The sequence below is a fragment of the Diceros bicornis genome, chromosome 23 (assembly GCF_020826845.1).
Source record: "Diceros bicornis minor isolate mBicDic1 chromosome 23, mDicBic1.mat.cur, whole genome shotgun sequence".
In the NCBI taxonomy this organism is placed as follows: domain Eukaryota; kingdom Metazoa; phylum Chordata; class Mammalia; order Perissodactyla; family Rhinocerotidae; genus Diceros; species Diceros bicornis.
This window is the reverse complement of record NC_080762.1, coordinates 37,813,899-37,958,077: the sequence shown is the minus strand read 5'-3', so window position 1 is coordinate 37,958,077 and position 144,179 is coordinate 37,813,899. Positions and strand designations below refer to the sequence as shown.

The 144,179-nt window shown below is 36.7% G+C and overlaps 1 protein-coding gene across 1 annotated transcript; it reads left to right on the top strand.

Annotated features, from left to right (window-relative positions):
* Positions 1-35,812: 35,812 nt before the first annotated feature.
* On the top strand, positions 35,813-89,917 carry MANEA (mannosidase endo-alpha). Its single transcript, XM_058566613.1, has 5 exons — positions 35,813-35,916; positions 49,853-50,431; positions 63,999-64,108; positions 86,053-86,129; positions 86,962-89,917. The coding sequence occupies exons 2-5, from the start codon at positions 49,891-49,893 to the stop codon at positions 87,617-87,619; spliced, it is 1,386 nt and encodes a 461-aa protein (XP_058422596.1). The 5' UTR covers positions 35,813-35,916; positions 49,853-49,890; the 3' UTR covers positions 87,620-89,917.
* Positions 89,918-144,179: the final 54,262 nt, after the last annotated feature.

Genomic DNA, 144,179 nt, shown 5'->3' with positions numbered 1-144,179 from the left:
TGATTTTTGACCTCATGGAATTCTCCCAATACTATTTTTGGACATTTTTTTTTCCTCTTGGTAGCATTTAGGACAGTCTGTCACCATACTAGTGGCGTTTCTGGGTGACAGTGGTATATGCCGTTGTTGCATCCACCATAGCATTGCTTGAGCACCACCGTGGCAGCTTATCTCATGTACCCAGTTGTTTTTCCCCAGGGGCAGACCAGAGCATCTGCCTCGGCTTTCTAGTGCTCCTCTGAGCCATAAATGTGTTCTTTTGGTGGGCATCTACACATGTAATTCTCCCTAGGAGTTTCTGTAGGGATGTCCACAATTTCACCCTTTCACACCAGGTTTTTTTAATGTATCTTTTCACCAAGGAACCATTTGCCTGCCTCCCCATGCAGTATAGTCATGGGCATGGCCCAGGAGCCTCTATATATTCAGACTTTTCCCTGAGGCCAAGAACCAAGTTCTTCCTGCACTGTCACACATACTGCTCTCAATTCCCCGCACTGTGTATACTTATTCCCCTTGGCAGCTAGGATTTTACAGTCCACCAGCAGATAGCAGCAGCCTTCCACACGCACTCCCACCACTCAGTACGAGAACTCCCATCAGAAAATCAGGCAGATGTTTTGCCTCAGCAGGTTTCAGACCCTTCGACATAAGAGTGGGTAGCTCTTCCGAAGTTCCACCGTACAGGCAGAGACACTACCTTCTCATGGATACAATGTGCTCCCTCAGAGCTGGTCTCTTTAGCTGTTCCCAAATATACCATTTATATTTATCAGGGAACTTGTATGGCTCCTTTTTTATTGGAATCTCTTCCTGACATGACTCATGTCATCATAGGTAACTCAAGCTTCAATATAATTTGATGCTCTTTAGGAGTGAGGGCTGTTTCTACTAGAGCCAAAGAGTGTGCCAGTACCTGTCTCTCACATGGGCTGTTCTTAGACATAGTATCAGGGAGTTTTTTTAGTCCAGAAGTCTAGCAATAGCCTGTAAGTAGCATTCTGAGGCTTTGCCAGGGACTCGAGTCTGTGTGTATTTTAGTAGTGGACGTCTCCAAAAGCACTGGTTATGTCAGGGTTATAAAACCTGAGAGGGACAGCTTGGGCTACCCTCTGCTCTGGACTGTATTCAAAGCTCTTCTTTTTCTAGTCCCTTTGTATCTTGGGGCCAATAGGATTTTCAAATATGGTATACGCGTCCTCCAGAATCCAGACAGCCCTTTGAGGCTTTGCGTCTCTCTCTTGTTAATAAAACCAGAAGGGATAGCAGTTTGCTCTTTACTGCTTGTGAAATGCCTCTAGTGGCCCTAGCCCAGATTATTCCCAGAAAAAGGACTGCTTGGCTGGGTCCTAAATCTTAGCCAGATTTAGTCATCCTCGACTAGTCCCATTGCAACTACAGCTTTTAAATTCCCTCACCCTCCAGTTCCAGCTTCCTTTTCTGAGAGGAGAAGCAAGATTATATTATCAACTTCATGAATCATTGGACAGGGTATTAACTGAATTCTGGAGAATGTGAGTAACCTTAAAGGAAGATGGTAAAAGTATATACAATGGAGTCTCTCTGGTGCAGATACCCACAGTGCTTGACATTTTTTCGAGATTCCAAGTCTATGACAGCACACCATCACATTGGCCTGCTAAACTTTCTGATAGTTTTACCATGTCTGGCACACCAGAAGCTTCGGGGAGAATTGTTTTCTTTAACTCTGGATTTTCTCACAGGCCAGACAGGACTAAGACGGAGAGAACTGGTGTTTGATAAGGACACCTGATTCCATGACTTCTTTAAACAGAACTGAGATTTCCTGTTGCCCTCCTAGAAGCTGGTACAGTCTAGTCTTTACTACAGAAAAAAGTTAGGGCAGTTGTAAGGGCTCCTGTTTAGCTGATCCAATTAAAACCCGGCAAAGGGCAGATGTCCCCAACATTCAGCTACGGACCAGTAAGGGCAAGACCTTCCATTCGTGTGTCACATCCTTTCCAGTTACACATTCAAGCAAAAAGGATAGCACTACCGGATATCTCTTCCTTTATCATCTTCCTGTCTGGAGTTTTACTAGGAGTATGCTACGTTCTATCACAGTATCTCCATCCTCCCTCAGCTCCCTTTTTGGCCTGTTAATATTGTCTTCTTGTTCCCTGGAGATTTATAGTACATTATGTACTGATATCCACTTATCTCAGAAAGTTTTGCCAACTCTAGAATATTCTACTTCAACCAAAGCGCACAGCCTTGGAACTTCCACTAGGGGTAGGGCAAAATATCCTGGGCTTCGAGTCATCCCTCTTTGGTTTCTATGCCTCGACCTATGGAGTATATTTAGCAGCCTGAGTCAGCACCTTTTGTTATTCCCTAACAGCGTCATTGGATTTAATTCATCTAGGCTGCTTTAAAGGAAGCATATCTCATGGGATTCATTAAGGGAGGCAGCTGCCAGATATGGAGCAGATTTTCCTCTTTCCAACTACTGATGATGAGCTAGTAAATCTCTAGAAAGAATCTATTACATTTTTTTTTATCCTTTTTCTTAACTGCCACCTAATAATAGGTCTATCTAATTCACCTTTTCTTTATTTTTTTAGCTGCCCATCCCCCACTTTGCCTTTCCTTGACTGTTTTACCAGTAATCCCGGAGAATAAACCCATGTAACACAGCTACTCAGGCACCAAATTCTCATCAGCATCTCCTCCCCACCCCTACCCAGTTCTGGTTCCTGCATCACAGTGTTTTGACTCAAGGGCCTGAGAGCCAAGCCTACTTCTGACACCATTCTCTGGCACCACAGCTGTGGTTATGCGTGTGAGTTGGCAATTGGACGCAAGAGACACAGGCGGGATTAAACATGATACTATGTTTACGTGGCATTATAGGAGGAAATAAAGCAGTAAATACAGTAGGTTCAGCATCTTCATCTCATCCTCATCTCACCGCAGCGGCTACCCAAGTATACCAAAAAATAGGCTTCAGTTGCAGCCTCACCCACATGGACATGTATGGCTGCTACAAATGAAAGCCAAGGTACGCGTGGGCCACCTTGACACGTGGAAACCTCAGCCTCTATTTCCCACCAAGCTTTTATACCATAGTCATCACATAGGCCTAGTTCCAACTCACAGCTCCCCTAACCTGAGGCAGATGTGTTCTACACAACAAACGAGGCAGACAAAATATTCGTCATTTATCTTAACTCTATGTTTCCAAGGAAACAATGCTGTGAGAATCAGAGATCTTTCTGAAACAGGCCTGATAGTAACCCTTTACTCACAAAAGTTATATATATATGTCAATGTGTTATTCACATTTTTCTGTGCTTATATTTTGCTTTCATTTATCATATTCTTTTTCTTTAACTTTTTTAATTTGTGAATTATAACTATCATACAGAAAAGTCCATAAAATATTAATCTGCAATATAATAAATAGTATTTATACGTAAATACCCATGCAACCACCTCCCAGATTGAGAAAATGAACATTGTTAGCACTCAGAAGCCTCCAGATCATCACTTCCCAAACCAACCACCCTCAGTGTTCCCTGGCCCTGTTCGTGTGTTTGACTTTTATGGTAATCACAGAGTGTGTTTCTTTACAGTTTTTCCACTAAGTATACATCACTGAACAATACAGTTAAGATTTTCCTGTTTTAAATTTTATATTAACACTGTATATGTTCTTTTGTGTCTTGCCTTTTTTTGGGGGGGGAGCTCATCATTATCCTTCTAAGATTTAATCATGTTGTACTGTGCAGAGGTAGTTTGCTTCTTTTCATTGCTATTAGTATTCTATTATATGAAAATGTTACAATTTATTTAATCTAGTCACTTACTTATGGTTGTTTTTGTTGTTTCAAGTTGAGGTTAATACAAACAATGCTTCTCTTGAATATTCTTTGCAATACTCTAAGATAAGCATGGTCTTTGTTTTTCAGACAAAGAAAATGATGGATAGAGAGAGGAAATGTAATTTACCTAATATCATTCAGCTGGTAGACTTGGGCTTGAACCCAACTCTCTGACTCCAGAGTCCATGATCTTCATTTCTTCACTAGGCCCTTGCAATAAAAGATATTGGATTAAACTAGGATAGTGGCAATTCAGATGAAGAAAATGGACAAATTCAACCAATTCTAAGAACACAGATTCACTATGATTTTGTGATTAATTTGAAGTAGTTGCTGTAAGACATCGAAAAATCAATGATAACATCATTGATTAAGCATCTGGATTGAATGAGTGGTTGGTGGTATCATTTACTGAGATAAGAAATACAGAAGAAAGACTTGAAATGGGAAATGGAGAATTTAGTTTGGACTTGAACATACTCCTTTTCATACTGGCAAGACAACCTAGTGACTAATAGTAATAGCTAACATTTATTGAGAACTCACAATATGCCAGGAACTGTTCTAAATTCTCTACATGAATTAACTCATTTGATTCCCACACAAACCTATAAGCTAGATCCTATTATTGTGTCCACTTTATAGATGAGAAAACTGAAGCAAAGAGAGGCTCAGTGGTATCCCAACATTACAAAGTTAGTAGGTAAGTCAAGCTACATACATAAGCAGCTGCTTCCAGAGATCATGTTCTTTTTTATTTCTTTTTTTATGAGGAAGATCAGCCCTGAGCTAACATCCATGCCAATCCTCCATTTTGCTGAGGAAGACTGGCCCTGGGCTAACATCTGTGCCCATCTTCCTTCACTTTATAGGGACTCTGCCACAGCACGGCCTGACAAACAGTGCATCGGTGAGTGCCCATGATCTGAACCTGGGGCCACCAGCAATGGAGCACACGCGCTTAACCGCTATGCTATGCAGCTGACCCCCCCAGAGGTCATGTTCTTAAACACAAAAATATAATGTCTCTTGATGAAAGGACACTGCCAGTAGGCAGTTAATTATACAGATTTGATGCTTAGGCAAGAGATCTGGGCTGGAAATACGGCTCTGAAAGTTGTCAGTATACACACATGAATGAATGCATGGAAATGGATGAATTAACCCCCGAGGAGTGAGTAGTGTGAGCAGAGTTGTGGGCTTGATGGAACTCAGTGGGATATGAGGAAGAAAGAATGGCACCTTAGAGCTGTCCAGAATTAGGATGGGTGGATGGGACTTTATACTCTCATGTCAGTGGTTCTCAGCCAGAGGTGATTTTGCCCTCCCTCGCCCCCGCCAGGGACATTTGGCAATGTCTGGAGACATTTTTGATTACCATGGTTAAGGGTGGTACTGCTGGTATCTAGTGGGTACAGGCCAGGGATGTTGCTCAACATCCTGCAATGCACAGGACAGACCCCCACAACAAAGAATTATCCTATTCAAAATGTCAATAACACCAATGTTGAGAAACACTCTCCTACAAAGATCAGTCATTGGATGTGGGCCCACGTCGAAAGGGAGTGTAATGCAGGTGAGGAAACTCTATGGCTAAGAAGTGTCTGCTGACAGTGCTTCCAGCAGCCGGAATAAGTCATTGATTTCTAACTAGGAATGCAACGGTGCATCACAGCATCTGCCATGGCTGTAAAAGGGAGATAAGGAAGCCTGTTTTTGACTACCTGCTGGGATCAGCAGCATATTAATCATGTCTTTTCCTTGTCTGTAATTCCAATGCTTTGACATCTTGAAGCCTTGCTGACCCTGGAGAGATTGCCCCTTTCAGGTGCTAGCCAATTCCTAGAGATGGTAAATGATTAGCCTGAGAGCAAGCTTTTCATATGCAAACCAACCAATCCAGAGCCCTCACACCTCACCACCTCCTCTCTCACTCCCAGGGCTGCTATCCCCCTGCCCTAATTACCCCAGAGTTTACTACAGGCAGACTTCCTTTTATTGTGATTCCCTTTGCTATGCTTTGCAGGTACTGTGTTTTTTACAAATTGGAGGTTTGTGGCAACCGTGCTTCTAGCAAGTTGGTCGGCACCATTTTTCCAACAGCATTTTCTCATTTTGTATCTCTGTGTCACATTTTGGTAATTCTTGCAATATTTCAATCTTTTTTATTATTATTATATTTGTTATGGTGATCTGTGATCAGTGATCTTTGATGTTACTATCATAATTGTTTTGGGACGCCACAAAATGTGCCATATAAGGTGGCGAACTTAATTGATAAATGTGGTGTGTGTGTTCTGACTGCTCCACTGACCAACTGGTCCCCCATCTCTCTCCCTCTCCTCAGGTCTCCCTATCCCCTGAGACACAACAATATTGAAATTAGGCCAATTAATAACCCTACAATGGTCTCTACTGTTCAAATGAAAGGAAGAGTCCTGTATCTCTCATTTAAATCAAAAGCTAGAAATGATTAAGCTTAGTGAGGGAGGCATGTCGAAAGCCAGGATAGGCTGAAAGCTAGGCCTCTTACACCAAACCATTAGCCAAGCAGTAGATGGAAAGGAAAAGTTCTTGAAGGTAAATAAAAGTGCTACTCTAGCAAACAAACAAATAATAAGAAAGCGAAACAGACTTATTGCTGATATGGAGAAAGTTTTCGTGGTCTGGCTAGAAGATCAAACCAGCCACAACATTCCCTAAAGCCAAAGCCTAACCCAGAGCAAGGCCCTAAATCTAGTCAATCCTGTGAAGACTGAGAGAGGTGAAGAAGCCGCAGAAGAAAATTTTGGAGCTAGCAGAGGTTGGTTCACAAGGTTTAAGGAAAGAAGCCATCTCCATAACATGAAAGTGCAAGGGGAAGCAGCGAGTGCTGATGCAGAAGCTGCAGCAAGTTATCCAGAAGACCTAACTAAGATAATTAGTGAAGGCTAACATAATTAACTAAACAACAGATTTTCAACATAGATGAAACAGTCCTATATTGGAAGAAGCTACCATCTAGGACTTTCACAGCTAGAGAGGAGAAGTCAATGCCTGGCTTCAAAGCCTCAAAGGACAGGCTGACTCTCTTGTTAGGGGCTAATGCAGCTGGTGACTTTAGATTGAAGCCATTGCTCATTTACCATTCCAAAAATCCTGGGACATTTAAGAATTATGCTAAATCTAGTCTGTCTGTGCTCTATAAATGGAACAATAAAGCCTGGATGACGATACATCTGTTTACAACATGGTTTACTGAATACTTTAAGCCCACTGCTGAGATCTACTGCTCAGAAAAAAGAAAAATTCATTTCAAAATATTACTGCTTCTTGACAGTGCTCCTTATCACCTAAGATGGAGATGTACAACAAGATTAATGTTGTTTTCATACCTGCTAACACAACGTCCATTCTGCAGCCCATGAATAAAGCAGTAATATGACTTTCAAGTCTTTTTTTTTTTTTGCAGGAGAAGAGTTGCCCTAAGCTAACATCTGTTGCCAATCTTCCTCCTTTTTTCTTCCCTTTTTCCGCTACTCAAAGCCCCAGTACATAGTTGTGTATAGTTGTAAGTTCTGGTTCTTCTGTGTGAGCCGCCACCACAGCATGTCTACTGACAGATGAGCGGTATGTTTCTGCCCCCAGGAATCCAACCCAGGCAGCCAAAGTGGAGCGCACTGAACTTTAACCACTAGGCCATCAGGGCTGGCCCTCAAGTCTTATTTTTTTTTTTTTTTTGTGAGGAGATCAGCCCTGTGCTAACATCTGCCAATCCTCCTCTTTTTTTTTTTGCTGAGGAAGTCTGGCTCTGGGCTAACATCCGTGCCCATCTTCCTCCACTTTATATGGGACACCGCCACAGCATGGCTTGCCAAGCAGTGCGACCGTGCACGCCCGGGATCCGAACCGGTGAACCCCGGGCCGCCGCAGTGGAGCTCGCGCACTTAACTGCTTGCGCCACCAGGCGGGCCCCTCAAGTCTTATTTTTTAAGAAATACATTTTGTAAGGCTATAGCTGCCATAGATGCTATAGAGCATGTATGCTCTGATGGATCTGGGCAAAGTCAATTGAAAACCTTCTGGAAAGGATTCACTATTCTAGATGCCAGTAAGAACATTCGTGATTCGTGGGAAGAAGTCAAATATCAACATTAACAGGAGTTTGGAAGAAATTGATTCCAACCCTCATGGATGACTTTAAGGGGTTCAAGACTTCAGTGGAGGAAGTAACTGAAGATGTAGTGGAAACAGCAAGAAAACTAGAATTAGAAGTGGAGCCTGAAGATGTGACTGAATCTCTGCAATTTCATGATAAAACTTTAACGGGCAAGGAGTTGCTTCTTATGGATGAGCAAAGAAAGTGATTTCTTTCTTTCTTTTTTTTTTTTTTTGTGAGGAAGATCAGCGCTGAGCTGACATCCGTACTAATCCTCCTCTTTTTGCTGAGGAAGACTGGCTCTGAGCTAACATCTATTGCAATCCTCCTCCTTTTTTTTTCTCCCCAAAGGCCCAGTAGATAGTTGTATGTCATAGTTGCACATCCTTCTAGTTGCTGTATGTGGGATGCGGCCTCAGCATGGCCGGAGAAGCGGTGCGTCAGTGTGCGCCCGGGATCCGAACCTGGGCCGCCAGCAGTGGAGGGTGCGCACTTAACCGCTAAGCCACCAGGCTGGCCCAGAAAGCGATTTCTTGAAATGAAATCTACTCCTGGTAAAGATGCTGTGAAGATTGTTGAAATGACAACAAAGGAGTAAAAATATTACATAAACTTAGTTGATAAAGCAGTGGCAAGGTTTGAGAGGATGGACTCCAATTTTGAAAGAAGCTCTACTGTGGGTAAAAGGCTAGCAAACAGCACTGCATGCTGCAGAGAAATCATTCGTGAAAGGAAGAGTCGATTGATGTGGCGAACTTCATTGTTGTCTTATTTTAATAAATTGCCACAGCCCCCAACCTTCAGCAGCCACCACCCTGATCAGTCAGCAGCCATCAACATCAAGGCAGGACCCTTCACCAGCAAAAAGGTTATGACTCACTGAGGATCAGATGATGGTTAGCATTTTTTAGCAATAAAGTATATTTTAATTAAGGTATGTACATTGTTTTTTTAGACATAACACTGTTGTACACTTAATAGGCTACACTATAGTGTAAACATAACTTTGTGTGTGTATGTGAGGAAGACTGTCCCTGATCTAACATCTGTGCCAATCTTCCTCTATTTTTTGCATGTGGGGTGCAGCCACAGCATGATTTGATGAGCATGCCTGGGATCCGAACCCATGAACCCCAGGCTGCTGAAGCAGAGCACATGAACTTAACCATTATGCCACCGGGCTGGCCCCAAGCATAACTTTTATATGCACTGGAAAACCAAAAAATTGGTAGGACTCACTTTATGGTGATATTCGCTTTATTATTGTGGTCTGGAGCTGAACCCACAGTATCTCTGAGGTATGCCTGTACTAGACAGCTTGGAACAGTCCCTACACTCCAGAGCCTGCTGAAATTATCTGAACTAGCCAGTCCTAAACCTGCTTACCCTGTTTGCCTGTTCCTTCCCACAGAAACCACAAAGAGGCTCTTGCCCACACTTTCCCCGTTGCAACTTCTGCTTTCTGACCAACCCTGTTGTTTCCCCACATCACTCTGTACAGCACGGCCTGCCCCCTCCTCTTGCAAACTGTGAGTAATAAACTATCTTGTCCCTGGAAATCATCTCCTTTTCTGTTGGCCTCACCGTAACTGAATAATAAAACCTATATTTTAAAACTAAAGGGTGATTTAAATGATTGATTTATTTTATTCAGTTGTTTTTTTCTTTTCTTTTTCTTTTCTTCTCTTTTCTTGTTTTTTTGTATTGAAAGCACTTAAAAAAACAACTTGGGGGGCTGGCCCCATGCATGGCCCAGTGGTTAAGTTTGCATGCTCCACTTCAGTGGCCTGAATTTGCGGGTTTGGATCCCAATTGCAGACCTACAGCACTGGTCAGCCATGCTGTGGCAGCAACCCACGTACAAAATAGAGGAAGATTGGCATAGATTTTACCTCAGGGTTAATGTTCCTCAGGCAAAAAAAAAAATGAGGAATATTGGCAACAGATGTTAGTCCAGGGCCAATCTTCCACAGGAAAAAAATAAATAAATGAATAATTTTGCTCTGGCTGCAGACTGAGTGCTACATTTTTTACTATACCTAGGCACATTTTTCTTCTCTAAAATTTCTTATTCTCCATAATAAAAGTATATTCACATGTGGTATTTGGCCGTAAACATTATAGGCAAATTGCCCTAGTGTTATTCGTTGTCTATCTAGTTGCTAACACATCCCATCTTCTGATTTTAAGCCAAAGAGTTTATGGACATAAAGCTTCTATCAAGTATTTAATAAAGTATTCTCATTTGCATGCTTTGTAAACAATCAGTAATCCCCCTTGATCCATGTTAATGAGCCATGCATTGTTTATTTCCAAATAATTAATTTTCAACTTCTGTTATTAATGGCTATTATTGAATTGTGATCTAATATCATGGCATGCACAATTTCAGCTTTCCTGTAATTTATTTAACTTTTCTTTGTGGCCTATTAGATGTCCAGTTTTTGTGAATTATCCATTGACTTTCAGAAGAAAGTGTATATACTTGTTTGGAACACAGTCTGTCTTTTAAATAAATTATAAATTAAAGTGCTATATAGCCTTTATATTTTTACTTTTTTCCTACACGGTTATTCAAAACCTGGGAGATGTATCTTCAAAGCTACATTTTTTTTTCTTTTCTAATTTTTTCTGATAAAGTTTTACAGCAGAGTTTTTACTTTAAATATTTTGTAGCTATGTTATTTGACATATAAAGGTTTATGCCTCTAATATCTTCATTGGGAAAGTATCATTTTTCAATATAAAATGACAGACATTTTTTCTGATTCTGTGCTGATATATTTTCCTCAAAATCTAATATAGTTGATTTTAATAGTATACTCTTTTCTTTGTTTGCCGTTATACAATATATCTCTCGCAGTTCTTTTTTCTTGCCTTTTTGGTTTTTTTTTTTTGTACTTTTCTGGGTCATCTTCCCCTAGATATGTCACTTGGGAATAACGTATAATTGGACTTTGTCTTTAATAGGAGTGTTTAACCCATCCAACTTCAAAATTTTTAAGACTGTTAAACCTGAAAAGCTTGTTCATTTACCCTTTCAGTTTCAATCAGTTTTTTAATACGTTTTTATTCTTTCCTTCCCTCTCTCTCTCTTATCTAGTTCTTCATGGACTGTGATCTTATTATCTTTTTTGCTAGTGCTGTATAAAACATACATCTTATTTTAAAATTTACCAGATATATACAAGTTAAAGGAATTCCAATAATAAATTTCACAAATAAAATAGTGTTTTGATACCACCAAATGTAATTCTGGATACTAGTATTATTTTACTTTGCTTCCTTCATCCCTCATTCACTTCTCAGTTGAATAATATGGGATTGCTATAATCTGGAATTTGAGGCCCAGATTATTATTTTTATTTTCACATGTTATATATTCTATTTCAAGAATTACTTTTGTGTTTTGTGTAATAACCTATTTATAACATTTAATTCAACTTATTCTGTACCATTGTTTTTAATGCCTAATACCAGGTATTCTTTAGTCTTTTTTTTTAATTCAACTCTAAACTGAATTTATGCATGTCTTTGAGTAATTTTTTTTCATGGAGAGTCCTTGTTATTGTATTTTTTTGTTTTAATTTCTACTTTCTTCTCAATTAATGTTCTTCCCTTGTCAATTTATTGAATTTTTACCTCATATTTTTATCTTTTGCACCAGAGTCTATATTTTCTTAAATTGTATTAAGGACGCAAAGCAGGTGCTTTTAAAAAAAAGTGCTTTAAATTTCGGATAATAAACCTTTTCCAAAAATATGTACTTGCAGCCTAAATACTAGCCTCTGTTCCCCATTCTCCCACAGCTGGTGTTTGCTAACCCGCACCCACGGCACTGCAGGTTCTAGGACAAGCCTGATCTAATGACTTCTAACCCAACCTTCTGACACTAAGTGTTGTCACCTGTGTTACCGGTGTCGCTATTGTTTTGAAAATTTTGCCTTGGTTTCATTCTGACGTGTGAGTTCTGAAGACTGGGCTCTGCCTTTTCCTCTGTGAGTTCAAATCCCTCTCTTGGTTACCTACCCAGCACTTAAGATCCTCTGGGTTTACTTATCTCGCCCAACAAAGGGAGAGATTGTAATCCTGCCCTGAAATTCAAAGCCTACTGCCCGGCGTCAGAGCATTCAGCTGCGGCGTGGCCACCTCTCTGCCGCTGCCTCCCTGCTGGAATTGCTAGACCTGTCCCTCTCAGTCAGCTTCCTCTGACACCACAGTTTCCAAAGCTAACATCTATTATGATTCCTTTTCAACATCGTACTCTACTTCCCAAAACGCACTTCTCCTGACTCCTGGGAGCAAGTTTGTTTCTTCATTATGGTTAGACCTAGCACTAGGTCAACATTCTTCCAAGATTATCCAAACCTATTTCCTGGGCCATACCTTATCATATTAACAAATGAGAAGATGTCACATAAGTAAGACATGCTCATCTCTGCGTTATGCTTGGTATTTTCTTCCCTCTCCTTCTAGCCAACTCCACAGCTAATCCATTACCAGTTTAGGTGGTTGCATATCCAAAATGTATTTTAAACCTGACCATTGCCCACCAATTTCGCTCGAAGACTCTAAATCAAGTCACCATTATCTTTTACCTGGAATAAAATAGTCTTGAATGTTCTCCCCATGTTTACTCTTGTCTCTGCCCCCACCTCTTCTCCGTGGGGCAGCCAGGAGGACCCAGTCGCTCCGCTGCTTCAAGCCCTTCGGGGGCTTCCCATTGTTCTATCAGATGCTTTTAAACCTTTGCTGTGACTCATGCCTTCGTCTTCAGCTTCTTTTGCAGCTACTCTCCCTCTCTTCTTCATCGTGTTCCAGCCACACTGGACTACTTTCTGGATTTCAAAGGTACTATTTATATTCTCCTCCGTCCAGAACCCTTTCACCTTCACTCTTGTGGGTGAATTTATCCTTTAGGCCCCAGCACCTCCTCAAATAAGACTCCCTCCAAGAGATCCTTACTGACCTCCCTGTCAGGTTAATGGATTATATTCTGTGAGAGCACCCTGTACTTTTCGTTGGTAGCATTTCTAACATATTTTTAAATGTATTTGTTTGAATACTTGTCTGATATTTGTTTCCTCTGTTATCCTGTAACCTTCATGATGGTGTCTATTTGGTTCATCATTTCCTGTCTAGGGCCTAGCAGTGTCTTACACAAGTAGACTCAAACATATTTGTTCCTTGAATGAAAAAAATGAGGTGAAAATGAAATGTTAGCAATTTACCGGTAACAGGAAATATTTCTTATTAATAAATTATATGCCTAGTGACAATGCTAGGTATTGTGTGAAAATGTTAGTCTACAAGGAAGTGTATCTCTATTTTCTTTATATGCAGGAAAAACGGGGTGGGGGGCGATGGGGGTGGGATGTAGTTCAGTGAAAGGAAACGATTTAGTGACAAATAGTGGGCCTGATTAAGAGAGTATCAGTTCTGGAGACATGCCAAAGCTTTTTGAATCATTTCTTAATTGCTCATATAAATATTTATCTGGGGTTGGAAGGATACAACCACTTTTTTTTTATTCATTTATAACTGAAGATGAGATAGATTTAAAAAATATTTTTTTCCAAAATTCCATATAGCAGGTAGGAAGACAAGTACATTTCCTAAATTTTATCTGCAAAACTGCTGATAAAGTACTCTCTGCTCTCATCCTATTCTGTGCACCTAACTCTCCTGACATCTGTCTTCCTAACACAGTTTCCAAGGATCTATGGAGTTCTGCATAATGGTGCATGCGACCTGTGAAGTCAGCTGCTCTCAGAGAACCATCTAGTGACTCTTTTTAGCTCTCTGTGCTTTTCATTCCCCCCCCTTGTAGATTCTTGCCTCACACTCTGGAAGCAGTGTTTCTTGTGCAAGACTTCTTGAAGGTTTTGGCAAAAATGCAGGTTCCTGGTTTTACCTCGGAAATTTGGATTTGGTCATTTTGAAGCAGGGCCTAAATATCTGAATTCTTAAAAAGCACAGCAGGTGCTCCTTATGCTAATAGTCTGCAGAAAACACACTGAAAAACAACCAGCGGCTACTTTGTTGTTTGTATCTGGTCACATATTGTCTGTAACTGCCGTAAGCATTCTATTACTTAAAGTCATCAAATCCTCTTATTAAAGGAGTCACCTCTATATAGAGTCAGCCTTATTTAAAAGAAACAATATTTTCCACAAATTAGAATTCATTAATTTGTTATTTTTGACAACTCATAACATACACATTTTTCAGTTAATGTGTAAGAAGACATGACTTCTTTAATTCTCTCATTTTATCCAGCTATCAACAATGAATACAGACAATATGGAGTCAATTTTTGAATTTTTATATAATTTTTCTTATTCCACCACTTTGATAGCATAGGTTAAAATGTTTCCAAAGAATGAAATAAAATGACTTAAACCTTAAATGAATTTGGCCAAAAAAATAAACTGTTAATTTACTTCTTTAAAATTGTTTTAATAGCTCAAATATACAGATAAAATTGGCATTATGTTATCTTTCAGTTTGACTGCCATATTGCACTGCGTTACCTCCAAAAATCCCCTTTCCAATCAAAAATGATGCTAGAAATGTGATGTTTTACATCAGACACTTGACTAAAATATCTCTACTCATCAGACTTCTAAGAGTCACACTGCAGGTGGTCCTGAATTTATTTTAGATGTCTGCTATTTTTCTCCATTTGAAATCTCTTTCAAGTGAAACAACTTAAAGGAATATCAGGAAGCAATTTATTGGAGATTATGTGTTTATTTTAATCAACATAGAGAATTAACTCAATGACTGTAATACATCATCTGGATTCAGCTACATTCTGTGTGTTCTCTTTTTAGATGAAAGACTGAAATTTTCCACAGTTCATTAAGTGTGGTATAGTTTCCTCTCTTTTTAATTAAATTTGAATCCAAATCAGTTATTATTTTTCACATTAAGTACTATTCTTCACTCCAATTCAAGATATACTGCCTTATGTTCTATCTCATAATCATGTACTCTGGTATAATTTTTCATACTTCTAAAAATCCTTATAAATTGTACTACCTTTATGCTTTCAAAAATAAAATTAAACCTATATTTCTCTAATTATCTATGTCAGAACTGAAGCAGTGTATATTTATTTGCTTCCTGTAAGATGAGGAAATCAGTATACTTTTAGTTTCACTTCCCAATTTTTAGTTGTATAATTTGCATGTTTGAAACAACTTACTATAACTTTTAAACATTATCTTTTCTTTCAAAACTCTTTTTGTCATTTGCCTTATTTTATACCAAATTACAATTATTTTTGCAATTATATATTTAAACATTTTAATGATCACAGACACCATTAAATGACCTAATTCTTATTCATTCAAAATGAAATGTCTTTTCTTGATTTTAATAGAAATAAAAGCGCATTGTTAAAAAGAAAACTATCAAAAAATGTGACAACAAAATGACAATTTCCTGTAATTCAGAGAAAAATATCTTTGTTTTTTTCTTTTCAGATGTCTTTTCATACATATACTATATAAAAAGTTTTCTGCAGTTGCCTATAGCACTTTACTCTCCTTGCTGTTGAACAGCCTGTTTTTCACTGAACAATGAATCATGGATGTCTTTCCATATCAATATATATCTTTACATATCATATGGATGTGTCTAAATTTACATACAACTTACATAGCATTTCAAGTTAAAGTAAATAGGTGAATATATAAATATATCTCAATTTATAATCAATAAACTTATGGACATTTAGATTGGTTGACTTTTTGTGCTATTATAAACAACACTGTGATGAATATCCGTCTTTTTACGTATTGGTCCAACTAGTTCCTGTAGATCTATTCCTGGAGGAAAAATTGCTGGATCAAAGGTATCCACTTTAAATTTTTGTATATGACTCTAGAGTGTTTGCAAAAGGTTGAACTAAAAAGTTTGTGAGAGAGTGCTGCTTTCTCTACACTCTTGATATTATATGATATCATTGAGTTTTTTTTCTTTTTCAATCTGAAAACAATTTTAAAAATTCAGGTTTTAATTTGTATTTTGTTGACTATATGTGAAGATTAACCAACAATGGCTACGAAATTTGCAGGACTCAGTGCAAGATGAAAATCCAGGGCCCTCTGTTCAAAGGATGTTAAAAATTTCAAGACTATGACAGCAGAGTATTACACCAAGCATGGCTCCTTTATAAGTGTAGGGCTCTGTGTGACTCAAAAAGTGTCACATTCATGAGGCTGGCCTCAGGCTTAGCTTTTTAAATGCATATTAGCCTTCTTTTTCCTTTTCTGAGGAATATTAGCCCTGAGCTAACATCTGTGCCAATCTTCTTCCACTTTATATATGGGTTGCTGCCACAGCATGGCTGACGAGTGGTGTAAGTCCACACCTGGGATCCAAACCTGTGAACCTGGGCCACCAGAAGTGAAGCGTGCTGAACCCAACCACTATGCCACGGGGCGGGCCCGATATTAACTGTTTTTAATTTGATTTCTGACTACATTTGATGAGTGGATTTCATCCATTTTTAAAAATTCTGGTATATCTTTTCATTACTTTGTAAGAACTTTTTATATAGCTCCACACTCAAATTATTGAAACATTATCTAATTTTTCTTATATATTTATGAGGTTTTTTTTGTTTACATTTAAATTAAATTTAAATATTTAATCTTCTTATAATGTTTTTTGCTTGAGGTCAGATCTTAACTGCATTTTCTTTACACCAAACTGGTTATTCAATTGACCTACTATCATTTATCTTGTAATCTATATTTTCCCCAGTGATTAGAAATGCCACATTTCTCACATGCCAATAGGAATGTAGGAATCAATTTCTAGATTCTCTGTTCAGTTTCTTTGATCTGACTGATCTTTCCCCCAAAATCACACTATTTTAATTGTTGTAGCTCTATAATTCTATTCATTCTTCCTTCAGAATTTTGGTTATTTTCTTACTGGTTAATTTTCTAAACTGTATTTTTTAATTGTTTCATCAAGTTGTGAAATGGAGCCCTTAGAATTGTGATTGCAAAAATAACAAATATGTTGATTCAGCTGGAGAAATTGATGTTTTTAATTATTAACACTTCACACCTAAAAACAAGGGATGAACCTCCATTTATCTAAGTCTTTTTTCATGTACCTCAGTAAAATATAGCTTTCTTCGTATAGGTCCTGCACATCCTCAAGTTTATTCTGCTTTTAGCTTTTATCTTTTCAAAGAAAAAAAAAAGCTGTTAGTTCTGTATATTAATGTGGTTAATGGTGACCATGCTGTTTGCTTCTCAAGGTCTATATTTCACCCTTCACCACACTGTGCTGTGCCACAGGAGAAAGTCCAGTGTGGACTGGATCAGCCAGGTCCTCTTGTATTCTGACTTCTGAGTGAGTTCGTAAGGAGAAGATATCTGCTAGTATTTTGTCATCCCAGAGAGAATGTCATTTACAATCTGCAGATGAGTGACTTATGTGCTACAAGTATTGGGTTGAATTCTCCTTCTACTCGGCTCCGTTTGGTCATTCATTTAGAACTTAAGTTTAAGGGGTTGGCGGGGTCTAAGGTTTTATTACCCATTCAATTGTTTAGCCACCTGAAAAGAGGAGAGTGAGAGTTCTCCTCTTAGAACCAGAGGCAAGGGATTTTTATTTTTAAAATTACTTCACCAGGTACCGTATCCATCACCTTTTGCAAGATGGTGTAATATAGATTGTCCCACCATTTTGTTGTGAACTTGGCACATTGGTAAGAATTTTGAGGAGAATAAAAAAAAAAACAACTCACTCTCTGCTGGTTTTCTCTTTATTACATGGATGCATATTTTCTCTGCACTTGTGCTTTTGCACCCGAAGGCCTCCATTTACAGAATCTGGTCTAAGCAATTTGAGTGTAATGTTACATCCAGGTTTTACACATCCCCTCATCTCGTGAAACTCCTTGCTCTTAGCCAACTGCCAGATCAGAGAAGCATGATGAAGAGTGTCCCTCTGGGTACTTTGGTGTCTAGCTACTCTTAACTGTCCGAGGTCAGTAGTCTTTGCTACTGATGTGTAGCAGGGAGTGAGGCCTCAAATATAGCACATATCGTCAGCCCAAATCCCTTGAAACTAAGAGATGTTAAAGAGAATGTTATACGATTTGAACTTAATATTTTGATTATCATTTCATCTTATATTTTTTGCTTCAAGAGTTCATGTGAATTTTTTTGACAGCACAAGACAGACACTTTTAAAACATTTTTTTGTTTGTTTCTCAGGGAAGGTTTTTTTAAAGAACAAATTTTAGAGAGTTGTGTTTACTCCTTTTATTAGAACAAATGATTCCTCCTTATTTTCTTCATTCTGTTTTCTCATTCTTGAATGTGGAGAGGTCATTTATGATCTGATATTTGCCCAAGCAGCACATGGGAAGATACGTTTTTGATGTCTTCACTATACACCCGAATATATATTATAGAATATTTCTTTAATGTTTTAAACTAGAAAGGCAGTTAGCATAAATTTAGTAATCCAGCATTCAAAAAAGAATTGGAAGGAGGCTAGGGCATGGGTAGGCCTAGTGGGATAGCTTAATCTCTGTGTAATTTCTTCTCTATAATTTATGAGTCTGCTGTTCCAGGGACCAGCTCTCTGTGTCTCATTTTCCATTTGGCCCAGTCTTCAGTCTATGGATACAATGTATCTTGTTGTCTTTCCTGTGTTACTATTCAAGCCATTGGGAAGAATCATAGTGGATCAGGGAGAAGACCACCACCTGCTCATTTCTTCCTTGAGTAGCTTTCATTCTGATATGTCTCCCATTGCAGATAATTCACTGATCAGAGAAAGAAAAGGGATCCAAGAGAGGTGCCTCCTGCTTATTCTATTCTGTGCCATTGCCTTTAGCTTTCTCTGCCAGAAATTGTGAAGTGCCAGAATCACCTAGATTTATTATTTGTAACGTCACACTACAATCTCAGAAAGAAGAAACGAGTCTTTCCTTGATTTTTTTCCAAGTAAATTAATTCAGTTCGAAGTACACTGATAAGTCATGGTTCATAATACTGTGCAGGCTTTTCATCATTTTTATGTTCCTTTGGGCATTTTGTCATTAATTATGAGGTAATTGAGAATGTTGGGTTGACAAAGGGGCCAAGTATTCCAATCCTCAAGTCATTTACTTATCTGGAAGTCATCACCAACAGCTTCTCAATCACAAACATAAACCTCGTCAATTTTTATTTGTGTGGAGTCCTTCCTTAATGGAGTTTTTCCTCACCTGATTTCAGGTGCACTATGCTTTCACCTAAAAATAGACATAGGTATTCTATAATGTTTTATCCTTAGTTCTCTCTTTTTCTCTTTATTTTCTATATCCATTTTTATCCAGTCTTGTGGCTTCAATGTCTCTACTCCCAGATCTTACGACCTACTTTTGCATTTCCCATAGACTGTGGTTCAACCATTCAGATGAGTGCCTGCTCCTGCTTTGGATATTATGATGAAGCTTTTGTTCAAAGCAACATGTTCAAAACTGAGCTCATCATCACTTGCCTCCCCAAATCTACTTCTCTACTTGTCCATTCATCTGTTCATTTATGAATTCATTCATTGTTGTGTTTATCAAATACTTTCTTTGCATCAGGTCCTGTTCCTGAGCATATATTAGTAAAAATAGTAGGCAAGGTCACTCCTCTGAGGAAATTTGAATAGAATTAAGGGACATGCATGCACACAAGTTAGCAGGCAAGTATGAGACAGCATGATAACTGCCAAGATATGATGAGTTTGGGATAGGATGAAAGAACAAAGGGGGCACCTAATCCTGACTTGGGCATCAAGAGAAACTTCTTTTTTCTTTTCTTTTTCTTTTTCTTTTCTTTTTTTTTTTTTTTGCTGAGGAAGATTGTCTCTGAGCTAACATCTGTGCCTGTCTTCTTCTATTTTGTATGTGGGATGCCACCATAACATGGCTTGATGAGCCGTGCGTCGGTCCCACGCCTGGGATTCAAACCTGCGAAACTTGGGCCGCTGAAGCAGAGCACACGAACTTAACTACCATGGCACTAGGCCAGCCCCAGGAAAAGCTTCTTAAAGGAAGAAATGTCTAAGCTGACTACTAAAACTTGAGTAATAATTTAGCCACGTAAAGAGGAGAAAGAGAGAGTATTCCAGGTAGAGAGAATAGTAAGTATGAAAGTAAGAAAGATCATGGCACACAAGCAAGCCCAGGAATAGAAAATAGTTCATTATAGCTAAAGTGCAGAGGGTATGAAGTAGTGAGTTTTGAGACTGGAAAGGTAATCAGCAGACAAATCCTTAAGGGCTCTTTAAGTTGTGTTAAAGAGTTTGTACTTTATTCTGAGGGACAGAGAAAATATTGAAGGTTATAAGGAAGGGAGTTACAAGATCAAGTTTGAATTTTAGAAAGATCATTTTGACTGCAGTGGGGAGGTTGCATTGAAAAGCCAAAGGCAGGGGAAAGATCAATTAGGATCAAATGAGCAGTGATGAAATCTTTGATTGAAGTAGTGACATTACAGGTGGAGAAAAGCTAAGGATCTTAAAATATATTTTGAAAGACCTGGTGATTTCTTTTACTGGGGCCTTAGGAGAAAAAAGAGACAAAGTTTTTTGTCTTGAACGGGATGTATATGGATATCTTTGTGTTTTTTTTTCTCCTGACGCCTACCAATTCTGACACCAACTGGGTATCCTACAATTCAGTTAAATCCTGACACTAACTACCCCGGAGGTAGCATCAGACTCCACAGGTTTAAGGGCTCGATGCACAAGACTGCCCTCACTTCAGATGCCAGTTGCAAGTATTGAGTTACTAGATTATCTGCACTTCTGTCCCACTAAGCTAGAAAGTCAGGGGTTCCCAAAACACCACCACCACCCCCTTTCAGGTTTGATATTCACTAGAATGACTCACAAGGCTCAGGAAAACACTTTACTTACTGTTACTGCTTTATTATGAAGGATACAACTCAGGAACAGCCAAATGGAAGAGAGGCATAGGGGAAGAGACATGGAGCTTCCATGCCCTCTCCAGGGGCACCACCCTCGCAGCACATCGATGTGTTCACCAACCCGATAGCTCTCCAAACCCTGTTGTTTAGGGGTTATTATGGAGGTTTCATCAAAGTCATCTCATTAGAACAAAAGATGCTCCTATAATCCTTATCACTTGAAATTTCAAGGGTTTTAGGAGCTATATGCTGGGAACTGGGGACAAAGGCCAAATATTTATTTTTTAATATACTAAAACTTTCCATTGAGATATGGAACAGAAGAAGAGGAGCAGGTTAGGGAGGAAAACTTGAGTTCAATCTTGGACATGTTGCATTAGAGTTTCCTAAGGTATTTATAAGCCTAAATAGTCAATAGGAAGTTAATGGGTCTGGAGTTTAGGAGAAAAATCTGAACTGGAAACTTTGCTTTGGTGATCCTTAGGACACTGACGGTTATTGAAGCCATGAAGCTGAATGAAGATTGCCAACAGTGAGGACATTGCTTGAGAAGAGAAAGGACCTAGAGAGAAGAGAGTCTATTTAAGGGCTCAACCAAGAAAGAGAAGCCTACAAAGGAGATTGTGGGGTCATCAAAAAAGTAAGACGAATAATCACAGGACTAAGCTAACATTCTGAGCATGTGTGTACACTGAACATTGAGTGCAATAAGCACTTTGCATGGATTGCCTTACGTAAAACTGGAGAGTGTGAAGTCAAGACAGACAGAAGAAGAAAGTGTTCAAGACAGATGGAATGGACTACAGAGCTGAATGTAGCTGAGATATCAAATATGGTATAGACTCAAATGTGTTTATTGTATTTAGTGCAAGGAAATCTCCAGAGACCTTGAAAAAAGCAATTTCTGAGGAGTGTTGGGAGCAGTAACAATGGTACAGTTGGTTTAGGAAGTAATGGAAGGTGAGGAAATGTTTCCCATGACTATTGCTAGCAACTTCACTATTCCACGTATGCAGAACAGAAAACTTGGAGTCATCTCTGATTTTTTTCTCTCATTCTCTTCTGATGTTAATTCTACTTGCACAACGACTCTTGCTTCTCTCTGGCTTCTCCTTGTCATTGCCTCTAAGAGGCCCACTCTTGTTCAGTCCTGGGCTTTTTCTTCCATGCTCCTACTCCAGTTCCTGTTTAGGGAAAATCATGCCATCCCTATTATTTAAGACCCAGTTCAAATACTGCTTTTTTTTATTAAATCTCCCTAATAATTTCATATTCAAGCAATTTAGTTTTCTCTGAACTCTTATACCACTTCATTGGTATCCTTTTTATAATATTTATGACTTTCTGCCTTGAGTATGACCACCTACATACACATCTTATTTCCCTTTCTAGAGTGTTAACTTCATTAGGGCAGAAGTCATATTTATTTTTACATTGTACACAGTTCCTAAAATAGAATGTCTAAGTATTATTTTGGTTTTGCATAATTTTGAGTTATTGGACCTTGGGCAAGTCTTATCTAGATCTTCTGAATATTTTCTCATCCAAAAAGTGATGATAATGTTGTCTGTTCTGCTACTTAATATTATAGGATGGTTTTCAGAATTAAAAAAATTAACGTATTGGAAAATTGTTGCATGTCAATCACTAAAATATAAAACACTTATTATTTACATTGCTATTATCATTGGAGGAGTAGTTAATGTTAGTAGTAGTAATAATAATATGATTATTCTATGCTAAGAATTGCAAGGGCCGGCCCAGTGGCTTAGTGGTTAAGTGCTCGCGCTCTGCTGCTGGTGGCCTGGGTTCGGATCCTGGGCGCACATCGACGCACCACTTCTCTGGCCATGCTGAGGCCGTGTCCCACATACAGCAACTAGAAGGATGTGCAACTATAACATACAACTCTCTACTGGGGCTTTGGGGGAAAAAATAAATAAATAAATAAATAAATAAATAAATAAATAAATAAAATTAGAATTGCAAGTCTATTTAGATATGCAGCAATTCAGCAAATTACTAGTTTAAAGGTTAATTTCTTTAATTCAGAGCATATAACACCTGTGGTGAAGTATCTGCCAATTTATTTTGATGAATAATTCAAGGAATATACATTTTACTCAGACTGGTTCTTTCCCTACGTGTTTATATTAGATGACATGGTAAGTGATTTAGATGATGTCTTGAGCCTAATTGATCAATTTATTGTTCTTCTACTTTTTTAAGTGCAAACTTAATGCATTCTTAAACATATATATAAAAACTGAAACTCCAATTCCCAGAAATAACCACTGTTAAAAGTGTTTGGTGTGTTTATTTCTAGAAATTTGTTCTACACGCACATTTATTTATTTTTTGTTGTTGTCAAAGTTGTTCTCTCTCTGTGTCTCTCTTTCCTCACCCCTGTGGTTGTGTATATGTATACATGCACATATGCATGTATATACACACAAAAGAATATATATATATATGTAATGTGATTATAGATATTGTGGTAAGTGGAATAATGGGCCCCCAAAGACGTCCACATTCTATTCCCCAGAACCTGTGACTGTTACTTTACATGACAAAAGGGACTTTGCGTATGCAATTAAGGTTAAGGATCTTGAGATGGGGAGATTATCCTGAATTAATTACTTGGGCCCAATCCAATCTCATGGGTCCTTAAAAGTGGACAGGAAATCAGAAAAGTGTGTCAGATGAATGTGACATGACAAAGACTTGACCTGCTGTTGCTGGCTTTGACAATGGAGGAAGAAGGCTGAGACAAATAATGCCACGGCCTTTAGAAACCAGAAACTGCCCTCAGTTTATAGTCAGCAGGAAAATGCAGACCCCAGTCATGCAACTGCAAGGCACTGAGTTCTGACAACAAATTGAATAAGCAAAGAAACTGAATCTCCCCTAGAGCCTCTAGTAAGGAAGGCAGCCCTGCTGACACCTCGACTTGAGCCTAAGGAGATCCAAGTCTCACTTCTGACCTACAGAACTGTGAGGTAATCAACTTGTGTTGCTTAAGTCCTTAAATTTGTAATTTGATTGGACAGTGATAGAAAACTAATACAGATATAAATATATATCTACTGCTATCCACATAGTTTTGCAACTTCATTTTTCTTAAAAAATATATATTGGACACCTTTTCATGTCATTTGCAAAGAGGGCTAACTTATGTGCACAGCTTTGCACATTATGGATGTAATTTTGTAGGAGAAATTGCTAAAAATAGAATAGCTCACACAAAGAATAGATACACTTTATCAGATGCAGCCAAATTGCCCTTCGAAAAGGTTCTTTCAACTAATATTTCCACCAATAATTTATGAGAGTGTCCATATTCCACTTCCTTGCCAAAACTGGATATTATAAGTCATTTTAATGCCATGGCCTTTGCCTTTTCCAGGAATCAAGATTACTTTTACAATTACTTTTACAATTACAAAAAGTAATTTACAATTACTTTTACAATTACACCAAATATATTCAATTAATCAAACATATTTGAAGACTTGCTTTGTGAAATACATTGAGCTAGGTGCTCTAAAAATATATAGGTGAGTGAAGAAAAGCCTGCTTTAAGGGAGCACAGACTCTTTTGAAAATACAGACTATACAAATATAACTGAAGTAATTCCAGCAGTGGTAAGTGGCAAATTAATATAAACCACACAGTGTATACCTCTGTATCTCTGGGTAGATGGCAAGCTCCTAGAAGGCAGAGATTTCCTATGAATTGATGTATTCTGACAGTAGGCACCCCCCTAAAGGCAGAATCAAATAAAACCAATTATCATAAAACTAACATATTGAGCAATCTCAACAAATCAAAACCAACCAAAACAGCCAGAATAAGGTTTGGTAAATAAAAACCCCAGGTTAAATCAATGTAATTAGTTTTAACTTGTAGATATACTTGAAGGATGATGCTTCTCTCACATCCAAAGAATCTTTTAAGGTCTGTAATAAAAAGAAGAACATACAGTACATCTACTGTCTGTCTTCTCACATGCTATTTTTAGACCAACCTGGGCATCTTGCAATTAAGGTAATATTTGCTGAATCCCTATTGTTCATTGCTTCATTTATTCAACACGTTTATTGAGCACTATATTAGTTTCCTAAGGCTGCTAGGACAAATTACTACAAACTTGGTACCTTAAAAAACATACATTTATTTTCTTATGTAAGTCAGAAGTCTAAAATTGATTTCACTGGGCTGAAATCAAGGTGTTGGCATGGCCACTCTCCCTTTGCAGGCTTAGAGGAGAACCTGTTTTCTTGCTTTCTCCAGCTTCTAGAGCTGCATTCCTTTACTTGTGGCCCCTTCCCCAATCCTCAAAGCCAGCAGCATAGCATTTTGTGTAAGCAGTCACATTGTCGTCTTTGTCAAATCTCCCTCTGTCTACCTCTTATAAGGACACTTGTGATGATGGTTAGGGCCCACCCAGGGAATCCTCATCTCAAGATCCTTAATCACATCAGCAAAGTCCCCTTTGCTACATAAAGTAACATTCACAGGTTCAGGGGCTTAGGACCTAGATATCTTTGGGGACCAATATTCATCCTACTACAATCACCTTCTATGTGCTGGATGTAGGAGATGCAGCAGTGAAACAGACATCTCTGTATTTGCGCTCATGGAACTTGACATTACGGGAGGTAGAAAAGATGTACAAGGCACAGACCTGCTTTTTAATTGGGTTCTCTAACAAAGGAATGTTTTATCAGAGAATAAATGCACGTTTTTTCTTTTTCTCGTTTAACAAGAGAAATTGCCAGCTACTTCTTAGAATAAACAGGCACAGAAAATCACGTTGCAGCAGATACTGTTGAGAATTACTTGTGGTTTCTCTTCTATAAATAGAAGAAGAGTGGGCTCATCTATCTTAGGAAATAACAAGCCTTTTTTTTCTCTTAGTGACTTTGCAAACTGCTCCTTTTTTATGTCAGGAGAGGGTGGTGTTATGGCAGAAGAAAGGTTAGGTCAATTTGGTTAAGGAACCTAAGACACCCTGGAAAGAAAGAAACCCAAACCCTAATGCCTTAGGAAATGACTCTGTAAAACCTGGACTTTAAGTGGTGTAACATTTGGGATTTGGTTTATTAGGGTATGAAACCACTGCTTGATACAACACACGAAACTTTCTTCCCCCAAAAAAACCGAGAGGCTTTGTGTCAACCTGTGGAGTTGTCCCCCCACTCAAGAAGTGCTGCATCTCCCTGCTGGCCCAGCTTTCAACCACAGGCATGCATCTGTCTCACTACCACCATGCCTGTGAGTGGAACAGGCTCTTCCTCAGAAAAGATGGCCCATACCCAGTCATTGGTGCATTCACAGCTAGCAGCACCAATCAACCAGAGGTGAACATTCTGCCACCTCTGTATGGGAAGGTAATGACACTGGAACTCCTTCCCATCTCCATCACTCAGGAGTGCCATGACCTGGGCAAATGCTTGAATCAGAGAATGAAAGGAGATTTGTCAAAAGGACTTGGCCTCTTCAGTTGGTGTCTTAGTTCATTCAGGGCTGCTATACAAAAATACCGTAGACCAGATGGCTTATAAACATCAAACATTTATTTCTCATAGTTCTGGAGGCTGTAAGTCCAAGATTAGGGTGCCAACAGGGTCCGGCGAGGGACTTCCGGATTGTAGACTTCTGGTTTTATCGTTAAATAGCAGAAAGGTCTGAGGGAGCTCTCTGAAGCCTCTTTTATAAGGGCACTAATCCCATTCATGAGGGCTCCACTCTCATGACCTAATCACTTCCCCAAGTCCCTACCTCCTATTACCATCACCTTGGTGGTTTGGTTCCAACATATGAATTTTCAGGGACACAAACATTGAGACCATAGCAGTTGGGAATTACCTACACTGAGTTTAATCCCGGGGTATGAGTCAATCCTAGAAGAGCCTCTACCAATGGGTAAAGAGGGAACTCCAGCCCCTGTGGCCACTACAAGGCCAGAGAATTTACACAGCTCTGAGTATGACACGTGACCTGCCAAGGCTACCTTCTTCTTTGACCTCCACCACAATTCCTGAATTTATGTAGGATGGAGTTAGACTGGATTCTTTGCTGTCAAGATGCTGGCAAGTACTCGGGATTTCTGGGTACATATGGTGAAAGGCTTAGAGCATTAGGGGGTTGGGTAAGAGTCTGGATTGCAGAACTGTCTGCTGCTATCAGCTGGCAGAAGCTTTGGTGTTTTATTAAGGGAATTCCTTGGAGTTAAATTCTTTGCATCCCAACCTGTGTCAAGAGATATCCTAGTTACAGCTTCATAAAGCAAGATATGATATAAAGAAGGGAACAATTTAATTAACTAACAAATTATTTCTGCATTTCAAATTTTTGCCTATAAATGTAATAGGGATGAAAAGAATGGAAAAATCAGTATGTAATACAAGAGCTATACAGGTTAGACTTGACATGGACACTGAACATAGAGTAGTGGATAACTGAATTTTTGTTTTGGGGTTTATTTTGCTTATTTGTTTGCTTGTTCATTTGTTTGTTTTTGACTCTTTAGAATCCAAATATCCTTCTGGTTTTAGAGCAATACCATGGTGTGTGTCTTGTGCCCCACTTCCCATTAAGGAAGCCAAAGGGACTGACTTCCACTTCAAGGAAGCTAAGGAGGTACAGACATATACCCTAGGCTTAGCTAAGAAGATTATTGCAAACAAAAATTTGAATCTTGAAGAAATGAGGCAAATAATGCAGGCAGAATTGAGAAATTATTCATAGTGGTGTCAACAACACTGAGAGTTCAGGGCAGCACTGTTTATGAGGCTGTGTTCCCGATTGCCTCGCTTTCCCGGGTTCCTATGCATTGCCGTTGCCTAATGCACTAGTCTTCACCTTCATGCTGTACTTTACTCTTTAACCTTCACATAAAGCCTATTTGTGTTTTAGTTAGCCAGGTTCAGTTTCTATTGCTTGCAAAAAAGAACTCTGACTAATATGAGTGAAGAGGATATGGACAGGAACTGAGAAGACATCTCCAGTGAGTGGAGTGATGAACAAAGGTATAAAATGGCATGATGTGTCCAGGAGACTCTAATGAAACTTCTAGGACTGCAGGGAGAAATAAAGACATGAGATAGTTGGAAGACAGACAGTAAGGACAATTCTAGGACAGAGTAAACAGTATGTATCAGGAAGTAGGGTTAAATAATTTTGACTTACTAACCTCCTAGTCTTTTATTCTTTTATCCCCCAAATAAATTATCTGTTGCATTCTTGTTATATGTCAACAACCTTTGTTGGCTGTTGGCATATAAATATAAAAAGGGCAAAATCCATGCTGTCAAGGAGATACTAGTCATTCATGGTGCAGTAAGGGATTTCAGGATACAAATTCATTTTATCTTTCAATCTGACCATTTAGATAACTCTCTCCCTAAAGCGAATTATTGCCACCAATTTATCAAGTTTAAAAATCGATAGAAATAGAAATTCTCAAGTAATATTTCCAATATCATCTAATCCTAGAAGAATGAAAGTAAGAGAGTGTGAGTCCTGAGCAGGCAGTATTCTCTATTTTAAGACCACATACCTATATGTTAGTTATGGTTAATTATAAACGTATGAGTTTACAGTGAAATAATGTAGTACAGAAAAGAGGGGAGTGGACAATCTACATATGATAGCAGAAAGGCTGGTGCCACCAATGTCTGCCCTGCTAGTTATCGCTTGACCCAGCTGTCTCTAGTAATTTATCAACTTAGACTCTCAGAAAGACCTTCGTCCTGGAATACACAGGCCTGGATTAAAATTCTGTTGCTACAATTCTGATAGTCTTCTTGGCACTGTAATCAAATAGAATAGGAAGTTTAAAGCTCAAAGTTGTGTAAACTCACTCGCCAATCAGAAACGGAACACAACAAAATTTATCTCTAGTGACCAAAAGGACACTGATGACTCACCTTTTTTTTCCCAAATCCCCCATTACTGCAAGAGAAGAAAAGAACTAGAAAGACATGCACTAGGCTATAAGATAAAATTACAAGATGCAGAGCTGAGTAATAACCCTAGTCCATGGAAGACTCACAGGGGCTTACTTATATAGTACTGATAAGGAGATTGTCCAAAACTAGTCCTCACTCACAGATGGATGCCACAGATGAGTGGCTTCCTAACCCACAGTGGCATACACTGTGGTCTTCTACCATCCCATCAGCATAATTACTGGAGCTCCAGTTTCCTGAAGACTCTTTATATGGTGATGTGTTGTGGTGAAGTGAAATTAATTAGGTAAGGAAGAGCTTCTCATCTAGGGTGCCACCAATGTGTTACAGGTATGTCAAGATATTGATCTCTTTAACCCTAGGATTTACCACATAGAGTCTAGAAATAGCCAGAGTCACAGGACCCATCATGTTCACTGCAAGCAGGATATTTGCCTCAATATTTTATGAAAATATTATTTTCTCTGTTTGACAAAATGTGAACAAGAATGGCAAGCACTAGGTAGAATCAACACTCACTAGCCTCTCTAAACTAAGAACTCGGAGAGAGTCTGGCCGCACAATCCAGTCAGTATCTACATAGACCTCAGTAGACGTCTACCAGAGAGAGCTAACTGGGGCCTGGGCTCCCTGCTGGCCACTGCAGAGCAGGGGTGCACTTGGGCAGAGAATCACTACATGTGCTATGGTCAGGTCTATTACTACCAGTACATGGAGTACCACCTCTGCAGCCAGAGAATGGCTCAAACTTCCAGTAAGGGAGTTAATCTGTCTGAATTCCAGTCTCTGGACATAGTGGAGGGGCAGAGGTACCATGGCACCTGATTTCATATTAGCGGTGTCAGTTTCTATGCTAGGTTTGGAGGGAACAATTTAAGGCCCTTTATTTCTTCATCTACCTATCTGTTATTCTTAAAGATGAACAGGCAGATAGAGCATATCAGTGGGGTACTATAGGAGTACTTTTAGTGATATACTTTTTATTGAAACTCCACTGGTCCTTGTACCTAACTAACTATCAACCTCAAATATAGTTTAACCAAAAGAATACCCACTACCCCTAGTCTTAGGACCAGGATATGCTCTGATGTCCCCTTCCCAAAAAATGGTATTAAGGAACTTGATGAGTTATAACTGGCACTGGGAGAAGACACCCACTGAGTGATTCTGTTTTACTCTTCTGAAAACCTAAAGACCTACATTCAACCCCCCCCCACCCCATTTATATTGGAAACTGGAAGAGTGATGCATGGGAATGTTGGAAGACGATGTCAATTCTATGGCCAGGCCTTTACACTCTTTTATTACTTTCCTAAACAAAAGGACACCCTATAGGGAAACCAAGCTACAAGGTTGTGAGTAGTATTCCAGGATCTTGCATTGGACCCAACTATCTTGGTAAGGTGTATCTCCTTCTCTTTCTCTACTCCAATCTCTGCTGAGGTGAGTTCTATTCATTGCCTATCCATATCCATTCTTCCCTTGTTTTTTAGTAACAGAGCTCTGACTTAATGTGGGGTGGTGGTGAGCCCAGGTAAAAGTCCACATTTATAAGACTCCCTTGCAGCTGAGTATGGATAAGTGACTCAGTTACATTCAATCACATGAAAGCACAAATTGTTGGGTGGTGCTTCCCAGAAAACTCCTTTAACAAGTGGCTGGAGGAACTTTCTTTGCCCTTTCCAACATCCTCTGCCGCCACCTTCCTTCTACTTTATGACTGGGATTCAGACAAGATATCTAGAGCATAGTGGCCGTCTTTGACCATAAGACAAGAGGGAGGATGAAAGCCAGCAACAAGGATGAAAGCCAGCAATAAGGTGGAGTAAAAAAAAGTAAAATAAAATAAAAGAGGAGTCTAGATCCATTATAACGGTGGAGTCATATAAGCTCCACGGTCCTTTTACACAAAAGAGAAGCAAAGCTTTATCTTGTTTATGCAACTGTTATTTGAGTATTATGTTTGTGCAACCAGAGTTAATCCTAACTGGTATACTTCCTCACACACTATATATCTTGTGTGTGTCTGAGGCTCACTGAAATGGAGATAGGGAAAACGATGGCTGTAGGTATAAAAGTCTGCCTAGGCCTGGGAAATAAGGAGAAGGATCTCTACTAATGCCAAAAGAGAAATGTGTGCCGCTTTTCTAGTAGAAAGACAAGATCAACCCCAAGGACCCTGTAGGGTAGGGACTATTATAATAATAAATGGTAATAAGAAGGAATCAAAGGCCACTATTAGTTTAATGCTTTAGGATAGTTCTCAACAAGAATTTCATAAGCAAAATTTGTATTTTTTTCCCATCCTTCCCTTTGGATCATTTTTTTCTTTGAGATCTCAATGACTACCCTTGATGCAGCACATTTAAAATGTCTATTTACAACACAAAATCAACTTACGTGCAGCTTTCATTTTTTCCTTTCAGGAAACCATCTATTAGATTAATCACATATTCCTCCAGTGCTATTTTTTTAAATTAAAAAATAACATAGATATATGCTGATAGTAAAAATAAACAAGTAAAACCCATCACAGAGATGGAGTAAAAAAGAAAATCTTTCATTCCCCTTCCCTTAGATCACTACACTTAATTGTGTATACATTCTTTCAAATATTTTATATTTAACATATACATATACGTATATATATGACATATATACATATACACACACATATTTAAATAAATGGACTTATTCTGTAAATATTAATGAAGATATTGTCTCAACTTACTAAATTCTTCATGGAGACCTGTCCAAATCAGTACTTATAAATCTACCATATCCTATACTGCTTTAATTCAGGGAGCTATTTTAAAAAATTAAAAATATATATGAGAAATAGAAAACTGGACTTGGCAGAAATCACAGCCATCTCATATTTGAAAAAATGTCAAGATTTAGCATGTAATTATATACATGATCATTACAAAAAAACATTGTTGGGGCTGGCCCAGTGGTGTAGTAGAAGTTTGTGTGCTCTCATTTGGTGGCCTGGGGTTCACAGGTTCGGATCCTGGGCACGGACCTACGCACCGCTTATCAAGCCATGCTGTGGTGGCATCCCACATAAAATAGAGGAAGATGGGCACAGATGTTAACTCAGGGCCAATCTTCCTCAGCAAAAAGAGGAGGATTGGCAACAGATGTTAGCTCAGGGCTAATCTTCTTCACACACACAAAAAAACCACATTGTTTCCATACCTCCCAGGGATGTGGAAAATAATAACATAGGAAAAAAAGTGATGTGGGAAGAAAAAGAACAACGACAACATTGTCCTTATCAATGCCGTCTCAACATTTCTTGCCAGTAGCAAAGGACCAACAGAGCAGTCAGATTTATAGGATGGGGGATTAGCTGTAATCCCAATCCAATTTATAAACACTATTATGCAATGAATCACATGGGCAGAAAAAGTCAGGTAATGAGAATCTGTTTACTCAGATTTATTTACGCTGGCAGGCATAAAGTAATCAAACAGTTTTTAAGAAGTGGTCATGCATTGATATATTTGTAAAATGAAACACCTTCCCTCTCATTCAACATCAGAATATCTATTAATATAATAACCTCTATAAACATATTAGAGTAGGAAACAATGATTATTTCAAAAAATGCAGAAATAATATTTGATAAAGTTAAACAGCCATTCATGACAAAAAAAAATCTAGCAAGTAGAAATAGAAGACTTAATAATTCTGATAAAGTATCTACCAAAAACCCATAGCAAACATTATAGTTCATGATAAAATTTTAGAAGTACTGTAGTAAAGTCAGGGATGAGTTAAGGAGCTATCACTACTTCCATTAAACATTGTACTGAAAGTCCTGTTAATACACAAGAAAAGAAAAATAAATAAGTGAAAAAGAAGGAAAGAATTATCCTTGTTTACAAATGACATGTTTATATAAAATATCCAGAGAGTTAACAAAGAAAAAAAGCAAACATACAAACAAAAAAAATTCAGCAAAGTTTTGTGGATATGAGACCAATATACAAAAATTGATGCCCTTTTTATATAACATTAATAACCAATTAGAAAATGTAATTTGAAGAAAGATACTTTCAATTTTAGCAATAAAATCTAGGAGCCTGTATAATGAAAGTTGTTCAAAACTTTAATAAATTACAAAGCATTACAGAACACAAAAGACCTGAATAAATGGATAAGTCTACCATGTTCATGGATAAGAAGACAAGTTTCCCTAAATTAATCTATAAATCAATTCCATCCCAATCAAAATCCAAATAGGGTTTTTCATGGATCTTGGCTGACTCATGGTACATAAAGTTTATACGAAAGAACAAGGAGCCAACAAGAGCTAAGACAATTTTAGAGAAAAATCATAAAAAAGAGGGGCTTGCAAAATGTTTGAATACATAGACTTGAGTGCAGGTGGTCATTATGTTATTATCTGTACCCTTCTGGATCTAAAATATTTCATAACTAAACTTTAAAACTTTTAGAAGAAAATAAAAGAGAACAGCTTATGATCCCGGGTTGGGAAGACTCTTGTAAACAAGAAAGCAAAACCCACAAAATTATGATGTAAAAAATTGATGGGAGGGGGCCGGCCCGGTGGCGCAAGCGGTTAAGTGCGCGCGCTCCGCTGCGGCGGCCCGGGGTTCGCTGGTTCGGATCCCGGGCGCGCACCGACGCACTGCTTGGTAAGCCATGCTGTGGCGGCGTCCCATATAAAGTGGAGGAAGATGGGCACGGATGTTAGCCCAGGGCCGTCTTCCTCAGCAAAAAAAGAGGAGGATTGGCGGATGTTAGCTCAGGGCTGATCTCCTCACAAAAAAAAAAAAAAAAAAAAAAAAAAAATTGATGGGACAGCCACGTGGCTTAGCAGTTAAGTGTGTGTGCTCCGCTACTGGCAGCCCGAGTTCAGATCCTGGGCGCGCACCGACACAGTGCTTCTCCGGCCATGCTGAGGCCACGTCTCACATACAGCAACTAGAAGGATGTGCAACTGTGACATACACCTATCTGCTGAAGCTTTGGGGAAAAAAAGGAGGAGTATTGGCAATGGATGTTGGCTCAGAGCCGGTCTTCCTCAGCAAAAGGAGGAGGATTAGCATGGATGTTGGCTCAGGGCTGATCTTCCTCAAAAAAAAAAAAAAAGTTAAATTCATGGGGCTTGCCCAGTGGCATAGTGGTTAAGTTCGTGTGCTCCACTTCAGTGACCCGGGGCTAGCGGGTTCGGATCCTGGGTGAGGACCAGCATACCACTTATCAAGCCATGCAGTGGCAGGCATCCCACGTATAAAGGAGAGGAAGATGGGGACAGATGTTAGCTCAGGGCCAATCTTCCTTAGCAAGAAGAGGAGGATTGGCTACACATGTTACCTCAGGGCTAATCTTCCTTACCAAAAAAAAAAAATTGTTAAATTCAACTAGCAGTACCTTGAACTATACAGCTTTTGGTCATCAAAAGACACATAAAAAGTTAAAAGACAAGCTACCAATTGAGAGAAACTATTTGCAGCACCTATAACTGACAAGAAAGAAATATTTAAACTTTAAAAATATATAAAGATTATCTACAAATCAATTTTCAAAAGCAAACAATCCAATAAAAAATGATCCAAAATTGAGAACAGGCATTTCACAGAAATCCGAATAGCCACTAAGCATATATAAAAATGTACAAGCCCATTAGCAAGAGGGGAAATGCAAATTAATAGAGCAATCATGCTATGGCCAGGCAAAAATTTGAAAATCTAACAATAGAAGTGTTCTGGATAATGATGTGCCAGCCTAGTCCACGTGAAATGGATCTGTGTATAGGTCAATCTCAAAATCTGAATGTTTAGTGAAAAAAGAAGTTACAGGGAAAAATGCAATATGATTCATTATATAATATACAACACCAGGATAACTATATTTTTAGGGAACCGTATGTAACTATTATCAAAAAAGCACGGAAATGGGTAATGCACAATTCAGCATAAAAGTTATTTCTGGCTGGGAGGGAAAGATACTTTTGGGAAAAGCCTTCCTAGAAGGCTTCAAAAATACTGATATTTTTCCGTATCTTCAGCTCTGTAGTGGGTACCTGGGTATTCTTTTTATTATTAGCCTTTAAAATGTGCACATATGGGATACATTCAGATATGTATACTTCTCAATTAAATTTTGTTTAAAAAATCCAGTGAGATTTTAAGGAAGGCCCTTACAAAACTGTTCACATCAGCAAGTTCTAGACTGTGAGTCAGGATTCCTTGTTACGACATAACCAAACAAAACGGAGAACTGTCTTGGCTTCTGAGAGCGGATGTAAGACAGAAACCTTCAGCTGTAACCCCTATTTCAAAAGCTCTTGTTCTTCACTCCTGCCCTATTGCTCTCCATTATTTCTACGAGTGTTCCAGTACAAATGTGATTTTATACCATACATTTGCAAATTAAAAATGTCCTCTTTCTCTGTCTACCTCGGGCTTCCAAGTAAAGTTTCATTTTTAAAAATAGGCAAAACGGCTCCTCAATTTAAAAAGTTTGAAAACAACCAGTGTACTCGAGTTCAAGGCAACTTTTGAACGCCTCACATCAAAAACAGCTGTCCTCCATTATTTAGAGCTTCCCAGAGGAACCTTAGGAGACAAGTGCCCAAGAGAGAGGTGGGTCATCTCTAGCTGGAGAAAGACGACGGGAGTCCCCCACCCCGACTCTACTCCGCCCCTTTTCTCCATCAGAACAGGGCGCCCAGGAGGCTCTCCCCTCTTCCGGCCACTCCCCTCGCGACCCTCGCAGACCAGACAGGCTTGCGCCAGGAATCAGAGCCCCGCCCCTCAGTGAGCCCCGCCCCTCAGTGAGCCCCGCCCCTCAGTGAGCCCGCCCCCTCAGTGAGCCCCGCCCCGCCCCTCGGGGCTCCCGGAGCGCTCTGCGCGCGCCTCCTGGGAGGCGGGGCTGGTTGGCCTCGCAGGCGGGAGGCCGCGGGCGCGCGCTCTCCTCCCAGCTTCAACGGCTCCGGCGGTTGCGTCCCTGCCGGTGGCCGGATTCCCAGAACCTGGTGAGTAGCTGGAGGGCTCAGGACTCCGCAGTCGCAGCTGCGGCGGGCACGGGGCCCACCCCCGGCGCCTGCGCGCTCGTCCGCCAGCCAATGTGCTCGCCGCTCGCCTGCCCGCGGCCTTTGACCCCGCGCCCCTCGGGCCGGCGGCGCGAGGCGTCACGCTGCGAGCCTCGGGGCGTCGGGCCACCGCACTGCCGCTGTTACCCCTTGTTGTAGTCTGGGTTAGTTTTAGTGCCTTCTACCCTGCTCTATCCTAACCCTGTCGGCCTCGTCGCCGCCACGTCTTTGGAGCGGAGCCTCCTGTCGCCAGGGTTTTCCCTTCCCTCCCCAGCAGATTGAGAATTCCGGGAGGGACGGAAGCCTTTCAGCGCCTTGTCCTTTTGTCCCAAGCTGCAGCTCGGCCTTGCGCCCACGGGGAGGGAGGAAAGATCGAGCCCTGCGGGTCCCGGGGTGCAGCAGGCGGGTCGCCGTCTCCTGCCTCCCGGCGCGTTTGGGTCGGGAGAGGAGAGCGAGGATGGCGAGGTCCCCGCGGACATGGTTTTTCCCTTCACCTGTTAACAGTCTACGATGACAGTGCCAAACATGTTCTCTTTTGCTAAGTCTCAGGATGCAACTATGCTGGACTAGTCTCTCTCTTTTCCAAAGGAGCCCATTGAAATTCAGGCAGTTATGATAGTTTGTTTTCCTTTTATTATTGCGGGACCCTACGGATAAGTTTTAAGGGAAAATGTGGAAGTGCTTAAAAAAAACAACAACAAGGGAGGATAATGTTAATTGTATAAACTTAAAAGACAAATGGGACTGGAATGGGTTGTTTGTGTTAAAGTATTTAGACAGTAGTTTGAAAGGAAAATACAAAATAAAATCTAAGTATTGGTAATATTAAGTCACATGGTTTGCAAATCATTTTCATGACAATCTGTTACTTCTTTCATATTAAGCTATATGTAAACCCCGAAAAATATTGGAGGGCAGTGAATCTTGTGGATTTTCAGGCTTTATGCATAAAGCACTGCCCGAGCTGTTGCTGTTAGTCACGTGATTAATAGTAAGCATATGATCAGAAAATAAGCTGTTTAATTCAGATTAAATTTGGGCTACAATTTATGAGTAGGTAACAGATGTTCATTGTTTTCTAAACCCATAATAGAAATGAAAACATGACCACATGTCAGCAGTTTTCATCTATGTCACAAAAATTACAGTGTTGTATTCTCTAAACTTGATTTGTCGAATACCTTGTAGGAAGATGGAATAGCTTGAATTCCAGAGCCAGACTTGCTCTGCTCCTTGCCCGTTGCTTAACCTCAGGCAGGTTACTTAGCTATTTGCTAGCCCAGCGATTTGGGAAAAGTTACCAACTGCCCTGTACCTCAGTTTTGTCATCTGTAAAATGGTGTTAAAAAGAAGTTCTAGGGGCTGGCCAGGTGGCGTCGTGGTAGGGTTTGTGCCTTGTGCTTTGGCACCCTGGGGTTGGCAGGTTGGAAGGCTGGACTCGGACTTATGAACAGCTCATCAAGCCATGCTGTGGCAGGTGTCCCACATACAAAATAGAGGAAGATGAGCACAGATGTTAGCTCAGGGCCAATCTTCCTCACCAAAAAGAAACAAAAAAAAAGGAAGTTCTACTGATAGGTTGTTGTGAAGATTAAAAGGGAAGGATGAGAGTGTGCTTAACTGAATCTCTGTTAACCAAAGGGTACAAGTGTTTATATTGAAACTGACCCGAGCAAGGAAGCCTTAGTACAGAAGCTGACTTTGAAAGTTCCAGATGTGCCTTCTGGTATTAATGTTTGTCTCTGCTGACTTCTTAGAAAATAAAATTAGAAGATAACAAGACTTAAAAAAGGAAAAAAGCACCTGAAGTCTGCATAAGTTAACAATACATAATTAAAAGGTAAAATCTTGGCTTTTCTGAGTAACAGGATAACAGCAAATACTTTTTGAAATAATTGATATCACACTGCTTGTGGATCTCTGAGACCTCACTAGACTTTCAAGTCAAAAGCTAGCATTTCAAAGATTAAAAGCACAAAACACAAAAATAGAAACCATAAAGTTTCAAAAGAACCTATTATGTATAACTTCTGTGTATTATTATGTAATGTAAACTGCCCTTTGAAGATACCAGATTTTCAATAGCCAATACCCTGAGTAGGTTCCTGCTTTGGGAACCTATACATTTGCGATTAACATGTAATTTTTTTTCTCTCAGGTGACTTCTGAAACTTCTTTGTTGAAGCCAAATAAGTAGTTTTTCTGCTCCTTTCCTGTGAGACCATCAGACCCATTAGACATCTCAAGGGTCATTGTGGTTTTGCTATGTTGGACATGATAATTTTTATTAGAATGGATTTTTAAAATTATTGGATATGTCTATATATGATCCTTCATATATAATATGTTCAGCATAGACTATAAACATGTCAAGTGTATGTATAGCCAGTAGAATCTTTTTATACATGTACTGTGCAAATATGTACCAATGTCAAAAACAAAAGGGCCAGAAATTAAATTGTTTAAGCTGAACACTTAGTGGTCACTGACTATGTGTAAGATATATTGGGCTCTACTGGAGTGTAAAGATAAGGACCCCATTTCTGGACCTTAAGGAGAGTCTAGACTGGCCAAAATACATGTAAATAAATAACGTAATGCAATATATAATGAAAGAAATGCCAAGTTAAAAAGTAGGTAACGCTGTAACAGTAGAATATATAAGCAAGTGAGTACTTTTCACTCTGGCATCATTAGGAGAGGTATCAAGAAGAAGAGGCCACATTTCAGCTTTGTCTTGAAGGATGAGTAATATTTAAAAAATGAGCCATATAGAGAATAGGCATTTAAAGAGAATAAACTGTGTTGGTTATTAATTGCTTGCCAGACACCCATCTTTAATAATCATCATCATCATCATAAATAATTGCTCATATTTATTGTGTTAAACTGAGCCAGAAATGATTCTAAGAGTTTTATAATATTAACTTATTTCATTCTCACAAAAATTTTATGAGTGAGGTAATAACTCATTGTACAGACGAGAAAAGAGGCAGGGAAAGATCAGGTCACTTGTATAGGTGAAATAGCTGAGAAATGGGCCAGCTGGCATTTGAACTCAGACATGTGAACTGCAGAGCCCGTACTTTTAATCACAACGATCTGCTGCCTTTAGGTTGAGATGACCTATTGTTACTTGAGATATGGAGGTTCGCATAGAGCTAGTGGGTCGTCTGTAATGATGTGATTAAACATTTTAAGTGAATGAATTAAATAAGTAATGTGAAAAGAAAAGAGAGAGGGACCAGCTTAAGAAATTAAATTTACAGGCAAGAGGGAAAAAAAAACGCAGCTTCCATAAATGGACATTTTGTGTTTTGTGTTCATGTGTACATCTGAGAAATGAATCTAACAAATAGAAAAAAGTGTCAGAACTATTTGTTTCCCAAATTTCTTCCCTTTTCATTTATATTTAAATCCAATAGTATTTACCATTTGATTAAAACATTACCCGTTTACATTTTTTTCACATATATTATCTTGCATGATTCACAGAACAACTTTGTCAGAAAACAAAATGATGATGTGTTCTTTTTTAAGAAGAGATAAAGTGGCTTACTCAGGGTCGCACAACTGGGTCAACATTGCTGATTTGAACTTGGATCTTCAGATTTCCAGATCAATATTCTTTCCATTATATATCCTCACCCTTCCATGCATTTCACCACTCAGCTGGTCAACTTCTCAAAAATCGTTGTCTTACTAATTTCTAAATTTAGTTGTTTCTCCCATTCTTTCTGACTCGTTACATTGATTATTTTCTTATAAAATACCTACCCCAAACTTTTCTTCCTTATGAAGTGTTATGTTCTGAGTTTAGAAGACAGAGTAAGAAAAGATCACTGTATTTTCTCACCCAGAGGTAATTATTATACGTGTCCAAGTGTATTTCCTTCCTCTGTTTGTGTCTTGAACATAGCTGAGATCATATTATGTCCATAATTTTTTTTTATACTTTAATGCTTGTCAAAATTCCCACTTTCTTTAACCAAAGGGAAGGATTTGTTTTTATCTCAATAACTTGGAAGTTTCAGGACGACAAATCACAGAGGCAGGCCAAAATGGTTATATCATCCCTTTTTCCTGTCAACGGGGCTGCCACATTCCATACATAGGAATTGTACTCCCTGGACTCAGGCAGTGCAGAGCTTGAAGGACTATATGAGTTGGCCCTTCCCAGAAATAAGCAGGTATTAGGTTAACAACTCATGTCCTCCAGTTTGCTGGTGGGATTCTTTTTTTGTTTCTTCTTAATTTTCAAATAATTTTAGACTTAGAGAAAAGCTTCAAAAATAGTACAAACAACTCAACAATCCCTATATATTTTTCCTGCAGATTCACCAAATGGTAATATTGTACTACATTTGCTTTATCATTCTGCATACACACACACACACATGTTTATATATTACATTGTATAAAATTATCCATACATATTATATGTAATGTGTATGTATGTGTGTACATGTGTATATATGGATGCATATATATGTGTAGGTATATGTGTGTGTATATATACGTGTGTGTGTGAGTGTCTAACATTTTGTCTGATGTCTCCTCATGATTAGATCCAGATTAAATTTTGACAGAAATACCACAGCAGTGATTCTGTGTCCTTCTTAGGGCATCCTCTCAGGAGACTTATATCTACTTATCCAAAATTAACTGATGAAGTTAATTTCGATCACTTGTTTAAGGTGGTGTCTGCTAGGTTCTGCACTGTTAAGTTACTGTGTTTCCCTTAGGTATCTTTTGGGGAGATACTTTGCCAATATATGGATATCCTGTTTCTCATCAAATTTTTGCTCCCTTATTTAATATCCCTTGATGATTCTTGCCTGATACAGTTATTATTATGGTAGTTGCCAAATAGTGATATTCTAATTCCATTATTCCAGCTAAATTTATTAGTTGGCATTGTAATGTAAAAAGAGTCTTCTTTATTCCATTTATTTATTTTTGAATTTTTAAAATCAGTATGGATTCCTGAATTTTTATTTTAATGCCTATAATTTATTACTTTTATTCCCTGTTTTGATGCTGAAATGGTCCTGGATTTAGCCGGTGGTTGCCCCTTCAAGCTGGCTCCTGTGTCCTATGGACATGTCCCCTACATCTTTGAGTACTTCCTTACTTTCTGGCAAGATGTTCCAGGGTCATATTGTACTTTCCCAGCTACAGTATTGGAATCAACGTTTCTCAAAGGGACCTGGTTCTTTTAAGTAGAGAAGGGTGTTTAAAACCAAAATCTTGGCATCAGATGTGTCTATTGCTGTAGGTATTTCTTTGGTTCCAGACCCTCTCACTGGACAGAGCTGGGAAATAATGTGAACACATTTATGTGTACACCCTGCCCTATTTATTGATCTGTCACAATCCACACATCCATACTGATACTGCCAGTTACAATCTGACAGCACAAGTTTCATTTTAGCTTCCCACTTTCTATATTTATAACTCACTTTTTTGTCATTGAAAAACCTGGGCCCCATTTTCCAGCATGTATTGTTGATTTGCTTACTTTTAGAATACATAGTACATATTTTAAGAATTGCTAATCTGTACCGTTGCAAAAACCAAGTTACTAACCGGAGTTTAACATTTAATATTTGTTTGTTTGTTTTGAGTATGTGGAATATAACATGGCTCAAAAAGACAAAACTATACAAAAAAGCGTACTCAGAGAAGAATCACTTCCGTTCCCCAACACTTCTACCCCGTTCTCATCCTCCCGTGTTTTCCACCCTGATCCTCCTTCTCCCCTGTAGATAATCAACCCTGTTAGATTCTTGTTTATTCTTCCTGTGTTTTTTTTGATCACTTTAGAAAATGTATATTTTCTTATTGGCAATCCAGAAAATCACTTTATGTCATTTCAAAGAGATCTTTCTCATTTTTTCAGCAGAATACTCTAATATTTTAAAATGACAAACAACACTGTATATGAATTTATGTACTACTATTGGTTGTGTATTTTCAAGGTAAATTCCATGAAGTAGGACTGCTGAGTCAGAAGGTAAATGGACATATAATTTTGTTAGATATTGCCAAATTCCGAAAAAGGTGGTACCACTTTACATTCACTAACAGTGTATGGGAGTGCTTGTTTTCCCACTGTCTTGCCAGCAGGATATATTTTCATTCTTTTTATTTTTTGCCAGTCTCCTAGATAAGAAATGATATCTTTGTGTAGTTTTAATTTACATTTTTATAATTTTGAGTGAGGTAGATGATCTTGCAAATATTTTCACTCAGTTTGTCAGCTCTCCTTTTACTTTGTTTATACTGTTATTAAATTAATTACAGTATTATTAATTAATCTGTCTTTTAGTGCATCCGTATTTTGAGTCCTAGTTATAAACCTTTTGCTACACTCAGGTTATAAGGGAATTTAGGTGGGATTATTTAATCATTTGAATGATTCTGAGCCCTACAACTTGCATTATTCTTTGGAGATTGGGGTAGGGAATAGGGGGGTTGTTTAAAATTCCTGATTGAAAAGTAGCAGCAGAGAAGCTGACGACGTAAGTAGAAAGTGGCAGCTGAGAAAATGAACAGAGCTTTCAGCAGTTTCATGGCTCTGTGGGGACCAAAATTGGAATTCAGAGGCCTTCCAAGGCCCATCAGAGAGGAGGGATCTTGACAAATACCTGTGGCTTTGTTTTCAGAACTCTTGGGTGTAAGGGAGTAGGAATGAATCAGAAATAGACCAAATATCCACAAGGACTTAAACCCAGTTTTGAAGATTTCAATCTGTGGTTAGATTAAGGCAATCTTTCTCTATCCTAGCAGTCTTCAAGAAGCAAAAATAAGCTTTCTCTGAAGAAAGATAATAGAGCCTCACATTGTCTCTAAAAATTTTCACTCACGATATCTGGCATTTGATAAAAAAATAACCTAGAGTACAGAAAGATAGTGACTGTCTAGATATTAAGAGAAGAAATCCCCAAAGCAGGCTATAGGAACAGAATCCCTGAGATCCAAATTCATGTTATTAGAGGTGGACTTTAAATAAATGGGATTAAAATGTTCAAGGAATTAAGTGAGAAGATAGAAAATTTTGGTAGGGAATTGATGTCTTTGAAAAGAGTCAAATGGAAGTTCCAAGACTAAAATTATAACTGATAATAAGTCACAGCTAAAGAGAATTAGGAAACTGGAAGATAATTCAGAAGTAAATATTCAGATTGAAGCATGGAGAGACAAAAGGAGGGAAATAAAAAAATATTTAATAAACACGGGATATAAAATTCTAACGTGTGTAATGTATTCCAAAATGAGAGATGAGAGAGCAAGAGAGCAATAATGGAGCAAAAGCAATAGTTGAAAGATAATGGTCGAGAATTTTACAGAGCTAAGGAAAGATATCAACCCACAGATTGAAGAGGCACTTTGAATCTAAAGCAGGATAAATAGTAAGAAAACAATACTCCATATATATTCCATAGGAAAAAAGCTGAAAACTAAAGATGAAGAGAAAAATATTAAAAGTAGCCAGAAATAAAGAAAATGTATTATCTTTCAAGTCTTAAAGAAGCAAGGAAAAAAACAATAGTTGAGCTTTCAACAAAAACAGTTAAAGGCAGACGATATGGATGGTGCTGAAAGAAAATAATTGAGAATATAGAAGTCTATACCTAGGTGTCAAAGTGATGGCAAAATAAGGATATTTTCAAACAAACTAATGTGGAAAGAGTTGATCAGCAGCAGACCAACCCTATAGGCCCTATTAAAGGGAATTATTTCTTCACTGTAGGGAAGTTATTTTGAATGGAAGTAATGAGATGCAGGAAGAAGTGAAGAGCAAAGGAAAGGGTAAATGTAATGAACGTTGACCGCACAAAAAATAGAATATCTGCTGGGGTCTGAGATAGATGTAAAGAATAAAATACACCAAAATAGGAGTATAAAAGTTAGGGCAGTGATAAAGGAATTGAAGTCTTGCAAGTGTGCCTTCATTGCTTGAGAAATAGTAAAGTTCTGATTCATGCTAGATTTTGACAAGTAAGAATGCATGCCATAATCTCTGAGATAATTAAAATAATAGCAAAGAGAATGTATAATTAACAAGCTAATAAGGACAATGAAACAATTAAAAAGAAGGTGAGAGAGAAAATAGAGCTTGTAAGATAGAGGCCAAAAGGAAAGCAAGGGTAAGAAGTAGATTTAAAGCTATAATATCCTTATTTGCAGAATTGTAAATGTACTAAATACTACAATTAGTGGACAAAGACTGTCAGATTAAAAACAATAATAAAAACAATGTCATATTTCAAAAATAACCATTTAAGGTGACAATAAAATGATGAAAATGACGCTCTCTGCCAACATGAACCAAATGAAATCTGTTGTAGCTGTGTTACTATTAGAATAGAATTTAAGTCAGAACCCATCAGTAGAGAAGGAAAAGAACGTTTCATTATAGAACAGATTTACTTCTTCGGGAAAATGTAGCAGTCCTAAATGTGTCTCCACATAACAACATCAATTAAAATTATATAACATAAATATTTATAGACATGCCACAATGATAGTGGGGGATTTTTAACACGAGCAGAAGAAAGACGAGTGAGGATATGGAAAATAGAAACAACACAATTAGCATGTTTGTTCTGATACCCATATGTCGAACTCAGTGACCGCTAGCTGCAGAATATATATTCTTTCATACGGGCCGCTTAATGAAATTGGTCGTAGGTTGAACCTTAAAGCAAGTCTCAGCATATTTCAAAGGACTGAAATCGTACAGGGGATGTTTGTAGTGGATTCACACTAGAAATCAACTCAAAAAGATAACTAGAAAATCTCCCAAATATAATACATTTGTAAATAAGTCATCAAAGAAGAAATCATAGGGGCCAGCCTGGTGGCGTGGTGAAGTTCATGAGCTCTACTTCGGCGGCCCGGGGTTCACAGGTTCAGATCTCAGGCGCGGCCTGACACACTGCTCATCAAGCCATGCTGTGGCGGTGTCCCATACGAAGTAGAGGAAGATGGGCATGAATGTTAGCCCATGGCCAATCTTCCTTAGCAAAAAGAGGAGGATTGGTGGTGGGTGTTACCTCAGGGCTAATCTTACAAAAAAAAAAAAAGAAGAAATCATAATGGAAATTAGAATGTATTTTGAACTAAGTGGTCGTGAAAATACAGGAGTGCAAAACTCATGGGATACTGTTAAAGATATTTTTAGGAAAGTGCAAAAGAGAGTTCAGGGATGATAGCAACAGCAGTGGTATAGTGTTTGAATCTTCCTGCAGTCATAAAAACAGAGCATTAAAATAGTAAAACCAAACAAACATCTGCAATAAAACTGAAATGACAAGTTACCCCCACGCACCCCAAAATCTGAGTGGGTGGGGATAGCTCACTAACGATTACAAGTCTTATATTCTATCTGTTTGTGCTGGAGGAAGCAGAGGGAAGCAATAGTGTGTCTGCTTGACCTGAAACCGGAAAATATCTAAATATAGATATTAATTGGAAAAAGTGACAGTCCAATCCGAGAATAGTAGCTGCAATGGAGGAGGGGAATTTTGAAGCCTTATATCTGAAGGGACTAGAGCATCTTGGTTTTTAAGAACTCTGAAAAGCTAAGTAGCTAATGCTCCTTTTCAGAACAAAGCCCCATATTGAAGAGTAGCTTCTGGAAATAACTTTCAAATTGAGCAGAGTAGGAACAAAATAGAAGCAAAGGAAATTAAAAATTCTGGAAAAATGTAGGAATGGAGAAAAACCCAGCTGATCTCAAAAAAATTCAAGGCCATGTTACAACTTCACGAAAACAACAGAAGAAAGATCTCTAGAGCTCTGAAGCTAGAAAAGCGATCATGATTCAATGTTTGCTTCCAAAAATTAAGGGAAATTATTTCATGTAATATTTAGCAACAGAAAATGATCGCAGTCAAATCCCATACAAAGTCATTACAGGCAAAAAAGTTAACATACTTGTAAACGCTGAAAGCATGCCAGAGAGACGTGTTCACAAAATATATGACAATTGTAATTTACTATTTAGAAGTAAACAATTGAAATAATTACATGAGGTATGAATGAATAAGTAAATTACAATTATGGAAACTCAGAAATGAGGTAAAATTAATCAGAAAATAAAAATTGACAGAAAAATCACTTCATAGATTATTTCATAAATGAAGACTAGAAGACAAACACAACTGATAATGCCTTATGAGAGATAGAGTGTAGAGAAACTTAAAAATCAAAATGAAATGAAGAAAGGGGTGAAAAAGAAAAAAGGCAGTTGTAAAAATCAATAAAAGTAATAAGACTTCCTATAGACGAAAAGCAAAGCAGTGAAACAGAACAAATATTAAAATTAAACTTGGAAATATTTGCTGACGACAAAAAAGTAGACGTCAATAGGTTAGTTAATTTGTTAATGGGAAGATAAGGGAATTCCTGTGTGATTGTTTCTGTTTTCTCTATGAAACAGCTATCTGAAGAGAATAAAGGAAGTTGGTGATGTAGTAGCAGGTTTGATGGAAAATGAGAAGGAATGAAATAATTTTTTTGAGGTTAGAAAAGTGAACATACTGAGGTATGAACATACGACTGGTAAGTGGTCTTGAGTGTCCATTTAAAATTTATAGACGTGAATTCGAAGTGAGAAATCAGCGTGGTTGTGTGTTTTTCTCCAGTATCATTCTGTGGTTCTGGATCAAGGTCAAGACAGGCATCATTTGTTTGAGGTTTTAACAGGTAAGTATTGAGAAAGGAGAGAAGTAAAGGGAGTTAAGAGTATCTGCAAGTAAGGAATTGTAATGCTAGACTATGGGCTATAAACTGCGTCACTAGAAACAAAACATGAATAAAAGGAGAAATAGTGAAAAAGTGGTAGAGTTAGTGGATTGGACATCTCAGTAAGGTCAAGGAATTGCCAGAATGAGCGTACTAAACTAGAGGAGTTCAAAGCATGGGAGGTTATGTTTAGAAATGAAAAAAAATGAAGTAAAGATTTTGGGATGGTAAAAGATGGAAAATGGCAAGATCAAGAGTATGCGTGTGACACTTGAGTTGGTGAAGTGGGGTGGAAAAACAGATCATTAGAAGTGAGACCGGCAAAGAATCGGGAGGGTAAACTACTGCATGGATCATCCATGTCAGTGGAGTCACTAAAAACAGAAGTAGGGTAGGAAGGAAGATAGTAAGTCAGTTGCTAAAATCATCAGTGAATGGGAGATTGTTAGAGTCAGAAAATGGTGAGGTTTCATGGCTTGAATGTCATTTTCTATAGGCGCTTCATCCTTCTAACCTAACCTCTAATTATGCCAATATTTTGTTTACAAGTCTCCAGTGGCCCCCTATTGACCAGAATAAGAACTGTCCTATCACTTAGATGCACAGCCTGGTTCCAACATGCCACGACAGCTTTACTTTACCTCACCATCTTGTTTTCCATGCTGCAGCCAAAGGCCTTTTTATTTCACAAATATATCTTTTCACATCCAGTATGTCTTTGGGCATATTGTTTCCTCTGACACTTAAGACCATCTTCTTTTTTCTTTCTTTTCCACCAGCGTATGCATATTGTACAATTCTTCCAAGACTTTACTATTTTTTCCTAAAGAGTTTTCGACAACTCCATAGTTTATATGGCATTTCATTCTTTTATATGCCTTCCACTTCGCTTTTGGCATTTTTCTTCTTTGAGTTATAGTTATTTGCATATGTGTCTTCCCCTTCCTCATGGACTCTAAGCACATTGAACATAAGGACTGTGTCTTCCTAAACCTATTTCATGTGGCGCCTAGTGTACTACTTTTTACATAATACAGTTGAAACTGAATTATGTATCTTTTACTTTTTTTTCCTACAGTTTTTTTGATATTTCAACCAAGTGAAATAAATTTTTATTTGTTCCTTGGGGAACAATAAGGATTCAACTATTTCTCATCTTAAAGTCAACTGTGTCTACTTCTATAGAGTTTGTCTTAGCTTATGTCTTATGTTATTGATTGGTTACATGACATACTCTGAGTCCAGCTTGTTGATGTGGTTACAGTGTATCCATGCAATAATATTATTAAAATATAATAAAAACTTTATGGGGGGAGGTCCCTAAATTAGAGTCTTAGGAACAAGAGAAAGTGTTACTTTCATAATCTTATTTTCAAAGTTTAGGAAGGAGAAATATTTGACATGAAAGCATTTTCATCAAACCAGTGAATTAATATAGTTGTAAATAAAATCCCGAGACCCATCTACTTATTCCTTTGCTAAAAGTCCATTTTCATGGGTTTTTATAAGAGAGAGAGAGAACTGATAGCGATGGGATGCAGGAATGGGGAAGAGGTAGGACGCCAGGTAAAGTGTCAGAGAAGGTTTAGTAATCAATATTGCTTCCCAAAACTTGTGTATATTTTATACATCTAATTACATATATAATTATACATATTTATAGTATAGGTAGATATGTGTAAGGTATACATATATCTCTATATAAGATTAATATGCTTATTATATATTCATGTGTGTATATGTACCTATGCACATGTGTATATATATGTGTGTATATATGGATATACCATATCTACTTGAATAAAATTTTAAAACAGGCAAAACAAAATTATGTTTTGGAAAAACTATGAAGAAAGGTGAGGGGATGGTAAACACAAAAGTCAAGTGGTTGCCCTTCAGCAAGGAGAAGGGGCAGGGCTGATGATTGGCAGGGGGCACAAAAGGTGGAGATGGGCTTTTAAGCTGGCAATTTTCTTTTCGAATGTTTATATGTAACAAACTAGACATATGTCTTTTATAGTAATCTTTAGGTGTGATATATTTCACAGTTAAACAAGATTGACTTTGAAAAGAATCTATGATTTTAGCCCTAAAAGAAGTATGCTTGCTCATCTTAGTATTTCTTGCATAGATGCATAATAGAGGCAGCAGTTTGTAGAAAGTATTTGTGTGTATGTGACACAATTACTTGCTCGTTAGAGTAAGTTTTACTTGTCTTATGTTATATCAGGGTTACTTAAACTTAATTCTCTAGAATAACAACAGCATGATATATTGTAGAAAGTCATATTTTAGAAATACGACGTCAACTTTTCACCAAATACCTTTCTAATAAGAAATTTTTACATAAAAAGACTTAAATATTTTATCCATATGTATGTGTATGTATATATACCTATGTACGTATACACACATACCTGTACAGATATTTGTATACATGCACTTATTAAAACATAAAAACAGATGTGCAATACTATTTTAGAAGTTTTAAGTTAATGTTTATAACCTCTGTCAATGAGATTTTTAAAGTTGTTAAGTAATTTTTTTTTTAATTAGGAATCTCTAACTTATCATTCTTTTCTCTACTGTCATTCTTTTTTATTTTATCGTATTCTATTCCATTTCAAAAATGTCATTTAAAATGTGTGATTACTCCCTTCATGTGAAATCATTATTGTAGTTAAAAAAATGAGTTTGTTGAAAATCCATTTAATGATTAGGCTTTTAATATACTCGTATTTCGTTTTTTGAACTAAGAACCTTTAATTTTATATTTATATTTAGAAAATTTTAGTCCATATACATAGAAAATTCCTTTTCTATATTCAGTATTTGCAAAATCTGCCCAATTGATTAAAAATATATTCATTTTCTTAAGTAAAATTCCTAAAATGTTTATCTGACAAAATATAATTGTGATATTTCCAAATAAATACTGCCATTTAGTCTAGCCATATATAAATTCTTTTGTAGATATCAATGATTGATGATATAATTAATATGATAATGCACTTTAAAAGTTTTTCAATGTAATGAACTTCATGGATTTTAGTTTTCATTTTGAAGACATTGGAAAATATTGTTAATACCACTTAACTAATTACCGTTTTTCAATAAATTACAGCTAAACATTTACCATTTTGGAGTTTAAAGTATGTCATCATGGCAAAGTTTCGAAGAAGGACTTGCATCATTTTGTCACTTTTTATTCTATTTATCTTCTCTCTGATGATGGGTTTAAAAATGCTGAGACCAAATAAAGCTACTTTTGGAGATCCTTTTGGACTTGACCTTCTTCCAGACCTTCATCAACGATCTCACTTGGGGAAAAGTCTTGATTCCCAAAAGAGTGACAAAATCAACAGTGAAACAAATATCAAGAATTTAAAAAGTGTTGAAAGCACTGTAAAACCTTCCAAAGCCTCTGAACCTTACCTGGAAGAACTGCCACCTCTGAATTATTATTTACATGTATTTTATTACAGTTGGTATGGAAATCCACAATTTGATGGTAAATATGTACATTGGAACCATGCAATCCTGAAGCATTGGGACCCTAGAATAACCAAGAATTATCCACAAGGGAGACACAACCCCCCAGATGACATTGGCTCCAGCTTTTATCCTGAGTTGGGAAGTTACAGCTCTCGGGACCCTTCTGTCATCGAAACTCACATGAAACAAATGTATTCGGCTTCAATTGGTAATTATTTTATGTGTGTGTGTTTAGGTTTGTGTGTGTATGTATATGTATGTGTGTGTATATAAATAATTTTTTGTAGAACATTAAATTACTAATTAGTCTTTACATTGTTATTAATTATAATTTTAAACTTATAAACTCCAAATTAAACTGTATATATGTTCTTAAACATCCAGGCAACCACTTTTTAACACTACTTGAAAGAATGTTGTTTAATCTCCAAATTTTGGAGCATTTCTGGATATATTGTTTTTATTGATTTATAATTTAATATTCTTTCTGACTTTCATTAAGTTACAATTTACATAAAATACAATGAATTCTCCCACTTTAAATATACAGCTCAATGATGTTTCTCAAAGATGTACACCTGTTTAAATACCACCCCAATAATGAAGTAAGATATTCTGTAGGTCAAAAAGTGTTGTTATGCTTCCCTTATTCAGCCCCACCGTCTACCCCAGGAAACTATGGATCTGAATTTTGTCACTGTAGGGTAGTTGTGAATGTTCTATTACTATATAAAAATAGAATCATCCAGAATTTGTGTGTGTGGTCATTTGCTCAGTACGCTATTTTGGAATTTTCCCATGTTGTTAACTATATCAGTAGTTTAGTCATTATTATTGCTGAGTAGTATGCAATTGTATGATTATGGTAATTTATTTCTGCATACATCTTGATGGACAGTGGGCTGTTTCAAATTTTAGGCATGTGGCATATGATTTGGTCTTATTTTTCTGTTTTTTAAAACTAGTCTGACAATGTCTTTTTTTATTTCTGTGTTTATTTCGTTTATACTTAATGTAATAATGGTATGGTTGATTTTAAATGTTTCATTTTGCTATCTGTTTTCTATTTATCCCATCTGTTCTGTTCCCTTTTCTCTCTTTTTCTGCCTTCTCCTGTATTGAATATATTTATTCTGTTTTGTATTCTCTCCTGGCTTATTACATATCCTCCTTCATTTTATTTATTTTATGATTGCTCTAAAGCTTACAACATGCACCTTTAACTTAATTGATGAGAAGTCACCAGTTATTCTTATTGTCATTCCTCCTTCCTCTCAACTTCGTCTTCCTTCTAACTTCTGGCACTCCGATAACACGTGTTTAGATAGAGTCATATTATTCCATAGGTAAATAGTATGAAAAAAATATAATTGGGTGTCTGAAAATTCTTCAATTCATTAACATACCCTTTATAAAAACCTTCCTGTTTTGGTTCCCTCTGTCTTGTTAGTGTCCCTAGCACTAGGGATATGAGAAGAAATTGAGTTTCTCACATTTTTCCAGCTCTGCAAAAGGCACAAACTCACTATCGAGCTGATATGTATATAGAGATGTGCAAGGCTTTTTCATGATCAAAACAACATATGTCTCTATTTATAATTTACTTTTGGGGGGAGGACTTATTCAAATGACTTTTTTCCTATTTTCTACAAAGAATCTGCATCACATTCAAATCTTTTCTGTTATTTCAAGATTGACTTGTTTGTGGCTATAAAAAGCTAAGCTTGATTGATGAAAAAAATGGATATTTATGGAAGTTTTAGTTTTCTTAATGCAAACTGAATTGCATACAATGAGAGTTTTTTTGCATCAGATGTATAACAGTTTTATATATTTATAACATATATATAAATCATATAAATATAAAAATAATATATAAATGACATACTGCATATGTCATAATTTTATTATGATTAGGAAGAAAAGTGTCAGTTCATATTTAGTTTTATGCCTGTTTAATGTTTATGAAGACCTTCCCCCATATATTATTTTACAACTACATAACATATGAACATGAATTATTTCAAAATATTACAAATAATATGATTATTTTAATTTTAAATGTTGACAATTTCACTATTGATGCAAATATTTTATTTCTTTGGTAGATTTTTCTGCTGGGGAAAATTAAAAAAACACTTGATAGTAATAAAAGTGACATAATCCATCTGTAAATAAATTATTTCCTTATCAGTTAAATATTGAATTATACACTTTTTTTATTGAGATATAATTGATGTATAACATTGTGTAAGTTTAAGGTGTATAGCGTATCGATTTGATACATTTATATTTCAATATGATTGCCATTGTAGTGTTAGCTAACACCTCTGTCACATCACATAATTATCATTACTTCTAGTGCTGGGAACAGTTAAGATTTACTCTCGTAGCAAGTTTAATGTTTATAATACAGTTTTGTTGTTTATAATCACTGTGCTGTGTATTAAATCTGCAGGTTTTACTTATACACTAGTTGCAAATGTGTGCCTTAAACAACATCTCTCCCATTTCCCCACTCCCAAGCCCCTAGTAACTACCATTCCACTCTGTTTCTTTGCGTTTGGTATTTTTTTAATAGATTCTACATATAAGAGATATCTTAAGTATTTGTCTTTCTAAGTCTGACTTATCTCACTTAGCATAATGTCCTCAAAATTCATCCATGTTGCTGCACTTTGGAGGATTTGCTTTTTCTCGTGGCTGAATAGTATTCCATTTTTCATATATATACCATAACTTATTCTTTATGCATTCACTTGTTGATAGACTCTTAGGTTGTTTCCATATCTTGGCTGCAGTGAATAATGCTGTGGTAAACACAGGAGTGCATATGTCTTTTTGATAACCTATTTTCATTTCCTTTGGATATATGTAAGTGGGATTGTGGATCATATGGTAGTTTTATTTTTAATTTTTTGAGGAATGTCTATATTGTCCTTCATAGTGGCTGAACCATTTTACAATCCCACCAACAGTGCACAAGTTTCCCTTTTCTCCACATTCTTGCCAACACTTATCTCTTGTTTTCTTGATGATAGCTACTATTACAGGTGTGAAATGATATCTCATTGTGTTTTTGATTTGCATTTCCTAATGATTAGTGATGTTGAGCACCTTTTCATGTACCTGTTGGCCATTTGAATGTCTTCTTTGGAAAAATGCCTCTTTAGTTCGTCTGCCCATTTTTTAATTGAATCGTTTGTTTTTTTTGTTACTGAGTTATGAGTTCTTTATAAATTTTGGATATTAACCCCTTATCCATAACACGATTTGCAAATAATTTGCCTCTTCGTTTTGTTAATTGTTGCTTTTGCACTGTACAAGCTTTTAAGTTTTATGTAGTGCCACTTGTTGATTTTTTCTTTTGTTATTTGTGCTTTGGGTGTCATATCCAAAAAATCATTGCCAAGATCAGTGTCAAGGATTTTCCTCTCTCTGTTTTCTTCAAGGTGGTTTATGGTTTCCGGTCTTATATTTACATCTTTGATCCATTTTGAGGTGATTTTTGTGAGTGGTGTAAGGAATAAAAATATTCTCTTTCTGCATGTGGTTATCCAGTTTTCCCAATACCATTTATTGAAGAGACTGTCCTTTCCCCATTAGATGTTCTTGGCTCCCTTGTCATATATTAGTTGACCTTATACGTGGGAGTTTTAATTCTGGGCTATCTATGGTGTTCCATTTTTTGGGGGGGAGTGGCAGCACCAGTAAAGTTTCTCTTACTGCCTCCGCTGCGACCGAATTAGAATTTTTCTTCAGTGATGTGCTGGAGGCTCCCTTTGGGAAGGTTGGACTTCTGGAACTTCTCTTTTATACATGATGCCTGCCTGTGAGAGCACTCCTTTGATTTTTGCCGCACAGCAAAGGAGTCAGAGGACTCTAGGCAGTTTGCTACCTCTGTTGGTTCTGCAGCTCATAGGGAGGTTTGTCTGTTACTTGCTGCACTGTTTGACTAGATTCCTCCTGGGTTCCTTGGAGTAGGGCTCTAGGTCCGAAAGTACCCACAAAAGTGATTTGTTTGCGTACGGATGTCTAAGTCGTTGATTAAAAAGAGGGATACGAAGGAGGAATGTTTTGCACCACCATGTTGCTAATGTTACTTCCTATTGTACTCATTAGGTGAAGAATAATTTGACTGTAAAAATACTGAACACAAAACACAATTTTAGTATGGAGTTGGCATGCTGACTCTGGCATTTTTTGAATTGAAGAAGCTGGTAAATGAAGGCTATTTAAATTGCTATATGGTTGAATGTACTTTGACTTCTGTAACATTCATATTTTTCCTTTGATATATATGGTTGCCTTTTTATTCTTAAATTGCTGTGTAAAATAATTATACTGTTTTATTGCAGAGTACAAGTTGGTTAATTTTTTGCTTTTACAATTAGAGGTGTTATGTGTATAAATCTTAACAGTTTAACCTTTTTTTTCTGGAAAAGAATGATGAAATTAAAATGAAGTATTAATGTTATGTTTAAACTCCGACTATTGTATCATGATAATGTATCAGATAGCAGAAGCCACTGATGATTTGTATTCTTTTCAAGTCTTTTAAGTAAAAGATCACATCTATCCCTTGTATTGATATCTTAGAATTCTAAAGATACCACATGGGTACCTTTTCTTTTTTTATAAAATTTTCTAAAAACATAATGGAGTATTCAGAATAATTGCCCCAAGATGTACGTATTCCAATCCACAGAATCTCTGAATATGTTATCTTACATGGCAAAAGGAATTAAGGTTGCAGATGCAATTAAGGCTGCTAATCAGTTGATCTTGAGATGGAATTATCCTGGATTATTTGGGTGGGACTAATCTATCTAATTATGCGAGTCCTTGGCATAGAAGAGGAGGGAAACGAGTGAGAGATATGTGATCTGAAAAAGACTCAGGTTTGCTGTTCTTGCCTTTGAAAATGGGCTTAGCAGTTAATGAGCCGAAAAATGTGGTGTCCTCCACAAGCTCAGAACAGTAAGGAAATAGATTCTTCCCTGGGGCGTCCAGAAAGAAATGTAGTACAGTCCAATACCTTGATCTTAGCCTAGTGAGACCCATGTCACATTCTAACCTACACAACTGTAAGATAATAAATTTGCATTGTTTTAAACCACTAAGTTTGTGATGATTCATTATGGCAACAATAGAAAACTAATACACTTAGCAAAACATAATTCACTCTATATCTTTAACATTATTTTTTCTTTCTCTCAGTTTAGCACTAAAATTATTTTCTCTTTCCCTCAGTTTAGCACTAAATATTTATTGAGTTTCCACCATGTCCAAACCTTGTGCTAGATTCTGGGGACATAAAGATAAATAAGTCAAATCCCCTAGTCTTTCCCTTGTTTTCATCTTTGATGCTTCAAAACCACTAGATGGAAATCAACATTAGAATATTTTCTGAAGGCGGAAAGTATCGGTTTTCATAAGGCCACATTTCTTATTTCTGCATCTCCTGCCTTTAAAATTAGTACATAAAAGTAGGAGAATTAGAACTTATAGTAAGATAAATTAGATTTTTGAAGTTTAAATGGACCTATTAACATTTAACAAAATGTCGTAAATTTTTCTTTTAAAATAACTGTTTGTATTAAGTTTAAATTTTTATCTATAGTCGTAGATTGGTGATAGTTTCGTATTGCTGTAGATACCTGAGACTAGTTCTACTGATTGCCAGTTGCTTTGTCTCTTGGGAGTGTGTTGTTTTTTTTCCTGTTTTTTCTGTGCCTCATAATTTTTTCTTGAAAGCATTTCATCTTTTGTAGGACCATGGAGACTGTGGTAAGTAGCTTTTATTCCTGGAAAATGGGCGTGCCTCTCTTTCTGTTAAGCTTATGGTGTGCGCATCCAGTTTTTCTAGCTTCATTCTTCATAGATGACTATCCTATCTCCATTAATTATTCCTCTACTTTTATCAAAAATCAGATGACTATATTTGTTTGTGTTTATTTCAGGACTCTATTCTGGTCTGTTGATTTATGTGTCTATCCTTCACCAATACCACCTTGTCTTGAGTACTGTAGCTTTGTAATAGGTCTTGAAGTCAGGTAGTGTGATTCCTTTGTTCTCTTTCAGAATTGGTTGGGCTATTATTCCTTTGCCTATCCATATCAGCTAGTCCATATCTTCAAATATCTTGGTGGAATTTTGGATGGGATTGCGTTGAACATATTGATCAATTTGGGGAAAGTTGACGTTTTAAAAATATTGTATTGAATTAGCAATATTGAACAATAACAGATTGAATATTCCATTCCACGAACATGATGTATCTTTCCATTTATATAGGGCTTTAAAAATTTTTTACTTTCTTTAGATTTTTGTAATTTTCAGCATACAGATCTTATATCTATTTTGTTACATTTATTTCTAAGTATTTCTTTTTTAGGGGGATGCTATTGTAAATAGTGCTGTATCTTAAATTTTTATTTTTTTGCTCCTCAGTAGTATATAGAAATACAATTTTAAAACAATGTGTTGACCTTGTATCTTGTGATTTTGATAAACTCACTTATTGACTCTGGGAGTATTTTTGTGGATTCTTTGCCTATATGGACAATCAAATGCAAATAGAGACATTTTTATGTCTTCCTTTCCAATCTGTATACCTTTATTTCTGTTTCTTGCCATATTGCACTAGCTTGGACTTCCAGTGTTACGTGGATAGGAATGGTAAGAGAGGATATCCTTGACTTGTTTCTGATCTTAGAGGAAAAGAAGTCTTTCCTCATTATTGTATTAGCTGTAAGATTTTTGTAACTGTCATTTATGAAGTCAGCGAAGTTCACTTCTGGGACTGCCCCCATGTCCTAGTGGTTAAGTTTGACACATTCCCCTTTGGTGGCCTGGGTTCAGGTCCCAGGCGCAGACCTATACCACTCGTCGGCAGCCATGCTGAGGTGGCGACCCACGTACAAAATAGAGGAAGACTGGCACAGATGTTATCTTCCTCTTTTTGCTTGAGGAAGATTGGCAATAGATGTTAGCTCAGGGCAAATCTTCCTTAGCAAAAAAAAAAAAAAAAAAAGAAATTCACTTTTGTTACTAGTGCTGAGAGTTTTATGTTGAATTTTATCAGATGCTTTTATTCTGCATCTATTAACATGATCTTTCTTTTTTCCTTTAGTTTTTTCTTTTCAAAAATTTTTTTATTGTGGTAAAATACACATAACACATAACATAAAATTTATGAATTTAACCATATTTAAGTGTACAGTTCAGTGATATTAAATACATAGATAATGTTGTGCAACCATCACCACCATCCATCTCCATAACTCTTTTAGTCTTGCAAAACTGGAACTCTACCTATCAAACACAATAACTCCTTATTCTTCCCTCCCCCCAGCCCCTGGCAACCACCATTCTACTTTCTGTCTCTATTATTTTGTCTCTAAGTACATCATATAAGTGGGATCATACAGTGTTTGTCTTTTTGTGACTAGTTTATTTCACTTAGCATAATGTATGTTCCTCTGTGTTGTAGCATATTGCAGAATTATATGCTTTTTTAAGATTGAATAATATTCTGTTGTATGTATATACCACATTTTGCTTATCCATTTATCCATTGATGGACATTTGGGTTACTTTCATGTTTTAGCTACAGTGAATAATACTGCTATGAACATGGGTATATAAATATCTCTTCTATAATTTGCTTTCAGTTCTTTTGGTTATATACTTAGAAGCGGAATTGCTGAATCATATGGTAATTTTGTTTTCAATTTTTTGAGGAACTGCCACATGTTTTCATAGTGGCTATATTGTTTTACATTCCCACCAACAGTGCACAAAGATTCTAATCTCTCCACATCTTTCCTTGCCAATGGTTGTTTTCTGTTTCTTTGTTAGTAGCTATTCTAGTGGGTGTGAGATGGTATCTCATTGTATTTCTGATTTGCATTTTCCTGATGATTAGTATATTGAGCATCTTCTCATGTGAGCATCTTTTAATGCGCTTATTGGCCATTTTTAAATTTACTTTGGAGAAATTTCTATTCAAGTCTTTGGCTTGTTTTTTAATCTGGTGGGGTTTTTTGTTGAGTTTTAGTAGTTGTCCCCATATTATGGATATTAATCTCATCAGATATGATTTGAAAAATATATTCTCCCATTTTGTGGGTTGCATTTTTTACTCTGTTGATAGTGTCTTTTGATGCACAAAATTTTTAACTTTTCTTGAAGTCTGATTTGTCTGTTCTTTCTTTCATTACCTATGCCTTTTGTGTGATGTCCAAATAATTATTGCCTAATCCAATGTCATGAAGCTTTCCCCCTCTTTTCTTCTAAGAGTTTTATGTATTCCATTTAGATCTGTGATCCATTTTGAGTAAAGTTTTGTCTATGGTGTTAGATAAGGGTCCAACTTCATTCTTTTGCATATAAATATCTAGTTTTCCCAGCACCGTTTGTTGAAAAGACTGCCCTTGCCCCATTGAATGTTCTTCCTTGTGAAAAATGATTTTATAACATTTACAGGGGTTTATTTCTGGTCTCTCTGTTCTGTTCCATTGGTCTATATGTCTTTCTTTATGCCAGTATTACACTGTGTTAATTGCTATAGCTTTGTAGTAAGTTTTGAAATCAGGAAGTGTAAGTCTTCCAGTTTTGTTGTTCTTTTTCAAGATTGTTTTGGGTCTTCAGGGTCACTTGAAATTCCATATGAATTTCAGGATGGATTTTTCTGTTTATGCAAAAAACATCATTGGGATTTTGATAGGGATTGCACTGATCCTGTAGATCACTTTGAGTAGTAATGACATTTTAACAAGGTTAATTCTTCCAATCCATGAACATGGGATATGTTTGCATTTATTTATATTGTCTTTAATGTCTTTTAACAATGTTTTGTAGTTGTCATTGTACAATCTTTCATCTCCTTGGTTAAGTTAATTCCTAAGTATTTTATTCTTTTTGATACTATTGAATTGGAATTGTTTTTGTAATTTCCTTTTCAGATTGTTTTTTGTTAGTATGTAGAAATGCAACTGATTTTTCTGTGTTGACTTTGTATCTTACTACTTTGCTGAATTCACTTATTAGTTCTAACATTTTTGTTCTGAAATCTATAGAGTTTTCTATGTATAAGATCATATCAACTGCAAACAGAGATAATTTTACTTCTTCCTTTCCAATTTGGATGCCTTTTATTTCTTTTGCTTTCCTAATTGCTCCTGCTAGAACTTCCAGTACTATGTTAAATGGAAGTGGTGAAAGCAAGCATCCTTGGCTTGTTTTTTATCTGAGAGGAAAAGCTTTCAGTCTTTCACTGTTGTATATGCTGTCTCTGTGGGTTTTTCATATATAGCTTTTCTTATGTTTTGGTAGTTTCCTTCTGTTCCTAGTTTTTTGAGTGTTTTTATCATGAAAGAGTGTTGAATCTTGTCAGATGCTTTTTCTGCATCGATTCAGATGATCATTTGTTTTTTTCCCCTTCATTCTGTTAATGTGGTTTGTTACATTGATTGATTTTCATATGTTGCACTGTGATTGCATTCCAGGAATAAATCCCACTTAATTGTGGTGTGTAATTCTTTTAATATTGTGCTGAATTTGGTTTGCTAATATCTTTTGGAGGATTTTTGCATCGATATTCATAAGAGATAGTGGTCTGTAGTTTTCTTTAGTGTCTTTGTCTGGGTTTGGTATTAAGGTAATGTTGACCTCATAGAATGAGTTAGGAAGTGTCCTCCTCTTCAATTTTTTTTTTTTGTGTGAGGAAGATTAGCCCTGGGCTAACATCTGTTGTCAATCCTCCTCTTTTTGCTGAGGAAGATTGGCCCTGGGCTAACATCCATGCCCATCTTCCTCTACTTTATATGGGACATCGCCACAGCATGGCTTGACAAGCAGTGCATTGGTTCGCACCCAGGATCCCAACTTGTGAGCCCCGGGCCACTGAAGTGGAGCATGCAAACTTAACCACTATGCTACCAGGCCGGCCCCCTCCTCTTCAGTTGTTAGGAACAGTTTGAGAAGGATTGGGTCAATTCTTCTTTAAATATGTGATAGAATTCACTGTGAAGCCATCAAGTCCAGGACTTTTCTTTGTCAAGAGATTTTTGATTACTGATTTGATTTCCTTTCTAGTTATAAATCTATTCAGATTGTTTATTTCTTCATGATTGAGTCTTGGTAGGTTTTTGGCTTCTAGGAATTTGTCCATTTTATCTAGGCTATGTAGTTTGTTGGCGTACAATTGTTCATGTATGTTAGAACTTTGATATTTATCTCAGAGCTATTGGATGTGTTTTGTGTGTTTTACCCCAATCTTTTTTTTTCATTATATTTCAGTTATGGTTATTTCTTATGACTTGCCTGAAGTTACCTGACTCTTTCCTCAGCTCTGTTGAATCTGTTTATTAGTCTGTTGAAGTCATTCTTCTTCTCTTTTAATGTTTTTTTTCATTTCTGTTTGATTCTTATAGTTTTCATCTCTCTGCTGATATTTCCCGCTAATCTTACATGTTGACTATCTTTCCCATTAGATCTTTTAACATTTTAATCATAGTAATTTTAAATTTCCTGTTTAATGATTTCAGCATCTGTTTCTTGAGTGAGTCTGGTTCTATTGATTGCTTTGTCTCTTGTCAATGTGTTATTTTTCTTGCATTTTTATGTCTTTTAGTTTTTGTTGAAAGTATGTCATTCTGTTTGGTGATAATAGTGTTTATGTCTGGAAATGAGCTTGCCTTTCTTTCTGCTAAATCTTTAGTTTCAAAGAATGCTTGAGATGTTTGAAAGAAGCACTAAGTAAGGTTCCTATATATAAAAGAAGCTATCACAAGCTTTGGAGTTAAAGGTATCCAAATTTATTTACCATTTTAGTGTTTTTTTGTTATTAAATGTTTTTTTGTGGTCACTTTTGGAGGAGGTCTTACTCTCTGTAATATATTTTCTCATTTATACTTTTTAAAACAGACTTTTAAGTTATGAACTGAACTTACCCCATTTTACAGGTGTGGAAAGTTAAGTAAAATAACTTACCTAAAGATCAACACCTATCAAATGACAGAATTGGGACTTGATTCCTCTGGTCTATCTGATTTCGTATCTTGTGTTCTTAACTGTTATCCTGTTTAGATGCATCATTGAACTTAACCAAAAAATTATTAGGTATCAGTTATATTGAAGGTCCTGTGATAAGTGTTATGGAGGGATGACATCAATATGATATGATCTACATTTATATGCTAATATTCTAAGAATGGACTTCAAAGAGTATCCCTTTTCACTAAGGGATTGGAATGGTAGAAATACACAGTAATAGATCTTACTTACGAATGATACTTGGTTGATGTATTTTAGGGAAACTTTTCTGGTTACTGTGAAGGATTCATTACCGTTGTAAATGGTCCAGCCCTCCTCAGGAGTGGGTCCATCATTGGCTTGGTTCCCAGGCCAGTACTTATTCAGAGTTCATGAGTGACACAGTCCAATAGATACTTTACAAAGATAAATTGAACTGTGGAGCATAGTATGTGGATAGAATTAGACATATGGAAGTGATAATTGATACAATAAAGAAGCTGAAACACAATAACAGGATAAGAAAGAACAAAGAACATTCTCCCTAAGCTTTAGAGGACACGTTCAGAAAGGATAGGGAGGAAGAGAAATCACTAGACAAAAATGAGTTGGTTAGGGTTTTAAAAGAATCAGAATAATCTAGCAATGCTGTGTGATAGAACTTTCTATGATAATGTAAATGTTCTATATCTGTTCTGTTCAATACAGTAGAAAATACTAGCTGCTTTAAATTAAATTTAAAGCTAGAGGACTTCCCAAGCGTTGTCAACCTGGGATTTAATCCATTGTCTTTGAGGGCAGGTTTACTTCTGCCAGTTATGTTTCCAGCAGACCAGCTTCCTTGCTCACTTACTTCTCTGCCTTCACATTGTCACTTTAGTTTGGACAGGTAATTCCTTACTCTCTTTAGTTTTTTGGTTTTAAGAAGTTTTTGTTCTCCGTATTTTATTTAGTAATTTGTTTTCATTGGAAATGTTGGTCTAATTAACCTAATCTACTATTATTAGAAACAGGCATCTTGTTTTGTTTTTAATTTCATGGACGAATACTATGCTCATAATTTTCCTGGGTTTTATGGCATCTGTCTTTTGTGTCTTTCTCCTTTACTACTTTTTCTCATGTCCTTTTTTTCCTATTCATTTTTTTTTGCAGGATTTTTTCATAGGTCCCATGTTGAGAAAATTTTTATTGTCATTCTTCTCTTCATTGATGGTGTTCTTCCTATAAGCTGGGCTAGTAGGCAGCATGAATACTTGATCAATGTCTCCAGACACTTTTCTTACCTACATTTTTCTCTCTATATGACTCCCTTCTTGGCTGGCCAGAAGCTTACCTGCAGTCCCATGTACTATAGATTCTTCTTTCTGCCTCTTGTGTTCTTGTTTCTATTCTTATTTTCGGAGTGGATAGGGGACATAGATATCTTTTTTCTATTTAATGAAAGTTCTGTTTTGGATTGCTCTGTTTGTACGTGGAATGGCTACCACAAAGTTTGTCTTACAATTTAGTTCTCTGCTAGTTTCTAACCTTGCATTTCCTGTATTTCCACATGCTTCTCTTTGGGTACCACTGTATTTCTTTCCCTGCCTTAAAGATTCTGGTGATTGATTTAGAAATTAGTACCATCTTTCTAATGGCCCCTTATTTCTTTATATGTGTAATGAGGCTTTGAATTAGTTAATTTCACATATTCTCTCTCCAGTTAGTGATTTCTTTGCAGGATTATGTTTCTAAAACTTTTTTTTGTAATTTATCAGTTCAAAAGTTAGTAGGTACTACAGGGAGAAAATGTAATTTTTTTTCAATTTCTTGAATCTTCTGTTAAAAGATATTGCTCCTCACAAAAATCTACATATGAATGTTTATAGCAGTTATTCATAATTGTCAAAAATTGGAAGCAACCAAGATGTCCTTCAATAAGTGAATGGATAAACAAACTGTGGTATATCCATAGAATGGGATAATATGCAGCAATAAAAAGAATGAGCTATCAAGCCATAAAAAGACATATATGAACCTTAAATACATATTAAGTGTAAGAAGACAGTCTGAAAAAGTTACAGTATGATTCCACCTATATGATATTACAGAAGAGGCAAGACTATAGAGATAGGAAAGAGATCAGTTATTGTCTGGGGGCTTCATGGGGAGAGGGAGGAGAGATGAATAAGTGGAACACAGAGGATTTTGAGGGCAGTAGAAGTATTCTATGATACTGTAATGGTGGGCACATGACATTATGCATTTGTCAAAAGCCATAGAACTGTACAACACTGAGTGAACCCTATTGTAAACTATGGATTTTAGTTAATAATAATGTATCAATGTTGGTTGATCAGTTGTAACAAATGTACCACACTAATGAAAGATATTAATAATAACAGAAACTGTATGTGTGACTGATGGGTGGTGGGTAGGAGGAGAGTATGTGGGAATTCTGTACTTTCTGTGCAGTTTTTCTGTAAACCTAAAACTTATTCTAGAAAGAAAAACCTATTAATTAATTAAAAGATACTGATGCCTGATAAAGAGTTCATAAATATTGACTATACAAAGTAATCAAATAACCATAGGTAGTATCTAAGTAAAGTAAGTAAAAAACGTTATGTGAGAATATCTTTCTTTTTTATTGTTAACAATTTGGTCTTTATTCTGCCTTTTTCTTTTTAGAGTACCTGCAGCCACTCCTGTTCCTGTGTTTATTTTATTTTTTTCTTTTTGGTCTTCTCTATTAGGTGTACTAGCCCTGTCTTGGTACCCACCTGATTCAAATGATGAGAATGGAGAACCTACTGATGACTTGGTACCAACTATTTTGGATAAAGCTCATAAATATAATCTGAAGGTATTTTATTTTATTTTTTTGTTGAGATATAATTGACATATAACATTATATTAGCTTCAGGTATTCACCATAATGATTCAATATATGTATATATTGTGAAATGATCATCACAGTAAGTCTAGTTAACAACCATCACCACACATAGTTACAAATTATTTTTTCTTGTAATGAGAATTTTTAAGATCTGTTTTCTTAGCAACTTTCAAATATACAATACAGTATTATTAACTATAGTCACCATGCTGTAGATTACATCCCTAGGACTTATTTATTTTGTAACTGGAAATTTTACCTTTTAACCATCTTTACCCATTTCACCTACCCACTGCCTCAGGTAACCAGAAATCTGTTCTGTGTAACTATGAGTTGTTTATTTGTTTTTAAGATTCCACATGTAAGTGAGATCATACGATATTTGTCTTGCTCTGGCAGACTTATTTCACTTAGCATAATGCCTGTAAGGTCCATTCATATTGTAGCAAATCGGATTTCCTTCTTTTTTTATGGCTTAATAATATTCCATTGTATATATGTGTATACAATTATTTTCTTTATCCATTCATCCATTAATGGACACTTAGCTTGTTTCCATTTCTTGGCTATTATAAGTAATGATGCAGTGAGCATCTTATATCTTATTGAGTTAGTGTTTTGGATTGCTTTGGATAAATACCCAGAAATGGAATTGGTGGATCATATGGTAGTTCTGTTTTTAATTTTTTTAAGAACTTCTATACTGTTTCCCATAGTGGCTGCATCAATTTATATTCTTACCAACAGTGCACAAAGGTTCCCTTTTTGTCACATCCTTGCCAACACTTATTTCTTGTCTTTTTGATAATAGCCATTCTAACAAATGTAAAATGATACCTCATTGTGGTTTTGATTTGCACCTTCTTTGATTGGAGCACCTTCTCATGTGCCTGTTGGCCATCTGGATGTCTTCTTAGGGAAAATGTCTATTCAGAACCTCTGCCCATTTTTTAATTGGATTGTTTGTTTTTTAGCTATTGAGTTGTATGAGTTCTTTAAATATTCTGGATATTAATCCCTTATCAGATACATGATTTGCAAATATTTTCTCCCATTCAGTCGGTTGCCTTTTCATTTTGTTGGTGGTGTCCTTTGCTGCGCAGAAGCTTTTTAGTTTGATGTAGTCAAACTTGTTTATTTTTGCTTTTTTTGCCTTTGCTTTTGGTGTCAAATACAAAAAATCATCACCAAGACCGATGTCGAGGAGCTTTACTGCCTCTGTTTTCTTCTAGGAATTTTATGGTTTCAGGTCTTATGTTTAAGACTTTAATCCATTTTGAGTTTATTTTGTATACTCTGTAAGATAGTGCTTTAGTTTCATTCTTTTTTGTGTGGCTGTCCAGTTTTTTCCCACACCATTTATTGAAGAGACTCTCCTTTCCCCATTGTATATTCTTGGCTCCATTGTTATAGCTTAATTGACCATATATGCATGGGTTTATTTCTGGGTTCTCTTTTCTGTTCCATTGGTCTATGTGTCTGTTTTTATGCCAGTACCATACTGTTTTGATTACTATAGCTTTGTAATATAGTTTGAAATCAGGGAACATGATGTATCCAGCTTTATTCTTCTTTCTCAAGATTACTTTGGCTATTCACAGTCTTTTGTGGTTTCATACAAATTTTAGGATTGTTTGTTCTATTTAAATTTTATTGAATCTGTTTCTGTTTCTATTTCTGTTCTACATCTAAATCTATTTCTGTTTCATTGAATCTATACATTGCTTTGGGTGGTATGGACATTTTAACAATATTGATTCTTCCAATCCATGAGCACAGAATATCGTTCCATTTATTTATGTCTTCAATTTATTTCATTAATGTCTCATAGTTTTCAGTGTATCGATCTTTCACCTCCTTGGTTAAATTTATTCCTAGGTATTTTATTATTTTTGATGCAATTGTAAATGGTATTATATCCTTAATTTCTCTTTCTGATAATTCATTATTAGTGAATAGAAGGCCACCTGATTTTTGTATATTGATTTTGTATCATGCGACTTTACTGAATTCATTTATTAGTTGTAACAGTTTTTTGATGAAGTCTTGAGAGTTTTCTATATGTCATATCATGTCGTCTGCAAAGAGAGATAGTTTTTCTTCTTCCTTTCTGTTTGGAATGCCGTTCATTTCTTTTTCTTGCATTAGTGCTCTGGTTAGGAGTTCCAATACTATGTTATATAAAAGTGTTGAGAGTGGGCATCCTTGTGTTGTTTCTGATCTTAGAGGAAAAACATTCAGCTTTTCTCTGTTGAGTATGATATAGCTAGGGGCTTGTCATATATGGCTTTTATTATGTTGACATATGTTCCCTCTATACCCACTTTGCTGAGAGTTTTTATCATAGATAGATGTTTTTCTGTATCTATTGAGATTATTGTATGATTTTTGTCCTTCATTTTGTTAATGTTGTGTGTCACATTGATTGATTTGAAGATATTAAACCATCCTTGCATCCCTGGAATAAATCCTGCTTGATCCTGATGTATGATCCTTTTAATGTGTTGTTGAATTCGGTTTGCTAATATTTTGTTGAGGATTTTTGCATCTATGTTCATCAGCAATATTGGCCTATAATTTTCTTTTCTTGTAGTGTTATTGTCTGATTTTGGTACTGGATAATGCTGACCTCATAAAATGAGTTTGAATGTAGTCTCACAGTCTATTTTTTGGAAGAGTGTGAGATGGGTTGGTATTAACTGTTCTTTAAAGGTTTGGTAGATTTCACCAATGAAGCCATATAGTCCCGGAAGTTTGTTGGGAGGTTTTTGATTACCAATTTAATCTCCTTAGTAGTAATCAGTCTGTTCAGATTTTCTAATTTTTTCATGATTCAGTCTTGGTAGAGTGTGTATTTCCAGGAATTTATCCATTTCTTCTAGGTTGTCCAATTTTTTGGCATATAAAACTGTTCATAGTAGTCTCTTATGTCCTTTGTATTTCTGTAGTATCAGTTGTTATGACTCCTCTTTCATTTCTGACATTCTTTATTTGAGTGCTCTCTCTTCTTTTCTTGGTGAGTCTAGCTAAAGTTTTGTCTATTTTGTTTATCTTTTCAAAAATCTACCACTTAGTTTCATTGATCTTTTTTATTCTGTTTTTAGTTTCTTTGTTTCCATTCTAATCTTTGTAATTTTCTTTCTTCTGCTAATGGATTTGTTTGTTTGTTTTTTTTTCTAGTTTCTTGAGGTTTAAAGTTAAGTTGTTTATTTGAGATCTTTCTTTTTTCTTAATTTAGGCGTTTATCACTATGATCTTCCCTCTTAGAACTGTTTCTGCTGCATCCCGTAGTTTTGGTGTTATATTGCCATTTTCATTTGTCTCCTATTTTTTTATTTCTCTTTTTATTATTAATTTGACTATGGGTTGTTCAGTAGCGTGTTGTTTAATCTCCACATATTTGTGAATTTTCCAGTTTTCTTCTTGTAATTGATTTCTAGTTTCATACTGCTGTGGTCCAAAAAGATGTCTGATATGATTTTAGTCATCTTTAATTTATTGACTTGTTTTGTGGCCTAACATATGATCTGTTCTGAAGAATGTTCCATGTGCTCTTTATTCTATTGCTTTTGGATGGAATTTTCTGTATATGTCTGTTAAGTGCATCTGGACTAACGTGTCGTTTAGGGCCGATGTTTCCCTATGGATTTTCTGTCTGGATGATCTATTCATTGATGTAAGTGGAGTATTAAAATCCCCTACTATTATTGTATTATTGTCTATTTCTCTCTTTAGGTTTGTTAATATTTGCTTTATATATTTAGGTGTTCCTATGTTGGGTGCATATTTACAAATATTATATCCTCTTATTGGATTGACCCCTTTATTGTTATGTAATGCCCTTCTTTGTCTCTTATTATAGCCTTTGTTTTAAAGTCTATTTTGTCTGATATAACTACCTCAGCTATTTTTTGGCATCCATTTGCATGGAATATGTTTTTTCATCCCTTAACTTTCAGACTATGTGTGTTCTTACATCTGAAGTGAGACTCTTGTAGTTAGCATATAGATTGGCCTTGATTTTTTATCCATGGAGCTTCTTTTGTCTGTTTTCTTGTAGAATTTACTCCATTTACACTTAAAGAAATTGTTGATTGGTATGGAGTTATCACCATTTTGTTAATTGTTTTATAATAACTTTATCCCCTTCTTTTGCTCTCTTCCTTTGTGATTTGTGATTTTTGGTGGTAGTGGGCTTAGGTTCCTTTCTTTTTATCTTTGTGTATCTACTATAAGTTTTTGCTTTGTTGTTACCAAGAGGCTTATGTAAAACAATTTATATTTATAATAGTCTATTTTAAGTGGATAACAAATTAAATTTGGATACATTCTGAAGCTCTACATTTTTACCTCCTCATTTTATGATTTTCTTTTTTGGGGGTTTTTTTGTGAGGAAGATTAGCCCTGAGCTAACATGCGTTGCCAATCCTCCTCTTTTAGCTGAGGAAGATTGGCCCTGGGCTAACATCCATGCCCCTCTTCCTCTACTTTATATGGGATGCCGCCACAGCATGGCTTCACAAGCAGTGTGTTGGTCCGTGCCCGGGATCCAAACCTGCGAACTCTGGGCCGCTGAAGCAGAATGCGCGAACTTAACTGCTGCGCCACCAGGCTGGCCCCATCCATATTGTTTTTGACATCACCATTTATATCTTTTTATCTTGTGTCTTCATTAACAAGTTATTGTAGTTATAGTTATTTTGACTTTGTCTTTTAAGCTTCATACTAGCTTTATAAGTGATTAATCTATAACCTTTACATTAGATTTTTTTGAATTTTACTATGTATTTACTTTACTAGTGAGAGTTATACTTCTATGTGTTTTCTTGTTACTAATTACTGTTCTCTTATTTAAGCTAAAGAAGTCCCTTTAACATTTCTTGTAAAGCTAGTCTATTGGTAATGAACTCCTCTAGCTTTTACTTTTCTGGAGAACTCTTTATATCTCCTTCAATTCTGAAGGATAACTTTGCTGAGTAGAGATTCTTGGTTGGCAGTTTTATTCTTTCAGCACTTTAATAATCATGCCACTTGCTTTTGGCCTACAATGTTTCTGCTGAAAAATCTATTGATGGTCTTATGGGGATTCCTTTTCTCTCTTGCATGTTTAAAGAATCTTTCCTTGTCTGTAACTTTTGACAGTTTATTTATAATGTATCTTGGTGTGGGTCTCTTTTGGTACATCTTATTTGGAACTCTCTGGGCTTCCTGGATCTGGATGTCTTTTTCCTTCCCCAGATTAGAGAAGTTTTTAAACGTTATTTCTTCAGATAAGTTTTCTGTCCCTTTCTCTCTTTTGTATTTCTCATTCTGGAACCCCTGTAACGTCCTCTTGATGTCCCACAAGCCCCTCACGCTATCTTCACTCTTCTTTATTCCTTTTTCTTTTTGCTGCTCTGACTGGATGAGTTCCATTGCTCTGTCTTCAAGTTCAATGTGCCTTTCTTCTGCTGCTTCTAATCTGTTGTTAAACTTGTCCTTTATATTTTTCAGTGCAGTTATTTTATTTTTCAACTCCATTATTTCTGTTTGGTACTTTCTTATATTTTATATCTGTTTATTGAAATTCTCTCTTTGTTCATGCGTTGTTCTCCTGACCTTGGTGAGTGTCTTTATTATGCTTATTTTGAAATCTTCATCAGGTAAATCACTTATCTCCGTTTCATTAAGGTCTTTTTTTTTGAGGTTTTTATCTTGTTCTTTTGTTTGGAACATATTCCTTTATTTCTTCATTTTCCATGACTATTTGTGTTGGTTTCTATGCATTAGATGAAACAACCACTTCTTCTAGTCTTGAAGGAGTTGCATTGTGCAGGAGGTAAAACTGCTTGTTTAACCCTGTCCTAGCTTTTGGTTGTCTCTCAAACCTTGTGATTGTTCAAGCAGCCTACTTTGTTCTTGGTGGTTCCCAGTGGTTGAGGGCTTCCAAAGACCTGTCAGTGTACTAAATGGGAGGATTTCAGGCTGATTGGAAGCCAGACTTTAGCAGCCAGACTTTAAGTTAGGCAAATATATCTCTTTCAGTGGAAGCCTGAGAGATGGGCATTCCTGTTTGTTTCCTCTGTACTGAGCCCTGCGAGATAGTCAGTTAAGAATTGTTTCTTCCTTTGCTCTCATCCTATTGAACCCATGAATACAAGCCCTGCTAGCCACCAGAGCCAGGCTGTCAAGGCACATTTCCTCTGGGCGGCAGCCACAAAAGCCGGCATGCCAAACGTTTTTGCACAAGCTCCTTGCTCAGAGATATGAACGATCTGGGGGTGGTTAGAGGGAATGTGCAAAGTTGGCACCCACTGTCCTCCCTGATCTCTTGCACTTGGCCCCTAAACGTGTGTTTAATTTGAAGCCTGCCCCTCAGGTCGCAGCTATGAAGATAGGCTAATAGGCCTCTTTCACAGAAAGACTGGGCGCCTCAGTCTGTTGCCTCTCTACTTTGCCCTGTGGGTGGTTGCCAATTAAGAACTCCTGCTCTGTTTGTACAGTCGTGTGGGACCTGCAAATGTAAACCACTCTCGCCACTAGAGCCAGGTGATCAAGGAGTATCCCCTGGGTGGCAGACACCAAAACTGGGGCACCAGACATGTACACAAGCTCTTTTCCAGGAGATAGCAGCCACCTGGAGTGAGGCCAAGGGAGAACACAAAGATGGTGCCCACCAGCCACCTCTGTCTTTTGAGAGTATTCAGTAAGCCTCTAGACATGTGTTAAATTAGATGTCTGCGCCTCAGGCCAAAGCTCTAAGATGAACATTTAGGTCTCTTTCAGAGAAAGACCGGGTGTTTCAGTCAGCTGCCTTTACACTGGGCCGTAGCTTGTAGCCACGGTGAGTCCTCACGGGCCCTTTAAGAACCGTTTCTCTTTGCTATAGCCTTGTGGGTCTCGTGGACACAAGCCTTGTTGGCTTTCAAAGCTAAATGTTTTGGGGGCTTATGTGTCAAGTGCAGGTCTTAAAAATTGGGGTGCCAGATTGAGGGTTCAAATCCTTCACTCCTCAGGGAGAAGCTCAGAGTTGTGGGTTCTCTCCTGATTGTGGGTCACCGTGCTGGGAGTGGAGTTTATGGTTAGATTGTATCTTAGCCTCTCCTATACATTTCAACATGGGTTTTTCTTGTTTGCCCAATGTATGGGAGTCACTCAGCTGGTTTGCCAATTTCTTTCAGAGGAAATTGTCCCATATGTAGTTGTAGATTTGATGTGTCCATGGGAAGAGGTGAGTTAAGGATCCTCTTATGTCATATCTTGAACTGGAACCTCTGAAAGTATTTTATTTTATCAAGCTACTAATGAGTTAATTCTTTTGGACATGAAGATGATAATTACAGTTTTTGGAGTAGTCATTTTAATTAAAAACTTCATGTGAAAATGACTTAGAATCTTTTTTTAATAATATTATATTTTTTCATTAAATTTCTATCATATGAGTTCCAAATCTTGTCTAGATTATAGCTTATTAAAGATCCCTTACTATTTTTCTATACATGTTTTACATTCATCTACTTGTTTATTTTAGCAGAAAAGAGGATTGAAATTCTTTTATGAATATAATATAGTAATTAGATTTACATGTCTAAATATCATAGATGTCAAAGATGTATTAAAAGTAAGTGTCATTAACTATGTGAATGTAAGTATTTATAATGTAGTTAGAAAACAAACTGCTGCTCAAAAACTTGTCAAAATCCGATTTTCATTTAAACCTTAACACATGTTCATACACACACACACACACACACACACACACACACACACTCCACACACACCTATGTACATATAAAATGCAGATGAAAGTCTGAAGACAACTGTCAGACCAAGTATATTGTACCCAGATATTAAGGTGTGGTACAAATGAGGGAAGATTTCTCACAATATAAGATTTTATTTCTTTCAGAAATTAATGAACAATGGAGAAAAATAGAACTGATTATTAAAAGGATTTAAATAGCACTACAAAGAAAAATTTTATACTGAATGCTGAGAGAAGAAGCATTGTTTTTAAAAGCCAAGGATACTTTTAAAAAATTGGTCATGTTGTAGGTAGTAGTGTTAATCTTAATAAATTTGCAAAAATTATAACCATAGAGTCTGCATTCTCTGACCACATTCGGTACAACTAAATGTTAATAATTAAGGTCAAACTAAACATTTAAAAAGTGTAAAATTGTTTAAAATTTTAATTATAACATTACAATTAAAAATAGTACTTATTTTAAAGAAAAAATCAAAAGTTAAATTTAAGGTGATATAAAAATAAATAGCACTGAGATTACTGCATTAGCAATACCAGTAGGACATGGATAATAAAATAAACTAAAAGTAGAAGGAGGAATAATAAGGATGAAGTAAATAATTAATTAAATAAAAAACCTTTAAAATCGGTAGCCTAGATAAATTAATCATTTTTCCACTTTTGGAAAGAAATACAAAATAGAAAAACTACTAGTGATATTAAAAAGAGAAAAAATAGAGAAACATAATCTCATCAAAAATTGAAAGGGAATATTCATATAGGTATAGAAGAGAGTTTAAGATTTTATATCGCCATATTTGAAATATGTAAGAAACGGGCAATTTGCTTGGAAAATACAAAAAAGTTTATTTTTTTGCAGAAAGAAGTTTAAAAAATCTAAATTGACTTGTATCCCAGAAAGACTTCTAAAAGTTTATTGAACATGTCTTCCCCCAAAGCACCAGATTTTACCTGTCATTTCTATTCAGCCTTTGAGAAACAGTTGATTCTTGTGATAGTGAAACACAGTGGAAAATTTACTCATTATCTATTGCTGCATAGCAAATTACCCTAAAACTTGGCAGTTTAAAACAACAAACCTTTATTACCTCACCCAATTTCTAAAGGTCCAGAATCTGGAAGTGGCTTAGCCTGGTGGGTGTGGTTCAGGATCTCTCAGGAGATTACAGTTAAGCTGCAGTCATCAGAAAGCTGGAGGATCCACTTCCATGCTTTGTCATGTGGTGGCTGACATGCCTCAGCTCCTTTCAGCTGTTGGAATGCGAGTTTTAGTTCTTCCCCAGTGAGCCTCTCCACAGGGCCACCTGAGTCTCCATAAGACATGGCAGCTGGCTTCCCCATAGTGAATGATCTGAGAAGGAGAGTCCAATATAGAAGCTGCAGTCTTTTTTTGACCTAATCTTGGAAGTAACTATCACTTCTGCCCTATTCTTTTGGTTTATCTACTAACAAATGAACCCTGGTACAATGTGGGAGGCAACTGCATAGGTTATAAATATCAGATGACGGGGCTCATTGGTGGCCACCTTGGAGACTGGCTAGCACAGAAAACTTGCAAATGTATTCTATAATGATAGCACAATTCTGATTCAAAAACTAAACAAGGATAGCACAAGAAGGAGATTGATAAACTGATCTCACTAATGAAAATATATGCAAAATTCCTAAAGAAAACTTACAGAAGATGTGTTTATTAGCAAGAATCTAAGAATGGTTTCAAGAGCATGAAATCTGAATTCAAATCTCCTGCTTCAATCCTGGCTCTACCACTTACTAGCTATTTTTGTAACTTGTGCCTCAGTTTCCTCATCTCTCAAATGGAAAAAGCAAGAAAATCCACCTCACAGAGTGGTTATAAGATTATGTGAGGTAAGATACATAAAGCACTTAGTGTCTGGCACAGAGTAAGCACTATATTAAGTGTTAAGTAAATAAAACTTTATTGATTATTTAAAGGAGATAAAACATGATCATCTTAATGGATACTGAAATTTTGAGGAAATAAAAACTCATTATTAATAAAACTCTTAATAACGAAAGTTCTTTAACTTGATAAAGGATATCTTGTAGTAATTTATATCATACACCGTACTTGAGAAACAGTAGTATCATGCTGATAACCAAGATCAATCAAGAACACCATCTATCATCAGTATTATTTAATATTGGTATAGAGATTCTAAACAAAGCAGTTTAACTAAAAAACATGTTCTTAGTTTAAGAAAAATGTTCTAAGAAAAAATGTTCTAAGTAAAATTATCATTCTTTGCAAATGAAAAATACCGACAAAACCCATGAAAAATGTCTAAAAACTATTAGATATAATGAGTCCAGTATAGTGACTGAAACCAAAACCATACAAGCCAATAGGATTCCTATATTACAGGGGGAAAAAAATGGAAAGAGTACATTGAAAATAGCATAGCAATAGATATACAAAGAAATCTTTGGTATTTTATTGAAGGATATGAAAGATGTGCATAAATAGAGAAACATGAATTTGATGGGAAGATGCAAAATCACAAAACATTTGTATTTTATTTTTTAATATAATGTGTAAATTAATGCAATCCCAGTTAGAAATTTCAATGAGATTTTAAGTATAGAATTTGACAGGCTAATCCTAAAGTTTACAAATCTGTTAGAAAATAGTACGACTTTTAAAAAATACATTAGTGAGGGGAAAACTTGTCTTCCCAGATACAAAATGTACTATAAAATGGCAGAAATTGAAGGAGTGTGACATTAGCATCAGTATTCAGAAAGACATCAATGAAGCATAATACAGAGTCCAGAAACAAGGCACTTTATATGGGAATCTAATATGTAATTCAAGAATCATTTAGAATCAAGTGTAAAAGGAAGGTTTATTAATGATCTTATCTTCATGACACTAGTTTTTTTGCCTTATCCACTCTGCTGTTCTGTGTCCTTGGGTAATAATTTTCATGTCTAATAATTCTACTTTCCTCTCATTTTTCTTCAAGTTTATTCTTGTTTTTCAATGCAGTGTGTTTGCAAATATTAATGAAAACGTGAATTAAAGCATATTTTAACTAGAGACTATTTACCCTGAGTTCTCGGGTTGCTACCACTCTTAAAAATCACTGAGGATTTTCATTTGCTCTGAAACTTCTTACAGTTTGTGTATCCTAATGGAAGACAAGCTAGTTTGTCCCTTACAGGTAATTGAGCGAGCTCCTTGAGAGATGATGTGGATCACTGTTGACATATTTATTTCCAAATAAAAACATGAAAAATTAGTTTTGTCTTAATATTCCTTTTGCAGCTTAAAGATTCAGCAGTTATTGGGGAATAGAAATGGAACTCTAGGGAAAGAGAAGTAACTAAATAGGCAAGCATGTTTTTTTTTTTAATCCCTGTCCATGGAGCCTTCTTTTTCTACTTTACAATCCTGAATCTGTTAGGACAGCATCTCTTAAAGTAGCTGACTGGCAATAGCTGTCATCTGCCGTGTCCCCCACTGCCATTCAGTGAGCTCTCATCGGCACTTGAAATCTGCAGATAGACAGACCTGTGGGTTCTGGCATCAGTCTGAGACTGGATAAGTGATATGATTTATCTTCCACAAAACAGGTCCAAAGGCCACTCTTCTGTCCAGGCCCTACTGTAATCCTGGGAGATGGGAGGGAGGAGGCCTTCACAACTCAAGAAAGCTGGCTAGTTCAGTACTTTCAAGAGATTTTTAAAGGTCAAGTGAAAATATTCTGATGCATGAGGATAGGTTGGTTTTTCTCCTGTTTAAAGCTTCTGTGTGGAAGCAAAGTGTGGCAAAGAGGTCTAGTTGCCAACATATTTGCTGTCTCTGTGCTTCAGATTTTTTATCTGGTAATCAGCAAAATTTGGAACCTGACAGACTTAATATTTTCCAGAATTTTTTGAACAATTTCTTGGCCTTGTATCTGGGGAGGAACTCTATACAGTGCTAAAAAAATAGACCAGGACCGTGAGACTGGAGTTCAAGTCCCAACTGAGTAGCTCTGGAAACTTATGTTTGTTACTTCACCTTCTTGACTTGTTTTCCACATTTGTAAAATGACAGGATGATACCGTAAAACGGTTTTATTTATTGGATTTTTGTGTGATTTCTGTTGTGTTGATGTTGTTGAGCAGATATTTTTTATAATTAGATAAGGTGTAGTAAATCTTGTTTTTATAAAGAATAGAAAACTTTCTTTTGCTTGCTAATAAAAGGGAAAGTTTATGTTTAATTAATGACAGTAACTTACTGGAATTATTTAAAGTTCTAAGTCAATGAGATGAATAATAATATTGTGAGTTCTGTGCTGATAAACTGGGACCTACAATGCACATAACTGACCACACTTGAAAACTTTAAGTATAAAATAAGTAGATTCATTAGTAACAACTCTTTGGCTTTCTAATCTTCAAGGCAAGGAGCTAATCTGCCCTTTTCTCCAATTTGATTAGTATAGACTTGCTTAGTCCCTTCCCCCAAAAAACAGCCCTTCAATTTATCAATTTTATTTTTTAAAATATTGTAATGGTTTTAATGTATTAATTCTACTTCAGTCTTGATTAATGTACTTCTATTCTTTGCTTGGCTTTGTTTTACTCTTCTTTCTACTTTTTGAGCTGAACATGTTTTTACTTTGTTTTCATTCTTTTTTTCTTTAGAAATAGAGAGTTTTTGAGGAATGGATTTGTCTCACAGTTAAGCTTTTGTCATAGCTCATTAGTTTTGATTACATAATGTTTTAACTAGTGTTAGTCATTAAATACTTTGTAATTGCAATTTTGACTTATTAACTTCATATGGAGAATCATTTAGGTGAGTGCTTTTTAAGTCATAAACAAACAAGCAAGAATAACAAAAATGTCTGACACTTTACTTACTTGTTTTGCATTATCTTTAGCAAATGTGGACTAAGTTATTTTTTTGGAAGAGTAAATAAGTAAAACTAAAATGTAAATCATGATTTTTCAAAGAGGTTTAGCTTTCTGCTCTTTCCTATACTTGTCTGCATATTCACTGGAGCAAGGGCTGTAGCACTTTTAACTGCCATTAAGACACTATAAAAATCAGAGATGGATCTTTTCCACTATATCCTCTCCATCCTACACCATTAAGAACACAGCAGTGAAACAATCTTTTGAGTGAGGCATGATAGATATGTTTTGGTAGATTGTGTCAATGTGTAGCAGATATTCCTGTTTTCCTTCCCCTTCGTGAGAAGAGCGAGGATACCTTCTGCCCCGTTGATATTGGGCTTGGTCTCATGGCTTGCTTGGGTAATGAGATGTGAGAAAACATAATGTACACCATGTCTGAGCAGAAGCATGATGTGTGCTTCCATAGTTGTGTCCCTCTTCTGTGAGAACAGCATGCCCCACGTGCTCCTCTACCTAGGACCCAGAATGACAGACACTTGGGGCAGACCGAAACCTGATCGACAGCCTAGAGCAGAACCATCAGAGCCAGCTCATAGAACTATGTGCAACAAACAACTGTTTTTCTTTGAAAGCCACTGAGATTGTGGGTTGCTTATTATACAACATCATCACATTAAAACCTGACTGAATTAAACCAGCCTTCTAGGTAAAAGAAATTCAAGCAGATCCAGTGATTCTTTCCCTTTGCGCAGGATTATAGGGGAAAGAACCAACTCAGCCACTGATGGTCTCTTGTATTTTAATAAATTTAGTACCATATCTTAAAATAGAAAGTTTTTTTCTACTTTATATATAAATCACATTTCTCATACTATTGGTTTATCAGCATCCAATATTTATTTGGCCTGTGGTTCTAGCGTCATCATTATATCTGTTTCTCAGGCTTATGCAGATTTTGGACCATGTGAAACTTGCATGTAGTATGTCTCTGGTTCTTTTTTAAATTATTTTTCAGCTCCGTTTGAAAGATGTCATACTATCCATACCTATCTTCTTTTTCCCTTTTTTCCTTCTTGTTCTTAAATTAATAGTGTGAATTTATGGTGAAAACTTGGTGAATCTTATATAAATGGCAGACCTAGAGTTTAATTTGACTGCTATCCAATTTTGCATGGAAAGCATTCATTCACTCATACATGCATTCATTCATTCAGGATCTACTATGTGCAGATAGTGTTCCAGATGTTGGTAATATTAAGAAGAATAAGATATTATCTCTGTGTTGAAGGTCGGAGACAAACACAAGAGACAAACACAAGTTTGGGAAAGAGAAGAGAAAAGTACAAATTATGATGGCACCACATAGGAGTAGGAAGACCTACCTCTTTCTTATTGTAGTGGGGGTGGAGGGTGTGCAGGAGTGAAAGGTGTGGGGAGTGGAGGAGTGGAGAAGGAGAAAAACATGATTCAATTTTCACTTTATTTTTTATTTCATTAAAATATAATTGACATATAACATTGTCTGAGTTTAAGGTATACAACATATTGATTTGAAACGTTTATATTGTAATATGATTGCCATTGTAGTGCTAGCTGACACCTCTATCATGCCACATATTTATCATTTCTTCTAGTGATGGGAACAATTAAGATCTATTCTCTTAGCAGGTTTAGTGTTTATAGTACAGTTTTGTTGTATATAATCACTATAGTGTGTGTTAGAGCTCCATGATTTTTATTTATCTAATAGTTGCGAGTATATACCTTAAACAACATCTCTCCCATTCCACCACCCCTCAGCCCTTGGTAATCACCATTCCACTCTGTTTTTTCTAGTTTGTTTTAGATTCCACACATAAGAGATATCATATAGTATTTGTCTTTCTCTCTGACCTGTCTCACTTAGCATAATCACCTCAGGGTCCATCTGTGTTATCTCAGATGGCAGGATTTCCTTTTATCTCATGGCTTAATAGCATGCCATTGTATATATATAAGGAATTTTCTTTATTCATTCATCCATTGATAGATACTTATATTGTTTCCTTGTATTGACTATTGTAAATAATGCTGCAGTGAACATGAGGGTGCAGATATCTTTTCAAGACAGTGATTTCATTTCCTTCAAATAAATATCCAGAAGTGAAATTTCTATCTCATATCGTAGTGCTATTTTTAATTTTTTGAGGAACCTCTATACTGCGTTTCATAATGGCTGCACCAATTTATTTTCCTACCCACAGTGTACAAGGGTTCCTTTTTCTCCACATCCTCACTAGTTATTCCTTGTCTTTTTGATGATAGCCATAACAACTGATGTGAGGTGCTTTTTCACTTTGGTTTTGATTTGCGTTTCTCTGATGATTAGTGATGTTGAGCATCTTTTCATTTGGATGTCTTCTGTGGAAAAATATCTCTACAGTTCCTCTACCTATTTTTTATTCAGATTTTTTTTATTGAGTTGTGTGTGTTCTTCATAAATTTTAGATATTAACCCCTTATTCAATACATGATTTGCAAATACTTTCTACCATTCTGTAGTTGTCTTTTCATTTTGTTATTGTTTCTTTCTTTCTTTCTTTTTTTTTTTTTTTGGTGGGGAAGATTAGCCCTGAGCTAACATCTGTTGCCAGTCTTCCTCTTTTTGCTGAGGAAGATTGGCCCTGGGCTAACATCCGTGCCCATCTTCCTCTACTTTATATGAGATGCCACCACAGCATGGCTTGACAGGTGGTGCGTTGGTGCACGCCTGGGATCTGAACTTGCAAACCGCAGGCCACTGAAGCGGAGTGCGCGCACTTAACTGCTACGCCACTGGGCCAGCACCCGTTATTGTTTCTTTTGCAGTGCAGAAGCTTTTAAGTTTGATGTAGTCCCACTTTTGATTTTTTTCTTTTGTTGTTTGTGCTTTTAGTGTCATATGCAAAATATTGTTGTCAAGACCAGTGTCTAGGAGCTTCCTCCCTATGTATTCTTCTAGGAGTTTTACAGTTTCAGGTCTTATGTTTAAGTCTTTAATCTATTTTGAGGCAATTTTTGTGAGTGGTGTGAGTTAGGGGTCCGACTTTCTTTTTCTGCATGTAGTTATCCAGTTTTCCCAACATCGTTTTTTGAAGAGACTATCCTTTCTCACTGGATGTTCCTGACTCCCTTATCAAATATTAGTTGACCTTATATGCGGAGGTTTAGTTCTGGGCTCTCTATTCTATTCTGCCTATTTTTGTGCCAGTACCATACTGTTTTAATTACTATAGCTTCATGGTATAGTTTGAAATCAGGAAATATGATGCCTCCAGTTTTGTTCTTTCTCATGATGGTTTTGGTTATTAGGGATCTTTTGTGATTCCATGCAAATTAGAAGATTATTTTTTACTATTTCGGTGAAAAATGCCATTGGATTTTGATAGGGATTGCATTGAATCTATAGATGGCTTTGGGTATCGTGGACATTTTAACTCTATTAATTCTTCCAATCCATGAACACAGGATGTCCTTCCATTTGTTTGTGTTTTCTTCATTTCTTTCAGCAAAGTCTTGTAGTTTTCATTGTATGTTGCTTTAAGTATTTAGGTTCTCCTATGTTGGGTGCATAAATATTTAAAAATGTAATATCTTTTATTGGATTGACCCCTTTATCATTATGTAATGCCCTTCTCTGTCTCTTATTACAGTCTTTGTTTTAAAGTCTATTTTGTCTGATATAAGTATAGCTACCCCAGCCTTCTTTTGGTTTCCATTTACACGGAATATCTTTTTCCATTCTTTCACTTTCAGATTGTGCGTGTCCTTACGTCTAAAATGAGATTTTTGTAGATAGCATTTAGATGGGTTTTTCTTTTTTTTTTTTTTTTTTGTTTTACAATTTAGCCACCCTATGTCTTTTGACAGATGGTAGCCTGCCACAAACTGTCTCTCCAGTTGTTACAATCTCGTGGGACTCAGGAACTCAAGGCCCCTGGCCACCAGAGCCAGGTGGTCAGGGGTATCCCCTGGGCTGCAGCCTCAAAACCCAGTGCCTCAGACACGTATAAGAGCTCCCCTCCAAGAGATGCTGGCGCTCTGGAGTGCAGCAGAGGGAGAGTGTGAAGGGGGCGCCCCCTAGTTGGAATGAAACAGAGGGAGAGCATGGAAGGTGGTGCTCACCAGCCTCCTTCCCTGGTCAGTATCCCAGCAGACCCTTGGCCCTCAGACCAGTGCTTTAAAATTAGCAAATGAGTCTCTTTAACATAAAGTCTGGGCGCTTTTCAAAGGGCTGCTTCTACGCTGGGCGTTAGAGCAGGTGAGTCTGCACACGAGTCCTTTGAGAGCCGTTTCACAGTTCGCCAGAGCCCCATGGGTCTTGTGAGTGTGAGCCTCATTGGTCTTCAAAGCCAGATTTTTAGGGGCTTGTCTTTCAGGTGCCAGTACTAAAAGTTGGGATGCTTGATGACGTATGAACCCTTCACTCCTCAGGAAGAAGCTCTGGGTTTTGAGTTCCCTCCCAATTGTGGGTTGCCATGCCAGTGGGGTTTATGGCAAGATTGTGGCTCAGCCTTTCCTACCCTTGATGTCGTTTCCTTCTCATCTGCCAGATATGAAGAGGTTGCTCTGCCATTTTTTAGGTTTTTTTCAGAGGAAATTGATCCATATATATAACTATAGATGTGTTGTGTCTGTGGGAGGAAGTAAATCCAGGGTCTTCCTATATAACCATCTTGAACCAGAACCCTTTTTATCTCCCTAATAGAACAGAGATATATTTATGTTAACAAAATTATAAAGTAAAACTACAAAGAAACAAACATATTTAACACTCACTGAGACAGTTTTGTAAAGAAAAAAGTTAATAGTAATCAGCATAAGAACAATAAATTATAAAGATCTGTTGATATTTTAATGGGGGAAAATAACCAAGGGAAACACAAAAATACTTTTAAAATACAGCATCATTGCCACAGCACATGAAAATATTTCCATGAAAAATTAACAATTTTCACTTGGACGTTTAACTTTTCAGCCCTCTTTGAGTTTACATACTGAAATTTGATGTTCTACTGTAGTTTCCAGTTGCCTAGAATGCCTTTTCATCCTTTCTCTTTTAGTGTATGTTTGTCCTTAAAGCTGAAGTGGAGCTCTGGTTGTCAGCCTTGAGTTGGGCCTTGTTTCTTATCTATCCATCCAGCCACTGTGTGCCTTTTGATTGGTGAATTGAATCCATTTACATTTAGAATAATTACTGATACATAAGGACTTTTTAATGCCATCTTATTAGTTGCTTTCTGATTTTGTATTTCCATTATTTCTTTCTCCCTTTGTTTCTGCCTACCTTTGTAAATTGGTTATTTTCCATGGTAGTATGCTCTATGTCCCCCTTCTGTGTCTCTTGTGGATATGCTCTAGGTTTTTGCTTTGTGGTTACCATGGGGCTTACATAAAACATCTTATAAATAAGATTCTTTCTTTATCATTGATTTGTGACAGTTTAATTATAATATGTCTTGGAGAAAGTCTTTTTGCATTGAAATAATGGAGTGATCTATAAGCTTTGTAGACTTGTATGTCTAAGTGTTTGCTCAGGTTTGGGAAGTTCTCAGCTATTATTTCTTTAAATAAACTCTCTGCCCCCTTCTCCTTCTCTTCTCCTTCTGGAATCCTGATTATTCTGATGTTTGGTTTTTTAGTGAATAACCAAAGCTCACATAAGCATTCTTTGCTATTTTAAAATTTGAGTTCCTTCTTCTCTCTGTTATTTCAAAATTCCTATCCTCCAAGTCAACTGTTCTTTCTTCCATGTGGTCTGCCCTGCTACATGTACTCTCTATTGCATTCTTAATCTCATTCATTGAATTTTCAGCTCCAGAATTTGTTTGGTTCTTTTTAATAATTTCATTCTCCTTGGTAAAGAACTCATTTTGTTTGTATATTTTATTGCTGATTTCATTGAATTATCTTGCTAAGTTTTCTTATAACTTGCTGAGTTTCTTCATAACAGCTATGTTGAATTCTTTATCAGTTAGATTGCAATATTCTATACCTTTGAGCTCGGTTGCTGGAGGATATCATTTTCTTTTTGTGATGCCATATTTCCTTTATTTTTATTTTATTTTTTTTGGTGAGGAAAATTGGCCCTGAGCTAATATCCGTTGCCAATCTTCCTCTGTATGTGGGACGTTGCCACAGCATGGGTTTATGAGTGATGTGTGGGTCTGCGCCCGAGATCCAAACCCACAAACCTGGGCCGTCAAAGCGGAGCCTGCTGAACTTAACCATTATGCCGCTGGGCCAGCCCCTACTTGATTTTTTTATATTCTGTGTTGATTTGTGTTGGTGTTTTTGCATTTGAAGTAGTAGATGCCTCATTAACTCTTTGCCTTCAGCAGATGGAGTATTGTGTTCTATAGTGTGGTTATTATCTGAGTTTTTCCTCTGTGTTTGTGAAGGTTCACCCACTCCACTCTTCTTGCTCTTCTTTTGGGCCAATTTTTAGGCTTTTATGTCTTCTCTGGTTCTTACAGTTCACTGGGCTGATCTCTCTTTTGTGTTCCAGAAGGTGGTGCTATAGCTCAAGTTTGTGGTTTTGAGCATGCTCTGTGTCTACTGGACAGACACTCCAGCGACACCGGGAGTCCACACAAAGAGCTGACATAGAGTGGGGGGAGGTGTAGGTTTAGCACTTGGTGCATTGGCGGTGCCTGCAGACCCAGTAGGGTGATCCTTGGGAGTGGCACTCCCACTGGATCCTGGGTGGACTTTCTGCTGAGCACTAATCCTTTAACAGCCACCATTTGAAATTCTTCTCTTTCCCAGTCTCCTCTCTCCCCCTACTTTTAGAGCTCTCCCTTAGTCCTCCAGGTGCTGGTAGAGAGAATGGATTTTGTTAGCCAGTCCATCCAGATGGAATAGCCCTGCACTCACTCACTGCTTTTGTTTTCCCCTCTGGGAGAGATCATTTCCACCAGATAAATCAGCCCCCTTCAGAGTTTCCTTGGGCGGAGGAGTGGTGCTGGGCAAGTGTCTCTTCCTGCCTCTGCTGCGACCAAACCCGTATTTTTCTTTTTTTCTCCAGTGGTGTGCTGGAATCTCCCTTCGGGAAGGCTAGACTTCTGCAAGTTCTCTCTCAAGCATGAGTGCCTATCCACGTCTGTACTTACCCAGTTTTTGCCTGGCAGTGGCAAGAGGGCTCTAGGCAGTTGGACTGGCTCTCTGGTTCCCCAGCCTATACAGAGGTTTGTCTGTATCTTACCAGCTGCACTCGTAGGCAAGACTCCTCCCGGGTTCCTTGGAGTAGGGTGCTGAGTCCCAAAGCACCCACAAAGGTGCTTTTGTTCATGTATGTCTAATTTATTGATTAAAAAGTGGGATAAATGACGAACGTATTGTTGATATCACTCTAGGAACATCAGATTTTCACTGTGGAAAGTTCACTTGGGCTGCAGGGTAGAGAAAAGACTGGCAAGGTCAAAACTAGAAGCATGAAATGAGGGAACATTTATTGACTCTTACTCCTTAATCCAAAGATAATGCAAACATTTGATTTTATATAGAGTATTCTATCATTTTTAAAGTTATTTTAGTATTGGTCTAATAGATTTTTCCAAATGGAAGAGAGAAATAGTGACAAGATCACTTCATTAATTAAACCTACAAAGTAATTTCGTTGCAATTAAGAAGTTAGAAATATATGAGGGAATATTTAAAATATTGAATATCAATGATGGCTTTCTGAATTACTATAAATATATTGATCTGCAATTTACAAAAGAAGGATGCCATTTATAATTTGCAGCTTTAAAAGCAAATTCATTTTGACATCAGATATTGGCTTAAATATGGTGTCCTTTATATATAAAATGAAAACTTACTTAGAAAGTACAATATTGCATCTAAAGGGAGATGCAAGGTAATATTATATGAGAGTATGTAAATACCTATACCCTTGCCAGTCTTCTTTGAATTGCAGTTGAAAAGCAAACACTAGAGCTACTGAAAAATCTAACTACCCTAGCAATACTTAGAATATACTGCACAAATGAATTCAACCTTACTGTGTTACTGATAAAAACTTCCTTTGTATAATATTACTGAAATCTCATTTTATTGAAAGTAGAGAATGGTATTTTCACTAAATGCTGTTTGACTTTAAAGTTAACTCTGTGGAAACCAGTAGCACTGATTAACGTAAAGTACATTTCACTTTAATTGGGTAATTGAAAACAAAGGCGTATTATATTTCGGTAGCATAGAAATCTCTGATTCCACACATGCTTCCTAGAGACCAAACCCTACAATTAAAACAACATCAATAAGTTTATTAGGTTGCCGTAAAGATTTTTAATGGCTACTGGTAAGTCAGTAAAGTTAGTAATAAAAGGGAAAATTCTCATATTATTTGTTTTATAGATCTTAAATAGATTGTCATTTAAGGGAAGTATCATCTGTACTACCAGTTAGAAGTGGCGTACAAATTGTTTTACTAGCCATAATTAGTTTTTCTTGATTTATATATAACTAACTTTTTTTAGTTAAAAAAAATTTGAATCTTTTGTGCACAGTATTTTAAAAATATTTTTGGTTACTGCTTTGTACTGTCATGGTAGAAATATATAAAGCATATCAATAACAAGCATTCTGAAAATTATTGTCCTTTATAGTTCTAATGGATATTATTTTTTCAGTACTTTTGTTATAAATTCTTTTTGAATAATAGTACAAATTAAATGCAGATTATTTTGTAAAAAGCTATTTTAATGATATAGAAGAATTTGTCATTTAAAGACATTTGCTATTGACTCCATTTAAATGTAAACTTGATGGCCACACCTGAAAAAAGAATCCAGATTTTTCTGGACTATGTTTTGTTTTGTTTAAGAAAGATATGTCTGAATATAGACTATATCCCTATTTATTCGTTATAAGGAATAAACACATAGGAACAATTATTGCACAGCGGTCGAACATTTGAGCTCTGAACTCAGATTGCCCATATTGTCTCCAACTTGCTGGGTGATTGAACCTAGCTTACCTTTGATTGCCTCATTTAGAAAATGAAGATAGTAATAGTAACTACCTTATAGAGTTGTGAGAAATAACTGAGGTAAAACGCATAAAATCTTTAGCATATTATTTAACAGAGAAAGCTCTTAGTAAATGTTACTACTATTAGAATTCTCTAGTAACTTTTATGTTCAATGAATATTCATTGTAAATTAAGGTTATTAAAACAGTCACTTTATTAAAAATACAGGATATACTTTCATTTTGATTTTTATATCTTAGATAATTTTTTATCTAATCAATTTTTTTGTTCTAGGTCACTTTTCACATCGAACCATATAGCAATCGAGATGAACAAAACATGTACAGAAATGTCAAATATATTATAGACAAGTGAGTTTCCTCAGTGTTTATAATTACTGTTTTATGATCCAATGATGATTACTGTTATAAAAGAAGTACATTTAAATTATATTTGAGAGATTTGAATGACTTATGGTCTGACATTTAAACTAATTTTGTAATGAATATTGCAATCATTTTGAGGAACACTTCTGAAATTCCTTACAACTCACTTTGTGTATGAATAAAAATTGCTCTTTTTGCTGTTTTACATGTGTATTAGGCTATTTACGATTTCCATCATATTGACATTTTAAATTGATATTATTCTGTAAATCTTATGAATATGGTTTTGTGTTACTAAAAGAATGTTCAGATTATGAAATGTGAACTGCTTTTATAGCAATGGACCCACATCTAATATTTTCATTTATGTTTAGTCTGATTACAAGGAAAGAATTATTTAATACACTTCCTTTTGTTCAAGAATTTTACTGATAATAGTCTGTGACAGATGCCATACTCTTACAAAGAAACTTGTCAGCAACAGTGGGACATTTATCACTGATACGAAAAAAAGAAGTTTATATATTTGTGTAGAAAATGGACTTTTTATGCTGTTTGGTATCATTTGTAAACCTCAATATAAGATAATTAATTTCCTGTTTGGTTATGTCTTAATGTATCCAATATTTCATTTCCCAATGTGTAAAATTAAAAATGCATTTTTAGTGATTATACTTTTATAACTGATTCCCCAAGGAAGGTGAACAGTGTGCTTAAACCGTACTGATTACCTTCATTTTCAATACGTAAACAATTATTGTCTATGGCAAATGAGTTGTGATTATTCATTTAACCTTTACATATGTTTGTATTCTAGATATGGAAACCATCCAGCCTTTTACAGGTACAAGACTAAGACTGGCAATGCACTTCCTATGTTTTATGTCTATGATTCCTATATCACAAAGCCTGAAAAATGGGCCAACCTGTTAACCGTCTCAGGGTCTCAGAGCATTCGCAATTCTCCTTACGATGGATTGTTTATTGCACTTCTTGTGGACAACAAACATAGATATGATATTCTTCGGGGTGGTTTTGATGGAATTTATACATATTTTGCCACAAATGGCTTTACTTATGGCTCATCATATGAGAATTGGGCAGCGCTAAAATTCTTTTGTGATCAGTTCAACCTAATGTTTATCCCAAGTGTGGGCCCAGGATACATAGATACCAGCATCCGTCCATGGAACACCCAGAACACTCGGAACCGAATCAATGGGAAGTACTATGAAACCGCCATGAATGCTGCTCTCCAAACCCAACCCAGTGTAATCTCTATCACCTCTTTTAATGAGTGGCATGAAGGAACTCAGATTGAGAAAGCTGTTCCCAAAAGAACCAGTAATACAGTGTACCTGGATTACCGGCCTCATAAACCAAGTCTTTATCTAGATCTAACTCGCAAGTGGTCTGAAAAATACAGTAAGGAAAGAGCAATTTATGCCTTAGATCACCAGCTGCCTGTTTCTTAATGCATTAATTACAGTTTAATCATAAAAATACCTAATTTCAATAAATGCCTTTTGTTTTGAGTTATGGAAAGAAAACTGTCAAAATCAGTATGCCCTGTTCCTATTATCTTTAGTAATAATAATTTGTTTAAAGATAATAGTATTATTATCGCCATCCTTCACAATGCTGCACTGAGAAAATATCTGAGGGAACAGTTGTGCAGATAACATTCCCTGTGGCATGATTTGCTTAATTTCTGACTGAAATTGAAATCCTGCTTTGATAGCAATTTAATTTTTGTTTCACAATAGATAAATGCTTGTGTCAGAGAAAGCAGCTAGCACAGAGTTAAATCCTACTTGTATTCTGGGCCCAAAGAAATAGGATTGTGTGTATATTTGGTATGTCTATTGAAGAAAAAGACTTAAAAGATACTGTACATGTTTTGTTTCTAATTTTTTTCAATGATTCAATCAACTTTATTGTATTAGTGTTCAGACTCTGGATAACTCTCCAATAATAATTCTTACAATCATATACCTTAAGCTGTGAACCATGTTGTGTTAGGAAGGCCTGCTTTCTGTATTACAATATGTATCATCATTTGCAGATTTTGGGTTACCTATAGCATGTGAGGTGTTTTGCATGTCTAGTGTTTCTGCTTTATATGCTGAATTCCAGGTTTTAGAAGCTATGGTAAGTTTTCTCATAAAAGTTAACTGTTGCTTCTCAATTATTAAGAAAACATAATTGTTTCATAATTATTATGAAGATAAAATGCCCAAAATGTTATCATTTTTATGCTACCTTATCAGTCTTTACCTTGTTATTCATGTTTTTAAATTTAATGTTAATCAGAGACCAACTATCAGATGAGAAAAAAGTTGATACTATCATTGGATTGCCTTGTTTTAATATTTTAAGCTATTTTTATCAACAGCAATAGAGAAAATTTACTTACCATTTTAGGTTTTAGGGACATGGAAATGGAAATGAAAATTCCTTTATATCTTAAATTCATTCCTGAGGTTTGACTTTTAATTAAGTTTAACACTTAATGATGGAAATAATATTTCATTTAAAAGAGAATACTTTAAATTATTATATATAATAATATCCCCATTTAAAAACATTATACTTTTATGGTACTTGTCAAGTTAAATACTTGTGATCAATTGTTGGTCATATTGTGACAAATTAATCACCTGATGCTAAAAATGAGTCTCTTTACCTTAAAAACTAGAGAATAAAATGCACTCCATTATTGTTAATATTTCCAACTAGAACTATAGTAAAAAAATTTAATATATATGCATGAATATTATTTCTTAGATATTTAGTTTATTAAAGAGATGCAATAGAATAATATTAAACAATAATACATATAAATCTTTAGAGAATAAAGACGTTCATTCAGAAACAAATCAGCAGTGGTTTTGAAGTAAAGGAGGCATGTTTTCGAAAGTAGGCATGATTAACGTTAAACTTATAACTTAAGAATTTGCCGTTTCTCAGAGAATAGAGGAAATTACAAGAATAAATCACTATGATGACATAACCAAGCATGTTCATGGAAACACTCACACAGATATAACCTGTGGATTTTTTTTCTTATGTCCAGTTAGCCACTATATGTGATATTAGGGATAAACTCTAAATATGTCATACTTAATAATCTTTTATAACATACCATATTTTATTAAAGTTTAGAGAAATATCTACTACAGAGGCATTTTTGTCATTGCTTATGTTACATATTTGAACCCACTATGACAGGTAACTAATTTTATGAAATAGTTCTGAGATTAAGGGAAAGTGTATAGACACAAGGTCAGCAAATCCTCGAGGTGGGTACTACCACTTTCTCTCCTGCCCCCCTTGCAGACATAGATCATTTACTACAGCACACTTCACCTCTGAGCTTTGTTGTGGTTTCCAACACTTACCCCAGCCAGCCAGTAATAATCAGTGAGATTTCGAAGTAAGATAAAATAGATTCTGTCTTCATTGCAGAAAGTTATTCTCAAAGGGAAGAATGTTTGGAATCTGATCTCATAATGGTTTACTAATTTATAATTATATGAATATCATGTTTCTTTTCTCCTGTTTTAGAAAGCAGTTATTAGGAGGAATTATCTCTAATAATTTTGTTATTCTTTAGGAGGAATGCTTTCAAAATGTTCCTCAGGTATTCGTTACAGCTGCCTTTACTATTTGACTTGTAACACAGTTTAGATCATTATGATCACAAGTAAATAAGAGCAAAGAATTGATTTTCTAATTTAAAAAACTATAGGTTTGAATTCAATAAACTAACTGTAAAAGAAAAAGCAGTGTAATATATGCAACACATGAATCATAATGAATTCTTTTATGGTTTAGTCAGTCTAATTGTTTTGACTGTATAGAAACAAAATCTTTCTTTTACTTCTCCCCTTAAGGACTAATATTGTCAGAAACTGCTGTTATTAATGTTTATCTCAGTTGTTTGTTAACTTTTTCTGTTTTAAGAGTAATTAAAAGATGACTATTTTGTTATATGGAGTAGTTAACTTTCATCTAATAAAAGCATACGTGAAATATATTGTCTTAGATATAAAAATCTAGTCCTTTCTATTTATGAAATATGTTTAATTTCTGATTAACAATTGAAAAGTAATAGTCAGCATTCTTTATATATTTTCTCTATTTGAGATACGCAGCACTTACAAAGTAGATATCTTTAACTGTACATACTTTTTAAATCTGTGAATTTGTATTAAACACACACACAAAGTTTTTTAAGAATTTGGGAGATGTTTTCTTATTTTTTTATTCTTTGGGCATAATCATATATTAGATCTGACATCCTTTAGGAAATTGATCTTGCCCTAAAACGGCAGAAGTAACAAGCCATGAGAGAACGTACCAAGTTCATAACCATGTGCTTTTAAAACTGATTACAGTTATTCATTCAATTTAAACTTGATGATGGCTCCTAAAGTCTGTATAGTGCCTACAGAAACAATCTTTAAAAGTGTGTATCTAAATTTTGAATTAAGGTTGAACACTCTCATGTCCCATCCTGTAGAAGCAATACTTTATTTACAACCAGAAAAATTTCAGTTATTTTTATAAATATTTACAATTTCAACATGAAAAATTGATTGAGCCACAAGCAAAAAGTGTTTTGGCTCAAATATTGCTTTTTTTAAAAAAGGTATTCCAAATTAAATTTTATACTGACTTTGTTATATACCCACATAAAGGCTAAATGTTATTGTATGATTAATGTAAGATTATTATACTTAACAATTCAAGTACTACTTTGGCTTAATTACTTCACAGAGACTCATTCATCCTTAGTCAAATCAAAGTACTAGTAGTGCTGTTATATTCCAACTATCAATGAAGGGAGGAGCATTTTTCAAAGTGATTAGCTGTTGTTGTTGTTATGTAAATACTATTTAATTTATGATATTAAAAGACAAAATAATTTAATAGCTAATAAGCAAATAGTCATAGATATAAAATTTATGAAGTCAAAATATAGTGGTATATTTATATTCGATATTCTACACTTCTTTTAAAAGCATCTTATATTTTGAATTTAAGGTTTCTCAATTTGTATAAAAAAGTAACCATAAAGTTCAAAAACCTTTTAGAAGTTACCCCACTGAAACAAATATTTCATGACACCCAACAGTGAGGTACCACAGTAAGATAATACTACATATGATTCAACTTGTGGTATATGGTTGCGTCATCATGCTTTTGTGTTTTCATTTTTGGCTTTTTGAAAAAATAGATTAAAAACCCTAGCAGAAATCATTGTAAACAACAGAAAATAAATAAAGTGGCTATCTTCAACTGCTCAATCACATTTAAAGTAAATACATTAGCTGTAATTAAGTCCATGCATAAAAGTATTTTTGAGTCAGTTTTACAAAAGCCATTATCAAAACCCTATATCACCATGTTAATTTGATTGATAATAATGTCTAATGTAATGTTATCTTTACCCTGGTCTTGAAAATATCAAATGCAAAAAAGGAAAATAGAAGAAATTCAGTTGTAATACATGCAGGAAATTTTAGAAATTTATATTTCAATACAGTCATCTAAGTGTAGCATGCCATGACTTTTTTTTTTATACAAACTAAATTTATATTTATTGAGTGCTGCCATTCTATATATCATTTTTTTTAAATTTTTTGTTTATTGCAGCAACATTGGTTTATAACATTGTATAAATTTCAGGTGTACATCATTATACTTCTATTTCTGCATAGATTACATCATGTTCACCACCAAAATACTAATTACAACCCATCACCACACATGTGCTGAATTATCCCTTTCGCCCTCCCCCCTCCCCCCTTCCCCTCTGGTAACCACCAATCCAATCTCTGTCTCTGTGTGTTTGTTTATTGTTGTTATTATCTACTACTTAATGAAGGAAATCATACGGTATTTGACCTTCTCCCTCTTGACTTATTTCGCTTTGCATAATACCCTCAATGTCCATCCATGTTGTCACAAATGGCTGGATTTCATCGTTTCTTATGGCTGAGTAGTATTCCATTGTGTATATATACCACATCTTCTTTATCCATTCGTCCCTTGATGGGCACTTAGGTTGCTTCCAAGTCTTGGCTATTGTGCATAATGCTGCAATGAACACAGGGGTGCATGTATCTTTATGCATTGATGTTTTCAAGTTCTTTGGATAAATACCCAACAGTGGAATAGCTGGATCATATGGTAGTTCTATCCTTGACTTTTTGAGGAATCTCCATACTGTTTTCCATAGTGGCTGGACCAGTTTGCACTCCCACCAGCAATGTCTGAGAGTTCCCTTCTCTCCACATCCTCTCCAACACATGTTGTTTCCTGTCTTGTTAATTATAGCCATTCTGACGGGCGTGAGGTGATATCTCATTGTAGTTTTGATTTGCACTTCCCTGATAGTTAATGATTTTGAACATCTTGTCATGTGTCTGTTGGCCATCTGTATATCTTCTTTGGAGAAATGTCTGTTCAGGTCTTTTGCCCATTTTTTAGTTGGGTTGTTAGTTTTTTTGTTGTTGAGATGCATGAGTTCTTTATATATTTTGGAGATTAAGCCCTTATTGGATGTATGGTTTGCAAATATCTTCTCCCAATTGTTAGGTTGTCTTTTCGTTTTGTTGATGGTTTCCTTTGCTGTGCAGAAGCTTTTTAGTTTGATGTAGTCCCATTTGTTTATTTTTTCTATTGTTTCTCTTGCCCGGTCAGACATGGTAATTGAAAATATGTTGCTAAGACCGATGTCAAAGAGCGTACTGCCTGTTTTCTTCTAGAAGTTTCATAGTTTCAGGTCTTACATTCAAGTGTTTAATCCATTTGGAGTTAATTTTTGTGTATGGTGTAAGGTAAGGGTCTACTTTCATTTTTTTGCATGTGGCTGTCCAGTTTTCCCAACACCATTTGTTGAAGAGACTTTCTTTTCTCCATTGTATGTATATCATTTTTTAATTACTTGGACCTATATTAGCCACTTGGCAAACTCTTTAAGCCATGAATATTAAAATGGAGCAGTCTAATTTCTGACTCCATGTAAAAAGTCACCTGCAAATCCGATTACTAAATTCTTACTTGAAAATTTGCTGTGTGGTTATATTTATTAAAAAAGTACAGGCTTGAAAATTATGCTCTTGACTTTTTTGGTATCTTGTAAGAAAAATATTTAGCAACAGTCATTATATGAACAGTAGCCGAGCTCAAATTCTATTTTATTTTTCCTTATATGAGTATTATGTATTTGTAGCTAAAGACTTAATTTAATCCCCAAATAAAATATTCTGTTAATGCACATTATTTCCTCATTTTATTTTTTTACTTGAATCATTCTTAAATAGACTTTAGGTAATGTTTCCTCTTGTCAGAACGTGTGTACTCTGACTCCTTGCAAAAAGAATGTGAAACATTTTTCTGCAAAAAGTAATTACAACATTAATATGTAAGTAATGAATGATGGAATTATAAAAAAGAATGTACATATAAGTACTAGCATATAGATTGACTGCACGCTTGGTATTGAGCTTCTGAGTAATGTGAGATGTTACATGGCTCTTATTAATCGCCAGAAAAGAAGTACCTCTTTTCATATACGAGGCAAACTTTACCTTGTCAATACATTTTAAAATAAATTTCTCTAATAGGCATCATACCCAGCATCAAAAATGCAAAAGCCTACGAACCTATCAGGTAATGTAAATTAATGCATCACATTTATGACCTTAGGGAGTCCTAGGGACTATGGACAACTCTCACCTAAAAGGAGTCGTTGCTAATCAGCTCCTGTCAACGTTGCCCTTTGTAGCTGTGGGTCCCTAAAATGAGGAAGTATGTATGCCTGTGTGTGTGTGTAAATTTTTCTGTTAATATGTTGGCAAATATTGCAAAAGATTTTTAAAATATTTGCACTTTGGATCCAGTTCATGGGTCACTAATTTGTGACCTCTGATATAAAGAATGTAAAAGTGTATTATGAAAAATGTCCTCAACAGTTTTAACCCTCAAGGGAATTTCATATGACGAGTTACTGTGATGATTATTGGATAAATTCCAAGTATAGAACAATAAAAGACAAGTCAGTGAAAGTGAATCCATGAGGGCTCTGGTTACGTGATAGCTTTCCCCAGGTCTTATCTGATGAAGGATCAGAAATTAAAGCACCCAAAAAAGGGAGTTAGGTGCATATCTCTTAGCCAATCTTCTCCATTACTCTTCCTAATTTCGCTTTTGAATAACTGATTTGATTAATTTACTATGTTCACTGAAAGGGACCTGGAATGCTTTTATTTTGTTGCTTGTTAGATATGGATCCAATTTTGAAGCCTGGCAAGTAGGTAGAAAAAAACCATAAGTAGCTGGGTTTAATTCTAACCCCCATTTCTGCAGCCTGCTTTCTGCCCTTTTGCTGCCTGCCTGCCTGCCTCTGCTTAGCTGCTTCGCCATTCAACCTTTCTTTCTTATCTCAACTCACTTGCCTTTCTTTCTTACTTGCTTTGTTTCAGAAAGGATATTGGTGATTTGTTACAATACATGACATGTGACAGTATAGTCTCAGTTAAAACTAGAACAAGAGGAGCCGGCCCCGTGGCTTAGCAGTTAAGTGCGCGCACTCTGCTACTGGCGGCCCGGGTTCAGCCGGCTCGGGATATGTGACTGCTTTTAGTGAATTGTGCGTTGACATGATATTGTAATCATATACTATAATGATAGTATAAGATACAAATTTCCCAAGAAAAGTATAGCTGCCTTGGTATTAAGAGAGGAATTTCTTCTAAGGATTCTCATAAAGAAGATTCTATAGTATAATGAGCAATATCTTTATCAGCACCTTCCCTATAATGTGTCAAGACCAAATTTCATAAAGCTCTTTCTTATAAATATGGACATGCACAATGTGTAGAAGATTAGATGTCCTTTTTCATATTGGGTACTCAAAAGCTTACAGTTCAATTTGTGACCACCAGTATCACAGTGTATTTACCATAATATTCAGTTTTCATTTAATGCTGGGCTCAATCAGTGTATTCCTATTCTTCTAGGTTTTTTTTTTTTTTTTTTTGGTGAGGAAGATCAGCCCTGAGCTAACATCCATGCCAATCCTCCTCTTTTTGCTGAGGAAGACCGGCTCTGAGCTAACATCTATTGCCAATCCTCCTCCTTTTGTTCCCCAAAGCCCCAGCAGATAGTTGTATGTCATAGTTGCACATCCTTCTAGTTGCTGTATGTGGGACGCCGCCTCAGCATGGCCAGAGAAGCGGTGCGTCAGTGCGTGGCCGGGATCCGAACCCCAGCCGCCAGTAGCGGAGCGCATGCACTTAACTGCTAAGCCACGGGGCTGGCCCCCCGGTTTTCATATGTTTAAAGTGAGATTGGGCTGGATGACGGCTAAGATTGCTATTTAGCACTAAAATTATTTTTATGTTAATGGTATCAATAGTGTCAAAACCAGAAGGAAAAAAATTGCATTTATGTAATAAATAAAAACTGTCAGAGCAAAAAGGGAATTCTGTAAAATCATACAAACCTTAAAATTAACATTTGCCATCCACTCTGGATTTTATTATTCTATAATTTTTGCCTTTCACATACATTATTATGGATATTAAATATATTAAATATGTATTGTTAATATAAAGATAGTGCCTGATACAGGCCTGAAACACAGTAAGGTTCAATAAATCTTGGCTATTACTGTCATTTTTATACTCAAAATAGGAATAACCCAAATGTCCTCCAGTGGAGAAACAATAAATGAATTCTGGTACATTCATACAGTAGGATCTTGCTCAGCAATGAAAAGTAACAAAACACTGATATATGAAACCACATGGATGAAAGTCAAATGCGTTATGCTTGCGTTATGCTAAGTGATAGAAGTCAGCCTCCAAGGATTATATACTCTATGATTCTACTTATATGACATTCTGGAAAAGGCAAAACTCCACAAACAAAATAGATTAGTGATCACCAAGGTTTAGGAGTTGGGGACAGGGAGTTAATTACAAAAGAGCAGCACAAGATAATTTTAGGGGGTGAGGGAACTATTCTGTATCCTGATTGAGGCAGTGGTTACTCAACTCTACATTTGCCAGAATTTACAGAACTATGCAACTCTTCCCCATCCCAACACACACACAAAATATGAATTTTCTGTATATTATTTTTAAAACCTCTAACGTGGTACTACACACTCATACAAATGGCTAAAATTAAGAAGACTGACTGCTAAAGCTCTCATACTTTTCTGGTGATAGTATAAAATATTTCACCTACTTTCAAAAACAGTTTGGCAATTTCTTATAAAGTTAAGTATATCTTTACCATATCACCAACAATTCCACTTCCACTAGTAGAATTTCTCATCTTCCATCCACTTGCTCCTCTATCTCAATTCATGGCATTCTCATTCGTGCCATACAACCAGAAATCTGGGATCATTCCTTGCCTTACTACACTCTCTCATGCCCTAAATCCCATCAAACATTAAGTACTCTTTCCCTTTTTCCCTAGATATTTCCTAAATATTTATGCTATTCTCCATCTGTACTATCTCTGACCATATCCAGTACACCATCATTTTTCACTTGGCCTATTATATCTTCTCAACTAGTTTATATACCTACAGTATTGCCTAATTCAAATCAATCTCTAAACTCAGCGTCTAGGTCATTCTCTTGCTTCAGATTCTTTAAGTGACACCCAATTGCCTACAGAATAAAGCACACACTTCTTCACAAGGTATGTAAGATGTCCCATTACTATTCTCTGCCTACAGCGATAGTCTTATCTCCTGGTTCTTTTTTTCTCAAAATTTCTGCTACAATAATATTTTACTTCAGAAGGATCACCAAACAAAACTTATTTCATAACCCCATGAAGATCTTTTTGGTTTTTTGGTGATGTTTTTTCCTTTGTTCCTCGCTTAGTTTTATTCCTACTGGAAAGAGGATACGAGTGGGACAGAAAAGCAAAGGAAGAAAGGAAATAAATGTGTATCAAACTGTGTTGTGTTGTAGATGCTATTTCATGTAACTTTCATCCAACGTTCTGAGGTAACTTTTGTTTATAGTTAAGAAAACTAAGAGGGGAAGGGGGGAGGGAGGAGGGTGAAAGGAATAATTCGGTACATGTGTGTGGTGATGGGTTGTAATCAGTATTTTGGTGGTGAACATGATGTAATCTATGCAGAAATAGAAGTATAATGATGTATACCTGAAATTTTTACAATGTTATAAACCAATGTTACTGCAATAAACAAAAAATTAAAAAAAAAAAAGAAAACTATATGTATGGAAGTTGCCAATGTCCCACAGCTGAGTAGAAATGGATTTGAACAAACTGTCATTCTACTGTAGGGTCAACTTATCTAGAAATATTTCCCTACACCTAACCCTTTCCCTACACTCTCACGGTTAGGCACTCAGAGTACACTTCTCTTCTAGCACTTACTACTCTGTAAGATAAGCTTCATATGTATCTTTCTCTCTACTATAAGCACCTTGAGGGTAGGGAATATCTTTAGTTTCATTCTTTTTAAGAATTCAAAATATGCATAGAGAAGAGAACATAATAGATATGTAAGTTTTTAAAAAGACTGTCATGGACCCAAGACTAAATTTAATGAAATGTAGCATTCCCTGTGGTTTTGAATCCTGGTCCCAATTGATGAGTATGTCTTCTCCACCTTTATATTCCCAGTACCTGGCACAGAGTAAGTGCAAATTAAATGCTTGCTGAACTGAAGATAGATTCGTATGAAGCTTTGCATATACAAAATAATGTGCTACACAGAGGTTTCTGTTCATGAACATTTCTTATTGTTATTCTTTCTTCTTGGGCTACTTGCAAGAAGATTGTAGATGTGTTCCATGATTTGATGGTTGTAGCCAAATAATATTGGCACATATAATTTCCTTTTATCTTCATTAACTAAAACATTAAAAATAAAATTATAGTTCTATTTCATAAGTTGTTTTTTTGTGTGTGTGTGAGCAACATTAGCCCTGAGCTAACATCCGATGCCAATCCTCTTCTTTTTGCTGAGGAAGACTGGCCCTGGGCTAACATCTGTGCCCATCTTCCTCCACTTTATATGGGACGCCGCCACAGCATGGCTTGACAAGCAGTGCGTCGGTATACGCCTGAAATCTGAACCTGTGAACCCCAGGCCGCCACAGTGAGCACACAAACTTAACCACTACGCCACAGGGCCAGCCCCAAGCTGTTTTTTTTTTAATGAGCCTTTTGTATAAAGTCAATTTCAGGGAAGTTTTGTAAAGCAAACAAAAACAATAAACAAAAGCACTCCATCGCTTACATAAAAGTAATGCTATTGTGTTGATTTAGCATATTAGTGGCAGAAATTCTAGAAGTGTCCCACTTTAGCAGACTTTTAATCAGTCATTTATTGTAACAGTATAATATTTGAGATAGTCATAGCGTCTGAGCTATTTGCATAATCCCTGTGCTCTTTCCACTAAATGTTTTGCTAAATTTAACACAGCTATTAAAACAGAACATGCACCATAAATTTTTAAAAAGTAAATATTGACATGCTTTTCAATCAATATTAAGATTTAGAAAACCATGTATTGAATATTAACCTCATTTCTCCATTAAGCATAATTCCTCATAGATCAATAAATCTTAAGAAGGACAATAGAATCAATTCTTTCGATTTATGACCAAATAATTCTCTGTCCAAATAATTTGTGATCGAGCTTCCTACTTAACTGAGAAAGTAGAAGCAATTGAATATGATGCCCAATGAGCCATGCCTTTGTATAATCCCCTACCCTTGAGTATGGGCAGGATCTGTAATTTACTTCCAGTAGAATATGGCAAAGTTAGTGGGTTATCATTCCTGTGATTATGAAATGGCAAAGGTGAAGGGTTTTTGAGAATGTAATAGAGATCCTTTATTAGTTGACTTGAAGTTAATCAAAAAGCAGATAATTATGGGCTGACATAATCAGCTGAGTCCTTTAAAAGAAGTCCAGAGGTTAGAGGCAGAAGGTGTTAGAGACACTCTCTTGCTGGGCTGAAGAAGCAAACCACTGTGAGTCTACAGCTTCAAGGAAACGAATTTCACCAACGACCATGTGAGCCAGGAAGAAGATTCTGAGCTTTACATGAGTCCTCAGCACCAAGTGACACCTTAATTATACCTGACTCATGGAAACTGTGAGATATTAAAATATACATTGTTTTAAGCTGCTAGATTTGTGATAATTTGTTACACAGCAATAGAAAACTAATACACAATCAAAAGAAAATGTGCGTAAGCTTCCACCACCACACACACTCTCTTGCATGCGTCATCTGTGCTCATGAGCTCTGTCAACCTTTCTTTCAACTATGAATAAACTGTCCTCGTTTTCATCCAAGGCCAGTCTCTCCCCCTGGGTTCTACATCCTGTTTTCTCTTGTCTGCTCAAAGGCATTACTCTGACAATGGTTCTCTCTCACTCCCACATCATTAAATCCCCCCTTTTCTAGTGAACCATTCCTCTCAGCAAACAGGATCTGTTTTCGTCTGACTCCAGAAAACATGCTCCCTCTGTTGTATTCTTTTCAAAAAATACAACCCCAGTCTAGTCATGAGAAAAAAAACATCATATACACTCAAATTGAGGGGCTTTCTACAAAATACCTGACCAGTACTCCACAAAACTATCAAAGTGATGGAACAAGGAAAGACTGAGCAACTGTCATAGACCAGAGAAGACTAAAGAGACATGACAAATAAATGCAAATTATGTCTGGGACTGGATCCTGGAATAGCAAAAGGACATTAAGGGAACAATTGCTGAAATCTGAATAAAATCTGAAGTAACCGATGTTAGTTTCTTAGTTTTGACAAATATACCGTGCTGATCGATCACCTTCAGGTCTTTGCTCAGATATCACCTTCCCAGTGAGGCCTCCTTTGACAACGCCATTTTATTTTAGGTTACACCCCCTATTTCCATTTAATAAATATATATAGTGTACTTTCTTTTAGATAATGAAATAAAATGAATGCAATATCTTCATGCCCACCGATTTCACAGTTTAGAAGCAAAAGAATCATTTCTTCACAAGATATCTACTGTTTCTGCTTGCCCAGTGTTCCTTAACTCTTTCTGATAAAACGTCTGTCCTTTATATTGAAGACACACCCTTCCCTACTCTATGTGGTCCTGGTGGGATTATTAATCCCTGTACCTTTGGGTTGGACATATGATATAGACCGGCAAGTGAATCTACTCCCTGTGCCACAATGATTGCTCCAGGACTAGGCCTGTGAACCGAGCTCAGCTGAGCTCTAATGATATAGGTTTGGAACACTCTGCAGATATATTTTGTGCCACATGGAAAGCTTCTGTCTGAGAAAAAAGCCAACATAGAGAGGGAAGCAAAAGCAACAAGTGGAGAAACAGAGTCTTGATAACATTATTTTGAACCCTCAAATTCTACCCTGAACCATGTCTGCCTTTTGGCTCCATTTTATCAGCCAGTAAACCTTTCTTTTTGACTAAGCTCATTTTCATTAGATTTATGTCATGGAACTGAGTGAGTCGTGATTAACACAACTGCACATAGTATTATAAGTCTCAAAATAGAGGTAGATATGGAGAAGGCCTTAGGGAGAGAGTTAATCCTCTCTGAAAGGCTAAGGAAACATTCACAGAGGAGTCATTCTTAAGTTTTAAAGTCTAAGAACACCAAGTACAGGGAAACAAGGAAATACCTTATTGAATTTATGAGTTCTTACCATGTGCCAAGTACTGTCTTCAGTACGTTACTTACATTACGAAATAGATTCATAATAATAAATAATTGTTGTCATCAGTTTCCTAATAGAAAGAAAAAATTACTAACTTGCCCAAGTTTATATCTGATAATTGAATCCCCATCAGTTGAATTCCACTGTGTGCTCTTTTTAGTAAAACAAATGTTATGATATATAATTTTTTAAATGTTTGCCATGTATTCTGAGAACTCATTAAACCAATACACAACAATTTCATTCATTGTAGATTGGATTTTCTATAAAGGGGTATACTTTGAGGCCTGAAACCATCTAACTTTGGTTTAATTAGGGTGAATAATATACTAAAGACCAATGGGTAAAACAGAAATGTGGCTTAGGTTAAGAAGAGAAAAATAACTATAAGTTTATTGACCAGTGATCAATTGACCAGTGAGCTGCTAACCCCTGAGTGGGCCAGTTATTGCTGAATATATACAATTATGAACCATTTCATGGGAATCAGGTATTTCCCCTTGTGTGGCTGCAACATTGAGTCAGGTAGAGCTGGTGACAACTGCTTGGATGGGTCAGGGGGGGTTCTCTCCATGAGTGCAAAATAGTCAAGCCAAGAAAAAGATTTTCGAGACGCTTTAATGTCATGCTCTTCAAATGCTGTATTTCTGAGTAGTGGCAGGATATTTTTACAAAATGACATGCTAATTTCCCTGAGGAAAAGTGGTGAATATTTTTGAGGAAATATGAATTGTCCTATAAGAGCTGACAGTTTTGAGAGAGCTTCAGATTTCTTTTATTTACTCACAAAAATCTAGTAACATCTAACACCAATTGATATAGATTTTTTGTACATGCTGAAGCTTCTTAAACTTTTCCTTTTATAAATATTCCTCTTATAAAATAAACCATTCATTTTATTCAAATAATATTTGATTTCCTGCAGATGTGATTATAACACCATGTAGATTCATCTCAGTCATCTCTTTATCGTTAATAAAATGCTCAAAACTTTTCTTAAATTAAGGTACCTTTCACTAATTGACACCTGTTCTTTTGTTGCTCAGCATTCTGGCATCATATATTATTAAGATAGCTGAGAAAATATTGATTTTCTTTAATGATGCCCTGTAACATTTCAGTCTTTTTGAATTTTTAACATTGGTAGACATTAATCCAGGAAGCTGAAATATTTCTTCTTTATTGTGCACAAATTTCCAAGAACTCTAGGGAAATGTTTTTATCCATCATTTAGAAACATCATGCCGTCTTAATGGTAATTATTGACCTCTAAGAAATAAAATTATTTTCAACTATGAATTTTAGAAAACTATTTTACCTAACTAGTTTCCAGTGAGCCAACAATTTGTTAGTGACACTTTCAGTAAAAAAATGAGAAGCACCTTGGAAACAAGCTTAAATAGACTTTATTTTCAAATTTAAAAAAATTTCTCCAGGGCCTCTTTTTCTTTCTTCTTTCTTTTTCTTTCTTTCACTTTATTCCTTCCTTGCTTTCTGTCTTTTCTCCTTCCTTACCTCTTCTTTCCTTTTTCCCTTCCTCCCTTCCTTCCTCCCTAGTTTCCTTCATTTCTTTCTGGGAAAAAAGCTTAGTGTTACAAATGGCATTTCTCTAGACTAGATTTTTTTAATAGGCAGAACTATTGGGATACAAAGTAGTATGCTACATCTTTTTAAATTCTCTTTTCAATTCTTGTCTAAATACCAAAATAATTTTTACATATTATAATCAGCCTTGAACTTCTTGGACTTTGGAAGTAAATTTTAGTTGAAATGTTCTATCACATGTTTTCATAAATTACGAACTCTAAATTAGATAATAGTTGAAATTGCATCACTCCCTACATATATTTTGACCAGAGCATGTTGATTCATCATAGATAAGGATGATATTTATGGCTAATATTTTTTGAGTATCTATCTGCGGACTATGCTCTAACTTTGTTGTCTCATTAACCTTCAAAACATCCTTATAGAGTAAAGGGACTTTCTTTGGCTCAATTTTTAGTTTCCTTGTCTGTAAAATGCAAATAATAGTAACACTTACCTCCTCGAGTTATGTGCTATTAGACAAGGTGAAGGATACACCGCAACCTACATAGAGTTGCAGAGCCAACAAGTGATAGGACCAGTTAAACCTAGACCAATTTAACTCTACAGCTTGTGTGCTTATTTGTACTATAACGACATACTGAAAGCTGATTGCTGCTGGATAGAACCCCTTCCCCTAGCTCCTGCACTGCTCTCCATTGGATTGAGGGGAAGATGACAGAGCTTGGATTACTTTCACTGTGACCATGACTTTCCCTCTTCCAATCATCCCAACCTTACTTTGAACCAGTTCTAAGAAGGGTCTACAATTAGACTTAATCATCCATCTCTCCATAAGATACCATCAGTAGGAATAACATTGTGTCCTATATCCCTGTTTATCTTAGTCCCCCTGACAAGAAGTCCAAACCCCATATCCTTTCTCAATTTAGCTCATGGCACTGAACATTTCTTCATCTGACTCAAGCTCCCATTTTTTTCCTGCAGCTGACAGACTCTAAGACAACCCCAAGTATTCCAACCCCTGGTACTCAAGTTCTTGTGTAATCTCTTCTCCTTGAATGTGGTCAGGGCCTGCGATTTGCTTCTAACCAATAGAATACTGCAAAGGTTGACTAGATGTCACATCTGTGATTATGATATATGAGATTGTAATGTCTGTTTTGCCAGAAGACTCTCTCCCTTGCTGGTTTTGATGAAGCAAGCAGCCTTATTTGGAAGATCTACATGGCAAAGAACTGAGGGCAACCAGCCAACAGCCAGCAAGAAACTAAGGCCCTCAATCCATCAGCCTGCAAGGACCTGAATCCTATCAACAATCACATGAGTTTGGAAGCAAATCCTTCCCCAGTCAAGTCTTGAGAACGTAGCTCTGGCTGACACCTTGATTGCAGCCTTTCAGAGGACCAGATAAACCATGTTTAGCCTCCTGACCAACAGAAATTGTGAGACGACAAATCTGCATTGTTTTAAGCTGCTAAATTTGTGATATTATTGTTACCCAGCAATATGCAACTAATACACCCCTGAATCCGCAAAACTCTTTGTCTATGCCCTCTGGAATTCATTGAGCAAATAGCGACCATGAGAAAAGAATTTCTACAACCATCAGCAAGTATTCCAATCTACCTATATGTTTTTTCTTGATTATTCAACTATCTCTCTTGTTACAATGTATGAACTTTCCATGCTTCTAAGGCCATCTTCTGAATTGTACATGTGATCCAATTCCCTCTCTGCATTCAAAGACTTTGTTCCTGGAATTACTTCTTCCCTCCTCATCATCAATTTTTCCCTATCTATTGGATAGTTCGTATTTGCATAGAAGCATGTATAATATCCCTGTCATAAAATGACAACAAAACTTTTCCTTGACTTCATCTTCCACCAGTTACAGCCCTCTGTTCCCTTATACAGCAAATATCTCAGAAGAGTTGTTTATACTCTCTTATCTACTTCTTCCGCTGTTCCCTTTAGGATCCAATTAGCTTTTGGTCCTACCACTCCAATAAAAGCGCTCTTATTAGGGTCCCTAATGACCTTCAAGTTGCCAAATTTAAAAGGTAATTCTCAGTCTCCATCTTATTCAAACTCTCAGCAGTGACACAGTCGGTCACTTTCTCCCCCTTGAAGCACTTTCTTCTCTTAGTTTTGGTGACATCGCCACTTCCAGTTTTCTCTCTAATACTGACTGCTCCTTTTCAGTCCACCTTGCTGCATCCTCCAGCCTTTCTTAAGCACTAAAGGTTACAATGCTCTGGCCTCTGTCTTTTGGCTTCTTCTCTTCTCTATCCACATTCCCTTCCTAGGCAATCTTGTCTAGTTCCATGGCTTTAAATCTCATGGATATGCATATAACTTCCAAAACTATATCTATAGCGCTGACTTTTCCTCTGAACTCTAGGCTCATATATCTAATCTGCACTTGGATTTCTAATAGGTAACTCAAATTTAACTTTTTAAAAGTTGAACTCTTAATTTCCTGCATCCCACAAACATCTGTTTTCCCAGCAAGTGGCATCAGCATACTTTCTGGTCCTCATGCCAATCCTTGGAATCAATCTTGATTCCTCTCTTTACTTCACATACCACATCTATTCCTTTGTTGAGAATCTGCTAGTTCTACCTTCAAAATGTGTTCTAAATATGAACATTTCTCACTCCATTCACTAGGAGCACTTTGGTCCTAGCCACCATCTTTTCTTCTCTGGCTGTAGCTTCTCAACTTGTTTCTATTTTTGGAATCTTACAGTCTATCCCCCTCTTAGTAGCTGAGTGAGTGATCCTTTTTAACGTGTTAACTCACATCATGACATTTCATTTCTTAATACCATCCAATGACTCCCCTCAACATTGATAATAAAATCCAAAATATTTATAGCAGGCATCTAAGCCAGTATGATCTAGCCCTTGCTTCTGCCCTGACCATTTTTCCTTTATTCCTCCCCTCCTCACCCCACCCCAGCCACACAGAACTCTTTGCTGTCTCTAGAGCACTCTATACAGGTGCGTTCCTCAGGTTCCTCGTTCCTTTGTCCTTGCTGTTTCCCTAACCCAGAATGATCTTCCCCAAAATATTTGCAAGGCTCACTACTACCTTCATTCCATTTACGTCTTTGCCCAAAAGTCTCAAAATTCCCTCCCCAAGCATACTGTTTAAAATAGCAGCCATATCACTCTCCATTCGCTTGCACTACTTCTCTTTTTTCAAGGCTCTTTTACCAAAGGACAATATTGTATAGCTCTTTTTAGAGTCTGTCATCCTTTCTGGGATGTAAGCTCCATGTCGTGGTGGGTCCTTTGTTTACTCAATGCTGCATCACAATGCAGACAAGTTAGTGGGCATAGGTGAAGCATGAGCAGAGCAGCAAATCATGAAAATGGAAATATCAAAATATCACTCTTTGTTGAGTTATATAAATGTTTATATATTGATGAAGAATTTACTGTTCTGCAATAGATCCATCACTTATGTGCTATAATTTCTCTGTAGCTCTTTACGTAGTTTTGAGGACCTTATCACACTTCTGATAGGTTCACTTTTTTCTTCTGGAAAATAGGGGATCTTGTCTCCATTCTCCTTGTCCCTGATCACCATGATTCACTTAAAATAGCCCTTAATTTTAACTCAGTAAACTATCATAGTGGTATTTATCTAGACTGTTAAGAAATTCTCATCAAATGATCCTTTTCTGCTCCAAGACTTTCACTGAAGAAAAATAATTGGGACATTTTGTAAGATTCAGTACCTAATCAGTAATCCTCTTGTTAGCTTTGATCTTTTCCAGATGGTGAAAACATTAAAAAGATCTTTCAAAACCTTTTAAAGACCTTTTCTTTGTCCTAGCTAGCAGTATCTCTTATCTTCTTCCAACTTCTTCTTCAAACATGCCAACATACCCATGAATGTTTTTGAGACTATCACAAAGCTTTTCCTTTTTCTCCTATTTCTTTTTCGTTATAAATATTACCAAAAAATCCTACTCCCTTATTCTGAGGCTTAATTTGTTTAACGTACTTCTCACACACCTGCCTATCCTCATAGTGAGTTTTTAACACACAGACAATTTGTCGTTTAGTCCCTAAGAATGGTGTTATGCTTCCACTGGGATGAGTCTATGCCAAACTTTCATAACCCCACTGTGCATAATCACAAAATTGTCCCTTCATAGTGCTTTTCCTTTTAAATGGCTTTCTCAAATTCCTTCTAAAAATAAAGATGAGAGTCTCTTACTAAAAATGCTTCATTTTCAATGTGCTTGGGCCCCTGACAAAATAAAACTTGGATGCACTATTGGTAAACTATATACATACAATAAATATAACCTTAGGATGAGGTTTTAAATTTGCTGAAAACACTTTGTGCCTTCAAATTAGCATTTGCTCCATTACTGCATTCCTCTTCTCTGTTTAGAATGTGTAGTTCTGTGATTCTTGCATTTCAGATTAAAATCTGGCTCTAAGAGTTTTTCTTAAAACTGCAAGCAGTTTCCATGGAAACACAGCACGGCTTCTCAAATGTCAGCTTTCTCAAACTAGCACTTGCAGTTTATGAAGGACCCTTCACTGAAGTGTGACAATCTCTTCCAACTCTGCAAAGTAAGTAGGAAATATTGGAACAAGAAGAGCTATCGGGGACAAACTATATAGTTAAATAGTATTTCCACACCTAAACATATGAAGTAAAAACCTGTCAATTAAAAACTGGTGTTTTAAAAAAGAATAATTACCCTCCAGCTTACTAATCAAAAAGCAGTGGCAGAGAAACAAACACAGGAAGCATATTTATTTCTTTTTCCACAAAATATGTTAGAATAGCTGTGTCCTGCCTTTTCCACAGCTCTCAAATCTACTTCACAAAGCAGAGGGGCTACTTCATGCAGCATAGCCTCCTCCTCCAGCAGGGGATTCCTAGGCCTTGCCAAGCGCTGGGTTAAAACATGGAAACTGGGCATCGACAAAGTAGAGAGAAAAGTGGGCAATTTGGCCTGTGGCTTGCACACACAGAGCAGGCCCCTGTGTTATAGGAAGGATGGAAAGTGATCAGCTGGATATGGCCTCCTAGTTTCCCCTGGATAATGCCACAGGGAAGAAGATCAAACACATGGCTCCATGTACACGTGGATTTCCTCTTATGAGCACGGCCAGATGTTCCCCACTGGGGTCCCAGACCATGGAGTGACTTTCCTCTCCATGTGGTGACTGTACTGTTGTCTCAGACAGATCCACCGCAATCCTTACCACTTCACACCTCCAACATGCCCTCACCAGTGTTCTGGGAATGGCAAGGAGTAAATCAGTGGTTCCTCTTATGTAGGCGTGGCTCTAGTCTCCAAGATTACCCCTGTAGGTCCCCCAGAGGACCTCAAGAGGTGCAAAAGGGCTGTTTGGGGCTTTCCTCTAGATCAGTTTCAAAACAGGCAAAGAAAGGATTCAGCATGTCCATATCACTGCAGCCAGAATTCTGCTAGGAAAATTGAGCTGAAAATTCAGGCCATGAATCCAAATAACTATGACCAAAAGAAGCTTTTAAATAAAAGTTTATTATAATAAAGTTCTTATTTTAGGTGTTTATTTGAATATTCCCTAAGCTTGAAATTTACCTGCCTGGTTATTGTGTTTCTTGATTTCTTCATATTAAAGAAAGAAATGAACTGGTCAATAACTTACAAAGTTTTCTTTCTGGGCATTGGTTGTTTGAAATTTGGCTCAGCTTACTATATCAGTTACCCAGGGAGTGGTTCTCCTCCTCCTACTTTACAGTCCTTCATCCCTACACTTCCTCGTCATCTTGCCAAATCATTTTCGTAATTCTTTGTCACTTTGCTTTTTTAAAAATTTAATTAATTAATTAATTAATTAATCTATTTATTTATTTATTTGGTGAGGAAGACTGGCCCTGAGCTAACTTCTGTGCCCATCTTCCTCTGTTTTGTATGTGGGTCACTGCTGTAGCATGGCTGACAGGTGGTGAGGTCCCCACCTGGGATCCAAACCTGCAAACCTAGGCCGCCGAAGTAGAGCGAGCCAAACTCAACCACCAGGCCATGGGACCAGACCCTGATTTTATTTTTAAAAAATGTTTAATAGTCATTTTGAAGTTGTTTTTTTCCTCATTGTCTAGTCTCTATTTCCTCCAAGTTATCTTTTTATTCTGTTTTTGTGTTAGTTTTTGGCCTTTCATATTAAATACACTCTTCAAACGTCAGATTACCCGTGGCTGTCCACTTGTCTTTGAGAGTGGACAATAAAAAGCTGATTGGAACTTCTGAGTAGAACTTATTGAGTATAGTTTTAATGTGGGATGTTCATCTGAACCATATGTTGAGAAACTTCCTGTCAGCATCAGTCTTTCCTCTTGATTGATCCAGACTACTTGGAGAAGATTCTTTCCATCTTCTGCCTGGCTGCTAGCATTTTAGGGGCCAAGTGAGAAAGAAAGTTCAGAGAGTCGACAATCAGTGTGTGTACTTTTCTTTACTTTCTTTATTCTGTATGGACCCCAACTTTCAACTTGGTCTTCTGTCTTCCAGTCCAGAAACCTTCAGTTTGACCCAATCCAGAAATTTAGAACTTCAATCACTCTCTGGATAAAGGAAGAGCCATTGCCCAGCTGATCAAGAGTGGGAAGGGTATATGGAGGTCTACCAATACATTAAAGAGATTTTCAATTAGCCTTTTATAGCCCTACTTTCTGCCCCATTTCCAGAGGTCACTATGAAAGTGAATTCTAGAGCCTTTTAAAGGGTCCACAGTGTAAGCATAGTTGATTCTCTGCTTTCCCTACTGTTGGCTTAGGGTTTAGTTTACTTGGGTATACCAAGTCAGTCCCTCCTTGTGCCTCTGCTTTCTAGCTTCCAAATTTTATTGCTATATTGTGTCTTCTCCCATTCTCATTGTTCTCATCATTTTCTACCTTATAAACGTTCTTCTCTTGTCATTAAATGGGATTTTAGGAGAGAGCAGAACATAATGCATACATTCAACATGCCATCATTTGTGGCATGTTTATTCTTTATTTTGCTGCTACTATATAAGAATCTAGTAATCTATAACGCTTAATATTATACCTAGAAAGCCTATGGAGATCAGACACTCTCTCTTATTTCACAGATGAGAAACCTAATTCCAGGGAGGTTAATTGGCCAATTGATAGAGTTTACCAGAGTAGATTTGCGATTTGGATACAGGCCTTTTGACATTGAAATTTCAGCTCTTAGAATCTCAGAATTTTAAAACAATACAAGACTTTAGAAATAATCTCATCAAAGCCTTCATATTATAAACCACATACCAGAGAAGTTAAGAGACTTATACGTAGTCAGACTGCCAGGTAGAACATACGTCCCTTGACAACAAATCCATATTGTCACAAATGCTTTTTAGAATGTTTTCCTCAAAGTTAGTGAAGATGGATTTAGAAAAAAGAATAGACATGGTTTATGTTTTGGAAAGTAAATGATATCTGTGCTTTGGAGTTCTCTTTGAGTCTCTAAACTTAGTAAGACTGGCTGAGTCAAGATTGGTGTTAGCCCTTAGCAAAGTTCTGGTAAAGTCTATTTCCATTGCAAGAAGATCAGTCAAAAATAGTTGGATTTTCAGAACTCGCACACATCATAAGTTGGTAGAGGTGATTTAACATAAAAGGTTTTGATATAGAAAATTTTGCTTCATATATGTAGTGTAATCTAAACTACTTGTAGCAATGATAAAACAACTGTTAAGCAAAATGTTCAATCATTGTAAAACTGGAGTAAATTTCAACTCAAGACTAAGAAATGAATACAAAACAAAACACAAAACTTTCTAAACTTTTTAGCATCCCCATACTTGGGGAAAACACACACACAAACATATATACACAGAAACACAGTCACATGTATATCTCAGTAAATAGAAAGAAATGCAAATAATTAGGTAGATTAATATTACCTTCAGGGAATATTTACTGTCATGCTGTAAAACTTAGGAAACAGGATTTTATAATGAAGTGCTAACTTTAATTATAGGAAAGAGAATTGCAGTATAATAATTAACATGTAAAGCATATGCAAATAGCCTATTATTATGTAAAAATCAAGCTGAAATTCAGTGCTAAAAATCTACATGTTTAGCAAAAACAAATAAAAAATTATGATTAAGTAACTGTAGCCTCAAAGTAGCTTCAGACAATATTCTAGAGGTTCATAGAAATGGAAGGAAAAGGAGTAGGCTTGATGACTTGTTTTAGTAAAAGGAGTAACTCTAGCTTCTGAATACAACATGCAAAACCAACCCAAGTATGGTTTAAGAAATGATTTAAAAATGATTTCCATTCTAAGGATAAAATGATTAATCCTTAAGTTGGGATCAATCTTTTAACTACATTATTTTTCCGGTTAATAAACATTAGCTAATAGTGTGAGAGAGTTTCTCACCTATTTATCTAATTTGCTTTGCCCCAAGTGACTTGGAAATCATCTGTGCTGAAAAGAAAACAAAACATGTTAGAGGTCATTCAGCCTGGTTCCTGCAGTAAGCCCTGGTATTGGCACCATCTGGAGCACTGAGGCTCTGGGGAGACCAACACCCAAAGTCAAGACTGATGTGAGAGAGAAGTGTGTTACCTATCTCGCTGTTCATTGAACAACTTTGATTTTGCACTTGCCAAAATATATGTGGGTTCCTGAGCAGGACTGATTTTGTCTTTTCAGGATCCGAGATCAAGGTGCTGCTATTTAGAGTGAAATATAAGCTGGTCAAAGAAAGGATTCCGGAAAATTCTGATTCCTTTCTTTTCATCCCTTGGTTCACTCTCTCTTTTGGTCTCCATTATCGGTTGCTATTTCAAGTGGTCAGCGCAATTTTCCTTTTATTTATTTGTCTCTGCAGTCAGGACTTCTTACTTATAACCTTTTCCAAACTCCAAATTAGGGAAACTTTCTGGGTCACTTCTATGGTCTGAATGTTTGTGTCCCTCCCAAATTTATATGTTGAAAACTTAATGCCCAAAAATGATGGTATTAGGAAGTGGGGCCTTTGGGAGGTGCTTAGGTCATTCAGGTAGAGCCTTCACAAATGGCACAGTGTTCTTATAAAAGAGTCCTCAGAGAGCTCCCTTGCCCCTTCTCCCATGTGAGAACACAACAAGAAGTCTGTGACCCAGAAGAGGGTCCTCACTCAACCATGCTGCCACTCTGATCTTGGACTTCCAGCCTCCAAAACTCTGGGAATAAATTTCTGTTATTTATAAACTACCCAATCTGTAGTATTTTTCTTTTTTTGCTGAGGAAGATTCTCCCTGAGCTAACATCTATGCCAATCTTCCTCTATTTTGTATGTGGGTCACCACCACAGCATGGCTGCCGATGACTGGTGTAGGTCTGCACCTGGACACTGAACCTGGGCCACCAAAGCAGAGTGCACCAAACTTAACCACTAGGCCATGGGGCTGGCCCCCCAATCTGTAGTATTTTGCTATAGCAGCCCAAACTGACTAATACAGTCATCATAATAGTGGTAATTATGGTTAGATAGTAACGTAAGTCTGTCACTAATTTCTTACTAGTGCCAGACACTGGGCTTTGGGCATTATACATATGGTGAATTATATGCTAAAGTATTAATTAATCTAGTTATTTTCTCTAATTCCCTACCCCTCTTCTCTTACACTTGTAACTCAAGGGCTATTTTCTCTCTATCTTAGACGAAAGGGAAAAGAAAGATGGAAAGAAACTGCAAGCCTAAGGGTAAAAAACAGTTTTCTTTTCAGAGACAGACTTTGCCTTAGATAAAACAGGCCTGTGGAAATGAGAGAAAAAAATGATGTGACATCTAAAACCGGAAGGAGAGACTGGATGATTTGGAGAGACTTCCAAGATGGAATTGTTGTGGGGCATGAATTCCTCCCTCTGCCACCAATCTATCAGTGGTGAACAACCTGATTTTTCACAGATTGGATGCTTGTAAGCTCCCTCTTGAAGAGACGATAGGAAATTTGGACATCTTGATGGAAATAGGGCTGAAGGAAGAACCTCATCCCTGACCAAAGCAGCACTAAATTAAACGAGTGGGGTATTTCCCTGTGAGCACAGGCAACCTTAGACACACTATGATTACATATAGGTTAGGAAATTGAAATTAAATAACTTGTACAAGACCAACTATCCAGTCATTCTTGGAGCTGGGATACAAGCCCATGCAGTCTGGCGTCAGAGCTTTCATTTATCCTAATAATCTGCTTCCAAATATTCACTGCAAAATAATTCAGGATAAGGGTTTATTAATATAGTGACATTTTCTTGCCTCTAAAAAGTATCCATCTTGTCAGAGGACAATGTTGGGCTTCAGTTTTTTCCCTATTATATCCCTATTTTCCTCAGAGAGAGATCTGGATCAAGAGCATTTCTGACAATAAAAAATAACTCGCCAATTCCCGTGCAGCCTGGGCTTTAGAATGTCAATAACGCTCGCAGGTGTTCACATTTCAGGTTTGTGGGAAACCTAACACAATTTAGACAAATGGGTTTTTAATTAACAAAAAACTGAATTACAACCCAAGGGAGAGTACTTCAACCTTTGAATTAGCTGTATAATAAATCTAGTTTCTAAAATGTCAGCCATGCCCACCCGCCTGCATTTCTGATAACTGTGCAATGGTTTCCAAGGAGCTGCCTATCAGTCTGGCCTCCTGGTATCAATTGCTGAAGTAAGATTTGCACATAACAGAGTAACTTTAGTTTATATAATCACATCAAGTTACTTTGTCTTTTCTTGACCATAAAACCCATGTTACCTTGAGTTTGGTGATTAGTTTTTCAGGCAATACTAAAAGCATGATCTATAAAAGAAAAAAATTGCTAAGTTGGTCTTTAATAAAATTAAAAACTTTTCTGCAGAAGATACTATTGAGAAAATGAAAGGCAAGCCACAGAATGGGAGAAAATATTTGCAAAACACACATATGATAAAGGACATATCAAAAATATACAAAGAACTCTTAAAACACAAAAATAAGTTAAATCAGTAATAATGGGCACAAGAGCTGAACAAATACCTCATCAAAGAAGATATAATGATAGCAAATAAGCATATGAAAAGATGCTCAACATCATATGTCATTAGGGAAATGCAAATTGAAACTATAGTGGGATACTACTACGCACATATTAGAATGGCTAAAATTCAAACAACTGGCATTTCCAAATGCTGGTGAGGCTATAAAGCAACAGGAACTCTCATTCATTACTGAAGGGAATGCAAAATGGTACAGTTACTTGGGAAGATAGTTTGGCAGTTTCTTACGAAGTTGACCATAATCTTAATGTGTGATTCAACAATGAAGGTCTTAGATATTTACTCAAATGATTTAAAAACATATGTCCACACAAAAACCCACAAACAAATTTTCATAGCAGCTTCATTCATAATCACCAAAAACTGGAAGCAACTAAGATGTCCTTCAATAAGTAAATAGATAAACAATCTGTTTTGCATCCATACGATGGAATACTATTCAGAATCAAGCCACACAAACACACGGATGGATCTTAAATTCATATTACTAAAGGAAAGAAGCGTGTATGAAAAGGCTATATACATAGGCTTCCAATTATATGAAATTGTGAAACTATAGAGACAATAAGCAGTTCAGTGGCTTCCAGGGGTTCAGTGGTGGCAGGGAGGGATGAATCACAGAAGCACAGGGGATGAGAATTTTGGAGGAGGCAAAACTGCTCATGTGATACTGTAACGATGAATACATGAAACTATGTATTTGTCAGAATCCATAGAACTTTATAGCACAAAGAGTGAATCTTTATGTATGCAAATTTTAAAAAATTATTTAAAAGATTTAAAAGGCTACTATGGGATAAAATGCAGAGTGTGGCAAAAAGATCTAAAGGTAGGAAACAACTTCACTGAAGGGGATGGAGTGAAAGGTACTGACTGAAATAATTTTGGAAATGGGTGGCGTCTGTAAGACTAAAGGCAAAAGGAACTGTATATAAGCTCTGTACTCTAGTTGATAAAGTTGTTTCATGCAGCAGAACTGGTTAACAATTCTGATAATGCTTTACATGTATATTGGAATTGAACAATTAAATTAATAGATAACATGTAGTGGGAGCCAGGTTCCTCCTTGTTGGAGTGGGAGGTTACAGAAATGTAAGGGGAAGAAGCTAGAAGGACCTATGGGGTAATAGATTAGAGTATGCAACATCTGTGTGAATTCATATTCAGCTTAATATAGATTCAGGAGATGATATATAGAAATATTTATAGATATGTGTACATATAAGGGCTAGCATACACGCACATATTTTATTGCTCTCTCAGTTGGGAAGGCTTAGAATCAATGACATCCTGCTAGCAAGGATCACACTAAGCACCCAGATCTTGGTTTTACCATTCACCAATAAAAAGAACCAGTTGCTTCTTGAAGAAATGGCTGACTCTAGGCCCGGGGCAGGAAATATATAAGATGAGCCTGGAGCATTATGTAGTTCCAAAAAGGAAGGAAATGCTTACCTAAACAAACACATAAATGCAACAAAAACAAAACTTAGTGTGAGGGTATGTCAAAAGGCCACAGGAACCAACTAACTGGCTCTCAATGGCAGAAGCTGGAACAATTTGAGCAACATAATAAGTAAAGTAATATTGGATTCAATCCAAAGTATAATATAAATATTTATGAGTTCATATCGATATAACTGACAGAATAAACAAATAAACAGAGGAAAATACATAAATCTCCTGTGTAGAAGAGTTCCAAATAATTTATGTAGGTATTCCAACCTCAAGTAGGTAAAGCATAACTTCTCACTCATTAAGTGTGGGTTACACACAGTGACTTCCTTCCACAGTATTGAGAAGGAGAGAAAAAAGGGTAACTTGACAGTGGAGAAATCTGACAATCACTATCTTAGGCAGGTGGTGAAGATTAACATCAATAGTGATAAGTCATGTTGACAGTATGTACTTTTGATATGATGTGATGTGAATGGCAATTCCTCCCCAAAACTCATAACTCCAGTCTAATTATGAGAAAAATATCAGACGAATCCTAACTGAGGGACATTCTGCAAAATACCTGACCAGTATTCTTCAAAACTGTCAAGGTCATCAAAACTAAGAAAACTCTGAGAAACTGTCACAGTTAAAGAGACATGATGTTTAAATGCAATGTGGAATCCCGAATGGAATTCTGGAACAGAAAAAGGGCAATAGGTAAAACTAAGGAAATCTGAATTAAATTAATTGTAGCAAATGTAAGATGTTAATAATAGGGGAAACTAGGTGTAAGGTATGTGGGAATTCTCTGTACTAGCTTCATGATCTTTCCGTAAATCTAAAACTATTTTAAAACAAAAATTTATGTAAGGAAGTACATGTCCTAGGTATATAGCTCAATGTATTTAAACCACTGTATATGCAGCTCCCAGATCACAAAGTAGAACATGACCAGCACCACCGAAGCCCCCTCATCCTTCTCAGATCCCCATCCTCAGACACTACTACCCCCAAGGGCAACCATAATCCTGACCTCTAACAACATAGATTAGCTTTGTTTATCACTGAACTTAATATATAGATGGAATCTCACAATGGGAAGAAGATTCCTTTCTTTCTTTCTTTCTTTTTTTTTTTTTTTTGCTGAGGAAAATTAGCCCTGAGGTAACATCTGTTGCCAGTCTTCCTCTATTTTGTATGTGGGTCGCTGCCACAGCTTGGCCGCTGAAGAGTGGTGTAGGTCCACGCCCAGGAACTGAACCCGGGTTGCAGAAACGGAGCATGCTGAACTTAACCGCTAGGCCACTGGGCCGGCCCCAGAAGATTCTTTTAAAATGACAATTGGCTCAAGTTACTTGAGCTATGGGAACATATTTGCCCCTGATTATGTGCATTCATAAGTATAAAATTAAGTTGCTTATCAGCAGTTGGCATAGCCTTGTATTTGACTTCAGATATAATTTAAGCTACGTGGAAATGAATTAATTAGGTAAAATGGAAGAATATATGAAGTTTGTCTTCGTTTCTGTGTAAGATTCCTTTTCTCTTTCTAATTATACAGAATTTGCGTCCTCTAAAGTACTTCAACTCTTTCTGGTTAACAGTTAATACAATAAATGTTGCTTATTAGGTTTTCAGACCCTAGGCCGATGGCATTTGTATTTTTAATTATTTTCTCCCCTCTTTCCATATAGTCTAAAATCTAGGCATCTTACGCCCTTGTGGAGTGGCCCTGTGAAAGCTCCTTCTTGATTTGTCATAACTACCAGTTTGACAAATCTTTAGGACATAGAGTTTTATTTAGGTTTAGTCTTCATACAGCCCGACATATAATTGCTCATCTAACAAGTTTTTAAAAGGCAGATTTCCAGGCCTAGCCAACCCTACTGAATCAGGTTCTTTGGAGTTAAAGACTGCATATCTGTAATTGCATACTATCACCATGTGATTCTTTCACCCACTCAAGTTTGAAGACCTCTTCCTTGGCGTCAGACATGGCCTAATTGTGAATTTTCTTCACAGTATCTTCAAAAATACTATTCAAAACTATTTTAAATGGAATTTCAAAATTTATACGCTATAACTCAGATTCATAAAATACGTGATCTTATTTTCTATTATTGGTTTCATCTTGCTATCCAACCCTAATTTTGAAAGATTGGAAAAAAAACAAAAACAAACCTTAAACTTAAATTTAGCTTATCCGTTGCTTCTGGTTTAAAATCGTGTTTTTCATCTGTACAAAGGCTCTTTTGGAAAACTATACAACCTTTTATAAGTTAATCTTAGGAAGTTGTGGGATTTACCCACCTTGTCCTTTCTTTCTGAGAATCTTTCATGTCATTATGGTGTGGTACTCCATGAAGGTCAATCACTGCCTCCTAGACATTTTTCTTATCCATTTCTAAGTTACCATGTGATCATGGCCAGTTTTTTCAGGGGCCATAGTGAAGGAGAGTTTTAAATTTTCCCTTTCTTCGTAAAGGAAACAAAGAGTATCCACCATCACTCTCCTCCCTGCCAAATACTAGAGTCCCGAATTTTAAAAATGAATGGTGGGGATACAGGCGGCTCCCATCTCTTTAAATAAGATTATGTTGCCCTTTTTTCTTTCTTTTTACCATCCTGCCTGACAATAGCTAATGCTTATTGAGTGCTTATTATGCTGGGCTGTGTTCTAGGCCTTTAATCTTCACAACGTTGTTACGAGATTGTCCTATTATCATTTCCATTTTACTGAGGCACAGTGAGGGCAAGTAAGTTGCCCATGGTATATAACTAGCAGGCAGTGGGACTGATATTCAAAACCAGTCAGTCTGACTCTAAAGCCTCATGCTCTTCCTATAATGCTATACTGTTTCTCATCCATTTATTCAACAGAGATTTATGGAATACCACCCGCTAGGGGTAGATCACAAGGGATACAGCAATGCATGCAAAAGACAAGGTCCCTGCTCTCATGGACCAGGTAGGGGAGGAGAGAGACAAGGAAAGCTGATAATAAGCAAATAAATATATAATTTAATGTCAGAACGTAAAAGGTGTATGAAAGAAATGGTTGAGTATGGTTTCATTACATATGGTTATCAGGGAAGAATTATCTTAGGGAGGTAACATTGAGCTGATACTGAAGGATAATAAGGACTCAGACATGCAAAAAGATAGAAGAGCACTCTAATAGAGGGAAGTAAGGTGAGGACCCCGAAGTGAGAAAGGGTTGGAAAGTTAGAGAACATAGAGCTGTGTGACTAGCACAGTAACCAGGAGCAACAGTGAAAGATGGGAGAGGCAAGTGAGAGCCAGATCACGCAGGGCTGTGCAGTTCAGGGCAAGGAGGTGGATTTGTTCTAACAGCCTCTGTTTTAAGCAGATGATGACATGATCTGATAGGCATTAAAAAAAAATATTTTGGCTGCTGTGTGTGGGAAATTAATTTTAAGAAAGTCAAATGGAAACAGGGATAACAGTCATACCTTATATCTCTTTAAAATGAAAGTTGTTGACTTTGTGGAGATTTGAGAAACACATCAACCAATAGTTAAGCAGGATTTTTTGGTAGGAAGTCTCCCTCATTAGTGTAGAACATTATGAAATATAGCCAAAGGAAAATTATGGGGCTGGTTTCTACATTAGGGTAATGCTTTTCATTTTGATATTAATTTGATTATTTTCTAAGTTATTTTCTTTTTTCTGATGTCACATAGGCACAGTCTCAGGTGATCCTCCCAAGATGCTTGGGCTTCATAATTCCCTAAAATCCCTGAAAGTTCCACACAAATCTATGGCTATGATTTTCTAGAGGAGATGCCTCCTAAAACCCAGATTGACAGAATTTGCATCTCTTTTAAGAATTTAGTTTTAAGCAATTTGAATTTGATTTGTCTCATTGACCAAATGTTTATGGTGCACATTTCACAAGGAAGGTACTTATCTGGTTTTGCAGACAATATGCTATGTCATCTACTTTTAAGGAATTTAAAAGTTACATCTTCATTGAAGAAATGATTGAAAATCTATGATGTGGAAAGCATTGGGGTAGGCATCATGGCTATGAAGATGAACAGCACACAGTTTCTAAAGAATTTTACAGCCAAATACAAGGAAGCATAACAAGAGCAAAATAAAAGACCTACTGTGATAGAGAAAAAAGTGATTGCTTTCCACTGATTGTCAAGGAGGATGTCATACTCACTGTATCCACCTGGAAATAGAGCTGGAGACTATTGCTAGTAGAGAGGTAGTTTATTTTCAGGAATAATCCCAGGGAAGGGGATTGGCAGACCAGGCAGAGTCAAACACTTATGGAGGGAAAGCCAACTGTAATGTACATTCTTGAATTTGGTCACCACTAGTGGCAACTTGGCTTGATTCTGCCTGGACCTTCTGTGGAGCCATGAAGGTTGTGTCCCAGAACTGCCTATCAGAGGGACAAAAGAGATCAGAATTTAATCACTGTCCACTGCTCAATAGTTGCCCACTGTTATGAGAGGTTCGGGGATTCGATCGGAGACATAAAAGAAACTTTCCACTCCAAACAAATGGACTGAAGGTATATTTTATTATAGAGAGGATAGTAAAGGTGATAGTCTGCAAACAGATCCGAATAGGTCAAATAATAAGAGGGGAAAAATCACCAGCTCTACTGGAAAGGGAAAACATCCACATCGGCTGAGATAGCAGCAGATCCGTATAGGTCATATAATAAGAGGGAAAAACATCAGATCGATCGGAAAGGGAAACACCAGATCGACTGAAGGGAAATGACACAAATCAACTGGAAAGAGAAACACCAGGTTGACCGAAAAGAGAACACATCAAATCAATTACTTCACAATAAATCAATTACTCACAACATCCACGCCCCACTGCCGGGAGAGTCCTGTCAATTGACACGGCTGGGCGGGAATCACACGTCCTGGGCAAGGTGTCCCTTCCACAGGTGGAACTCGCACCGGGTCTCAGTCTCCAGCAGTTTATATAAGCAGTTACAGAGTTTTCAGAGCAAACATTCAGTGTTCCCATGCACAAATGGTTATCAGTGGCGTATATGCACTGAGCCCCACCCCCTGGCTATCATTCCAGCCCAGTAGTTGTGTACGTGCATTGTTTACCCTGCTTATCCTCCCAGCCCGGCACAGATGGCCAGTCTGCCCCAGGCTGCAGCGCCCAAAGGGCCTTGAAATTTTTACACATTGCAACTGTCTCCATGGGAGAAGGGCCAGTTCCCACCATGCAGAAAGCAGCTTTTGTATTTCTTTTTGTGCTGGTGGCTGTAGGTCAATGGAGTGGCCAAACATGGCCGTACTCATGTCAAGACACCCACTGGGGCATTAACTCCTTCATTCTTCCAGATTACACATGAGTAAGTGGCCAAATTGGTTCCCACAGGTATCCTGTGTCAGAGAAGCTTGAAACAGAAAGTAAAAGATAACTTGTACAGGTAACGAGAGGTGATGTCAGTCACATCGCTGTGATTTCTATGGCAATGGCTAAAGTAAAAGGTAGGCTGAGAGAATGTAGCAGGATGGGAAGGGGGCGTAAGATAATCTTAATACAGTTATGTATCACTTAACAATGAGGATACGTTCTGAGAAATGCATCAGGCAATTTTGTCACGGTGTGAACACCATAGAGTGTACTTACACAAACCTAGATGGTATAGCCTACTACACACCTAGGCCATATTGTACTAATCTTATAGATCCCCCATTGTATCTGTGGTCCATTGCTGGCCGAAATGTCATTATGCAGCACATGACTGTACAGAAAACTATAACATGAGGTAGCATTTGAGCTAGAACTCAGAGGTGTATCTGGATTTTATACACTAAGGTTAGAGAGATATAGTAAGATGAGAAAGTTATTTAGAAATGTAGTTCAGGCAGAGAAAATCTGGTGAAAAAACATATAGATTTGGGAGAGCACAGAGTATATCAAAGGTTAATCTTGGTGTAAGAGAATATAGTGTATCAGTAAGGAGATTACGACGGATCAGAGTGGTTATATTTCTTGGGTTAAAGAGTGAAAGATCTTCAGTAGTAGACTCTGGAGTGAATCATCATTGTCCAGTGGGTGGAAGTCATTGGCCTGGTCTGGCCACATGGTAACCCCTGGGTCCAGGACAGCACTATGAAAATAAGATGCATTATTACAGCAAAAGAGTAGTTCCCTGTAGGAAAGTGTTGTGGTTTAAAATATATCCACAAATTCTTTGATACTCCTCCTTTCAAGAAGTGGAGCTTAATTCCCTTCCCCTTAAGTGTAGGCTGGAGTTAATAACTTTTTTCTGACAAATAGAATATGGTGAAAGTAATAGAAAGTCAGAACCAGTTACAGTTCTGAGAGTGGGTCATAAAAGGCATGTAGTTCTCTCCATGTTCTTTCTCTCTCTATTTCCTAAGAACACTAAAGCTTTCCCATGGCCCCTATGGAGAGGCCCGTATAGTGAGGAACTGTATGCCAAGCTCACTCACATGCCATTTTGCCAGCAGCCATGTGAGTGAGCTTGGAAGCAGATCCTTCAGCTCCAGCAAAGCCTTCAGATGACTACAGCACACGATGAAATCTTGATTGCAACCTTATGAGAAACGCTGAGCCAGAAACCCTCAATGATCACTCCCCTATTCCTGATAGACAGAAGTGGTGTGATAATAAATGCTTTTTGTTTTAAGCACTAAATTTCAAGGTAATTTGTTACACAGCTATTGATAACTAATAGAGAAATGATGCTGGACAGAAAAGTTTGTGACCAGTTTAGGTTATAAGGGCTAAATTTAGGGTAGAGTTGATGGACAAAGAAAGAAAATAAAGACACATAAGAGACTAACGGAGACTAGATTTTTGTGAGAACAGCAATAACAAAAAAAAGACAGACAGTTGGAGAAGACAGATAATAATAGAATCCTACCACACACCAAAAACTTGAGCATTAAAATTGTGTTTCATCGTCATGTAGTTAGTGAATCATCCCAGAGTTACATGTTCTTGAGAATAACTCATGTTACATAAGGAAGTCAAATGTAGATTTGGCTTGAGGAATGCATAGATGATAGAGAAATGATAAGATATGAGCTCCGCTTGCTTGGTTCTCTTAATTTAAAAGAAGTTAGTGGAAAGTCCATAAGAAATTAGTAGATAATAGATTCCAAGTTCAAATCAATTCCGCCCTAATTCTATAGTTTCCTTTTTAAGTGTAATGAATCCAATATTTTCAAATATATTAAGGCACTTTTTCTGTAATGTGTTCATGATTGTCTCACTGGTTAGCTGGAAGCAACACATCCCTTTGGGTTTGTATGTGGAGAGTAACAATTGATGCAGCAGGAATGCAAAGGGAATGGAACAGTTAATGCTGTATTCAGTTTATAATATTCAAAATAGTATTTTGATGAAAAACAATTATCTATGTAGCTAAGCTTTAATAGAGAGACATGATTTTCTAAGTTCTTTTCGTACATGAAGAAATAAACCTGACAGACTCCAACCATAGATTTTCTTTCATAGTGCAGAGGAAATAGTCCATGTGCCTATGATGATGAAGTCATAAGTCTTGCTCTCCTAAAGTAGATAAGATAAGGTAGTTTTAGGGCCAAAGCTCCTTTCTTCTCTTCCTACTCAGAATCCAATTTTTTTTTTTTTTTGGTAAGTAAGATTAGTGCTGAGCTAACATCTGTTGCCAATCCTCCTGTTTTTGCTGAGGAAGATTGGTCCTGGGCTAACATCCACGCCATCTTTCTCTACTTTATATGTGGGATGCCTGCCACAGCATGGCTTGATGAGTGGTGCATAGGTCCACGCCCGGGATCCAAAACTGCGAATCTCGGGCTGCAAAAGTGGAGCATGCGAACTTAACCACTACACTGCCGGGCCAGCCTCCAGAATCCAACATTTAATGTGAGGGTTTTGAGAAACATCCAGACTCTTAGGTTAGTTTGAGAACATTGTTCAAGTGGCATAGTTCTATGGGAATTGTGATAGTGGCAAACCCCTCGGAAAATGCTCTGGATCCAACATGCCAATGTGGTATAAAAATATTGCTCAGAGGTGGTGACCAGAGGCAGGAAGACTGATAGACTTGAAGAAGCACCCATGTTCCTCTAGGCTTTTACTTGTACTAAGGCCCTGGGAGTTCCTGTATACTCTGTGAAGGGATGCAGATGTGATAACAGGGACAGTAGATGGCCTGTCAAATTTGCATTTCCGTGACAGAGCTACTGCAGATAGGAACTTGGAGACTCAAGACAAATATCTGTGGCCATCGTCTCCAGAAATGCCTGTCAGCACATGACACACATAGAGTGATATATGATCAGCCATGCTTCACGAGACCAGAGAGCTGACCATCCAAGGCCCTCCAAAGCCAATACTGGAGACACCTGGGATACCACGTGGGTCCACAGCCTGAGTCTCCTCTGCTGACATGAGATTGCATAAATTGTTGCCCTCTTTCAAAGGAGGAGAGATAGAAATCTGAAGGTAAAACTTTATATCCCAAAGATACGGAATTACTTCGAGTGGTTTAACATTATTGACTTAAACTGAGATTACTGGATTAGGTGAATTTGATTTTCTTCCTTTCAACTGCCCCGTGGAGGTGGAGGTTTCTGAGGAACAACAGATCACACAGAGAGAGTAAAGGGTCTGTGTACTCTTTGTTCCTCTGAACTGCAGTGGAAATGAATAGGGGACTCTGCTGAATTCATCTCCTTGTGAGTGTGATTATGTAGCAAATTTTTCTGATTCCAGAAACCACAGATAAAGTCTATTTATCTGTTATCTGTTTTAGTTACATTATTTTGTAACAGAATGAGAATAGGTAACATGGGTACAATATAATTTTTGATCCTGCATCCTACTACTATCATTATGTAAACGTGACCTTGTGAGTTTTCCGACATGCTGATGGTGGTGTGATTTGATACCACTTAGTGTGTGTCTATATTACAAGAACATAAAGAGGCTATCTTTCTTAATGGGAGTTGTCTGTAATTTTTTTTCCAGTTTAAAATGTGTTCTTATGAGTCAATAGCATTATTTACCACTTTTTGAATGCGTATCCACCGAGATAATTTATTTTTATGACAACAATTTCCATGCATTGAGGCATTTCATATTTTCAGTTAGCTTGAATTTTCTGAGACATAGATAAATCAATGTTAATCCTTTTCTTTTGAGGTCTGTTTTTTCTTAGTTTTTGTAATAGCTATTAAAGGATTCCTTAGAAACAAATTAACTCTCCTAAAGCTCTGTATATTCAGCCTATTAAAATTTGCATCAAAAGTTTATAAGGAAAACCACTCAGATAATGCAAAGATGAGGCATTGTTACAGAATTAAAGTAACCCCTTAGCTCCTAATATGTTTTACTATGTGAGCAAAGGCACTAAGAGAGACAGAAAAAAATAGGTAATTACTTCTGTTCATGTCAGTTGCCTAATACTAGTTCCTCTCCCACCCATTCTTCAATGAAATTAAACTACTTTTCTTTATTTACCAAATCCTTGAAACCCATAGTGTTAGCATTGTTTCTTCTGAAGCACAAGAGCGTTCCATCCCTATTTATTTTCCAGCATTCCACCAAACACTTCTCTGAATACAATTTCCCTATTTTCAACCTCCCATTCACTCATTGCTATTAAACCTACTCAACATCATCATTACTTTTACTTCTTTTCTAGCCTCCCTATCACTTCTCTTCTTGTTCATCTGCTTTACCACTAAGCTGGAGCTGCACTACTTTTTTTTTAAATTGTGGTAAGAACACAACATGAGATCTACCCTCTTAGATTTTTAAGTGTACAATACAATATTTTAACTATAAGTTTGTGTTTTTTAATCTCCTTATCCTTGATCTTGCTATAATTAATTGCCTTTCTTGAAATGTTTTTCTCCCCCCTCCAATGTTATGTGCCAAATTGTTTCCTCAAAATCCATATATTGAGTCCCAACACCTAGTACCTCAGAATGTGACTGTATTTGGAGATTGGTGCCTTTAAAGAGGTGACTAAATTAAAATGAGGCTGTTAGGGTGGGTCCTAATCCAATCTGACTGGTGTTCTTATAAGAAGTGGATATGAGGACACACAAAGCAACCCCAGGGATTCTCATGCACAGAATAAAGACTGAATGACTCAGTGAGAAGGCAGCTACCTGTAAACCAAGGAGAGAGGCCTCAGAAGAATCCAAACCTGCTGAGACCTTGATCTTGGACTTCCAGGCTCCAGAATGGTGAGAAAATAAATTTCTGTTGTTTAAGCCACCTAGTCTATGGTGTTTTGTTTTGGCAGCCTATGGGTTCTGCATCCAATTACAATGTAGGAGGGTCCCCCCACACAACTAGCTTGCTGTTCTATTCAACTCAATTCTGACAATTCTGACACTATATACCCAGAGATAGCATCATATTCCAGAGGTTAAGAGCTCAGTCTTCTAAGACTGACCCCCACCACTTTAGATACCAACTGCAAGCCCAGGTTACCTGTGCTTCTGACCCATGGGCTATAGATTGGCAATTCCCATGACATCCTCCTGGGGTTCAACTAATTTGCCAGAACAGCTCATAGAGCTCAGAGAAACATTTTACTCACCAGATTACCAGTTTGTTATAAAAGGATATAACTCAAGAACAGCCAGATAAAAGAGATGCATAGGGCAAGGTATGGGAAAAGGGCATGGGGCTTCCATGCCCTCTCTGAGGGCACTACTCTCCCCTAATCTCCACGTGAGCACGAACCTGCAAGCTCTTTGAAACCTCTCCTTCGGAGTTTTTGTGAAGGCTTCACTACATAGGCATGATTGATTAAATCGTTGGCCATTGGTGATTGAACTCAATCTTCAACCCCTCTCCTCTCCTTGGAGCTCAGGGAGTGGGACTGAAAGCTCCAACCCTCTAATCACATGGTTGGTTCTCTGACAACCAGCCCTCATCCTTAGGTGCCATCTCATTAACACAACAAAAGACACTTTTATTGCTATCCTCACTTAGGAAGTTCCAAGGAAAACAGTTCGGCTCTGCCTATTGCCTAATATCTAAAATAGTGTTTCATATAGGTTGTTCACACATATGTATCTAGTTCTTTACATAGGAAGGAAAATCTGATACCAGTTACTCCATCGTGACTAGAAGTGGAATTACTCAGATACAATTTTTACTCCCACTTTACAGATGAGGGACCTGAGGCACAGGTAATTTAAATAATTAGCCTCAAATCACATAAATATTGAATGTTGCACCACAATTCATATATTGATCTCTGTGACACAAAGCCTTATTATAAATCCATGGTACCACACCTCCTCTCATGGACAAATAAGACCTTTTAGATTTCGTCAGGCTCTATAACACTCAAATAATAACTGTGGTAATAGTAGTAGCAGCAGCAATAATAATAATGATGATGATGATGATAAGAATGGCAATATTTATATGTAAATAGTAATTCACATATTTAATATAATTTACAAAGTCATTTCAGGTTCATTTCTCATTGATCCTTACAAGACTTCCAAATTTCCTCACTTCTCTCTCAATATCACCTCCACCACCCCACTTGTGCTGGGGGAAAAAGCTGCAACTTTTGCTATGTTTCCGAGAGAAGGTGTACATGCTCTCACTGATGTGACAGTTCACTGATTGTCAGGTGAGATGAGAGGGGGATGATCGACCTATGAAAAGGGATTTTTCACATTTTATTAAACCCCTCTTTGGTGAAAAGTAGCTTCCTATATGTCTAGGAAGATAGAAATAGTCTAGATCAAGATGATCTGGTCTTAGTTTATTTGATAGCTTCTGAAAGTTGGTCAATAGTATGGCTGATTTTACAGACTCATAGAATTTTATGTTTTGAAAGTTTGCTTATGTGTGCTTTTCTCCTGTTTCAATAATCACATTATTGAATTCAAACAAAAGCTAAAAATCAAATGAAATGGAAAAGCCTCTAAGGATTTGGCCATCTGAGATTATGCCCACAGAATTACACATTTTGTGCTTCCTGAATCCAGAAATCTAGATTAGAATTGGACTAACATGAAGGTGTAACTAATATGAAAATTACTGTGACATTATGTGTCTTAAATTAGGGTATTTAAATTTTTCTCAATCACGTACATTGTGTTGTCTAAATGCATCAATGTTTAAATCATTCTTTTGAGGTTACATTCCTAAAGGAGAAATAGAAAAAAATTGAATATGAAAATGCCAGTAACACAAGCAGAAAAGCAAAATATTATCATGCTAGCTGAACAGATGATTATTTTAAAATGCAGGTCTTTGAAAGGAGGAGGTATATTAGACAATCTCTGCTCTAATCACAAAAGAACACGGTGATAGCTCTTGTTCTGTTGTTGCTGATCTTGAGTTTATAACGTTATTTAGTCTCTTAAAAATCAACCTTATTTATCTCCCTCCTCCTTTTTGAAAGCAATGCCATTTTTTTTTTTTTTTAATTTTTTGGCCTCCAGAAAAGAAGAGAAATAAAGCCTCCATTTTGACTCTTCATGATGAAGTCTCGTTTTGAATCAAGTGTTCATCCCAAAAATGTGGGAGATTGTGAATCCCCTACATTGCATGGCATATTTTCATGAATAAAAAACACATGGATTATTCCAGAATGAACAATTTTATTACTCACTTAAAGGTGTCCATGGGGCCGGCCCTGTGGCCTAGTGGTTAAGTTTGGTGTGCTCTGCTTCAGCAGCCCAGGTTCAGTTCCTGGGTGTGGATCTACACCACTCATTGGCAGCCATGCTGTGGCTGTGAACCATATACAAAACAGAGGAAGACTGCAACAGATGTTAGCTCACAGGGAATCTTCTTCAAGCAAAAAAGGGGAAGATTGGCAACAGATGTTAGCTCAAGATGAATGTTCCTCAGCAAAAAAAAAAAGGTGTCCATGTCCTCAAAAAAAGGCTAAGCACTTGGTTCTAATGGGAAAACCTCATGCCAAAGAGACACATTTTGGGGTGGCCCATTCTGATCCTCCACAAACACTTTGAAAAAGCCAATAAACAGTTAAAAACAAATAAGATAATTTCCAATAATGATTATTTTGGATAGGAAAGAAAACAGTATTAAGGGGTAAATAGTGATTGGAGAGTAGGTCTGGGAGCTATTTTAGCTAGAGACTTCTCTGTGAGGTCACTCTTTGATGTGAGATCTGAATAATGAGAAGAAACCATAAGAGCTGTAGGAAGGGCATGCAAGATAGAGGTAACAGCTAGTGCAAATGTCCTGAAGCAGGAAAAAGCTTGAGATATTGTTCAAAAACAAAGAGAAGAGCAGTTGAACAGTGCATATGCAGCAGAGTAAGTGCAGAGGATCTTGCATGACTTAAGCTCATAGACGTAGGCAGAGGCTCAAGTATTGATTTGGCTTTGTAGGCAATGTAAGAATCCTATTCTAATTATAATGGAGAATTTTAAGCTGGAGAGTGAATCCTACTTCAGATTCTTAGAATGGGTGAGACTCTGTGACCATGATGGATCATTATTAAATTCTCATTTTGAAGAAACTGAAAGAGCACAAGGATAAAGCTGGTTCATCTTCACATAATATGCTCAGCTAATCTTAGGAAAGCACCTCAACAACAAAGAGCATTCAGAACACCTAAATCTTCTGAAATTTTCTAATCCCCGCACGCAGTTCAAAATTGGATTTCTTTGGAATTGTTCCATTGTATTTACGTCAATACAGGTAATATTTTTCTGGTCCACTAAACTAAACCTTATTTCAACTTTGATGGATATAAAATAGCTCCCTTTTATCTGGGAAGGATATAGCACATAGTGCTTATGATTTTCCCCCAGAGAAGCTTATTTTGTTCATACTGTGGAACAAATACATCGACTCTGGAAGGTTCTGGCATGAAAATCTCATGTATACTCTCTTCTTACCTATATTAAAATGGATTATTGAATAAAATATTAATAACTGCAATTACCTGGAGTGACAACAATGAACAATGGGAAATGAGGGCAAGAAAAAGCAGATAAGCAGTGAGTACATTTACTCAGCAGAGTCCTTGAAGAATTTTTTTTTCAAAAGACAATCTTTCAGGGGCCGGCCCGGTGGCGCAAGCGGTTAAGTGCGCGCGCTCCGCTGCGGCGGCCCGGGGTTCGCTGGTTCGGATCCCGGGCGCGCACCGACCCACTGCTTGGTAAGCCATGCTGTGGCGGCGTCCCATATAAAGTGGAGGAAGATGGGCACCGATGTTAGCCCAGGGCCGTCTTCCTCAGCAAAAAAGGAGGAGGATTGGCGGATGTTAGCTCAGGGCTGATCTCCTCACAAAAAAAAAAAAAAAAAAAAAAAAAAAAAAAGACAATCTTTCAGAGCAGTTTTAGGTTCACAGCAAAACATATGTTTTTTAAAAAAGAATATAAACAAAAGATGCAAGAAAAGGTTATACAGGCAAGAAAAATCTAATGAAGTGGCGAAATATGTAAGAATATTCCAATAACAATGGCAAATATTTACTAATTCTCTGTTCTGTTATACTATTCTAAGTTCTTTACATAAATTGTTAATTTAACCTGCACAATAACCCTACGGTAACTACTGTTATTTTTCTCATTTTACAGATGAGGAAGCGAAGGACAGAGGTTAAGCACCTTTCTTACAACCCCGTGGTTAGTAAGTGGAGGAGTTAGATTTGAATGAAGACAGGCAGTCTTGCTCCACAATCCTATGTGGCAACGTGAGTGGTACCACTTGGATTTCTCTTTAAGAAAGAGTTTGCTATTTGTCTCCAAGAAGTGCAGTTGGCTGACAGTGTATAACTACAACGTCTAAATTTTTACTAAGACTACACTCTTCCTGGGCTTTTGTCAGCCAATGAGGAGTGTGGCAGAGGTACTAGGGTCTGGCTTCTGCCCATTGTGAGTCTTCTCTAATGAGTAATTTTGCTCCAAAGCCCCTTTGGCCAGATGAGAATTTGACAGGTCTCTACCTTAGTCTGAGACTCTCTCTTTTCTTTTCACAGAAGATAGATCTGGATTGCAGCGTGAAGGCTTTTCCTGTCCCCCTCTCCAGTAAAACTCTTGCACTCTCAATTCCAGTTCAGGGTCTGCTTCCCAGAGACACAACTTATACACAATCACTCCTAATCATTCAATGATGATGACCCCCTGACAACAGTATAAATTGAACTTGTGGTTTAATGAAATTAACAATTTGTTTTATATACTATGTGCCAAACACCGCACTAAATATTTAAATTTACATTGCATGTCCTTTAAGTCCTTATCACAAATCTTGTGTGATATATACTTTTTCAGAATTACAGATGAAGAAAGAAAGCTTCTAGGATTTAAGAAACTTGCCCAAACTAATTAATGAAACAAAATTAGGATTCACATCCATGTCTTCTGGACTCCACTAAACCACCCTATTTCAGTAGAAGATAATCCATAGCCTTCTACAGTTACTTGCAAAGAGACAAGAAGAAAAGAATAGACATACATCTTAGTGAAAATGATATTATTATTACAAATAAAAGAAGAAAGAATAACCAAACATTCTTTGAATTCCATCTTTCTAGCAAAGAAAATGACCTTCAAACTAAAGAAGCTAGAACAATATGAAAAAGATATTGCTGCTTGAGATAGTATTTAAATGGTCTGAGACAGTCCCTAGTTATTTTAAATTAATCAAAGTCTTGAGACTCGGAAGATTTATATTCTAGGGAGCTGTAGAAATGTAGAAATGTGATCTCAGAGTCACTGCTGGAAATATTTTATTTTAACTACGCAGGAAAGGAGAAGTATGGGACAACCAGAAAGGAACAAATATCTCCATTTTCAAAAAGAGGATATGTGTGACTACACTAGACATTGACCTCTGGACGAAAAAAAAAAATTCTGGAATGGCTATTAATTAGACTTACTTTGTATTTTTTAATTTGTATAGAGTCCAGGTAAAAAAACTGAGAAAAACACATCAAAGTCTACAAAATGTACAGAGACTAGAAATATGCTGTCACATATGTGTACATCTATATTTACAGATACATTGAGAGAGAAATTTGTTTTTCTCACAAATTGTTTCATAATTTTCCAAAATCTGCAGAGTGAATGGTAGCTTAGAGTTATTACAATCTGGGTACCAGCAAGAAGTCACACAGGCAGAGCCTCTTGTTATCGTTTTCTATTGCTCCCCTGGGTCGCTGGTGACAAATCAGAAGGTTAGGGGTTGTCTTAGTCCATTCTGCTACTATAATAAGATATCACAGACTAGGTGGCTTATAAACAGAACTTTATTTCTCATAGTTCTGGAGGCTAGATGTCTGAGATCAAGGCATCAGCATGGTCATGTTTTGGTAAGGGTTCTCTTCCTGGTTCATAGCCAGTGCCTTCTTGCTGTGTCCCCACATGGTGAAAAGGGCTAGGGAGTCTCTCTCTTTTATAAGAGCACTAATCCTATTCATGATGGCTCTGCCCCCATGACTTAAGAAATTCCCAAAGGCCCCATCTCCTAATGATACCGGCTTCATACAAGGTTGACATAAGGGAAGCCATATTGTAGGAAAAAAACCATATTGTAACTTTGACTGACCTCTAACCAACTGACATGCTCTGTGGATTTTATGTCCCCTCCCAGCTGCACTAAGTCGATAACTTTGTTCCTTTGAGTTCCTTAGAAATCTGATGACCTCCAGGCAGAGAGTCTATGCTGATAGCTGTCATCACGGACAACAAAAAGATCAGGGTATTGAATGTTGCTCTGGTCTCTGATGCAAATCTGATAAAACAAAAGACTATAAGGAACTAAAACAAGATGTCTGCCTCCACACCCAGAGATCAGAGGGATGCCCCACTCTGAGACAAGATACTAGTCAACTGTATCCTTTATTTTTCTGATCCAGAGTTCCATGGCAATAATTTTACTTTTACCATTGCTAACAGGGGTCTGGTTGTTTTTAATTTCCTTGTAAATTGTCTTCTCATCTATTTCCAGACTTACGTAATTTGTTTCTTCTTCATCTCACTCTATTCTTCTTTTATAGAGGCCACATATTAAAATCTGCTTTAGACAAAAGCCGTCACTTATAATTATTTGCTCTTCTTTTGTATATACTCACTGTTAAATGGGGTGAGATTTGCCACCGCACAGAGTAAGTACTCTTTCTCCTGCTGGTTTTATCCTCTAGGTTGGTTGCTGAATCTTCTTTGTAAGTTAGTTGGAGAGGAGGTTGATGGAAACATTCTAATGCTAAATTTCTGTGATGCATTCACTTGTTTGGTAATCATTTTTGCTTCCTATTCTCTCTTTATGGTCATCCGCTCTTTTGGCTACTAAAAATCAGGGTTCCCATGATTTATCCTCCTCTCCTCCACCCACAGCGTCCTGCTTTGGGGGATGACATCTATCAGATTGCACTCTGCTGTCAGAAGTTCTTCTTGATTGTTGTTGATCATTTCATCTGCGAACGTAAAGTATCTCCTTGGTTTTAAGAAGATAGTGTGGAAGGAGTAGAAGAGAAGAAGAGAGATCAGTGATATTTATGGGGCGAGGGAAACAGTATTCCTTGTCACAGAGTAGTTTCTTCTGGGTAGGTCACTGGAGGAGGCTGCAGAACCTCTACTATTGTTGTGCTCGGCATGAAGATGGCCAGTGAGGAGCACTGGCGGGAGCCGAAATTCAGCCCTTTTCACCAACCACTCCATACACCCTTCATCAGCCTGGAGAAAGGGGTGCCTTTTGGCTGTTTGCACAAAGGTGCTGTATGTGCTAACAGCAGCCCGGTTTTGTCTAAGTACTTCGTATAAATAGAGTCCTAAGTATATATTCTTTTGAGTCTGGTTTCTTTCTCTCAACTTTATTTTCATCCATATTGTTGTATGTAGTTGTAATTCATTCATTCTCATTGTTGTATAGTGTTTATATAATTTATTTGTCTATTCTGCTATTGATGTGCATTTCAGTAGTTTTCAGTTTGGGGCATATAAATATTTTCGCTATGACAATTAGAGTAGCTGTTCTGGGGGAATATATTTACTTATGTCTGTTAGATGTATTCCTAGAAATACTATTGCTAGATCAGAGCATATATGCATACATATGTTTAGTTTTAGTAGTATGACCATAGTTTTCCAAAGCATTTTACTAATTTCCACTCCCACCATTTGTGTGTGTGCTTCTGGTTATTCTATATTTTGGCCATTACTTAGTATTTTTATCTTCTTCATTTTAGCCATTCTGATGGGTATGTGACGGTTTTCCATTGTGGTGTAATTCGCATTTCCCTGATAATTAACAAAATTGAGCACCTTTTAACATATGTATCAACCATTTGGATATCCTCTTTTGTTGTGACTGCTAATGTCTTTTGCCTATTTTTCTATTGGATTGTCTGCCTTTTTCTTATTGATTACTAGGGACTCTTTATACAGTCCATTGTTGAATATGTGTTTTGGAAAATGTTCCCTTATTTGTATATTGTTTTATTGCTCTCCTAAAGGTGTTTTTTGATAACAGAAATTCTTAATTTTAATCCAATACAGTTTATCAAGTTTTTCTTTTGTGGTTACTGCCTTTGGGGTCCTGTTTAAGAAATCTTTGTATAGTCCAAGTTCACAAAGATTTCTTTTTCTTTAAAGCTTTATTATTTTACCTTTAACTTTTAGACCTGCATTTTTGAACTGATTATTTTTGCATGCTAAGTGTTTAGACACAGTTATCTTTTTACAGATATCCAATTGACCCCAGTTTCATCTATTGAAAAGTTCATCTTTTCCCCACTGTAACATAGCATCACCTTTCTCATAAATTCTAGGCAAATTTTAAAGTTGAAAAACATTTAGAAAAATGACATGATGTGTAACTAGTGCCCACTATGAACATTCACATTTTAAATGGCTTTTTCTTTTTTGGAGTTGTTGAAATATTTAAGAAAATATTTTATTAACTTCTTATTTATTTTTATTTATTAATTAACTTAGTCAACTCAGTGAGAAGCAGTGTAATAAAATGGTTTCTATCTCTGTCTCTCATCATTGTGCTTTGTGATGATACTTACTTGTGTGATTTGCTGATTTTTATTAAGCTTTCTTGCCATGTGCAGATGACAAACATAAAAAAAGAGATATGAATTAAAAGATATGCTTCTGCTTATAGCTATTTCTACTCACTACAATAGTAATATACTCATCAATAGACCTCATATACATGCAGAGAAGTTTCCATCTCCAAGTAACCTTATAAATATATTATTTACATAAAGGAAAATTTTAGTCCCAGAAAGATGAAGTGAAGTATTATTATAAAAAACATTGTTCTCTGAGTATCTAAATTATTCTGACAGATTAATCAGAAAACATGAATATCCAAATTAAAATAAAAATTTAGACTAGGATTTGAATGGGTAATTCACAACAGAAAAATAACCAATAAAAACTTGTAGATATATTCAACCTTGCTAGTAGTCAAAGAAATGCAAACTAAAACTACATTGGCATACCATGTTTTCATTTATAAAACTGCTAATGTCTAGGGTGGGAGAAAGCCCTTGTAATGGACTTTCTCACACACTGCTGTATAAAATTAGAACAAATCAAAATGTCCATTAATAGGAGTCTGATTAAATTATGAGACACTGCATAACAGAAGATGATTTAGCCACTAGTATCAATAATAAAAATAAGTATCTATTCAAATGACAAGATATGTATTTTTAAATTTTCAAATGTTTCTGAAAGAGTAGAATATCATTCTGTAAATATAAAGTTGAAAATTTACTTCCAGCAAAAAAAAAATGCTGTTAACATTTGGTATGTAACCTCTCTGACTTTTGTATGCATATTGACATAATATTAGAAGATAACGATTATTCCACAAAGACTATTTTAAGGACAGGATTGGCTTTAAAAAAAAAAATTTTATGTATATAAAAATGTAGCCTAGATGATATATACTTTGACGTGGATTCACAGTTGTTTGAACAATTGCATCTAAGAAGTGTTGAATCAATTTTCTGTGTCATCCTAATGGATTAAAGTCCTTGTTCTTGTCCTCCTTAACAATTTTATCACTGTCTTAGAACAAATTACTGGAGATGTGACAGATGACACAGAATTGTAGAGTGCGGAGTGTAAGAAAACAAGTAGTGTAAAAGTGAAGAGTGTATGCCCTTTCTGAACATATTCTAATTCAGGTTTTGTTCTTCTATGTACCATGCAGGCCAAACCAAACCCATCTCCAGGCTCCAGCAAGACTACAGAACAAAAGTTTGTGACCATGAAAAGGGAATGTTCAAGCTCATTCAGTCATGCAGTTAGATTGTTCTCTTCATTTCAGAGATATTAATGCATTTAATTCTTATACCAGAGGTCTGGCTCAGGTAATATTATTATTTCTATTTTACAGATGAGAAACCTGAGGCACAGAGAGATTAAGTAATTTGTCTAAGGTTGCACAGTTAGTAAGTGGTGAAGCAGCAATTAGAACCCAGTTGTCTGGCCCCAGAGCTAGTGCACATAGCCATCAGTTATGAGGCCCTGCTTTGAGCCCTGTGTGAGACACTGTTGATGCAGAAGTGAGTGAAACAGCTTCTCAGCAAACACGTACTTATTGGCAAATACCACCCAGTGAGGAGTGTGTTTTGGTGGAAGTGCGAAAGGTACATTTGTAGCCTGGGAGGCTGGAATGAGCTCTGCCTCTTGGAGGCTAGTTTGTCACAGGCGGTTCTTCCCCGGAACAATGACTCCTCTTCCAGACACTCAGCCCCTCATGCCCATGGCCTTCCTTAGGGCTCTCTCCCCAGTGCACAGACACTGTCAGACATGCGTGAATTGCAGCGGTAAACACAGCTTGGGCTCTGAGAAAAGGATGGGGGAGTGTCCTCACTACCTATGTGGGTTTAGATCGCATTTTCCATTACCAGGTGGTAAATTCTTTAAGGTCATGGGCAATATCAGATCCAGTTTTTCAATCTTCTCTACAATTTTGCATCTAGTTGTCCTTGAAAACCAGTGGCATGGTGTGAAAAGAGTCTTGGCTCTGTGATCACCTGGGCCTGAGCTGGAATCCTTGCTTGGTTGGGGACAAGCTGATGACTATGCAGAACGTATTTCACCTCTCGAACGCTCAGTTCCCCTGTGTTAAGTGGGAATAATGAAAAGTACTACAAGGCAGGTAGATATTAGGAAGAAATCTACTTGCCTACCACTTCTGAAATAAATTAATGAACTCATATATACACAGCTCAGAGTGAAAGCAAGCCTAATAAAAGTGTAAAAAGAATCTTACAAATATTCTTTATATGCCATGAAATTAAAGCTCAAGATACATAAAGGATACATAAAAAGGAGAATATTATATTAAATTCCATCTTCTTGCCTAAGGGGAGGACCAAATTGTGTTTTATTCTATCCCCCAAGACTGAAGAAGCAGCAGAGTTTCCAACCTAAGACCAAATTAACAGCCTGTGGTTTCTGAGATGAATTACCCCAAAAGGGCACCAGATATCCCAGACCAGGAAACCAGAGGCACTCTTGGGTTTTAGGCAATATAACGTTAGATCTATGCAAATACATGGTCATTTGTGAGCAAGAAGCTTCCACAAACTCCTTTCCCAGGAGTACGTAGTCCTAGGAACACAGAGCTGTGAGGAGATGGTGAGAAATTGCAGCACTAGCTATTTCCAGCAGCCATATTTTACGAAGTCGTTCTAGCCACATAAAACTCCACGTTATTTCTAAAAGCAGACATACCAGTGCTGGCCTGGCCCACACCCAATTTGGGTAATTGCATTCTGTCATCTTTCAGGTCTCTCTGCACTTTCGATTAGCCATAATTTATAGTCTTCCCAGTTTACAATTGAGACTGCCTTGTGTTGCAGCTGTGGGGTTACACAGAGACAGCAGCTAAATTAACAAACAGCTGGTAAATTATTGCTATTTTTCATTTATCTTTTGCATTACATTTCTATGGAGAACTAAAGGTCAGTAATTGTTAGTTCCATTTGGTAAGAAACGCTGCTGAGGCTCCAGAGTAACCTAGCATCCACATCTATGAGGAGTTAGATTGCAAATTAAAAAAAATTCCCGTTTGGGTATATACCTATACCTTAGGACTGCAATAAGGAAAATAACAAATCTTTTCTAAAAGAAAAAAAATCATTTCAATATAAATAAGGATATAATGTTCTTATTTTTTCCCTTTTTTTCAATATTTATTGTTTCCACTTGTACCAAGTACTGTTCCAGGTGTTAAGGTCCAGGGGAGAACAATAGATGACATTTCTCAGATCCTTACAATGCAACAGTCCCTGTTTAATTCATTTAATATTCACAAGAGATTTATGAGGTAAATACTAACGTTACCCCTATTTTCTATGTGAGAAACTGAGGCAAAGAAAGTTTTAGTAACTTCCCAGAGATAGCACAGTTGTAATCAAAGCTTCAAAGCTTGGCCATTTGATGCCAATAACTGTACTCGGCAGCCACTGGGATCATCTCTCCCATGGACAGGACAGTCCTGGCTCTACTATTATTACATAGAGGAAGATAGACAATAAACAAATAAATGAACAAGCAGGAGAACTCTCTGTGAGTGATCACATACAAGTGCTGTGAAGAGAATTAAAATATGCTGGCTAGATGAAGAGTAATGAGGTAGTTGCTTTAGGCTGGGTGATAAGAAGGCTTTTCTGTTTAACTGGGCGAGCTGGAACACAAGAAGGAGCCCAGCTAAGCATATAGGAGGGGCACAGTTTTCAAGGCAGAAAGAAGAGCTGGTGCCAGGACCATAAAGTGGGAATATTTGAGGAATCAGAATAAGCCCAGAATGGCTGGAGCATAAAGGCTGGAGGGGAGAGGATAAATTTTGGTTGGAGACAGACAAGCACAGGATTATGAAGGACTTGAAGAGTGTAAGGTGTTTAGCCTTTGATTACGTGAAATGGAGGTTTTTGGAGGGTTTTAAATAGGTAAATGGCATATTCTCTTTTAAAAGAATATTCTGAAAGGAGAGTCTATTTAAGGGGTGGGCAAGAGTGGAAGAAAAGAGAGGACTCGAGGCCCCAGGTGAGAGATCACTATTACTTGGACTAGGGTACATTTGGAGATTATGGAAAGAAAGAGGGTAGATTGATTGATTGATTGATTGATTGATTTGAAAAAGAAGCATCCCCATTTATTTAAGAGCATGGTATCCATTATAATATAAAATGCTGCCTTTATTGATAGCAGCTTAAACTAAAAAGGGTTTTCTTTAGCATATAGACCACTCTCTGAGCAGAATCCCAAATACTAAAGGTGACTCTATTTTTTTATTTTTTTCATTTTTTTAGAGTGGGGGCATCGTCTGTTCCTCTCTATCCTTTTTTCTTTTAATTGAGGTAACATTGGTTTATAACATATAAATTTCAGGTATACATCATTATATTTCGATTTCTATGTAGACTACTTCATATTCACCACCCAAAGACTAATTACCATCCAACACCATACACATGTGTCTAGTCACCTCTTTCGCCTTCTTCCCTCCCCCCTTCCCCTCTGGTAACCACCAATCTCACCTCTGTATCTACGTGTTTATTGTTGTTGTTGTTGTTTTTATCTTCTATTTATCAGTGAGATCATACGGTATTTGACTTTCTCTATCTGACTTATTTCACTTAGCATAACTTAGCATCACTTGGCCCCTATGTTCATTGCAGCATTATTCACAATAGCCAAGACTTGGAAAGAATCTAAGTGGCCATCAAGGGACGAATGGATAAAGAGATGTGGTATATATACACAATGGAACAATGGAATACTGCTCAGCTGTAAAAAAAGATGACAACATGGATGGACCTTGAGAGTATTATGCTAAGTGAAAAGAGGGTGGATTTAGAATATATTTTTGTTTACTTTGCTGATCAATATTGGAGGAGAACAGGTGAGGAAAAGAGAAGAATCAAGGAAAACCCAGAAATTGTCATCATTTAGGTAAAGTCTCTATTTCATCAAAGGATTTCAGTGGTTTCTTCTGAGAATTCTTGGTTGGATCAAAAACAAGATTAAATGGGATTTAAATTTTACTTTTTTAATTTCATTAACTGAGTCAATAGACCTTTATATTTAATTCTTCATGTTTATTTTAAGAAATAATTTAAGGCACATATGAGCACCATTAGCCTCGCTTAAATTATTTACCAATTTGTGTAAAATGTATTTACGACTGCAAAACTGCCTAGAAACCTGTACCTTTGAAATCATTACCCATTGTCATCACAGAAAGAGCTGTTCAGAAGGGCATCTTGAACATGTTATTTTGGTGAACAAGACACAAAGTTAAATCCAAAGAAGACACCATTTTTATCAACTGAATAGGACGTATAATTATCATGCTGAGCTCACACCTCCCTAAATGGAAGATACTTTTTTTAAATTAAGATGTGAGAGAATACATCATGGTCCTTAAATTGTGTGAATAAAAGATATCTAAAATAATTTAAATTGGATATATTTGGAGGAAAATTGTTTAAATAAGGATTTGGAAAAAATTGAACGTATTTGCCATAAGTCTTAATGGAACCTGAGATAATATTAATATACTTTGATTACTAAAACTTAAATGTTGGAAAGAGTTTATGTTTTCTTTCATTTTCTAATATGCAATGTGTCCTCATAGGTTTGGGCTGGTGCTCTGACAGCCTTTCTATCCTAAGCTCCTTTTCCAGAACAATTTCACAGATAAAAAACATGACCTCAGAGGGTTTGGGTTAATTTTGGGTGGTCAAGAGATTAGGAGGAGGAAGGAGACATGGGTGTACAATAGCAGAGCATTTGTAGTAAGGGATCTCTAAAGATAATCTCTGATAAACCCCGCATTTTCTAGCCCCATTCTCTCCTGGGCTCCAAACTTAGTAGAAGAGTGTTTCCACCTGGATACTCTGCAGGCTGACCCAGCCTGGCAAATATTGCAAATAATTCAGTTCTTACATTTCCTACCCCCGTTGATAAAATCATCATTCACCCAGTTCTCCAAGCTCCTATGTTTGGAGCCCTCCTTAGCCATTTTATAACCCTCATACTCAAACTTGCACTGTCTGATTAATTTTACCTTTCACATATCTTTCCAGTTTATCCCCTCTTCTCCTCTGCTATCACCACTGCCTTAATTCCTTTCTTCCTCCATCTGTTGGCTGGATTATTACAGTAGTTCTCTAACTCATCCTTTCTGGTTCTTCCCCACTCCAACCCAGCATCCACACTGGTACCAGTTATCTTTCAAAAACACAAATTTAATTACCATTTATAAAATATTGACCTTTCTCCTTATCACCCTCAAATAAAATCCACACACCTTGATGTGGTACACATCCCTTTACAAAATGGCCTCATGTGATTTTACCATTATGTTCCATTTTTCAATATTTCCCAATAGCATCTAACCATCTCCCAAAGAATTCAGCTGCACTGAACCTGTTTCACATGCCTGAGCTTTTTAATACCTTGATTCAGCTTGCATGAATAACTTCTGCTCTCTTCTCACTTGAATATACACCACAAAGATGGATTTTCACTTATTTCCTATAAGAGAATCTTCTCTTTAAATGTTTAAAAAATATAAGTAAAGATTTTAAGGAAAAGACCAGGTTGGAAGCAGACAACAATCACAGCTCCTCCAGATCTCCCTCTCTCAGGAGTTGGGTTTTTTTTTTCTCTTTTCTGTTAATTCATGCCTAACATTTCTCAGATTTCTGGTTGGCATAACCTCTAGCAGCACCATGAACTCTGATTTCTCCACAATCTTTTATATCGGGTTCCATTTTTTTAACGAATTTCACTAGGTCATCAAGATTGTAATTTCTGATTCAGTAAGTCTAGGTTTAGGGACAGGCATGTGTTTTTTGTTTTCTATTAGAATTGAGAACAAAGGTGCAAAATCACAAAATTTTAGGCATAGAAACTGGAACCTGGAAGGACTTGCTGTCACTAAGTCCTAGTCACAAATGGTCTTGGCTAGACCAAAGCCTCTTTCCACTCTTTTGGGGCCTCTTTGCCCCAAATTTTATCCAGGAGATCTCATCCCTAAAGGATTAGCAGACATTTGGTCCTGTCTAAAATGTCCACACCAAAAGCTCCTTGAAATTTGGTTCTATCAAAACATCCCTGAGCATATTTGTTCCATGCCAAATGGTCCTTGATATTTAGGTCCTGTCAAAAACACCCACACGTCGAAAACAGCCCTGGGTTCAAATAGCCCATAACATATATTTATACTTTGGGTTTGCAGAATTAATACATAAAAAATGCTATCATGTTTTATTGGTCCAATAATTGTGCTGTGTCTGTATTGCCAATAATAACCCTTCTTGCCTTGGTAGCCTAGCTGGCAATGGCACATGGGGTTAAGTAGATGGGTTGGGTTTTGAGTCTTGCAGAAAAGTGGGATTTATATTAACTATGTGTACCGAGGAAGAGTCTTACAGTTAGAGAAATGCACAGAGGATGACAAGTCAAGGATGGGATCTCAAGAGGCATGGTGTGTTAATACGTCACTGGGCATTTGGTTGGATGTGGCTGGGTCATTCAATAAGGGTGGAGTTTGAAAGGAGGAGCTTGGTCAAGCCACTGGATGGGCAGTGTATACATTGACGTAAACACTTTACAGAGCATCTCGCTTGTTCGAGAGGCAGTGAGAACATGTATGGCTCTCCTACCACATAGTGGTCAGGTGTAATAGCCACCATGAGGGGGATATTGGGCATCTAATTAATTTCACTACAACTATCCCATTGCCCAGGGTTAATGGACAATATTCCCCTTGAATTGATGCCCTATAGAGGTATGATTGCAGTGTGAATACAAAAAGCATCTGCTGCTGTTTGGAGAGGTTTTAATGACTATGACTCCCACACTTACCTGCCAATCATCATGGACTACCACACTCTCTGCTGGTGCCTACCTACTGGCTGATGCAGCTTGGCCAAACCAGGTGTTGAATCCATAAGACATTAGTAAGGTTTCCCTTACTGGTAAAGCAGTGATCATTGGTCAGACAGCTACAAAAGAAGAAAAAAAAAAAACTCTTTTTTTGTTGCTTGGCAACATGATATCTTTATTTGAAAATTCTCAGCAGAATATGGCAGAAATAGTATACTCACAAATAGAAAAGCCGACAGTACATTATAATGGTTTTTGTTACCATTTCCATTCCTTTAACAGAGATAGAAGCAAAAGGTACTGGTGCTGTGAAGAGAGGAGAATTTGCAATGCCTAACGTCCAAGTAGTCAGGATTTGAGTAACATTACAATCATTCAAGATGGGACAGAAAAACATCAGCACAACATTGATGCTGAAGGGAAGAAAATCTTGAATAGGTTAAAATGACACACAGTGGAAGAACCAAATGCAACAACATTGCAGGTACTTTGAAGAACTTTCCATGATACTCATGATGAAGAGGTCCTGTTAATACTACCAGAAAGAAACTCATTAAAAGGCACGTAAATAGAATTCAAAACAGACATCAACCTCCAAACTCAACTTCATTGCATGGAATTGAAATTCCAAAAGAGTATAAAGTGACCAGACAAGGAGAACCATTTTTTTATGCAGGATCCCAGTAATCAAGATGATGAAAGAATTCTTATTTACACAACTTATGACAATATTTGATATTTAAGTGCCAGTACCACATTATTCAGTGATGGCATCTTCAAGACAGCACCAACACAGTTCACTCAGTTGTTTACGGTGCATAGTGTAGCATTGGGTTATACTATGCCATTGATTTACGCACTAACAATGAAAAGGCAGGAAGACACTTACAGATATATATATGAGAAAGTACGTGCATTTTCACAGGAAAGAAATCTCGACATTAACCCTTCATCGTGCATGATGGATTTTGAGATTGCAAATATAAATGTGACTCAACTACTCCTGCTAAATGCACAAGTGAAAGGATGCTTGTTTCGCTTTTCACAATCACTGTGGCAGCATATCTTCTTTGGGTCTAACACACGAGTATATGACAACAGAAAGTAACACTCACAAGTATGCATCCATGTTATTTGGACTCCCATTTTTGCCTTTAGAAGATGTAAATGAAACTTTTAAGTACATTGTGGAGAACACAAAAGACAATTTAGATGACCTAATGGATTATGTTGAAAGAGTGTATAGCATGGCAGAGGCAGAAGAAGTCCAGAATCTCTAAGATTTCCACATGACACTTGGAATGTTTATACATCAGTACCAAATGGCGATCACAGGATGAATAACACAGTGGAAGGCTGGCATAGCAAATTTCAAAAGCTGACGATAGTGCATCATCCTTCAATTTGGAGATGTATTGAAGTGTTAAAAGACGACCAGCAAAGCAATGGACAAGTTATCATCCAGGTTCGTAGTGGTCACACTCAAATACTGCCACCCAATTCATGATGATACCAACAAAATAAAATTCATATAACCAAAATTGTTAATATATAACAAATATAAAGCCAATAATCAGGTTGATACATGCTTGACAGCAATAGCTCCTTCGCTTAAGAGTAACCCTGCTGAACTTCCTGATGAAAAAGAACAAGAATAAATGTGAAATCCAAAATTCATGAATTACAATAAAAATAATGTAAATAAAATTTAACGAAGTTAAATGTTTGTATTATTTAACAAAAATATCTCCATGGACGTTTTGGACAGGACCAAATTTCAAACTTTTTGGCATGGACCAAATGTCTCCATGGACGTTTTGGACAGGAACAAATGTCCCGCAAGGCCCTAAAGCTCACCTCTTCCACCCCTATTCTCTTTTCATCCTGACAGTTCTTCACCATCCCAAATCCTTCACTGCTTTTTTTTGTCTAGGGACAAGTTTGAACCACGAATTTTCTGGTGAGAAATGACTACTAAATGGACATTCACATTTCCCTACATGAGCACGCCAGACACTGTAGTCAGTCTGGTATTGTCTCCTTCTGCCTGATGAGAGATAAAGATTTCTTAATTTTCTTCAGTGAAATTTGGTTCCCAGAATATATGATAAATGCTAAGGATGTTGCTATATCTAAATGATAGGACAGATGTGGATAGATGACAGATTGTTATTCATTCTAATAGCCTAAAATATGCAGAATACAAGCTTTTAATTTTTAGTGTAATTAAATGCTCTAGTTACATAATTGCTTGTCATCTCAGTTTTTTTGTCCTAATAGAGATATTTATTCCTTCTCTCCAATTTATCACTCAAGGGAGAATAGAATCCAACAAACATATTGCAAACAATACACTAAAAATTA

Excerpts from the sequence above, each read along its gene's own strand:
- MANEA (XM_058566613.1), top strand. The coding sequence starts at position 49,891 with ATGGCAAAGTTTCGAAGAAGGACTTGCATCATTTTGTCACTTTTTATT. Across the intron at positions 50,432-63,998 it reads AATGTATTCGGCTTCAATTG|GTGTACTAGCCCTGTCTTGG; the intron begins GTAATTATTTTA and ends CTTCTCTATTAG. Across the intron at positions 86,130-86,961 it reads GTCAAATATATTATAGACAA|ATATGGAAACCATCCAGCCT; the intron begins GTGAGTTTCCTC and ends TTTGTATTCTAG.